The sequence below is a fragment of the Eumetopias jubatus genome, unplaced genomic scaffold, assembly GCF_037043125.1.
Source record: "Eumetopias jubatus isolate StellerSeaLion01/CBP00866 unplaced genomic scaffold, mEumJub1_p1.0 scaffold_3, whole genome shotgun sequence".
Classification (NCBI taxonomy): Eukaryota; Metazoa; Chordata; class Mammalia; order Carnivora; family Otariidae; genus Eumetopias; species Eumetopias jubatus.
In genome coordinates, this window is record NW_028274809.1 from 131,759,822 (window position 1) to 131,866,637 (window position 106,816).

The 106,816-nt window shown below is 42.6% G+C and overlaps 1 long non-coding RNA gene across 4 annotated transcripts; it reads right to left on the reverse strand.

Annotated features, from left to right (window-relative positions):
• Positions 1-41,256: 41,256 nt before the first annotated feature.
• LOC114212696 (uncharacterized) lies at positions 41,257-90,017 on the reverse strand. Of its 4 annotated transcripts, none has more exons than XR_015767892.1 (5): positions 89,931-90,017; positions 49,326-49,979; positions 43,594-46,427; positions 42,944-43,006; positions 41,257-42,340 (listed from the first exon to the last, which is right to left on the reverse strand). It is a non-coding gene; the product is annotated as an uncharacterized LOC114212696 (long non-coding RNA). The 4 variants fall into 4 exon arrangements; XR_003610035.2 differs by lacking the exon at positions 89,931-90,017 and adding an exon at positions 56,510-56,739; XR_015767894.1 differs by lacking the exon at positions 89,931-90,017 and adding an exon at positions 56,510-56,739 and having other exon boundaries at positions 41,257-42,766.
• Between the last annotated feature and the right edge of the window lie 16,799 nt (positions 90,018-106,816).

The following is a 106,816-nucleotide window of genomic DNA, read 5'->3' on the forward strand; positions in this document are numbered from 1 at the left end:
TAGCTAAAATCATCTTGACAAGGAAGACTAAAGAGAGAGGAATCACTCTACCCTCTCTTAAGGCTGACTATAGAGTTATAGAAATGAAGACAGCATGGTCTTGGCAGAGGGACAGACATAAACAACAATGAAACAAAATAGAAGACCTAGGTATAGAACCACACAAATGTGCTTCTTCGATTTTTTTCAAGAAAAGTGCAAAAGCCTTTCAATGGAGGAAGATAGCTTTTTTAGAAAATGTTGCTGGAGCAATTGGACATCTGTAGGTTAACAAAAACAAAAAACTTCAACCCTGCACCTCACACCTTATACAAACTTAATTCAAAACAGATCACTGACATAAAAATAAAGTGTAACATTATAAAACTTTCAGAAAAACACTTTGGAGAAAATCTTCAGGATCTGCAACTAGGCAAAAAGTTCTTAGATCTGATGCCAAAAGCATGATCCATAAAAGGAAAAGCTGATAAAATGGACTTCATCAAAATGTAGACATTTTCCCCTGCAAAAGACCCTCTTAACAAGATGAAAAACAAGCCACAGATTAAGAGTATTTGCAAACCACATATCAGCAAAGGACTAGCATGAACACTATATAAAGTACTCTTAAGACTCAATGAGCACTGGGTGTTATATGCAAATAATGAATCATTGAACATTATGTTAAAAACTAATGATGTACTATATGTTGGCTAGTTGAACATAATCAAAAATTTTAAAAAAAGAAATCACAAAAAAAAAGACTCAATGGTAAAAAGCCAAATAATTCAATTAGAAAATGGGCAAAAGACATGAGAAGACATTCCACTGAAGAGGATTTACAGCAAATACACATATGAAAAGGTGCTCAGCATCAATAGCTATCAAGGAAATGAAAATTAAAAGTCTAATGAGGCTATCACTATACACCTGTCGGAACGGCCACAGTTAAAAATAAATAAATAAAAACATCAAGTGAGGAAGACGGACTTGGATCACTCAAACATTATTGGTGGGAATTTAAAATGAGAGAGTCAGTCTGAAAATAGTTTGGCCATTTCTTAGAAAATGAACTATTCAGTTACCATAAGACTCAGCAATTGCAGTCTTTGGCATTTATCCCAGAGAAATGTACATTTACATTCATACCAAAATCCATATATGAATGGTTACGGCAGCTTTATTGTAAGCCTCAAAGTGGAAACAACCCAAATAGTCTTCAGCAGGTGAATGGCCAAACATCCAGTCGTTCATCCACACCATGGAATGTTATTCAGCAACACAACGAAGCAGACAACTGACTCACACAACAACTTGGGTAAATCTCAAGGGACTTATGCCGAGGGGGGGGAAAAGTCAAGAGCCTAACAGGTCCATTACTGCATTAGTTTTCTGTTGCCGCAACAAATGACCATAATCTTAGCAGCTTAAACAACACAATTTTATTATCTTACACGGAAACTAGGAATCCAAAATCAGTCTTTAAAGCCTTGGAAAGTCAAGGTGTTGACAGGGCTGGTTCTTTCTGGAGACTCTATGGGAAGATTAATTTCCTTGACATTTTCAGCTCCTAGAGGATGCCTACATCACTTGGCTTATAGCTCCTCCCTGGTATCCCTCCAGACTCCATCACCACATCACCTACTACTATGTCTCTGATCTCATGTCTCCTTTTATCAGGACTTTTGTGATTATATTAGACCCATCAAGACAATCCAGGATAACCTCCCTTTCTTTTCTTAAAATTCTTTTTATTTTTTTAATTAATTTATTTGAGAGAGAGAGAGAGAAAGAGAGCACAAGGAGGGGGAGGGGCAGAAGGAGAGGGAGAAGCAGACTCCCCACTGAGCAGGGAGCCCGATGCGGGGCTCAATCTCAGGACCCCGGGACCAGGACCTGAGCTGAAGGCAGATGCTTAAGCGACTGAGCCACCCAGATACCGCCATTTCCCTCTCTTAAGATCCTGAACATAATCATATTTGCAAAGTATCTTTTACCATGTAGGGTAATGTATTCATAGGTTCAAGGAATTAGGATGTAGACATCTTTGCAAAACCATTATTCAGCCTATCACATATACTTCTTGATTTGATTTATAAAATATTGTTTAAATGAAAAAATTATACAGCTGCAAAACAGATCGATGGTTGCCAGGGAGAGGGTAGCTAAAAAGGGCAACACTTGTCATGTTAGAACTACTCTGTATCTTGATTATGGTGGTGCATACACAAACCTACACATAGGTAAAGTAGACCTAAACACACACACACACACACACACACACACACACACACACGAGTATAAATAAAACTGGGCAAATTTGAATAAGATAGGTGCATTGTATCAGTGTTAATATCCTGGTTGTGATATTGTTCTATGATTTGCAAGACGTTATTGTTGGGGGCCTGGGTGGCTCAGTTGGTTAAGCGACTGCCTTCGGCTCAGGTCATGATCCTGGAGTCCCGGGATCGAGTCCCGCATCGGGCTCCCCGCTCAGCAGGGAGTCTGCTTCTCCCTCTGACCCTCTTCCCTCTCGTGCTCTCTATCTCTCATTCTCTCTCTCTCTCAAATAAATAAATAAAATCTTAAAAAAAAAAAGACATTATTGTTGAGGGAAGCTAGATGAAGGATACATGCAATTTCTTTGTATTTCCCACAACTGTAAGTCAATCTATAATTATCTCAAAATAGAACATTTTAAAAAATGAAACAAAACTCCCAGAAAGTCAGTTTTTATTGTAGAAATTGTAGTAATACCTTAGATTGGATCCCAAACCCAGCTAATAGTAAGAATTGTTGAGGGGGGGGATTGTTGTAAGAATATAGACTCCTTGACCATATCTCAGACCTACTTGATCAGAATTTTGTGGGATAAAAGCCAGGAATCTCCATCTTTACAAACTTCTCAAGGGATATCAACTAGGTTTAGAAACCACTGTATAATATTATGCATTGGTTTTCTTCAAACAGTTTTACATGTAGTACTTTTTGTTTACATAAAATTTCAAGAAGCACATCGGTCCCTCTTACCAAGATGATAGCAGAAGAATAGACAATCCTCTACATACACTCTTCAGGGAGAGTTCTGAATAAGATTAGGGAGAAATTGAGTAAGAATGAGAGGAACTTGGGAAACTGAATTTAAAAAAAATTATCAGTCTGACAAGTTATGTCTGAATTAACCTACTAGAAAGATGGTTGTTTTGAGGTTCTCCCTAACAAGGGAGGAGGCTGTTGTATGGAGGAGAACTCTAGAAGGAGAATGGGGACAGGTATGAGCATAAAAAGGGGACACGCTAATTAGAGATACTTGGGTGCTGTTTTGGATGTGCAGTTTACTTTAAAAATGGAAGATCTTCTGTTACTATGCATAATTGTTTGAAGGCCTTAACTGTAGCACTGAGAGCTGGGGCATGATGAGAACCTTCATTTTAAGTTGCCAAAGCGGTGGAAAAACCAAAATGGCCGGATACAGAGACTGGAGAGGAGAATAGATAAAATGACATTTCAAAAAGCAGAAGTAACTTAAAGGTTTATGGGAGGATTTTTTTTTTTTTTGAGGGTGCTTGGGTGGAGACCAATAAAAATGTCTCTTAAAAGACAACGTATATCTCTTGTGCTTCTCTGACATAAATAGGTATTGCACGAATAAAGGCAGGAATCCTACAACCTATGAGCTGACACTAGCACAACTGAATTAATGGAGATATTGTTAATTTGGAAACTTTACCTAAAAAGCAGAGCCTGTGTCCCACCCACAAAGTTAATTTAAAAACCTGACTGGGGTAAATGAATACATATAGGCAATTAAAAATAGGTGTCATGGAAGGAAACAGTGCGCCAGGTTCTACACAAGCTTGAGTATTGACTGATGATCAGTCACATGCCAATTGTTATTGTCTTGGTTGCTGCCCTCTCCCCCATTTCTCTTAGCACTGGAGAGGACAAAAGTCTGAGATCAAGGCAGCCTGTACGTGGAACTTCACTAGAAAAACCTATGTGGTGGGATTATCTATCCTATTATGCACATTGGACAGCATTTGTCCCATGCTTTCAAGGGCGGAGGAAACAGATGTTAGTATAATGACCCCCTGCTGCCTAAGTCCCTCCATGTGAGGAGGCAGCCAGCTGTACGCAGAGGGCATACTCCCCTCTGCCCATCAGACGCTCACCATGTAGGGAAGGGACTCCCTGCTCTGGCACCCTTTCTCTAGAGCTGTGGACTCTCCAAGTAGAGCTGTAATCACTGGCCTTCTATGGAGAGAAACTGAGACTTCTGCCAGCAATATTTGCTAAGAGATTAAGTGACATTAGATAGTGTTCATTGTGAGAACTTAATGAGTTCTGGGACCTTAATCTACTGTAATGCATCAGCCTTAGGGTATGTCATATTTGTTAATGTTCTTTTTATCCATAAATTTTTGTAATGTGTTGTAGCCAGAGTTCTTGAGAAGGGAGCTGTTGCTAATTTATTGGACTATGGAAGAAAATTGTGAAGGTGCCTGGTGGGAAGTGCAGAAGTGCATGCCTCTTGAAAGGTCATCTAAGTCTTTTGTGCATGTCCAGTGGAATGAGAGTTGCATGGGTGGAGGTGAGCCACTTACAGCCCATGGGAAGACCCTATCCCAGTTAGTGGTTTATACATGATGAAGGAAACCTTTATCTCAGTTTTGCTTCCTGGCCCTCAGAGGTTGAGGAAGAATCAGTCTTCCCCCTTGTGGATACTGGGCTTGGAAACTGGGCATTTTAGAGGGTAATTACCTCTGAGGTCAAGTGTGATGCTCCTATTTCCAATTTGTGATACAGAAATGTGGCTTATTTGGCCAGAATCATCTCTCTAGAGAGTGCATCTCCCATGCTATTCCAAGCTCTTCCCTATGCCTTCTTAGCACACTTATTTAAACCGAATCACTGGTCTGGCTCTAAAAAGACTACAAGAATGCATTATCTTAAACTTTAAAGCCTAATCCTTAATTACTGGCAGTCTTCTTAGTATTTCTTCACATGACTCTCTAGATCAGACCCTTCAGATCTTTGGGGCGTGTACTTTATTGTGCTGTACACTGGCACACCCATATCCTAACATATTAGAGTAGAATGGTAGACCATTAGTCAGCTGGCTGAAGGGGGTAAAGAATGTAGGCATTGCTGGATATGTCTACAATTTCCTACAGGTGAACAATACACACAGTACTGTACTTAAAATTCCAATACCGTTCTACTTGGGAGCTTAATAAACATTTTGGGAACTAAGCCAACATTACTCTCCCATACCTGCCTTTTCTTATCAAAGGAATAAAGACCAACATTGCTCCTCTGCAATTTTATTGTTAGCTTTTCTTTTCCTGGGTTAAGGACTTTCCCTTGGCCTAAGAAGCTCAACCCAACACCAGCACCCCAGTCTCATTTTCCTAACCAACAGCTGCACCGAGTCTCTTGAGTGTGAGATAACATTTAATCAAATCAGTAAACACTGGGCTGTGATTTGAAACACTTGTGAATACAAGGATTGTGTCCCATCCACCTGGCTTTCTTACTATAGGATTAATGTGTTGAAATAGGGCTGGAGATCCTGTGACAAAGATCAAGTTTACCATAAACACTGTGATTTATTCCTCCCTGGAGACTTTTAATAGACAGGGTGTCCTGTTGCCCTGGTGTTGTAATTCCAGGTCAGTAACAGAAGTAGAGTATTAAATGGGAGCTCAGTGACACCTTGAGCTCCTAGCTGGTTCCCACCTCCAACTCCACACTTCTAGTAAATGGCTGGGTTATATATCACTGCCGCTGCCAGGAGCTACTCTTCTCATGTCACTTTCTGATTGTAGGTCCTTGCATTCTGAAGAGCTTTCCAAATGTTCTTTTCAGATCTTCTTTATAAAGCCCCATGAGGGGTGTAAGGAACACCTCTTTTGAATGTATAGGATATCCTGAGGGTGTGAAATGTCTCAAAATATGTAACAGCATGCAGTCGGGGGCACACGCTTCTGAAAATTGGCCACGGCATTCTCTCTGGGACTTGCCCCTCAAGCTTCTATGAGTTCCAAGTTGATGTCCCCTGTGTAAGAAATACGGTGCCAGTCCAGAGGGTGGACGGCGAGGCGACGGCAGTGCCCCCCACACCTGGCCTACTTTCTTCAAACCACCTCACGCTGCTCCTTGCCCAAGGCAGCTGTGTATTGGTCTGCTCACAGTGCCCTCACACACTTTCCCACTTCTCTTTTTCTCGTATTATTTCATCTTTATCTTTGCCTGTTTACCAACATAAATTATGATGCCTTAACCTCTGAATGCCAGCTCCTTTCTACCATCAACATCCAGTTCAGGTTCCTCTTTATCATTCATCCAACACACATTGATTGAGTACCTGGTACATACCGACTGGCCTGCTAGGTTTGGGGTACCCATTGGTGAGTAAACAAGCATGCTCTCTGCCCTGTGAAGCTTATAGCCTAGAGGGAGGCAGACAATTCGCTGGAAAGCAAACAAGTAAGTAATAAGGAATGAGCAATGAGACAGAATCATAAGGCGAACCTATTCAGAGAGGGTGGTGACATTTAAGCTAAGACCTGAAGAATGAAGAGAAACCCGGTGTCCTTTGAGAGTGAGTAGGGACAGAGCACCTGGCAGAATGAGCAGCATGTCAGGGGCTGATGTATGTTTTAGAAAGCTAGGTGCGGACAACATGAGAGGAGGACAGGAATGGAAGTGGGGGGGCCAGCGGGTGGCTATGGAAGGATCCAGAGGAAAATGATGGAGGAGAATGGTGGCAGTGACAGTGGAGAGACGCGATAATGGAGAGAATTGGTGTAAGAGGTTGAAAGGAGCCAAGAGTGGATCATTCCAAGCAATTTAAGCCCCTAGTGACTCTTTCAGCCTAGTGCCAGGTACCCAAAAAAGGTCAAAACATGTTTGTTCCTTTTCTTTTCTTTTTTTTTTTTTTAAAGATATAGCAATTCTATACACCATTTAGTTGACAGTAACTTAGATAATATCCTGTGACATCTCTCCCACTTTTTTAAATCAAACATACTGGAACATATCATCAGATAAACACTAAAAAGTATACCATTGGCCATCCTAGGAAAAAGTCAACTTAGCTCTTTGAGGAGATAATTTTTTTCTCTGATAGCAAAGCCATAGTAACAAAAAGGAGGCATCAATTGTAGTTTCTCTTTAAAATTTTAACTGTATCTGATATTATTTTCTTGATTACTCAGATACTGATGTTCTGGGGTAATATTAATTTGAGGCGATTTTCCAAAGGTTCAAGGCCTATTTCTGGCATGACCCTTACTCATGATTGGCGATCAGATGGTGAACAGCAGAAATGCACTGGATGGGGCATGCCAAGGTTAAGCCAGAGCTGTGTGGCCACATTGCAAGGAGCCAATCAAATATGGTCACAGTCAAGCTTGTCTGCACAGCAGAAGCAGAGGACTCTGTGCTTGATTATTGGAGGTATGGAGACAGGGGGAAGGAGAAAAAAGTTGCCGGAGGAGGAAGCTGAGTGAAGATCGTTCTCCATCATTTGTGGATCAGTTTGTCCAACTGGAGATTTCAGGTCAGACTCTACCTGAGTTTCCTGTACAACCAATGGAGATCTGAGAGCTGGAAGATGCCACGTGGACTTGCAGGTGGCTCACCGAAAGAGTGTTCTGGGTGAGATCCCCCAGGGACAAGTCTTGGGCCTGAATGGAGACTTTTGAGCAGGAAGGATTGAAAGAACCATGCATAACATGCTGGTGGGTTTGGGATGAGATACTCAGCTCAAGAAATGTTGGAAAGTCCCAGCAATCAGTTATCAATACTGGGGGGGGGGGGCAATCTTTTATTTAAAAAAATAGTCTTCATATAAATGCTTCTATTGTATCAACATGTGCAAAAAGTTGTGAAATCAACTGAGTATTAAATATTCCGCTGTACCGAAAATAGCAAAACAACAAACACAGGTTATTCAGTCTTTCCACTTTGAAAAAAGAAACACTGCATCAATTCAACCCATAATTTAAGCCTGCGATCATGGGCTCTTGCTAGACTAGGGGCGTGGTCTGAATGAGTGGCTTCACTACTGGTCATTCCAGCCATGTAGAAAGAGCTCCAGTCTGGCCCGTGCTATGGGGAAAGACCGTATCTAAACAGCTGCAGCTGAATCAACTGACTGAAAGTTCGGGTGAACCTAATTAGCTGTGGCATGGCTGCTTGAGGAGGCCCCACGGTTGGGCCATGAGCCTTGGCTCTGCCCCTTGCCTGGCTGTCGCAAATCCTTCAGCCACTCTAATGACTGTATTCCGCTGCCCTTATTCCGTTCACCCGCAGGACAGACATACTCCTTTATTTTTCAAGTCCTAAAGTGAACATAAGTACTGCCAGTCAGAAAGTACCAACTGAGAACGTGGAATAGAGAATGAGCGAAGAATCTCTCCACAGTGACGTCAGCATGGGAACGCAAAATTTCTAGAACTAGGTACCTTCATTTTTCAGTGTTATGGGTTTATTGCGCTTCCACTTTCATACAATTATGCTGCTTTTTTCGGTTCTGGGCTTAGTCTGTGGGTCCCACCCTAGTCCCCAGAGAACACATGCTGGCTATCATTTTCCTCCACGTACTGGAAAGAAAACAAATTAGCAGGAGAACTTCCTGACTTAGGAGTTTTATAATGGTAATAGTTACAATAGTAAAACGATTTTTTTAACCAATTTATTTCTATGATTCCTTTTCTTACTATGTTGATGCACTAAAAAAAAAAAAAAAAAAAAGACTGCCAAGAAAATTCACTACTCTAATTTAGTAATTTATCCTAAAGCATTATTTAAAGGCTTTTTACAATTTATATGTTTTTCCTGGCAAACTAACCAGATGTTGATTACCAAGATACTTTACGTTTTGAAAGGAAGTACTTTTGCTTCTCTCATTGGCCTCTGGAAAAGTGATAAAAGGATGGTTACTCAGACCGGATTTCTGTTTGAGTAACTGTTGCTTTTATGTCCAGATGAGTTTGCTGAATTGGCATTCCTTTTAAGTTTCTTACAGGAGCCATATAATCCAGGTATTCTTTGGGCTGAAGTTGTGCAAAACTTAAACATAGAGCAGACCATTAACCTGGGCAGGTGTGGCTGCTTTGGGAATTGCGTGCTATTGTAAACAAAGAAAACAGTGCTTCTGATCCCTGTGTTAGGGGCCGCCCATATTTCACTCCTCACCAGGGCCAGGCGAGGGTCAGAAGTGTCTGCTCAGAATGTTACTCTCCACCACGTGCTCTCAGCATCGTATGCACACCTCATGATGGCATTAATCCCTTTGAGGGTAAACATGTTCTTATATGTTGGTTTTCTTCACTCAATCGTGAGGGTTAAGGCAATATAAAGGAAGGACAGGATTGGGTTCAAATCCTTTTAAGGCCACATTTTAGTCGTGAGACACAGGTTAAACTAGATAACCTCCCTAAGTCTCCTTTTTTAATCATTTGGTTAAAAGAGAGAGAGGGGATTAATAATGCCTTTATCTCAGGCTTGAATAAGGAACGGATACGTACTTACCTGCTAGATATACTTACCAGTAGGGTGCTCAAGAAGTGTCTACCCCTCATTTTCACTGTTCTTTATCTTTTAGTAAATCGGTGCTTAGCCCTTAGTAGGGGATGCAATAGATTCACGTGTGATACATAAATTAATGAAGATGAGAAGAGGCAGTCCTCAAGAGTTTTGAGGAGGAAGTTTGTCTGGAATACACTTCATTGTCTTTAACCGAGTCAGCTTCTTCACCCAAATTCCTAACACTGTATGCATGTCCAAGGTTTATACAGTGTTAGCATGAGAAGAGCAGTGGGAGGAAAAGGTAGTGGCTCTGGCCTTTCCCTCTTATTTCTGAGTTAGTCGGTTGAGTTAGTTAGGGACCACTGTTCTATATGTAAGTCTAAATTCATCAGAATGGGAAAAAATAGATATTTCTCAAAATTCTTGGTGGCAAGTAGGAAGGAAAGTTCACAGTGTAACAAAACGTGTCCCCAGACAGCTGAGGAAAAGCCCTTGATTGTACTGGGGCAAGCTTCAAGGGGACTGGATCTCCACTCCTCACCCGCCATTTTGTAGTGCCGAGTACTTTCCATAAGCTTTTTTTTTTAAGCTAAAAAATAGACTTACACATCCATCACTGTTATTTAATTTGTTCCCCCTTCAAAATAATCTATTTCTTTCTCTGTGTCTTCACCTGTTGCTCTGAGAGCAGAAGGTGACGAAAGGAAAGCCTCTTCAAAGAAGATGAAAAGCCCCCTTGTTATGAAACATCTCATTTTCCATGGTTAAATACTATTCAGAATACAGGTAAAGCCCTGAGTAGTTTCCCTGGTGTTTGCCAAGCCCAAAGCCGCAGACGGTCGAGAGGGGCAGAACATGAGCAATGAGGGAATGTGGGCTCAGGGATTCCATGTTTGGACAGATGGCTTCAGGCAGTGCTGCTAGCCAGAGAAAGCAAAAGTCCACGCCTGGAGCACCAGGCCCCAGGAGACCAAGTGCAGACGTTCGCACCAACTGCGTGAGGTCATGGGGAGAGCCAAGTATGAAGACAGGATTCTCAGTCATCATCACCCGCAAAGTGTCAAGAGGAAAGGAGAGCGGTTTTAGTCATAAACTGGATAAATAGATTATTTTTCTTGAAGAAGAGTATTTATGAGAATGAAGTCATATGAAAAGGGTTATCAAAATAAGAAGCAGTAGTGACAAATTCGGGTGGGTGGGAGTGGTAAGGGGTATTAATCCTGCTTCCTTGGTATCCCCTGGCCGTTATGTGTTCTGGGTGTAGACCTGGTTTATTAACTGGGTTTTATTTGATGTGTCCACCTGGATCACAGTGGGTAATGGCTGCCTGGAGTGCAGGGAAAGAATCTGGTGTTTGATTACTGATGTCTGCCACAGGACAGGAAATAGGGATAGTTACATTAATGCCTTTTACGGGCCATCCCTGCTCTAGAACTCAGCTTCCTCATCTTGAAAACAATGCCCACCAAAGTTATGTGAATTATTCTAAGCCTAGGGTGTAACCAATGAGTGTATTGTTTGAGGGTTATTGTAGGGCTATTAAATTCACTTGCTTATTACGCTATATTTAGCATTCAAGTAAATGGAAGTATTCAACCTTCTGCATTATTCATCATAACCCACTCATTGTGCATAGATATCTTGGGATTATAGTAGTCCTGGCATTAAGTCAACAGTCACATAATGCAGTAGTACCTGATACGGCCTTACAGGATTATAGGCTTTCATTGGTGGGGGTTTCACAATGTGATGTCAAACTGAAACACTGCATAGTTAGTTATATATTTTTTAAAAAATGGGACACTTGCAATTGTCTTGGAGATCTGTATCTGTCTATTTATCTATTTTCAAAATGTGCAAGGTGAAGCATTAGCTACAAGTGAGATAAGTCTGTTTTAAACAACTGCTTCATAACAAATAAGCTTTTTGATTAGAAGACCTTCAAAAAATAGTCCTAGTCTCAAGGATCTGGAAGAGTCCTTGAGAAGCTGACTAATTTTCTAACCACCCCTCATATTCAGGCAGGACTTCACATGAAGGGCTTCTGGAATTATTTTGCACAATTTTCATCTTTAAACTCCCTAAAGCAGATTTGACAGTCTCCTTGAATAACCTATTACACAACAGATCCAAGTTTTGTGGGGCCTGGAGCTCGTACAAGTTTGGGGGTTCCTTTTAAAGAAAATGGATACAAAATTCCCTTTTACAAATTGCACATAAACGTAAGACATATAAACACATCATCAAGTCCTCTACCAGGGCTTTGGAAGGGGCTTGTAGCCCCGAAGCATTCTTTATCAGCTTTGTATTCTTTTTTTTTCTTTAAGTTTTTTTTAAATTAAAAGATTTTTTTTTTTTTTTTTAATTTTAAGTAGGCTCCGTGCCCAACATGGGGCTTTGAACTCATGACCCTGCGATCAAGAGTCACACGTTCAATGGACTGAGCCAGCCAGGCACCCCTAACTTTTTAAATTCCAGTTAGTTAACATGCAGTGTGATATTAGTTTCAGGTGTACAATATAGTGATTCAACACTTCCATACCCGCTGCTCATCACAAGTGCACTCCTTAATACCCATCACCTAGTTCCCCCACCCCTGCCACCTCCCCTCTGGTAACCAGTAGTTTGTTCTCTATAGTTCAGAGTCTGCTTCTTGGTTTGTCTCTCTCTCTCTCTTTTTTTTCCCCTTTGTGTGTTTGTTTTGTTTCTTAAATTCTACATACAGGTGAAATCATATGATATTTGTCTTTCTCTGACTGACTTCTTTCGTTCAGCATAATACTCTCTAGCTCCAACCATGTCATTGCAAATGGTAAGATTTCATTCTCTTTATGGCTAATATTCCATTGTATGGTATACCACATCTTCTTTATCCATTCATCAGTCGATGGACATTTGGGCTGTTTTCATAATTTGGCTATTGTTGATAATGCTGTTACAGAACCTTGACTGGATCGCCCGACGGAAGAACCAAGCGGCACCCGGAGATCTTGGAGGATTGGAAGTTTATTTAATGCCGGCGGGCTCAGAGGAGAGCAATCTCCAAAAGTCTGAGCCCCGAGCACAAACAAAGGGGGCAATTATACACTTCTACTTCCGCACACTTGGCACTTACGGCACGTGCGAGAAGTGGGGCAGGGAGAAGAACACGGAAGAGCCCTGGGGCAAAGACTGGGACTCTCTTGTTGGCTTGGTCGGCCATCTTAGGACACAGATTTTCCTTATCATTCCCCCTTTTGATGCCCCTTTTAAACACCTAGTTTAGAGGGCATCATCTTCATCTTCTAAGGGCTGATATAGTGAGTAAGGAATAATTGGAGTCTGATTTTAGCAATTTGAGCAGTGATAAACCTAGTAAGGGCATTAAGAATTCAAGGATTAAATGCCACTATGAGGAGAAGCAATAGGAGGGGGCCGACAAGGGGGGCAAACCAAGGGAACCATTGTGAGAGGGAATCCCACCAAGTTGTCCACTGGAGTGTTTCCCATCGGCGATGTACCTGTTCCTGTAACTGGGTCAGAGTTTCTTGGACCACCTCCAACTCATTAGCATAGAAACAACATTCCTCCTGTAGAAAGAGGCAGAGCCCCCCTTGAGCAAGTCGAGCCCATGCCTGTTTTGGAGGATCACTGAGGCCGGTGAATCAAGTTGGTGCTGTAGGACCAGGGCCGACTGAGTGAGGGCTGAAAAATCCTCTGTGAGTTGTTTAGTTAACCCCTGGTACTGAACCTGAGACATCTCGATGCCGATGGTGCCGAGGGCAACACCTGATGCGGCCAGCAGCTTCATGATAAGAGGGATGGCCGCGGGAGAGTGTTGAGGGTGGCTAGGACGTCTCCATAGGAGTGGGACATCGCTCCTGGGGAGGACTGAAAGATCGGGTAAGAGACTGACAAGCGTGCATGATTGATCACGTGGGGTGATGGAGATGTATACATCTTCTTGATCACAAGCCAGAAAAGTGTTGTTCGGCACATGGACCTGACTATGGCCCATGATGGGAGAGGAAGAGTTGCCATACAGTGGTACTGGAGCCAGAAAAGGATAATCTGTGGTCCCTGGTGCCGAGGTGGGAGGTGACATGGTAGTTTGGTTGAGGATGACACCTAGGTGTTGGACGGGACCAGGCTTTATGCAGATCCAGCAGTCAGACGCTAGGGGTGGATTTGAGGGGTTTAAGCGCTTGGTGGGAGGCATTAATCATACCTAACAGCTGTGCTATAGATGCTTGCTGCATGTGAATGGGGGACCCAGGGATGCACCAGGGCAAGTTATTTTCTGTCTGACTCTGGGGGTTGACTGTAAGGCTTGGAGTGGACATGGACTTAATCATAAATTTGGCCATGGGGTCGGTTCCCATAGGGTGATATTGGCCCAACAGGAGAATGATTCCTGTAGCCCATTGATGCGGCATTGGGTTCTAAGACTGAGAGGGTGAGCGGTATACAGTGATCGTTAGAGCAAGAGGATGGGGTGGTGCTGCGTGACAAGGAAATCCAGATGTCACTGCACTGTTTGAGGTGTCACCACCTGGTGGACCATCATCATTCCATTCCCGGCCAAGTCGCCACCCATGACTCACATCCCCAGGCTTGCAAGCGGAACTGAGGGCAGGTGTTTGGCTGTTGAGGTGTAGGGCCACCACAGCTGTAGATATTTATCAGCCGGTAACCTGAGTGAGGGAGGGCCATGGTAGGAACGCCACCTATGAGGTTCCCAGGAGGTATTAAGAAGCTGGCATCCATCAAAATGGAGGTTAACCTTTGGTGTGTGCCCATCCCAGGTGGAAGAAGTCAGTGGGGGAGCTGGCGCAGGATTGAGGGGGATAAGTTGGAAAGTCCATTTGCCAATAACAGTGGTACAAGAGTTTGCCCCCCTTGCCTGGCCAGGCAAGCTAGAGGCAGTGAGGAGGAACAGCACACCAGGTAGCAGAAGACTGGGATGGACTGGGGCCAGGAAAACCATGGTGAAATGTGCTCAGGAGTAGACAGCAGAGGGTCAATAAAAGTGGGATCTATGACCTTAGGTAGAGGGAGCCATTGTGGCTAAAACATCAGCAGATGAAACCCGTGGACAAGTGAGTGCAGTAATACACCCTAGGGACACCAAATGAGCAATGACAATAGTAAGTCTCTGAGGGAAAGTCCAGTCAGGAGGGGCAACAGTGTAACGTCTGACTCCCAAGATAAGGGAAATCATGCCGATGAGAGCCAGGGACCCCGGTGAGCAGGTTTCCATCAGTTGGTGGGGTCTCATCGAAGGTGAAGCCAGAGAGGGTTTGTGAAGCTTGGCTGGACTCTCCACTGGCACGGTTCCTAGTCTGAATGATGAGTTTTCTTCACTCTTGAGTGGTGGACCCACGGGGAGACACCTGAGACCTTGAGGGCAGTAGGGGCAGTTAGTACAACAGTGTGGGGCCCTGTCCATTGCGGTTTGAGGGGGTCTTTCTTCCAATCTTTGACCCAAACGGAATCCCCTGTCAGGAAGGAATGTACCTGAGACCCTAAGGAGATTGGGGCCCTCTCAATGGTGTACTTTTGTAATTTATTTAGGGTGGCCCCCAGGACCTGAAGCTGCTCCTTTATCCCTTTATCTCCAACCTGATACAAGTTTCCTGGAAGGCTTCCCAAGCACGGGGGAGGCCGTCCATATATTAATTTGAATTGGGGAAATCTGATGTCCTGGGCGTGCAGTGAGCACGCAGGAGAGCTAGGGGTAGCAGATCCAGCCATGGGAGGTTAGTGTCCTGACAAAACTTTGCTAAGGTTCCCTTGAGGGTGGCTTTCATTTGCTCTACTTTCCCTGAACTTTGGGGCTGGTAAGAGGTATGGAGTTTCCAGGTGATGTTGAGAGATTTGGTCAAGACCTGTACAATGTCTGCCACAAATGCGGGTCCATTGTCACTATGGATTGTTAATGGCAGGCTGAACCAAGGCACGATCTCCCTCAAGAGGACTTTAGCTACTTCCTGGCTTTGCTCTGTCCTAGTCGGGAAGGCTTCGACCCACTCACAGTATGTGTGTACTATTACTAGGAGATATCTGAACCCCTTGCTCAGCTGCACACCTGTGAAGTCTACCTCTAGATCTTCTAAGGGGGTTGCTCCCATCCTTTGGACACCTGGCAGGGGCCGTGGTGCAGACTGAGCATTATTTTTAGCACATGTTATGCACTGTTCACTCGTTGCTCGGCATAGTGCCGGCAGCTGACTGATGTAGTAGTGCTTCTTGAGAAGGGCCTCTAATGCAGTTTTTCCCAGATGAGTGAGTTGGTGGTATTCCTTGACTAGGTGCCCTCCAGCTGCTGCTGGAACAAAGATGTGCCCGTCTGGCGTCATCCACCATCCCCTTTCAGTCAGGGTGGCTCCCTCAGCCATAGCCCATTCCTTTTCCTTTTCAGTGTAACTGGGTGGAGGAACTTCTTCCAGGGGTGTTAGGGCCATGGTGAGGGAAGGGGCTCTGTCCATGTCCTCACTGGCTGTGGTCTTGGCTGCCTCATCTGCCAGATGATTTCCCTGCACTATGGGGTCATCTCCTTTCTGGTGTCCCTTACAGTGCAGGATTGCTACTTCCTTTGGAAGCCAGATGGCTTTGAGGAGTCTCAGCATCTCCTCCTTGTTCTTGATAGCTTTTCCTGCTGCGGTTAGGAGGCCCCTTTCCTTGTAGATGTCACCATGTATATGTACAGTAGTGAAGGCGTACTGAGAGTCAGTATAGATGTTGACTCGCTTGCCTTCACCGAGGGTGAGGGCTTGGACTAAGGCATATAGTTCAGCCCGTTGAGCTGACCATCCAGCTGGTAATGCCTTAGGTTCTAGGACTTCAGTGGTTGTGGTTACTGCATAACCCACTTTCTGGGCACCCTCTTGTAGGTAACTGCTGCCATCTCTGAACAGTGTGAGCTCTGGATTCTTTATGGCTTGATCCCGCAGAGCTGGACGGCTCACATAGACTTCATCAGTCACCTCGGAGCAGTCATGGTCTGGTTCCCCCTCTTCCGTGGGGAGAAAGGTTGCTGGATTTAATGTCCTTACTGTTTCGAGGGTGACCTGTGGGTTTTCGCAGAGGAGCCCTTGGTATTGTGCTAGTCTAGAGTTGGAAAGGAAGTGGTGTCCCTGTGCGTTCATGGGGGACACAACAGCATGAGGGACCTTGACATTAAGTTCTTGCCCCAGCGTAAGTTTGTCCACCTCCTTGATGAGTAGGACTGTGGCTGCCAGCGCCCTGAGGCACGGTGGCCATCCCGCTGCCACAGGATCCAGCTTCTTTGACAGGTAAGCGACTGGTGGTTGCCAGGGTCTGACAGTCTGGGTTGTACCCCAAGCGCTATTTTTTCCTTTTCATGCACCAAAAGGATTGCAGGGTTTTTCTACATCTGGTAGTCCCAGGGCTGGAGCCTGCCCCAGGGCGGTCTTTATCTCTATGAAAGCGGCTTCTGCTTCCTCAGTCCAGGTAGGGGGTTCTCGATCTGGTCCCCCTAAGGGATCATAAAGGGGTCTTGCTATTGCCGAGAACCGAGGGATCCAGATGTGGCAGAATCCTGCAGTCCCCAGGAATTCTTGTAGGCCCCTTTTTGTCTGGGGCTGTGGCAGGGAGATGATGACCATTTTCCTCTCTGCCCCTAGTTCTCTTTTCCCTTGGGTGAGGAGGAGCCCAAGATATTGGACCTGTTTTTGGCAGATTTGTGCCTTCTTCCATGAGGCTTGGTATCCCAAGTCTGACAGGAGCTGTAGGAGGTTCTTTGTGCCTTTTGTGCAGTCTTCTTGTGTGTCACTGGTGAGGAGGAGGTCATCCACATGCCGGAGGAGGGTTCATCGTGTGGCCTTTCTTGGGAAGCTGGCGAGGTCCGTGGCCAGTGCTTCTCCAAGGAGAGTTGATGAGTTTTTAAACCCCTGCAGGAGGCACATCCAAGTCAGTTACATCTGGCGCCCTGTATCAGGTTCAGATCATTCAAAGGCAAATAGTGGCTCACTCTGGGGAGCTAAGTGGAGGCAGAAGAAGGCATCCTTCAAATCTAGGCAAGTGAACCATCTGGCCGACCCTGGGATTTGGCCAAGGAGGGTGTATGGATTCGGGACCACTGGGTGCAGAGAGATGGTCACTTTGTTGATGGCTTGCAGGTCTTGAACTGGTCGGTATCCCCCTCTGGGCTTCTTCACTGGCTCATGTAGTAGTGCTTCTTGAGAAGGGCCTCTAATGCAGTTTTTCCCAGACGAGTGAGTTGGTGGTATTCCAGTTGGCACTAGACTAGAATACCCGCTTCTTTGAGTTTGGTCAAATGCTCTTGGATGCCGATCTTAGCTGCTTGTGGAAGGGGGTATTGCCTTTGCCTCTGAGGTTGGGCTCCTGGGATCAGTTCAACAATGATAGGGGCCCGATTCCAGGCTAGTCCAGGTGGGTTGTCTTCAGCCCATACTGAAGGGAAGGCGAGTCTGAACTCCGGCTGGCAGCTTGGTTGGGCCCGGGCACAGAATAGCCTCCATTCTTCTTCCCTTGGCATGGTAACTGCTAGTATTAGAGACCCCATCGCCTCTTGCCTTGGGTTCAGTTGGAGGCTAGTGTGTCCAGTGGGCTCAAAGGTTATCTGAGCCCTAAGCTTGGAGAGTATGTCTCGGCCCAGGAGAGGGATGGAGCAATCTGGCAGATAAAGGAATTCATGTCGGACCTTGTGGTCCCTGAGGTCGCACTGGCGAGCCTGGCACAAGGGCTGCTGTATCTGCCCGCGTCCCGGTAGCCCCGAAGATGGTCGCAGTCCTTTTGCTAAAAGGTGCCACTGGGGAGGTGACAACAGAGTGCTTGGCCTCAGTATCAACCATAAAAGTCACTGGTTGGCCCGCCACCTTCATTTTGACTGTGGGCTCATGGGGGCCAAGGAGGAAAGAGCCCCGTCCCCCTCAGTCTGAGTCCATTCCCGCAAGGCCTATGAGGTGCTCCTCTCGGGCTTCTTCCTTGTAGCGGCTGGGCTTCTGAGCCTTTCCCTGGTTGGGACATTCATTTTTCCAATGCCCTTTCTCTTTACTATAGGCATATTGACCCCTTGCCAAGGGGGTTCTGGGCTTCCCCCCTTTTGGTGGTTGGGGTCTCCCATCTTTGTGTTGTCCTTTTCTCTCAGAGAGGTGGCAAGGAGGCTGACTTTCCTTTTCATCTTTTTGTTGGCTTCCCATTCGGCTGTGAACTCCTTGTTCATGTAGACCTTATTGGCAATCTCTATTAGTTGGGTGATGTTCATCCTGGCAAAACCCTCTAGTTTCTGAAGTTTTTTTCTGATGTCTGGGGCAGCCTGAGCCACAAAGGAGGTGTTTACCATCTGTTGGCTTTCCTGGGCCTCGGGGTCAAATGGAGTGTATATCCTGTTGGCTTCACATAATCTTTCGTAGTAGTCCCCGGGGGACTCCCCTGGTTGTCGAGTGACCGAGGATACCTTAGTCATGTTCATGGGTTTCTTAGCTCCTGCCCGGATTCCCCAGAGGAGGGCCTCCTGGTACCATTGGATGTGGGCCTGTCCCTCGGTTGTGGTGAAGTCCCATGCTGGGCGCTCTTTGGGTGCGGCTGTATTAGCCCAGGCAGCAGGGTTGATGACTCCCGCTGGTGCGTGCTCTTCCAGGTACTGCCGTGCACCTTTCATTATTCTCCTTTCCTCTGTGTTAAACAGGGTGTGGAGTAACTGTTGGTAGTCTTCCCATGTTGGCCAATGAGTCTGGAAGAGGGATTCTATGAGGTCTACCATAGCCTGTGGTTTCTCAGAGTAGGATGGGGTGTTATATTTCCAGTTGAGGAGGTTGGTGGTGGAGAAGGGCTGATAATACATCATGGAATGGCCGCATTGGACCATCCTGTCTTCATCGTGCCTCTCGGGTTCCCACGTCTCTCATACTGGCATTTGGAGGGTGCTTGCGCCCAGCCTGGGGTGCAGCCTGGCTGCTCGTCCTGGAGAATGTGGATCTTTTGGGCCTGGGGGTGCTGGTGGATCCTCTGGGCCTGGGGGCACCGGTGAAACCGATGGCAGCAGAGTGTCTGGAGCTGAAGGGCCAGGTGTAGGCAGTCTTGGGGTTACATACGGTGGGGGCAGGGTCAGTTCATCCTCAGGATCTCTGGCTAGGATTTGTGGAGACTGGGGCTTTTGCTGATCTTCTTTGGGCCACTTGGATGAAGCTTAATTAAGACCCTGGCCTGTCCCTGCCTATTGCAAGCAAATTGTGCCCAGGGGGGAAGGGTCTGAGCAATTCCTAACCAGGAGTCAGTGTACGGAAACTGGTCAGGGTGTCCTGGTTCTCCTGTTACGACTCGCCATACTCGATGATGATGAATTGTTGGAACATCCAGTGTCCCTTCTGAAGACCACCCGACATCAAAGGTGGGCCATTCCAATTCACATAGGGTTCTCAACTTGCCGGGGTTCCTCCTGACTCCACAGTCTCCTGAAAACCCCTTCTTGAAACTTTTGATCATGGTCTCTAGAACCATAGGTTTACTCTGCCCTGACCCCATGGTGATATCCCTGTGTGCTGTGGTGCAGAGACAGACAAAGAGGGGGGGTGCCTCCTGAGATGAGGAGACCAATCAGATGCCCATTTGGCTGTGTCCCAAAGGAGCTTGGGTGAAAAGGGTCTCAGCGTTGTGACTTACAATTGGAAACTATTCTGATGCCACCATGACTGTATGCCGTTCACCACGGAATCACAGACAAGCCCACTCAGACTCCGTAGGCTTCTGGGGACCTTAAGGGTGCCCGCCCGTGGAGTCACAGAAATCAGTCAACTTGAGCAAGCCAGGTCGGACTGCACATTCACTCACACATTCACACTCCAGAAGTTATTTCATTCCCTCCCTGGGAATCCCTACCTGTGAGACCTCTAAGAGGTCTCTGGGAGGTGATCAGGCTTTCCTTCCACCCCAGTGGGGGTGGGCCTGTCTGGGTCCTGGGGCCCCAGGCCTTACCAGAATCTGACGTTGGGACTAGGTCCTCATCTGCCAAGTCTCCTCGAGTCCAGCAGGAACAGCGGAGCGGGGCCGGCCCGAGGCAACCGGAGCGGGAGATTGCCGAAAATTAGGCAGGGCGCACCTTCTCCATTAGGATCCCTTGTTCCGTCACTGCTCCAAACCAGTGGTAACAATGGGCCAGCGCAGGTGGGTTTCCCGGTCAGGGAACCAAATGTTACAGAACCTGGACTGGATCGCCCGATGGAAGAACCAAGCGGCACCAGGAGATCTTGGAGGATAAGAGGTTTATTTAACACCAGCGGGCTCAGAGGAGAGCCATCTCCAAAGGTCTGAGCCCCAAGCACAAACAAAGGGGTCAATTTATACACTTCTACTTCCACATACCTGGCACTTACGGCACGTGCACAAAGTGGGGCAGGGAGAAGAACCCGGATTGGTGCATGCGGGAAGCAGAGCAGGGAGAAGAACCCGGAAGAACCCCAAGGCAAGGCCTGGGACTCTACCTGGCTCAGTTGTCCTAAGACAAAGATTTTCCTTATCAATGCTGCTATAAACATCCAGGTGTGTGTATCCCTTTGAATTAGTATTTTTGTATTCCTTGGGTAAATACCTAGTAGTGCATTGCTGGATAGTAGGGTAGCTCTATTTTTACTTTTTTGAGGAACCTCCATGCTGTTTTCCATGGTGACTGCACCAGCGTGCATTCCCACCAACAGTGTAAGAGGGTTCCCCTTTGTCCACATCCCCGCCAACATTTGTTTCTTGTGATGTTGATTTTAGCCATTCTGACAGGTGTGAGGTGATATCTCCTTGTAGTTTTGATGGTATTTCCCTGATGTTCAGCGATGTTGAGCACCTTTTCATGTGTCTGTCAGTCATCTGGGATGTCTTCTTTGGAAAAATGTCTACTCAGGTCTTCTGCCCATTTTTTAATTGGATTATTCATTTTTTGAGTGTTGAGTTTTATAAGTTCTTTATATATTTTGGGTATTAACTCTTTATCAGATATACCATTTGCAAACATCTTCTCCCATTCCATAGGTTGCCTTTTAGTTTTGTTGACTTTTTTCTTTGCTGAGACCTGAAATCATCAAAATCCTAGAGGCGAACACAGGCAGTAATGTCTTTGACCTCAGCTGTAGCAACTTCTTTCTAGATATGTCTCCTGAGGCAAAGAAAGCAAAAGCTAATATAAACTACTGGGACTTTGCTTTGTATTCTTTTTTTTTTTTTAAGATTTTGTTTATTTATTTGAGAGAAAGAGACAGATATAGCAAGAGAGAGCACGAGCCAGAGGAAAGAGGGAAGCAGGCTCTTCACTGAGCAGGGAGCCTGAGCAGAACTCGATCCCAGGACCCTGGGATCATGACCTGAGGCCAAGGCACACACTTAACCAACTGAGCCACCCAAGTGTACCCAGCTTTATATTCTTAATAGTCAGTAATGTGGACTAACTTCTTAATCCTGCCGGAATTGAGGAAATAGCTACCTATACACTTATCTAAGGTAAGAAAGAATATAACAAGTTCTGATTTCATCTCACACATTCTTCTAAGAACGGGAGTCCAAGTAGTAAAATGTGTGAGTGGGTAAATTTTTTATATTTGTTTTCAAGACTATATGTGATTCCTGATAGAATATTCTTTGACACACATGAGCATATACAAAGAGCAGTAGAAAGTTTATCTATGATAAAAAATTCGGGCTTCTGAAAATAATGAAATTTTTAATTTTCCTTTCCTCTTCCCCTTCCACTCCTCTCCACTACGATTTCTTTTCTTTCATTTTCTCTTTTACTCCTCTCCTCCTCCAGCTCTTTATGCTCCTATCCTTTTTTCTCTCTTTTTTTTTTACCCCTTTCTCTCTCTTCTCCTTAAAACTACATATTAAAAATTCTAAAATATCACACCTAAATTGTCAACTGTAAGAAGAAGTTAGGTTCATTGTTCCCACATACCCTTTTCTTATTTTTACTTATAATTTTTTTTGAGAGAGAGGAAGGGGTGCAGAGGGAGAGAGAGAGGGAGAATCTCAAGCAGACTCCGTGCTGAGCATGGATTCTGACTTGGGGCCCGATCCCACATCCCCAAGATCATGACCTCAGCCGAAACCAAGAGTTGGATGCTTAACCAACTGACCTGCACAGGTGCCCCCTATACTTATAATTTTTTTAGGGTTATTAAGGAAACTCACATTAATTGTACACCCACAATAAGACCTGAAGGCCAAACAATCAGCAAGACAAGAGTAGGTGAAAATAAGGTAGCAGCCAAGCCCCGAAAGTACAGGTATTAGATGTGGATGCATTTCTTGTATCTGCAACTCCAAACTCAGGGATGAATCACCAAAACATACAGAAGAAAAACAAATGCTGTTTTTAATTTTCTTTTTTCCAGAAAGCATTCTATTTTGGTTTCTCTCAAACTAGGTCTGCAGACATTTTTTGGAGCTTTGCGATTTTTTTTCCCTTAACAGGTATCTTCATTACTGAAATTTAGAAACATTGTTTTACTAAAAATTTAAAACATGAAATATTTCAAATCTCAGAAAGTAATATGACACCAAAAGAGCCCATCGATCAAATCTGGCAGATTTGTTATATGGTTTCTGATCTCTAGTTTTTTTTTTAAAAGGTATCAAACATTTCACATATATAGTTAAAGCCCTTCTTCTAGGCTCCCTTTCTCTTTCAGCTCATCTTAGAGTTAACCACCAATTAGATGGTGGTGGAAACACTTCTAATTCACTTTGTGACTTCACGGATGTTTTCTACAGTTGCATTTTATCAAGTTATACGAAGAATTCATTTTTTTTTTTGCTCCAAAAATAGATTAAACATCTATTGTTCATCCATCTATTTCAGATACAAAGGTGAAAGTGCAGAACAAAAAGTACTGAAAAGAGATTAGGGTTACTTAATTAAATTAATTAGTTAGAAATTAATTAAATCACACACTCAACAAAACCAAGTACACGCAAAGTTTTGGTTCACATTCTTTTGATGATAAATGTCAAAGGACATGTGATGGGTTAAAGAGGGGCACTTCTGATTCACCTAATACTGACACATTCTTGGTATTACTGTCAAAATCATAGATATGTTGGGACCTGGGACCACAAGTTCTGACTGCCTAGACTTGTCCAGGGAAACTTGGCATGACCTTGGGGATGTCAACAGCCCGGCTCTTACACGATCATTGGTGACATATTGATGAAAGGAAACATTTTCTTCTCACAGAGGCATTATTAGTATGAATGAGTTCACACCTTTGGGACCTTTGAATAAAAGCTAGCTCTATTCCAGGCTAAAGATGAGACTAATGTTAAATAGAGAAGAACAACGAACATATTCTTAATTGGGGATCTTGCTTGTTGAAAATTAGGAAGAACAATCACTTATTAGTTTAAGTGATGCTTTGCATCTTAATTGCGGCCAAGATATATTATGTAAAATATTGAGAGAGAGCGACAAGGCCACAAATATAACACATATTGATATAGGTTGGGATTTCCAAGCACTAGTCATTTCTCAGTTTTAGTGAAACTAAAGACCAGAAGATTTAGAAGGCAGAGTAAAAACAAGAAATAATTGCAGTTATCAGTATGAAGGTAACAGCATTCCATGAATACATTTGCTAATTATTTTATCTTTACTGACCTCGCCTTCTAAAGTATATCATCTTTAAGATCCTCACTAATACCCGGACTTTCTTCTCTTTAGGCACACAGTCCTTTGGATGTATAGTCACAATGGATGCATTTGTATAAGAAGTGTCTTGAAAGTTACACTGTGACCAAAATTTTGGGATGAAAGCAAAATACATTGTTATTATTTAATACTTAGATGACATAGCAAAGATTTAGGAACTAATATGTTTACTAGTTGAGACTTAACTAGTAACTGAGAACACAGAGTTAATTCCTTTTACTTTTTTGTACTAGTGAGGACTCTTTTGGTAGGAAGATTTGTTTCAGTGACAGTCACTAGTGGAAATCGAGGATCTGATTGTGTGGTTTTAACCTCAGCACCAGGTAGCTGAGCTACCGGTAATGCTCTGGCTTTCAAGTTACAATCTCTGGCTCACAGTTTGCCTGAAACAGATAGAAAAGGCAGGTTAATTATGTTTCCAGTTTTAGAGAAGTATCAGTGCTCCTCAGACCACTGACAGCAACTTCACAAGCTAGGTTAAAATATAAAAATATATTAAAGGGATATGTATTTACTTTTTAAAGATTCATAGCCTCAATATATTCTTTTTTGGTACTTTTATAAAATAACATCCTGGACGATAAGAAGATTTACAAACTGCCACTGTAAAACAAATCTATACACTGCCCAAGTTAGTTTTAGGCAAGATGATTTTTTTCACATCAACTAAGATAAAATTAGTTTAACTTTGAAATGATGTCTAAGAGTAGGTTTTACTTTTTGCCTTGTGCCAGCCACAGATCCAACATGAATACGTGTGGCACATGGATAGAAATGCTCACAGATGTAAGCATCTTTTGCTGAAGTTCTCAAAGTAACAAACTTATGATTTGGAACAAACTTCCAAGTTAAGAAAGTTGCATAACTCAATGATTATTTCAGCCAGGTCTATGGAATTTGGAATTCAGTTAGCACAATGGAAGTGGGAATTAAAATGGTTTTTAATTTCCAAAAAAAGTACTAGTACATGTGATTTTTCTGGGCAGGAGTCATTGTTCAGTATATTCTTAAGTCCACTGAAGGCAACTACATACAGCACTATGTTGAGCAAGCTATTTAATCCTGCACATTTTATTTCTTCATTTGTAGAGTAAGAATAAGAGCAGTCCTGGGGCGCCTGGGTGGCTCAGTTTGTTAAGTGTCTGACTTCAGCTCAGGTCATGATCTCAGGGTCCTGGGATTGAGCCCCACGTTGGGCTCTTTCCTAAGCAAAGAGTCTGCTTCCCTCTCTCCCTCTGCTCCTCCCTGCCCCTGCTCATGCCTGCTTTCTTTCTTTCTCTTTCAAATAAATAAATAAAATCATAAAAAAAGAATAATAGCAGTCCTTACCTCACAGATTTGTTAGGGTGTTTAATGACCTAAGACACCTGAAACAGTCCCTGGCATATACTAAACATTCAATGACTATTATCTATTATTATTACCATTGTTAATATTGTTAATATTATTATTAGAAATAATAATGCAAAAAATTACTAAAAGAAAGACAATCCATGCTCTTTCCCCCATCTGTTTTAAAAGTTTCAAGTCTTAATTTGGAGCACTTCCATACCTCTTTACTCAGGTCTAAAACACTCAATCTAAGACTTTTTTTCTGTTAAGAAGATATGATTTCATACGTCAAGGAAGAGGATTATTCAAAGCTTAATTACATTTTGGACAAAGAAGGTAATTGCACGTCTTAGGCAGTTGGCATTTCTCTCTAAATTCCTACACTTTAAAAAACGAGGCATTAACTCTTCATTAGGGGATCCACAGTTTTAGTCGAGTCTGATAATGGAACCCTAGTGTCATTAATTTGGAAGAGATGAGAAACAATAGAGTTTGTATGGCCCAATGAAGATAATGCTTGGTGTTTTTTGTTTTAAGACTTTTATTTATTTATTTGACAGAGACACAGCGAGAGAGGGAACACAAGCAGGGGGAGTGGGAGAGGGAGAAGCAGGCTCCCCACTGAGCAGGGAGCCCGAACCGGGGCTTGATCCCAGGACCCTGGGATCATGACCCAAGCCAAAGGCAGATGCTTAACAACTGAGCCACCCAGGCACCCCAAAGATAATGTTTTTATCAGTCAGGATTCCAGGGAGAAATGGATGAGACACTCAAACTGAGTAATTTGAGGAGAAAGAAAACGACTCCCTGCCGAGATATTGTCAGGTTGTGGTAAATCCAGCGTACAAGGCTAACAGTGTCCTGAGCCTCTACCACCCCAGTCCAGGGAAGGTGGCCTGCAGGTGGTCACCCCACAGGCAAGGAGCTGGGGGAACAGCAAGAACCCCATGCTTCCCCCTTCTTCTGATCTCTCTAGTGCGGGGAGTGTGGGGCCTATTGAAGTTGTTCATTGCATTCAATGTCCTGACTCAGAGAGCAGATGCAAAGGGGTGGAGAGTGGATCTGTTGGGCAAATGGAGAAAATCCAGTACAGATGAAGGGGCAATAAACATGGGACCAAGAATGAAGTTGTTCTCTTCTCTCCCCTTCCTCCATCCCATAAAGATGGACAGAGAGAAATAAGATTGCTCTTCTAAAATTTAAATTACATATGCAACAGGCCCACTTCATGTCACCTTTACACATACATACCTCTGAGGTTAAAATCTGAAGATAACTTTAAGATATTCACATATCCAAAGAAAGAATATGTGCATCAGAGAGTGGCTGATCAAAGCTGCTGCATTCTAATTAGACAGTGATTTTCTTTCCAAAACTCCCCCTGAATTTCAAAGTTTACTTTACTTTGAAACACACACACACACACACACACACACACACACACACAAATACCAGACAAATGCCTTACTCTAGATATTGACAGACACTGCTTACTTTCACTTCAGAATTTCAAGAAACTGAGTCATTTTATGATAAAATACTTATGGCTCACATACTTTTAAAAAATATCATTTATTCAAGCTTATAAACCAGTAATGGATATATTTAGTTATTTGATAGCAATTATTTTAAGTATGTCATATAGATGCAGAGGGGCATCATTCAGTATTTTTCAGATGGGATGGTATAGATTTTACTTTTATTTTTGTCTCTACGGCGGAATTATTGATAAAGTAATGAAACAAAAATCTACTGTTCTACAGTTGTATGCCCTTGTACAGTAATTCTCAGCCTCTTTTATCTTACGTTCCACCAGCAATTATATCTAGTAGGCTCAACATGAACTTATTAGATGTATCTGATTAATTAATTAAGTGGAAATTTAAAAGCCTTTACTTCCAGGAAAGGTCATATTTCATTAATATTCTGCTATTATTTTATCATTATAAGGATTAAGCCTGTGAAAAATTATAGTAGAAATTGTTAAGGCTCTAAACCAAGCAAAAGCTATTCATTAAGTTGCTGAAAATTGTTATTATATGATTGAGTGAAATTTTACTACTTTAATAACTGTAAAACACAAAGATGTTCAATTAAAAATATTGCCATCAATAGGATTACGTAACATTCTGCAATAGCAAAGCAGAGCAGAGGTGTTGTCATACAGAGGGCCAGTGACACAGGAATGAAGCTCAGGAGGTGTGTAAGATGTATCAAGGACGTGATTGGTCAAAAGAAACAGAAAGGGACAAAAGTCCAGTGAATATTCCACAGTAAGCATCTCACTGGGAAGCTGGACAACAAAAAGACTTTCTGGTCACATGGGAAGTAGGGATTAGAAGAAATATTGCCCAAGGTGACAATGAGTATATCGAAAATCATAGATCTCTGGAAGTCAGAGAACCCGGTGTGGCACAGACATGAGGGACAGCCAGTCATTAAACTGTAATGTTACTTCTGTGTCTCATCTAGATTCCCGTGGTACTTGGACCCTGTGGTACTTGGACCCCATGGTACTTGGACCCCGTGGTACTTGGACCCTGTGGTACTTGGACCCAGTGGTACTTGGACACCGTGGTATTTGGACCCCGTGGTACTTGGACCCCATGGTACTTGGACCCAGTGGTACTTGGACACCGTGGTATTTGGACCCCATGGTACTTGGACCCCATGGTACTTGGATCCCATGGTACTTGGATCCCATGGTACTTGGATCCCATGATACTTGGACCCTGTGATACTTGGACCCCATGGTACTTGGACCCAGTGGTACTTGGATTCCATGGTACTTGGACCCCGTGGTACTTGGACCCCGTGGTATTTGGACCCCGTGGTACTTGGATCCCGTGGTACTTGGACCCCATGGCACTTGGACCCCATGGTACTTGGATCCCATGGTACTTGGATCCCATGGTACTTGGACCCCATGGTACTTGGACCCTATGGTACTTGGACCCCGTGGTACTTGGATCCCGTGGTACTTGGACCCGTGGTACTTGGACCCTGTGGTACTCGGATCCCGTGGCACTCGGACCCCGTGGTACTTGGACCCCGTGGTACGTGGATGTCATGGTACTTGGATTCCATGGTACTTGGATGTCATGGTACTTGGATGCCATGGTACTTGGACTCCATGGTACTTGGATGCCCTGGTACTTGGACCCCATGGTACTTGGACTCCATGGTACTTGGATGTCATGATACTTGGGTGCCATGGTACTTGAATGTCATGGTACTTGGATCCCATGGTACTTGGACCCCATGGTACTTGGACCCCATGGAACTTGGATGCCCTAACATATGTTCAGGCTCAGTGCTTTTTAGAAATATGTTTTAGTTTGTTAGATATTCCCAATGATTTTAATTATATGTCTGAACTAAAATGTATTTCCCTTCTTAATGTAAAAATTTCTTACTTAAACGGTATATAAAAATCAAAAATTTTTAAATGAAAAAAGAAGAAGAGGCTAGTCAACTCTGAGCTCAGAGAAAAGAATGTCACTTGAACACTGGCTAATGTGTCCTGTACAGACTTGGGGATGCACTGGACGGAAGACTGGATGCACCAGGAAGGCAGGAACTGAATCTGAGAATGGCCAGAGCAAAAGCCACAGTCTAGAAAAGAGCCAGCTCTGCATCAGGAATGAAGACAGATGAGGAACCTAAGGACCCAGAGGAATGCCACACCTGGGAATGGGAAAGCCAAATACAACACCTGAACAGGGGCAGGAACTGGGAACAGAATAAGCAGAGACAGCTCAGTAGTCTAGAGCAGAGCAGAATCCAAAGAAGGCGATGGGAAACTTTCACGGGCATCCACTGTGTAACATGCACTGCCAGGAGCTCAGCATGTCCATCTTCCGCAATCCTCACGGCCTTCTGGAAGGTAGGGATTAATCATCCCCACCCTACCACTTCATTACAGAAGCCAGCAACATGGTCCCATGCAGAGCACTAGCTTAAAAGACAGTGGGAAGGAATTCAATCGCATTCAAAATCCACTTACTAATAAAATTCTAAACACCTATTAATAAAAAAAATGTATTTGTGGACACAATGAAGTAGACAGTACTGTATACTTAACCTGAGAGTTACCATTGTATTTTGTAGAAGAGTTGAAAGCAGCAAGACCAAGGGGCCCAGGCCACCCCCACTGCTTAGCTTGGTGTGACCTGTACTGTTGACTAACGACTAGTGTAGGAAAGAAACAAAAATAAGCCAATAGAGAAATGCAAGAATTCTTTCTACAAAAGATGTAACTATATACTTAGAAAATTGAGGGATGGTTGGGGCGCCTGGATGGCTCAGTCATTAAGCATCTGCCTTCGGCTCAGGTCATGATCCCGCGGTCCTGGGATGAGTCCCACATCGGGCTCCTTGCTCGGTGGGAAGCCTGCTTCTCCCTCTCCCCCTGCGTGACATTCTGCCTACTTGTGCACACTCGAGCGTGCGCTCTGTGTCAAATAAATAAATAAAATCTAAAAAAAAAAAAAAGAAAGAAAGAAAATTGAGGGATGGTAACCAAAAATGATTCATGGTAATTAAAAGACGGAAAAAGAAATTTGTAGAAAACCTGTCAGCTTTTCAATTCGTGCAGAGCATAACCTGTCCAGGCTGTGATGTAGGAGAAACAAAATTACAGTAGAAATGTTGGGCCAGACACCGTCGGAAGGCTCATAGTTTTTCAAATTAGTTAACATAAACAGTCCATTGATTTACTTATTCATCTATTAACTAATTCTTTTATTAGTTATGTTTGTCAATTAGTTATGTTTGTCAATCCCCCGTATCAGAGGAATGAGACAGTTTCCAGGGGCCCACCCTTGTGAAGTTTCTAGTCTGTCGGAGGGACCTGAGTGTTAGACAAGTGGTTGTGACAAGGACTGGTGGCTTCTCTCATGGATGAGACGCTGCCATCCCCCGAACACTGGCACAGAGTAGTCCCAGAGAGAATGCTTGTGTCCTACGAGGAAACCAGTTTTGTTAGCGTAGAGGTCTAGCTCATTTTATCAAAGAAAAACAAGGCACGGACAAGACAAATGCAAACCCTCCTTTGACGCTCTGTAATTACTGCGTAGCTTTACAAAGAGATGATATTGTAAACCTTGAGTTTTTTTTCACCTGACTGGGTTTCAGGTGACATTTGGATCTTTTAAAAGGACAAAGGTGTGTCATCGTGGAGAACACGTGAAGTGCTTCAAGTTCGGGAAAGTACTCCCTGAAGAGGGGCAACAGGGCTCTGAGCATCATTACAATAAATGTCAAATACCCCAGAGGGACTGCTACTGAAGGGGCAATGCTCCCTGAGCTGAATCAGTGAGGGATTGAAGCGCACAGACTCCCTATTTGAATAGCATCCCTTTTATGGTAGAGTCTGCCCTGGTTTTGCATAGCTCTTAGTGAACTAGAGTTGAGTCCTTGCCTGCCCTGGTGCCCGCCTTTAAATGCTGAGCAGGGATGATCTGCTCAAACATCCCGGTCAGTCCTGGGACCCGAGACCGGATGAACTGGATTCGGGGCTCAGTCCAGCCGCAGACTAACCTGCAGGCAGATTTCATCTTTGTAAGCCTGTTTCCCCTACCCCCAAAACACTTTATTATGAAAAATTTCCAGCAAAAGGCAAAACTAAATGACTTTTACAGTGAACATGCATAATCCCATCACCTGGATTTTACCATTAACATTTTACTTCCTCTGTCACATACTTACTCATCTATTCATCCCTCCATCCATCCATTAATCTCTTATTTTTCTGATGGATTTCCAAGTAATTTTGTAAGAAATTGGTATACTTCCCCTTACATACCTCAGCATGTATATAATGAATTAGAGTTGAAGATTTGCTGACGATTTCTTCTTTTGATGTGAAAAAATGCAGATACATGAAAATACATACATTTTAAGTGTCCTTTTGCAGTGTTGTGAAAAATGCATGCACCTCTGTAATCCCAGCTCCTGTCAAGAGAGTTCTCTAGTGGAACTCCCCCTCCCCCACTTTTTTTTTTTTAGCTCTAAAATGGAGGCGAGAGTACTTGTCTGAGAGCTGTTGTGAGGATAATGTGAGCTAATGTGAAAAGAAGCTGTGTAGCTTGTAAAGTGGGGCACGAGAGTAAGGCACTATTTTTATAATTGTAATTAATATCATCATTGTCTCTTTGATGAGTCTTGCAATCAGACGTGAGGCCAACTCTGAGAAGGTGACAATTTCAGGGAGACGCGTAACCTTAATGACCGTAAAAGCCGTCGCCGTCCCAGTGTTAATCACCGGGTGCTTTGCACACAAGTAATGCTAACAACTCGGCTGCATGCACAGCATCCCTTCCAGTGGTCCGGGAAACTGTCCCCGGGCAGTGCCTGGCATACGTCTGGCAAAATGGGGGTGGCAGCATTCCCTCCTCTTGATTTCATGATCATCCTTGTACCACGTGATCTGGGTGGCCCCAGAGGTCAGCCCTGGCTGCTCATTCCCCTCCCTACGCCTGGGGTGGCAGAAACTAGGGAACTAAGAGCGGCGCTATCATTTGAGGTGCCTGACTTCATGAAGTGGAGTTTTATGGTGTTGTGTATTTCTTCCTAAATAATTAGGAACACTGAGCACAACACATCTGTGTTTCTTTTATGCTAAGGTAGTTTTGATGATGCACCTTTGGTAAGGTTGGTGCACCCTGCACATATAGCAGGCTCCTATCTACATTGCCGTTGACCCTTGGACATGAACATACTTCAGTTGGTGGAATTTAGGGTTACAGATTAAGTGGGAATTGTTGGGTTCTCCTGCCTGGACCTGGAGAGAGAGGAGAGGGGTCTTTCACTCAGAAGAAGCAAAATGCACTACAAAATGAAGGAAATACAAAAGAGAGAGGAAAGGCAATTAGTGGCAGACTAGAACAATAAGTCTTGCAAAAAGCCTCGAAGGTGAGAATTTCATCCGTAGTGGAAAGGAAGTCAGGTGCCCCTACTGCAGGAGACAGTGTCATAAGAAGTCAACCAACTCAGCCAGCAACTCAGGGAAACCAAAGGCTCGGAAAGCCAACCCGGGCTGAGACTTTGCCTCTGGTCCAGCGTGGCTAGAAGATTATGTGAATTCTTACCCAGTGCGATGCTCTCACATGGAGGTAAAAGAATACCAACATTTATAATATAGCTATCTAAAGCCATTATGTATATTCATGTATGATTAACACAGTGTCAATATCATTGCTGTCGTTGGGCGCCTGGGTGGCTCAGATGGTTAAGCGTCTGCCTTCGGCTAAGGTCATGACCCCAGGGTCCTGGGATCGAGGCCCGCATCGGGCTCCCTGCTCAGTGGGAAGCCTGCTTCTCCTTCTCCTTCTACTGCTCCCCCTGCTTGTGCTCTCTTGCTTTCTCTGTCAAATAAATAAATAAAATCTTTAAAAAATATATCATTGCTGTCGTTAAATTAATAGCTCTGTGTGGAAAGCCCCAAGCAAAATATTTTCCTCTAAACTTCAAGGAGAAGCACCAGAACCTACGTGACTCCTACTGAGTCACAATCTTCATATTTAGGCAGGGCCAGTCCTTGACCTATTCTTCCAAGTTACCAGTTTCAGGAACCCCTCAGTTCTTGAACAATGACCAACAGTCATAAAAATAGTTCATGTTTATGAGTACTTACTCTGTGCTGGCACTGTTCTGCATGTTTTAATTCATTATTTTATTCAACAATACTCAGAGCAACTCTATTTGGATCCTTATTTACATTGAGGGAAACAGGCACAGTGATGTTCAGCAACTGGCTCAACTACCAACCCAGTTGAAAGAAGTGGAGTCATGGGATGCCTGGGTGGCTCAGTCGGTTAAGCGTCTGCCTTCAGCTCAGGTCATGATCCCAGGGTCCTGGGATCGAGTCCCACATCGGGCTCCTTGCTCAGTGGGGAGCCTGCTTCTCCCTCTCCCACTGCCTGCCACTCCCCCTGCTGGTACTCACTTGCTCGCGCTCTCTCTCTCTCTGACAAATAAATAAAAAAAATCTTAAAAAAAAAAAAAGAAAAGAAAGAAAGAAAGAAGTGGAGTCAGGATTCCCCCTGAGCCCATAGTTTTAGGTACTTTGATGTGTGTTTCCGGGTAACCAATCCCTACAGAGTTGTGGTCGGAACTGCCTACTCTATCAAGGACATGTGACAGGTGCCTGATGAAATTAAAGGCCAGAACACCCCGGGAAGTGAGTTTGAAATATATCATGCTAACATGACCTATCTTGTTAGCATAAATACCATCAATTGTCTAGGACTAAAACAAATGTCTCTGGGAAGCTACTTTGGATCAAGGTGGCAGTAGTTTCTCTCTCTCGTAGAGAGGGTTTTGCAACTACTGAGATACTATGGAAATATGTTTTTCTGGAAACTTATAATTCAGTTGAATTATGGCTGCAAGTACAAGCCCAGGTGACCTCATTTTAGACTTTATCTTTAAGTTGGAATTCTATTTGTAGTAACATCCAAGTAAACAAGTTTTCCATTTTATAATCCCTTAGTCTATTCTATTTCCCACTTTTCTCGACAATTATTTCATATTTTGTTACTTTCCTCAAACTTCTCATCACTTCACTCCCCTCCATACTCTCAGCTAATGACTTGCTTACAATTTAATTGAGAAAATCGAAGCAATGCCAAGAGACCTTCCACAAGTGTCCATAGCATATCTAAGCGCGACTCTGCATCTGAGATCTTATGGTCCAACTTCCTCTTTGTTATTACGAATGTACTATCCTGGCTCCTTGCAAAGGGCAACGCTTGCACTTGTACGTGAAATTGAAATTCCACTCCCTGGAATACTCAAGGATATTACCCAGCAATTCTGTTCTCTCCTTCTTGAATAGTCAGTTTCCCCGCCAACAGCTACTGAATAATTTCCATCCGCTATTAAGTGTCCCATCTCTGGACCATTTTTCTGCCATCCTTCACTGTCAAACTCCTTAACTGAGTTGCCTCTACTTCATGTCCCCTAATCCACCCCTCCCATTGTCTCTCAAATCTACTGCAGTTAGGCTTTTGTTCTCAATTCTCCACCTACACTACTTTTGTCAAGGGCACGAATGACCTCTATATTACTAAATCCAATCATCAAAACTTAATCACATTATTTAAACTATAAGTGACATTGTGGATCACTCCTTCCTCCTTGAAACTATTTCTTCATTTGACTTCCATGTTATCACTCTCCTAGTTTTCTGTTTATCTCTCTGATTACTCCTTTTCAGTCCCATTTGCTGCTTCACTGTGCATCTCTGACCCCTAAAGGTTGGAGTGTTTCTCTTTCTTTTTCCATACTCAAAGGTCACCTCATTGAGTCTCATTGCTTTAAATGCCATCTTCGTGCACATGGGCTCTCAGATTTTTAGCTCCAACTCCTGCTGCTCTCCTGAGCTAGACGAAAATTTATCAAATGCCCACTCAAGGAATGGGACTATCAACTCAACTTTTGTTAGGTGAAAAGGAAGGCAAGAATTGAAAAACAACAGGAAGGATATGTGGCAGACCCTGTTAGTTGTCTACTCAAAACCCATTCTCTTACCTGTTCCTTGCTAACAGTATTCTGATTTTGTCCAGGTATCCATATTTCAGGAGAGTTTTCCCACCCCAGCTCAAGGAGAAGTCCTATATTTTCTAAGCAATGAAGCAGTACCCTTGCTAATCTTTTGTTTAGGAGAAGTTGTTTCTGGACAATAAGATGTGAGGAGAAATATGATGGATGGATTCTGAGAAGGTCTTCCTTGACAAAAAGACATGCACAGGAAAGGGTGGTCACTCTTCTTCCCATGGATTTTGGGGTGGGAATGCAGGATGGGATGCCTGGAGCTCCTGCAGCCCACTAGCGGCACAGAGCCAGGGTGTGGCTAAAGACAAGCCCTATATACTGAGGGGGGTGACGTAGGTTGATGTGAAGAGAGTGAGTCCCTGATAATATCAGCCTTTGAAATAACAAACCCAGGAGCTGCTCTACAGTTAAACTTCCTGTTATGAGGACACAAGTTTGCCTAATTTGATCTCATTGACTTGGCATTTTCTGTTACTTGTAACTTCAACATGAAAACTGGCATAGTGTTCGATTTTTCAGGGGAGTACATTTGAATGTCCTCATCTATGTTTAACTGGGATAGTCAACATCAGATTCTCTACTCTTTTCTGATCATCTGTTCTTTCAATCTCACCGCCACCAAGAAGCTGACCACTAGGTTACCTGCTGCTTTCCCTACTTGATCATCCACTGTGTTGGACGTCCTCTTTCTCACCATTAGAGACTTGGCTTAGAGGCAAGATTGGAATTTTTCAAAAGAAACGTTATAGAAAACTAATAATATAGAAAAAGAATATGTCTTTTCCCCTCTCTTTCCTCTTTTTCTTCTTCCTCCTCCTTCTTCCAATCCTTCCCCTCCCACTTCTCCTTATTCCTTCCCTCCCTCCCTCCGTCCCTCCGTCCCTCCTTCCCTCCCTCCCTCCCTCCCTCCTTCCTTCCTTCCTTCCTTCCTTCCTTCCTTCCTTCCTTCCTTCCTTCTTTCCTTCCTCTCAATTTAAGAGCACAGATAAGACTCATACTCCCTCTGGGCATTTATCTCATCCATGTAGAGAAAAGCACACTGCAAGGGTTTTGTAGTCAGAATGAGCTGGGCTTGTTGGGGGAATAGGAAGCAGGCCAGTGGGGCTAGGATGTAGTGAGGGAGGGGCCAAAGAGCTAAACAGGAAGATCACATGCGCCTTGTGACCATGGGAAAGCTTATGACTTAACAAAGAGGACCATGGGAAACAGGTGGTGGCTTAATCAGGGAGTGATTCAATCTGATTTATATTCTTAAACGTTCCTTCTAAGTACTCTGTGGGGAACAGATTGCAGGAGCAAGAAAGGAACTGTAAGATCAGTTCAGAGGCTGCTTTGGTGCTCCAGGCGAGAGGTAATGGTGGCTAAAGGCTAAGATGACGGTAATGGTGACAAGGAAATGACCTCATCCCGGACATATTTTGGAAATAGAACCAAAAGATATTGATAATTGCTAGGAACTGGGAGTGAGGTAGTAATAAAGGAAATAGAGAAACTCAAGATGGTCCCGGTTTTCTATCTGAGGAAGTAGTTGATTGTGCCATTTCCAAAAATGAGAAAGGCCGGCATAGAGACTGGTTTGGAAATGATAATCAAGTCATTAGGTATTTATATTAGAGATGTCTAGCGGGTGAATGGATACATTAGATAAACACACACATTTGTGGCAATTTGTTACAGCAGACACAAGAACTAATACAAACTTGTAACACATTACCACAAACTTGATGGCTTAAAATATCTACTCTCACATAGTTGTGGAAACCAGAAGTCCCAAATCAGTTTCACTAAGTTGAAATCAAGCTGCCATGCTGCCTCTGGAAGCTTCCAGCATCTGATGACTAGCATTACCTATCTTGTGGCCAATCCCTACCTCTATGGGCTAATCTTCTTCTGCCTCACTCCTACAAGGAGTTCTGTGATTTCATTTAGGGCCTACCTGGATAATCCAGGTTAATCTCCCCATCTCAAAACCTGTAACTTAGGTTACATCTGCCAAAGTCCATTTTTGCCATTCATTGTTGTAAGGATTAGCATTTAGGTATCTTTGGCGGCGGGGGAAGGGGGTGGCATGAGAAGGGGGGCATACACATTAAATATATACATATATAGTCATTTCACATATATAAATACCCTCGGGGAAATAGACAAACAGTTCCTGACCTCCTAGAGTAAGAATACACTTCCCACCCAGCTCAGAGAATTTTTTTCATGGGTGGCCAACCCAGATACGTCCTCCACCTGTTATGGTGCTCTCTGGCTCTCAAAGCTTTTGTCCCTGGTCTTTTGTTCCATCTTGTCTAGTTTCCTTAAAGTAAGTATTTTCTGTGTCTATACTTCATCATCTAATCAACTTTTGCTCTCTGTTCACTGCTGTACTCCAGTGCCTAGAAAGTTCCTGGCATGCAGTAGGTGCTCGATGAACATTAGTTCATTGAATGAATAAATGAGGAGATGGCATTGAACAAGGAGATATGAACTTGATACTCCAGTTCACATAATTTTAATGTCATGGAAATTAAATCTATCCGGTGATGCCAGGTCTCTTTACTTATAATTCTATGTCAGTGTCTAGCCACACATGGCTTCGAAGACAGGTGCTCCTGTTCTCTGGAACCTGGCCATATTACATCAGTTCATTCATTGCCTGGCAATTGATTCATTGTAGACTCATGTTTCCAAGTGAGCAAGTCCATTTTTGGATGCACTAAATTACTATCTCCTGTCAGAAGTGTCCCTCCAATCTTTACATCTTTGTAGCATAAGACTAATGGGGAATTCTTGATCGCAATAAAGAATCAAATAACCCAGATTATTGACTCCCTTTTGTGAGTTCTTTGATGACCTTTGGTCCTTTAGATCACATTTCATTCTGGAAGGAAGTACTCTTCTCAAATGCTTCAGTCACAGATGCATTCACAGTGCTAGTCGAGCTGGTTTTCTTTTTTTTTTTTCCCTTCAGTCACACTTCTACAATAATAATAACAATAACAATAACAAACAAAAATTCATCAAAGGAACAGAGTTACTGATTTATCATGCTTTGTTTTTTTTTGGCCACTCTGAAAAACATTCATTTTATAACTAACCCATCAAACTGTGAGACTAGGGAAAGGGTACAACAGCGCATGCACACTTCTGTTTCAAACATGAAGTGAAAATAAAAATCCAGGAGAACACCTAACAAAATTAGGAAATTGATGCATTCTGGTGCAAAATTAAATTTAACATACATCTCAGAGTTTTCAAATTATGCCTCTTTGGCCACCCAAACAGGCGAATTGTTTCTGAATTGCTTTCAAACTTGGGGACACATTTAGGCATCATAGCAGACCTACAAATAAGTGTATCTGCACCAAGGATATTCATAAATTGTTGGTTCAGGGCGCCTGGGTGGCTCAGTTGGTTAAGCGACTGCCTTCGGCTCAGGTCATGATCCCGGAGTCCTGGGATCGAGTCCCACATCAGGCTCCCGGCTCAGCGGGGAGCCTGCTTCTCCCTCTGACCCTCTCCCCTCTCATGCTGTTTCTCTCAGTCCCTCTCTCTCTCTCTCTCTCTCTCATATAAATAAATAAAATCTTTAAAAAATAAATAAATAAATAAATAAATTGTTGGTTCAAATAAAATGCCAGTGTGTGTTATGAAGAGAGAATTACTTAGAAAAATGATTAGGGCACTATGGAAATTGATAATACATATTCAGTGTTAGCACCAGGATCTTTTTAAACACAGTATCCAAAAATAGATAACCAGAAAAAGAAACTGACCAAGTAGGGCCAAGTGAATGTCTTGATAATAAAGGAGGAAGAGAACTGTGAGAAAGAAGGAGTTCTTCAAATGAGTGGTAAATAGACTTGTTGCATCATTACCTTAAGAGTATCTTCAAAAGCAGAAATATGGTAGGCAGCAGTAGCACCGGAAACCATTAAGAACTCTGTATCTTAATAAAAAACATGGCACCATTAAAAGAGAATTTCATGATTTTTTGGAGCTCATGTTTTAAAAGTAAGTCACCCTGAAATGTCTGCACAAGTGAAGAGCATACTGATATTCACTTAAGTAAAAGACATACTGACTTAAAAGGATTATAGACATTCTCACTTCAAAAACAAATCTTGAATGGGAATTCTCTGCATGATCTTCTCAACTTTGCGGCTAATCTAAAATGCATCTAAAAATAAAAGGTATTTTTAAAAGGCCTTTAGATTCCATGCACGTTGGAGGTGATTGAAATTTGGTGGAAGTTGCAAGGGTAAATATTACAGAAGGGCATGAAGAATGACAAGAATGTCTTCGGGTCCTCACCTAAGTGGTCCATTAGAGCCTTATGGAGAAAAACAGGATTTTCACAGTTTGAAGGAACTACGGAACCAAGATGGTTAGTGAGGGACGAAGTTGTAGCCATGTGGCTTACTTTGGAAAGAAAACTCATGGGGAGAGTGAGGTGCCTGGACAATGGAGCTTCTGCAGGCATTAGGAAAAAAATAACATAAAGATCGGAGAAGAGAACACCAAGTAAAGGAACTGTGCTTCTTAATAACCAACAGTGACATTTTGGACTTAGTAAATCATGATCCAGTTTGGGCACTCTGAACTATCACATTATAATGGGTGAAATAAGTAAAAATCTATTTACTTTTTAATTACAAGAGAGTGAGGTGACTTAACATTTCTGATTGCCCTGAGCTTCGAACGGTTTGACTAGTTTAAAGCTTAAAAAAAAAAACTTTGGCAGGCAGTTGAAACATGGTACACTGCTTTGGTACCATTCTTGTGGAAAGTAACCCCAAAGGGGAGAAAAGCATTTTGCCACGTGGGTCAGCTTGCAGCTTGCAAAACTGCATCCTTGAATCCTGCCACCCAGCCTCACCTCTCAGTTGGTCCCTGTCCTGGGGCTTACACCCCATCAGCTCTTTAGCGGACAGCAGATGTAACTAACCAGTTTTGACCAGCTTTTAGTAGGGAATGCCAAGGAGAGAGAAACTGGATTCTGAGATATCACTGAGCCCCAAGTTATATTAATATTCAACAGGAATCTCTTTGTGGCCCACTGGTTTTTAAACTTTCCTTCTTAATAGTAAGATACTTTTTGTGAATTAAATAATATGTATAATCCCAAATCTAAAATTGATAAAGCAGAGCTGATTGACATGGGAATGCGGGAGGGGCCTAGAAGCCTAACAGCTTCACATGGTCACCCTCTCTCTAACCTAAGGGTACTTCGTGGAACCACTAGAGCTGCAAACTGCCCCTACCTCTGATTCCCAGAGATGTGCAATGACTTGGCCACGGTAGGTCATAGAAGAGTCAGGGCTGGGTCCAGACTTGCTTTTCCTGGGGTGTTTTCCCCACCACATCACTCTTCCTATTACTTCTCTAGCAACTCTTTCTTAGAAATCCTCCACACACCTGAGGTGAAGGATGCATTAACTGACCTTATTGTGGTAAACATTTCACAATATGTATGTATATCAAATCATCACATTGCACGCCTGATACTTAAGTAGTGTTATATGCCAATTATATCTCAGTAAAGGTGGAAAAAAAAAAAAGGCAAAAGAAACCCTTCACAGTGCCCCTTTTAGAGAAACAGACTGGGAGAAAGAGGAACAGAGTAGGTGTCACAAGGTGGGATGGCCCTGAGTGAGACCAGACAAACGACAGACACCCCAAATGGAAAAGCCCCACTGTGTGTCCACACACCTGCCCCTGAGCTCCTTGACAATGAAGCCAAAACCCCTTTCGTGCTGTGTTTTCTAGAGGACATGAAGGGGCCCTGCAGGTTCTCCGCAGGATTCCCTCCTGCTGGGGCCCTTCAGGGCAGCTTGAATCTGCTGGGTTTCCAAGGTCACGGTGAACCCTCTGAGAGACCCTTTGATTTAACACGTAAGGGAATTCCCACTGGCTGATTAAATATTTTTATATTTTATCATTTTCCTGCAGCTAGCAGCTTTTGGCATGCAGGGTATTTTTATGTACGTTATAAGTAAATATTATGGGGTCAGTCACAGAGACGAACACGGACCCGCAAGCCTGGGGCTGGAAGACATTAGGCTTCACTGAAAAAAAAAATGGGAATAAAAAAGGAAAATATTGAGGATTTGAAAGACTTGCAAAAAGCATTGCAACTGTGCCTCCAAAATCCAAAGTTAATATAATTAGACCAATAGAAGCAAATTGATCTTAAGTGATATATCTAGATACCAAGGGATCACTTTGTTTAATTCATGTTATTTCGAGATTGCAGCATTTATTAGAAGGGGGTAAGCGGGGTTACACTTTCACAGTAACAACCATGAGTTTTGTTTTCCAGACAAAACTAGACCTTTCCAGACTCTTCCACAAAGCACAACAGACGGATTCCTAGGATGCCAAGCCACTACTCAGAGTTTCCAGGGGCCACAGGCCACTTTTGGTCCAAATGTCCCCTTGGAAAAGACAAGAAAGAAAACATCAAGGGTGGGCTCCTGTGGTGTTAAGCTCCAGTGCCCTCTTGAGTGGTGGAGTCTGGGTGATCTGCTTGGAAGCTGATCTCATAAAAATCCTCCTTGACACAGGGTGATTCATTGCAGGAAGTGCATCCCTTCCTGGGAAACCACTAACCCTCTGAGCCTGTTTCCCAGCCGCCCCGCCTGGAAATCGCCGCAGAACTCATGCGGAGTGTCTGGGTCAGCGGCTCCAGTGTGGTAGCTGCCTCCGCATGCCTCCCCAGAGCATTTTTTCCACTTTTCTCTCGGCTCCCCTTGTGGCCGTCACAGGGCAGGAGGAACCGGAGGAGGCGCTCCACCATCATATTGGATATGCGTTGCTGCTTGAGCTTTGCCCTCCTGCTCTTTGCGCATCGACTCTGCCGGAGCTTCGCCGTTTGCCCCTCCGCTACGCCGGTCGGCTTCGATAAGTCCAAACCATTTCAGCCTTTCCAATCGGCTGAGTGCCTTTCTTCAACACACCCCGTAAATGCTCTCCTCCCTCAAGGTGCTTTCAACACTGGTCGCTGGCATCTTCAAACCTAAGAGCTCAGCCTAACCCCCGATCAGGAACAAATTCTCAGTGTCAGGGATCCGGCAATAAATATATTGGCAGGAGGGGAGAAAGGAGAAAACGGGAAGAGAGAGGAGAGAAGGGAGGGAGGAGGGGAGGAATCCGCCTAGAGCACAGTGCACAGTCCTCCTGGGGGTTTGGAAACACCTGCTGAGCATCCGGATTGAAGGTGGACCCCTGTGACCGCGGCGGTGAGAACCTTCCGCCCACGAGGCAGCGCAGTGGAGGCAGGATGTCTGAAAGGGCCTGGAAGGAAGGAAAGAGCTGACGGGTCAGAGGAACTAGGAACAGGGCTGACTTGCCAGGAGAAGGGTGTGAAGTGCCAGCCCAGCTCCATGGAGGAAGGTGTGCCAGAGCTCCTGCCACGATCCACGGCTCTGGTCGCTGCAGCCCTTCCCAGGATGGTCTGGCAACCCCGTTTGAGTGGGGCGGCCTCTCAAGTTGATCCAAATGGAATGAAAGCCTTCTGGAGTCTAGATATGATGGTGTCTTCTACTTCCTTTTTGCCTACCTGGCCTGCATCTGGAACGTCAGGCAGAGATTGCACCGTCTGTCGTGGAGCCAGTCTCCGCCCACACTGGTGAAGAACGTTCTCACCACCCCGCCCTCCTCCACGGCTGCTGGCCGTCTTCACTAACACCCACACTTACCCCGAGAGCTGAGTTCTAAGAGCTGCAAAAGAGAATCACATAAAGAAATTGTCTGCCCTCTAGAAGCTACTGTAGAACATTGTCCAGTTGTTTTCTCTGCATGGAAACTGGGGTACCAACTGACCATCTGCGTTTAGGTCCTCCTTGGAGAAGGTCTGGTGGGATTTGGGGGAAGGAACCTACTAAGGGGCGTACTTACTTCAATTCCAGGAAATGAGACTTTCTTGACTTTCCAGGTAAATCCTTCAAGGCTAGGAAATAGCTAGGGAGGGAATGAAGACAAAGACAGACAGATGATGAGTTTTTGGCAAATCCTGTGTAGTTAAGGGCAAGTTTTATTGTCTAAATGTACAAAGTAGATCTTCGATGATAATTATTAATATTTAATAAGATGAAATACTAAGTGCCAGGCAATGTGCAACTCTTCTCTCGGTCCTTACAAGAAGCCTATAAACTAGATTCTTTGACTATCTCTGTTTTACAGAAGGGGAAACTGAGGCTGACGGATGTGAAGCAAAATGCTCAAGGCCACGCAGCTGGTAAATGGTAGAACTTGAATTTTTGAATTTGTTTCTAGTTGCTATTCTACTCTCTTCGCACTTTGGGTCACACGTATACATACACGAACTGGGTAAATCCTGTTAAATAAATCTTGTTTCAAGATTAAAACCAACAATTGCCTTTTCCCCTCTGGACTGACGAGTTTTCGCTGCTTGCATCTGCAGTGACTACCTCTGGAGCAGGTTTGCTTATGCACTGCACTATGCCATTTAACAAACTGACGACACCCCTGTCCCCACTGTCCAGGTCCACCTGCCAGGCCCCACAACACGGGCACTATGTACTCACAGAGATTGGCCCTTTCTCGTGGGTCTGGAGCCCTGGACTCGAATCTCCAGTTACTGCTGACTGACTTTAATGTGGGCAAGTCAAGGTCCTCCATTTTCTGTTTGTCCTCGAAGATTCTGCAGTGCCTCCCGGCCCAAGGCGTCCACCTCAATAGCCGTGTCCCAGAGAGAGGAAATTTTGATCATGACATTCTCGAGCCATCTTCCAGCTGAACGCCACTCTGCTTTTTTGCATTTGTGCAGGGCATTTCTGCAGGGAGTGGCTGGAAGGAAGGTCAGGTTTTGTTCACCAGTTTCTCTTGACTCTACTTCTCATTTCTGGCCTCTGTGCAAACGAGGTTGCGTCTAAGGTTCAAGATCCATGTCACTCCACAGCTAACCCCGGTCCCTCAATATGAAGGCTGCTCTCAGGATCTCAACAACACCTATTCTGTGGCCCTTAGAGAAGGTTCACTGAAAGAGAGGCATATTTCTTCAAACCGCAATTTCTAAATGCAAGCTATTGGATGGCAGAGAAACCAAAGCCCCTCGTAGCAACGGTATTACCCCATCCTAAGCCTCTGTTTCTACTTTCAAAATGTGCTAAAACAATAATAATAATAATAATAATAAAGCTATTCCAAATATGCCAAATCTAAAAAATCTGCACTCCCACACTCCACTATTGTGACTGTTTCTAGTTGATATTTTATAATCTTATCACTTTGAGCCACACATCCACATACCACCCTGGGTTATTTATGAAGATAAATCTGCTGAGATCAAAATTGACAATTATTTTTTGCTTTGTCTAAATTTATTTTTGCTGCCTTGGAAGAAAAAAGATTTTGAAAATATTTTCCAGTGGGTTTATTTGTTTAAAAAAGATTCCGGTAAAGAAATTAACTCTGAACAAAAAATATCTTTCGGGTCGTCAACTACCAACTACCACATATTTGGATTATCTTGAATTATCCAGGAGCTGACAATTCGGTTTTAGGATTATTTGTAACCTTGGCTGTGTTACTACGTTTCGATGTTTTCAAAGCTTGTCTAAAAGTATAGCTGCAATAATTAATTTCTGGCTCCTGGTGAGCATGGGCTTACTAGCTAATTGAACCTTGCATTACCCATACTTTATGAGCTTTGTTTTTCTCATCTCTGAAGTAGAAAGAATAATACCCTACTGTATAGAAACTGCCATGAGAATTAAAAGACATAATATAGGTGAAATAATGATTGCCTACCCCACAGTAAGTGCTCACTAAAGGGTAGCTTGAAAATATTATCTGAAGAGTGAAGTTTAAAATTAAACTGGGTGACAAGAATTTGTGGGCATGTCTTCTGTCCCCCACAAGCCTCTGTGCTCTGGGAGGGTGGGCAGTGGCCTCCTCAGACCTTCACCCTTCCCCAGTGTTCAGACTGGTCCCGAGATAGAGCAGTCTCTCAGTGAATACTGGTAGAATGAAAATCATCTGAATCTCAACCGGCCGTGAACTCCAATGCATTGACAAGCAGTTGTGTATAGTTGTCTATATTTAGAACCAAATTCTTTTCTCTAAGCACATTTTTAAAATTTAACTCTAATCGTAAAGATCCTGTTTTTGTGTTCCTCCTCTGCTTAAGAAACTGAAGCTGAAATTCTACTGTGAATTCAGTAGATTAGTGTTAAATAAGCTCACACCTAAAATAAGTCAGCAGATAAATGATGTCATCGGCTTTTCCGGGGAGAGGTAAAATCGAGACAACTTGGGAGAACAGCAGGACTTTGTTATTTGTGGACAGCTGAAGTACAATGAAGAAAAGATTCAACCTCACACGGGAATGCATTGACCACTCTCCCTGGAGGAGGCCAAGGTCATGAGGCCACCTGCTTGAAAGAGTCAGTTAAAAACACACTGGGCTTGAACATGTTGCTTTTGCTCCATAAGGAATATATTTCCCAAGTTTTCATGTAATAAGCTTTTTGTACCCTTTAAATATATAAAAATAAGTGTATGGGCAAATGCTCCAAACTAACACACAAATATTATCTGGGGCTACTGCAATATTCTAAACATATTTGGCTCAGATTCAAGTTCTGTGTGTATGTGCTTGTGTTTAAAGCAAACTTCAGTTCAGAGGACCGTATCAGTATTAGTCTAACAGATAGTTCAAATGCCCAATATATGCTGTGAACAGTGCGAATAAAGCTAACAATTTGGCACAAAAGAGTAAGAGGAAAAATGCTCAGGTGCTGGAATGGAAGATTGGGGCCACATTGTGCAGTGCTGTGCTTCTGAATTCAGAATATATTTTACCTTAAGGGACAAGGTTGGGAAATAATGTTGACCTGAAATGAAAAGCAACATAAGTATTGGCTACCTGGAGAGCCACGATGGAAAGTTTCCCCGGCTGAAAGCAGCTTTATTGGACAAGTGTGCCCTGGGAGCCAGGAGTGGGAGTGCCCACCCACATGCTGAGTATTTGTCATTCTTTGTCCCGGTCAAAGAGCCCCTGGAGGTTTCTGGCAGAGTAAATGGCCTCCTCATCGGGTCTGTGCTTAAGAAAGGCCTTTCGACAGTGAGGGGAACGCATTAGAGAAGGAGCAGTTGGTGTATTTGATCTCACCTCATGGGTAGCTCTTTTCTAGACACAGGAGACAATAGATACCTCCCTCTGCAGTTTCCCCTGGGCACTTGTCTTCTCAGTTTTCGGGAAGGCAGGATGATGCCACTCCTGGGACAGGCTTCCCGTGACGGCAGGGTGCTGCTCTGCTTTGCCCACCCACAAAGGGAGGGCAGTCTTCTTGTCATTCACTTGCCTTGCAGGAACTGAACCATAAATTTGTCTGCATTTCGGATTATAGGACCGAGGCTGTGTGTTTAATAAGACACATTTTCTGAACCCCAAGCAGAGTATCATTCTCATAAATATTACAAAGTTGTTCAGGAAAGTGAATTCTTATCTTTTGACCCAAAGTACCCTCCAGAATCTACTGGTATCTGAGCGCATTACTCCAACCTCAGAAGCACTTCTCTGAAACAGAAATAGCCGCCAAGAGCACCGTGTGTCACTCAGACTTCCAGCAGGAAACAGATGGCACTCTCAAGCTGAGTAAGAGAGGGATGCTAATAAAAAGGTGAGTTACAAAGGTGCGGAAAGATCTGGGGATGTGTGCAAAGGGGGCGCTGAAGGATCTTGGGGCTAAAACAGCAGAAGGTGATGGTGATTGGAAAGCTCTTCCTTACCCCCCAGGTCTGAAGGGACATGTGCCGGGTCCAGATCTCAGGGTGGGTAGCCGTAGGGAGAGGGTCACTGGAGGAGAGTTGTGATATTTGATGGAAAGATGAGGCCAAATTGTGTCCACGGCAGGAAGGGAATTAAATCACAGCCTCCCTCTCCTCCCACTGGGGCTGAGAACCCATTGATGTGGTTTGTGCAGATCAGCCTGCCAGACACAGACTAGGACAGAGAAGGGTGGAGAGTATATCTGGAGGGCAAAGAGAAAATAACCAGCTCAGTGCAGTTTTGGTATGCAGTAAATCCACATAAAATAATAGTGGTGGGACATCTGAAAGATGTTGGACTAGGAAGCTCCAAGCTCATGTTCCTCCATATAATCGTGGGGAAAAAACCCTCAAAAAACCCTTGTCCAAATGGCAACCATCTTAGACACAAGTGGTGGCAACTCGGTTCCCAGTTCCACTCTTTAAAATGGAGAGAGCAGACCTTATTTGCAGATTATTGTGTACCTCTGTTCTAACCTGGCTGGGGATACCTGAAGAACTCGCTTGCTCTCTCTTTCTCACATAATTCGAGACACAGGTAGGAAAAGCTACAGGCTTCCCTCATAAAAGCAACCAGAGAATACACACGCATGGACACCCCGGGCAATAGATTCTCACTGGAGGCATACAGTATACCATCTAAGGGCTGGAGGAGAAAGTGGGGTAAGACTTTGGGAAATCAGGAGATTCAAAAGCAGTGTTTGTATAGGGGAATCTAGAAAGCCACATGCATACCCAGGGAAGACATATGCTCACAAAAATCAGACAATTTTAACCTTTCACTTTAAGGCTGATGTCTAGGCCAGCAGGGAGTCTGCTTCTCCCTCGGACCCTCTTCCCTCTCGTGCTCTCTATCTCTCATTCTCTCTCTCTCAAATAAATAAATAAAATCTTTAAAAAAAATAAAAATAAAAATAAAAGGGCGCCTGGGTGGCTCAGTTGGTTAAGCGACTGCCTTCGGCTCAGGTCATGATCCTGGAGTCCCGGGATCGAGTCCCACATCGGGCTCCCTGCTCAGCAGGGAGTCTGCTTCTCCCTCTGACCCTCTTCCCTCCGTGCTCTCTATCTCTCATTCTCTCTCTCTCAAATAAATAAATAAAAATCTTTAAAAAAAAATTCAAGAAACTTAAATAAATAAATAAATAAATAAATAAATAAATAAATAAAATCTCTAAAAAAATAAAAAATAAAAAAAAGGCTGATGTCTAGGCTGAGAGCAAGTCTAACTAAGGGAGGAGTAACCCAGCCAAGGCTGTGAGTGGGGATTGCTCTCTCTCTCCTCTCTCTCTCTCTCTATATATATATAGATATATATATGGTTATATATATCTATATATATATATATACAGATAGATATATATCAGTGTTTTCGTTTGTGTGTTTCAGCTCCTGGCATAAGAAAATCTCTATCAAACTGTGTTAACTCAACACAGGCTAAAGTAACAGAGGCTTCAGTGAGCACATACGGCAAGGAATAGACTTTGCAAAAATAGTCTGGAAAAGTCTCAAAACAAATGGACTATCCCAATCTCCAAAAATTAAAAAAAAGCAAGCCCTGGGGAAAAGGAGAAGTCGGATATCCAGAATTACTATATTATAATAATGTAATGCCCAGTTGTCAATGATGGTGACAACAACAACAGCAAACCCAGGAAAATACGGCTTATTGAAGGGACAAAATAAATGGGCAGAAACCATCCCCAAGAAGGCGGACAATGGACTTACTAGACAAAGACTAAAACAATTCTTTTTCTTTTTTTAATTAGTCTCCACTCCCAGTGGGGAGCCCCGATGGAGCTTGAACTTATGACCCTGAGATGGAGACCTGAGCTGAGATCGAGGGTCAGATGCTTAGCTGACTGAACCAGCCAGGTGCCCCAACAACTCTTTTAAATATGCCTAAAGTGCTAAGGGAAAACATGGACAAAGAACTAAAGGAAATCAGGCACAGAATAGATCTTAAAAATGAGAACATCAACAGAGATAAGAATTATAACAGGGAAATAAAGAGAAATTCTGGAGTGAAGAAATGTAATAACTGAAATGGAAATTTCACTAGTGGGCTGCAATAGCAGAGATGAGCAGGCAAAAGAGAAAAATCAGAGAATTGGAAGAGAGGGCGTCTGAAATTCTCAAGCCTGGGGAGCAGAAGAGAAAGGATAAGAAAGTGAACTGAATCTAAGGAACTTCCAGGATACCATCCAGAGAACTGATACTGGCAGCCCTCAGAGACAGTGTGGGCTCAGCTTCAGACCACCACAATAAAGTGAACACCCCGACAAAGCGAGTCAAATGAATGTTTTGTTTTCCCATTGTATATAAAAGTTCTGTGTACACTACACTGTAGCCTATTAAATGTGCAGTAGCATTATGTCTAGAGAAACAATATATATACCTGAGTTAAAAAATACTTTATTACTAGATGTTAACCATCATCTGAGCTTGTAGCAAGTAGTAATTTTTTTTTGCTGGTGGAGGGTCTTACCTTGATGTTAATGGCTGCTGACTGATCAGGGTGGTGGGTGCTGAAGGTCAGGATAACTGTGGAAACTTCTTAAAATAAGACAACAGTGAAGTATTCTGCATCAGTTGACTCTTCCTTTCATGAATGACTTCTCTGTAGCATGCAATCCTGTTTGATAGCATTTTACTTCCATTAGAACTTCTTTCAGGGATGCCTGGGTGGCTCAGTCAGTTAAGCTTCTGCCTTCAGCTCAGGTCATGATCCCAGAGTCCTGGGATCGAGTCCTGCATCGGTTTCCCTGCTCAGGGGGAGCCTGCTTCTCCCTCTGCCTGCTGCTCCCCCTGCTTGTGCTCTCTCTCTCTCTGAAAAATAAATAAATAAAATCTTAAAAAAAAAAAAAAGAACTTCTTTCTGACTTGGAGTCAATCCCCTCAAACCCTGCCACTGCTTTGTCAATTAAGTTCATGTAATAGTCTAAATCCTTTGTTGTCATTTCAACAATCTTCATAACATCTTCACCAGGAGACGTTTCCATCCTTTTTTTTTTTTTTTTTTTTTGCTCATCCATAAGAATCAACTCCTCATTTGTTAAAGTTTTATCATGAGATTCCAGCAATTCAGTCAGATCTTGAGGGTCCACTCCTAATTCCAGTTTTCTTGCTGTTTCCACCACATCTGTAGTCAGAACACATACAATATTCATCAGTTAAGTTTGCTATCTTATATAATAAGTATGGTGTGTGGCACCTTAAAACTCACAAATAGTAACATCACAGATTACTGATCACAGATCACCATAACAAATATAATAATGATGAAAAAGTTTGAATTACCGAAAGTGTGAGAATGACCAAAATGTGACAGAGACATGAAGTGAACAAATGCTTTTGGGAAAATGGTGCCACAAACCTTCAATTTACAAAGAACACAGTTGTCTGTGAAGCAAAATAAAGTGAAGTGCAATAAAAAAGGGGGAAAAAAACCTGTATATAAGTTATGGGAATCCCAGAAGAAGAGAAAGAAAGTGGCAGAGAGTTTATTTGAAGAAATAATAGCTGAAAACTCCTGGATTTCATGAAATACATGAATATACAAATCCAAGAAGTTCAATGAACTTTAAGTAGGATAACCAAAAGAGATACATATCAAGACACATAATCAAACTGTCAAAAGCCAAAGTCAAAGGGAACCTTGAAATCAACAAGAGTGAAGCAACTCATGTACAGGTGATCCTTAATAACATTATTCCCTAATTTCTCAGCAGCACTCTTGGAAACCAGAAGGCAGTTGGATGATATATTTAATAAGTATTGAAATAAAAACAAAACAAAACAGAATTCTCTATCTGGAAACTATCCTTCAAAAGTGATGGAGAAATTAAGACATTTCCAGAAAAACAAAAGCTGAGAGAGTTCATTACTACTAAACTTGCTCTACAATGAATGTTAAAAGAAGTCCTTCTCAGATGAGCGTTTTTCCAGTACCACCAAGCAATTAACTTAGTCCTGACACTATCTACCTGGAGATCATGTCAGGTCCAAAAGTTAAACGCTCAGTCCTATAAGACTGCCCCCCACTTCTTCACTTCAGATGTCAATCCTAAGACCAGGTTGTCACCTACCTATGCTTCTGATGGTCAGATGTTCCCATGATCCCTCCTTGGGTTTCATTAAGTTACTAGTGTGGCTCACAGAACTTAAGAGACACATTTTACCTTCTAGATTACTGATTTGTTATAAAAGGATAAAACTCGAGAATAGCCAGATGGAAGAGATGCATAGGACATGGGATGGGTCACAAAGCTTCCCATCGTTTCTGAGCACCTTCACATGGTCACCAACCCAGAAGTTCTCTGAATCCATGCTTTGGGTTTTTATGGAAGCTTCATTACATAGGCATGATTGATGAAATCATTGGCCATTTATTCAACCTCCAGGCCCTTTCCTTCTCCTAAGGTCAAGGGATGAGACTGAAAATTCTAATCCTCTAATCACATGATTGGTTCCCCTGGCTACCAGCCCTCATTCTTGGGTTATATAAGGACTTTCCAAAAGCCATCACATTAACATAACAAAAGGCACCTTTATTACTTAAGAAATTCCAATGGTTTGGGGAGCTCTGTCCAGGAATGGGTGAAAACCAAATATGTATTTCGTGTTATAAATCATAACATCACACCTTCAAACAGAAATGAAAGAATCTTAGTAACTCAAAACCAGATGAAGATACAATGACCTCTGGTAAAAGTATATATATGAGAAAAAATAAAAGCCAGTATTATTATAATTTTGGATTTAATGCCACTTTTAACTCCACTTCAGGATTTATGACACAAATGCATACAACATAATTATAAATCTCTGTGAATGGGTATATAATGTATACAGATGTAATTTGTGACATTAATAACACAAGAAGGGTAGAATTATTATAGGAGTAGGGTTTTTTGCAATTGAATTTAAGTTGGAATCAATTTAAATTAGATTGTTACAACTTTAAAAGGTTATATGTAATCACCATGGTAACAACAAAGAGAAATATCTATAGAATATACATAAAAGGAAATGAAAAGGGAATCAAAATGTATCTCTACAAAAACGAAACACAAAAAGAGGCAATAATGGAGGAAATAAGGGAGAGAAAATGATATAAGACATATAGATACCAACAAAAAGGCAAAAGTAAGTCCTTCCTTATCAGTAATTACTTCAAATGTAAATGGGCTAAACTCTCCAGTCAAAAGGCATTGGTTGGCAGAATAGATTTTAAAAATTTGAACTATAGGCTGTCAACATGAGACTGACTTTAGCTCCAAAGGCAGAATTAGGTTGGGAGTTAAATGATGAAAAAGATACTTTATGCAATTAGTAACCATAAGAGGGCTGGAGTAGCTAATATTAAGCCAAATAGACCTGGGGTAAAAAAATTAGCACAAGAGACAGGAATATATATTGATAAAAAAGTCAATTCCCTAAGAAGACATAAAAATTATGAACATATGTGATATACAAAATATCAGAGCTCCAAAATGTATCAAGCAACATTAATAGAATTTAAGGGAGGAAATAGCTCTAATAGTAGGAGATTTTCAAAAATGACTACAACAACCAGACAGAAGATCAATAAGGAAACAGTGGACTTGAAAAACACTACAAACCAATTAGAATTATAAGACATACACAGAACACTTTATCCAAGAACAGCGTAATACACAGTTTTCTCAACTGGACATGAGACAGTCTCCAGAATAGACTATATGTTAGACCACAAGATAAATCTTAATACATTTTAAAAGATTGATATCATACAAAGTTTCTTTTCTGGTCACAATGGAATGAAGCCAGAAATCAATAGCAGAAGGAAAACTAGAAAACCCACAAATATGTGGAAATTAAGCAACATACTCTTAAGTAACCAATGAATCAAAGAAGATATCACAGGGAGATTTAGGAAATACCTTGAGACAAATGAAAAGGAAAACAGAACACAACATACAAAAACTGATGGGATACAGAAAAGCAGTGTTAAGAGGGAAATTTGTAGCTTATATGCTTATGTTAAAAAAAGAGAAAGATCTCAGGTCAATAACCTAAACTTACTCTTTGAGGAACTAGAGAAAGAAAAGCAAACTAAACCCCAAGCTAGCAAAGGGAAGGAAATAAGAAAAATCAGAGCAGAGCAAAATAGAGAATAGAAAAACAATATAGAAAAAACAAAACCAAAATCGGTTCTTTTTTTCCCAAAGATTTTATTTGTTTGTTTGTTTATTTTGGAGAGAAAGAGAGAGAGTGCATGTGCAAATCCGGGAAGGGAGGGGAACAAGCAGATTCCATACAGGAGCACAGAGCATGTCGTGGAGCTCGATCCCATGACCCGGAGATCATGACCTGAGCCAAAAACAGGAGTCAGATACCCAACAAACTGAGCCACCCAGGTGCCCCTAAATTTGGTTCTTTGTACCAACCAACAAAATTGACAAAACCTGTAGCTAGATTGACTAAGAAAAAAGAGAGAAGACTCCAATAACTACAATCAGAAATCAAAGAGAATGTTAAGAATATCTGTATGCCAACAAATTGGATAATCTAAACAAAATGGACAAATTCCTGGAAATGCACAAAACTAAGTCATGAATAAATAGAAAATATGAATAGACTTACAACTAGTAAGGAGACTAATCAATATTCAAAGCTACAACAAAGAAAAGTCATGGGCTAACTGCTTTCACTGCAGAATTCTGCCGACATTTAAAGTTAACACCAGTTTTCAACTCTTCCAAAAGATAAAAGAGAGAATACTTCCTAACTCATGCTATATAGCCAGCATTACCCGACAGCAAACCCAGCTAAAACACTACAAGAAAATAAAACTACAGACCAGTATCCCTTATGATTATTGATGGGAAAATACTCAACAAAATACTAGCAAACTGAATTCACCGTAGTATATTGAAAAGATTATATGCCATGGCCAAGTGGGATCTACTCCTGGAATGCAAGGATGATTCAATGTACAAAAATTAATCAATGTAATGCATCACATTAGCAGAATGAAGGAAAAACTCCCACGTGATCATCTCACTTGATACAGAAAATGCATTTGACAAATTAACAACTATGACTTCTCTATATTTGGGATGTGTTATGTGTCAAGCTCTACATGAGACATTCAATAATGTTTTGAATCCTCAAGGCAACACCCTAAAATATGTAATATGATATTATTGCATCCCTCTTACATATGAAGAAACTGAGGTTTGGTCTTCAAAAACTGAAGTAATTTGTCAAAATCATATCTACACAGTAAGGAGTAGAGTCAGTAGATATGTTCTAGATTTTCAGATTACAAAGTCTAAAACATTGCTACTGTGTTTTGTGGTTTTTGCTCCTCTGTCGAAAAAGAATCAGATGAAGGTTCCAGGAGCCGATTTGCAAAAGTCACTCCCCAGCTGATGGGCTTAATAAAATGGCCTTTGGTGCCTTCATCTCTGTCCCCCATCCTCACTGGTAACACAGTGCTACTATTCTGATTGCATGTCAACTTTTGTTGCTGAAATGGGGGTCTGGCCCAAGTCACTCCCATTCTGACTTCGGATTGCTGGATGCTGTGGCTTCCCTTTCCCCATGTCTGTCCAGGGCGAGAAGGGTTCGCATGGAGCCGGCAGCCCAATAATGGAGCGGCCCCACGGCAGGAAGCTGGTGAAGCAACAGAAAACGCAAAGGAAGTTCACAAATTGAGAAAGCTGAAATCAATTTGGTTTTGACTCAGAGTCATGCTCTGCCTCTCTAAAAGATTGGTGTCAGCTCCCTGAACTTGGGTTATAAATAAAAGCCCGAATTAAGAGTTTCCAATGTTTTAAGGAGTTTTAATAGGTATATTGTTTAATTTCCCAACAAACTGATGAAATGCAGATCTGCTAAACTGTAAAACTGCCTGCGACATTTGTTTACTTGGACTATTACAAGAAAAGAGATCTTTTGAGATTGTATCTTTTATGTCGTAAAACTCAAAAATAGGCTCCCGCGGACTTCTGACATCGTACATATAAAACTTTTACAATCCTCCCGAACGTACTACCTTGCGTTAGCCCCGCAGCAGCTGGGGAGGTGGTGTACCCGTTAGGCCGGGAGTCCCTGCTTTATACCTGGGAAGGAAAAGAGCGGATGGGGACCCAATCTTTGTGACAGTCTGAGGTGAAGGGGCATTGGCTTAGCCTGACAGCCTGGGTTTTTCCTCTGACTTAAAGATTTGGGATTTCCGGAGAGGAGATGGTGGAATGCGAACTCGTTGTTATGGGAGTTATCCACAGAAGTAACTCCAGATTTTGCTTAGGTTCCATTTATTGCCCTCTGCTTTCTGAGAGTCTTACAACATCCTTTCTCTACCACTGGCCACATGCAGAGAGATCATCGGACTGACGGTAACAGGAGAAGCCTTTAGTGTTAATCAAGCGATTAAAACTGACCCAAATGCTATGTATGAGGTTAATGCTGGCGACTCTATCAAGCAGGTTTAATATTACGCCAGTTCATAACTCCAACCCAAGTTATCGTACAGGAACCTGGCCTATTAAAGATAAAGCCCACCTCCCCACCTGCCTTAAGAAAATGGAAGTTTAAAAAAGGGGGGCAAAATTAAGAAAAAACGTAAAAGACAAATTTTGTTTATAGTTCATACCAGGTCAGGTGACTTCTGCTATCTTCTCTAGGTTGCACGTTTTAACCACGGGAAATAGAGCTGCATGCATTAAGCAAGAATTTTCCTATCACCGAGAAAATCTGCTTATTAGGTTTGCCAGAAGCTGTCCTGCCTCCCAGCCGAAATGACAGACTGGTGAATCCTCGGCCACTGGGTGTGGGCGGCTTATCAGGTTCTCATCTCTGAAGGCAGAGGGTACAAGGAGGTCACAGGCAAAGGCACTGGTGGCCTCTTTTCAGTCCTGCCTCCAGATTGAGGTAGTTTGGCTTCTTAAGATAACCTCCCAGGTAGAAGCATGGCGGTGGGGGTGGGGGGGTGGGGGGGGTGGTGAGTTAGCAGGTGTCCCTGGAGGCCAGGTATCCCTGAGCACTAGTAAGGGGGCGGTGGGGAAAGCCCACTTGTACTGATTAGGACCCCATCTCTTCCCTACCAAAATATTTCTTAAGCCTTTAAACAAAAGACTAGCAAATCCCCAAAGATCAGTTTGCCCTCTGGGATTTTTCAAAATCCATCCCAGCCTTGTGGCTTGGAGGAGACGTCCTCGCCTGCAAGAGAGGACGGGCCACTAGCCTTCAGTCACGCCGTGCTGGTCTGTATTTCTGAGTTCTCACCAGTAGTTAACTCTGCTGTCAGCATTAACTTTTGTTCAAGTTCAACTCTGGAAACGTCCTTCCTTTATTCTCCGTTTTCCCTTCCTCAACCCACGGCACACTCCCCTGTCAAAGAAAGCCTTTGTAGAGCCAAAAGTAAAATGCCGCCTCAGGGCAGTCACTGTGCCCGGGGCGGGGGGGCGGGGGTAGCCGGCATTCCACAGAATGGAAGAAGAATGTGCCCTTTGGTTGTATAATCCTCGTGTCTAAAAATAGCGGAGACACCCCTTACTGTACTGGTTGGTGATACACAGAGGCATGGGTGATGAATAATCAAACTGACAGTCATTTGGGGATAAGCAAGAGAGAACAATGAGTAAAAACTGATCCCAAAATATAAAAACGAGTTTCACAAACCTTGAAAGAGGTGTTCATCGTAAACTGAGGTTTTTGTTCCTTGATCAATTCCTCCACCCTTTTATTCTTTATCTCTTAAAAACCTGAAGAACTGCCTTCATCCGCACCTTCTATTCAATAGGCTGCTCCATGGGAACGCTCGCTCTGTGGCGTTCTCTGAGGCACCCACAAGCAGGGCTGCTGAAGGAGCAGACTCCCACAGCAGGTGCAGCTGGGTCTTCCAAAGGTGGGAGCCCACATCCTTCTGGTAAAGACGCTTCCCCTACACTTCACGACAACAAACCCACTTCCACAACACGTAATTTAGATTTTCGGGTGACTCTACAAGCAGTCATTCCTCCACTGCGAGTTTAGGATACTCTTACCAGCAGTTTGCTCATTTTCAATAAATGCTAACACAAAAGCAAGAAATACACAATTGCTGTGAAAAAGTACGTAACTTGACTTCTTTCCCTACTTACTACCAACAGGCTTTTCCCCTTCTCCTTTAGATTACGTGCATAAACACTGATAAAAGGGCAAGCATCTTGCCTTTGGGGACTAGAGTGTTTTTGATGATGACAGCACAAGGAGCCCTGGGGTGGAATGTCTTGGTAGCAGTTAAAGGTTAACAAGATGAGTCAATAGGCCTGTCAATGTCTTTGAAGAAGGGCGGTGTTGTGCAATGTGGGGCAAGGGGTGAAGTTAGAGGAACCTCCCAGCCTCTCTCTCCAAATTTTCAGACACAGCAGGTATTGCAGCAAACTGCCTGGGGCCAACCACATCTGCACCCTGGGGGCAGATGCTATGTCACAGAGTAAAGGATGTTCCAAGCTGGAAGGCTCTTTATAGAGCATAGAGACCGACTTCCTTAATTTACTGGCTAAGGCCTATGTAACCTAACTTGGACTATGTACAAGAATATTTACAAGCCCTCTATACATTGTTAATCATGTTCATGTACATGATGTCATTTGTTTCTCTCCCCAAATTTTGAAGTGGCAATACTCGTCCCATTTTGCATTGGGGAAGCTGAGGATCAGAAAAGTTCACGGCTAGTTCTAAATCATAGAACTGCAAGTGGTGGGCCAAAGACTTGAGCCTCAGTTTTTTTAAATTTTGGTCCCTTTTCCCTGCACCTAGGGCAGCATGTCCTCCAGCAAACATTTATTTTATGCTTTCTAGGTGTTTGGAACCGTGCATAGCTCTATAATCTGTGTTCCTGCTACATCTAAGCCATTAATAAAATAGTGTTGATAAATTGTAATAAACTTTATTTTTTGGTCATTTTCTATTTCATCAAGGAAATAAATAAAAGACTTGGATTCCCCCCCCCCCATTTTCTTGTACAGGTAAGGAGTCCCATTTTGGCTCACCCCACGAAGTTGTTACAAGTGCACCTTTACACAGATAATGATAAAATCTCCTGGGAGGTACCTGGGAGAGTATCTAATCCAACTTTGTCATCTTTAGAGAGGAGAAAATTCACACCAGGACCTTCAAGTCAATTCTCTGAGGCCACACAGCTGGCTAGATGCTGAGCCAGGACTGAAAATCAAAATGTCTGATTGCCGGTTCAGTTTATGAATAGTTTTTAGCCAAGAGTAGCATGGTTGTTTCATATTGGTACTTCTTTTTCCAAGACTGCTTTTTTAAAGGGATAGGATAAAAAGGGACACTTTTAGGTTGAGATGTGTGTGTGTGTGTGTGTGTGTGTGTGTAGATCCAAACCTACAAGAAGATTAACAAGCTCGTTCATCTGAAAGAAGATGAGAAAAAGAAAAAACTAGGAGCATTTCTGTTCTCAGTTATATTTGTCCTTCCTAATCAAAACCATGTGAGAAGCTAGAAAAGAACCAAGAGCCCGGTGTGATTGCCAAAGACAAAGAAGGGACAGCAGAGAAAGAAAAATGAGGGAACAGTGAAGCAGAGACCCACTATTATTTCCAACATTTCAGCATACAGTCACACTTCCAGTTCTTCATCAGATAAGAATGTTTTGCGCAAATTGGGCCAATTTACGCTGCACAGGAAAGCCTGTAGCCGGGCTCTCAGCCCACCACTTCCTGTGGGAGTCAGCGAAACAGGCTCAGCCCTTCCATTCCTCTGACCAAAATGCTTCCAAGCCCGAGGAAGAACCTCATGGCTCATCCCGCCATTTCGTGGAAGGAGTCCACGGTCAGCCCCTGACAGTCATTAGGGCAATATCGTCCACTTCTCAGGTGTTTTCTTCCCCACTGTGTGTGTGTGTGTGTGTGTGTGTGTGTGTGTGTGTGTGTGTGTGTGTTTGCGCTCAAGTGAGAGTGTGTGTTGGTAAGAAAGCTTAACCTTCTTTTGGCTCCCTGCACGCCAATTACTCACTCTTCATGCAAGTTAATTCTTTGCAGTTGTAATTTTAAGTTTCCTTTTTCCATGACAATGCAAGCAATTTTAGGTACAGGAAAAGGCCTTCTACCTGCTTGCCACTGACCTCCATCCACAGTCCCTTTTCAGCAGGGCTCCAAAACCTTGCATTCAGGATGCAGAGACAGGAAAAGTTCCACGGGAGGCTGCCTGCTGAGTTTCATTCCTTGGATTTTCATTCTTAGATCAACTTCTCAGGAGGCCAAATGGTGAAGATAGATAAATGATGTGGCGTCATTTAGCTTGTTTTACAACAATATTCACAAATTTTCATTCACGATCATCTCCAAACTTCTTCCCAGGAGTCTTCTAATCTACTCTTCTTTCTTCCTGCTTCCCTTCCTCCCTGATCACCCCCATGCTGGTAATAATGAGATCCCATAGTGGTTTTCCAGGTGCTGCCATCACCACCAGGCAACTGTTAGGACATTCTGTCTTCCCACCATCCCTCTTGGTGTCCTGGCATGTCTGAGATGGGAATGGGGAAGAGGGTGCAGCTGACTCACCTGGTTCAAGCCCCCGGTGCCGGAGTGCTGCTCTTCTGTCTAGTTCTGCCTTGAGGGTTTTCTCTGTGGGCTCCTGTCCCTCACCCCAGTCTGAATCTACTCCTAGGGAAAACGCTGCTCTGGTTGGAAGATTCTTTGGGCCAACTGAGAGCCCTTGGAGTCTCTTGGTCTCCCTGCAACAACAAGAGCTCACCCCAGAGCAGATTCTAGGCCGGTACTATGTGTATAAGAAGCAAGATGCTAACTCTTTGTTCAGGGATAGAAGTCCATGAGATGAAATGGCACATCCACCATCCACACAGTTAGTGCAAACCAGAGGACCGAAAAGACTCAGATCTGAGCTTTAAGTCAATTCTCTTTCCAGCACCCAAGTCCTGGTAAAGCCAAGCTGCAGGGAGCATGAGCAGAGGGTCAGCGTGAAAACCTTCTGCTCAGAGGACTTGGTCCTCTGTTTTTTTTTATTACATTTCTTACTGAATAGAAGGAATTATTTATTTTCATTAGGAAATCTGATAGAGTCGAAAGCCCAGAAAACCTGGGTGGGGATTGCATAGTTTATAGAGAATTCCATGGAGGGCAGGGCACAGGAAAAGAGGGTGACTGATGTGACCAAAAATTCCAGAAATAAAAGGAATCTAAAGATCTTCTTCATAAATATCAGATTCTTCATAATCTGAAGATATTCTTGCTCAGTGTTTGCAACATTTTAAAGCCCAGGTTCTTAAACAATGCTTTTTCAGTGAAACCTCTATGTATCTCTACAACCCAAGATTTTGAGCAATTTCTCTTGTATTTGGGATCATGAAAATATGCACCCTTACAGATTCTTTTGTGTCCCCAAAGGGACTAGGTACTTGCCTCCTCACATCCACCGAGGATCCCTGTAGCATGATGTCACAGAAGATGACAAGGCCAAGAGATGTCCTCCCTATAGATGCTTGGCTGCCTCCCCAAGATAAGAACATGTTTTCTGTCTCTAGTCAAGAGCTTTGTCCTCTACAACATTCTGTGTCCCTAGAGTTCAAGTGTATCAAGACTATGAGATGTACTTAGAGTTTTCAATTCTTCAAATTCTTTGAAGTGCTCAAGGTATTTCCTTGGGGAGAGTTATTCTAGTCTTCTTCTGGGAAACAAGCACATGGTATATCCATCTTCCACACGGTTCTTTAGTCAGAGAGAGAAGCATTGACGTTAGGAGCAGAGAAGAGAGCTCCAGCCAAAGTCTAGATCTGCCTCTGAACGAAGAGGAGGGAAGTGAATGAGGGTGAGACCTACATAAAAGAAGACTCCCATGACAACTTGAATTTGGCATAGTAAAAAATGGCAAAGACCTAGGCCAAAGCAGCATAAAGTCTCATTTCCAGATTTAAGATTTTAAGAATAAAACTAATCAGCCAAGTGAAACGAGAATTATTTAAATACTCATAAGTGCCCCAGGAATCTTTAGAAATTTAAGCAACACTCTATAATTAATACATATGGGATTTTTTTTTCTTTTTTAAGAAAGGAAAAGTACAGCTGTACTGTGGACTCACAAAGGAAGACAGAGGGTTTCATCTTGAAAGGTATAAAATGATCTCTCTCTGAGAATATGAAAGAAGATAGATTCAGACCAGAGCAAGCCTGAGAACTGCAAGGGACAGGAAAGGACAGTAGTCCCTGGAAGGAACATGTGAGCGGAAGGGTTATAGGAACTTTTAAGTCTTTTATGAAAGGATTGGAGAGAAAAAAACCATGGGAGGCCTATTAGCAAGTCAGAGAAAGATGGATTTAATGATGAACATGACATACTTGAGATAATGAACCGCATCATTATATTCATCTTTTAAAAAGAGGAAAGAAAATATGTCCCAGGAATATGAATACATACATATTTGGTGGGGATGGGATCGGTAGAATCTGAATCTTTGTTAAATTGGCCACTAGTAAGCAAGCAAATTCTAAAATAAAGTGAGTTCAAAAGCAAGCAAAACTACTCTATGGTATGAGAGGTGGGGAGGGGGAAACCCTGGAGAGGAGGGATGGGGGCATCTGGGATGCTGGTGTTGTCCTTTTCCTGCACCTGTGTCAGATTACAGAGGGGGTGTTCTTTATGGAAAACCTGTCGGGCCGTTCACTGTGACCCGTGTGCTTTTATGTATGTGTAACAAAGGAATAACAAGTAAAAATAAAAATGAAATAAGATGGAAGTTTTAAATAACGTAAATATGAGAAGTATGGTGATATATAAACCAGAAACAAAGGTGGGGTGGTACACTAATGCAGTTATAAAGCAGCACATAGATATTTTTAAAGATCAGTAGAGAGCTGAAGATGAATAAAATAGCAATCAATCAGGGTGTGACCACATTTTACTTTTGCCAGGGATATATTTCTGCACAATTTTATATATTTAATAATTTATTTTAAATTTTATGGTGGATAGTTCTAATTAATAAGAATCTCACATTCCATTTGAAATTAAATCATTGCTCTCTTATTTTTCTTTTTAGAAATAAATCCAAGTTTCCATGTATACGATTTGTTTAAGATGAAACATATCCAAATTTGTAGAAAGGAATGAAATCATATAGCCAAATGTGACTTTCAGGAAAAGACTAGTCGATCAACCAGAAATAATTTGATTGCTAATTATGTGGCCAATCCAATACTAGCTATCATCGAGGACGCAAAAAAAGTAAAAGGTTTTGTTTCTATTAAGAACTAATAATCTAGTTGGGGAGAAAAGACCAACAAATATGAATACTTTTTCATTGTTCAATGCTGTCGCTGTACAAGTGGTAATATGAATGTGGTATGAACATATGTTACCTTAAATAGAACATGACTTTGACTCTCTCTTCCCATAAAAATATTGAAATAAAAACCACTACATTGACTGAAATTTGTGTAGCTTATAAACTGAAGGCTATTTATTTATTTCATAAGAATTATCTGATGGAGATCAAAATTAGATGTCATCTTATTGATGGGTTCATTACAATATTCAAAGAATATTCAAAGAATTTCACAGCAATGAAATTTGTAGTTGGCACTAAATGACAGCATTTTGTGAAAACGCTAGAAAGTTTTAAAAAGGGGAAGGGGAAGGAGTAGGAAAAATGTCTGAAGTTAAATGTTAATACCACTGGGAATCAATTACCTACATGATAGATGGGAGAAAATTGGTCAGCGCCAAGTGCCAAAAGTAATGAGTGTTGGGGTAAAAGTGTAAACCAAACTACATCAGACCTGGGACCATGATTTAGCAGGAAATGGCAAAACAAAACCAGAGTCTATGTCTCTGTTTACCTAGAAACAAAAAACTCTCATATTGAGCAATGAAAAAAACAGTCTAGTAGAATGAGCAATGGGTCACTGTAATGTCCGCTTTTCAGCCCTGTTTCCAGTCCACAGTCTGTGAGTGAATCAGAATTTTTCCTTTGGTTGAATTGACTTCTGGCTGAGTGTGGTAGGATGAATAAGGGCCCCACAAAAATATTTATGTCCTCGTCCTCCGAACCTATAACTGTTACCTTATATGACAAAGGGGACTTTGCAGATATGACTGACATAGTTTTTGATACAGGGAAATCCAGGGAGTCCACTGTAGTTACAACTGTCCTTATAAGAGGAAGGCATGAAGGAGAGATGATGACGACAGAAGCAAGAAGCTAGAGCATTACGAGGCATGGTTCACAAACTAGGGAACACCGCAGACTCTAGAAGCTGGAATAGACGAGGAAAAGGACTTTTCTCTAGACCCTCCAGAAGGAACCAGTCCCAAGGGCACCTGGATGTTAGCCAAGTGCAACTGATTTCTCCTGAACATATGGAAATAGACTTGTGTTGTTTTAAGCCATTCACCTTATGGTAATTTTTTTATAGCACGTTAAGAAACTAACACATCGAGTAAAGTGCTCAGTCTAATTAGACCTGATTTTCTCTAGGATGCTTCTCTTGCAGGGCAGTTGATGAGTGCGTCATTTTGACAGAGGGATAGGTAGTTCACAGGTAAGCAAGGTTTCTTGCAGCCATTTTGGGGGGAATTTTTTCTTCTGTTTCTGTGGCTCTAGAATCTTTAAGTTTGGAGCCTCAGCTTTTTGGATTGTCATAGAAACCCACTTACTGGGCAGTTTTCCTGAAATTCATGTCTATCAAGAATACATGGGGGTTGGTACTCCAACTCCAGGAAGAAAGAAACTGAGCACATGGTTTAAGAAAGAAAATTGGCAAGTTATAGATTAAGACACCAACTCTGAAGTGTAAGTCTTAAGATGTTTCTATAAGTATTCTTTGACTCAAATATCTTTTTGGTATGCGATTTGTTCCTCAACTTCACAGCAGCAACAAAAGTGTGAAAAGGATACTTGTAAAGAAAGAGTTTAACACGTTTTTCTCCCTCACTGGACACTGGGCTCTTTGAGGTCAGAAACCCAACTGGTCGAGTGCCTGGTGAATAGCAGGTGATAAAACAGGTTTTCCAAGGAAATAGGAAAGAAAAGAAGGAAGGAAGGAAAAGAAGTGAGAAGGAAGAAGAAAGAAAGAGAAGATGTGTTTTCGTATTTTTTTTCTTGAAACTGAGTGAATTGGAGGGCCAGAGCAAATCTCATCAGCCAGTGGTCTGGGTAATGAGAAATCATGATGGAAAATGATGGAGTTCCAAAATGAAGTTTCAGATGAAATTTGAAGGAATATTACGGATATTTTAAGCCCAAATAATTCAGCTCCAACTTTTCCTGTGAGCCTTTTGTTGTAACACTAAGGTAACCACAGACAGAACCTTGACAGGTCCCACACATTGTACAACCATGAAAAGACTGGCATAAGAAAGACACTTGTCAATCCTTCTAGAAACTTAAAAGGAGAATGGTAAGAAGCTAATACACGGAAAGAAAAAAGGCTTGTGCTTGAATAGGAAGGCCTCAATAGATATTTATGGTTTGATTAAATCTTTAGTACGAATGGCACTGGGAAGAGAAACAGTTTAATGTGGAGAAGGAAATACTTGAGTTACTGGTTGCATTGGTGCAGAAACAAACTTGTACCGAACGTCATGTGCTTCATTCAACTGTTTGGGGGGTATCATTTCTTAAATGCGCTCCAGAGTTTTTAGTATCCAGGCAAGGATGACACCGCATATTGACAAAGGTGGTTGACATGATTTGCACGTGGTGCCAGGCCATAGGAAGGCTTCCGCACTTTCCACAAGGGAGGACATCTTGGCCGCAGAGAGAAGCAGTAGGAAGTCAGGAGGCCTGGATTCCAGTCTGATGATGACCCTGTGACCATTCCTAACCATCCCCAGACTACAGTTTCCTCCCTTTGGCTTGAGGAGGCTGAATCAGATCAACACCAAAGTCCCTTCCTAATCTGAATTCTATAACTCTACTCTTGGCCTAGAGAGCAGTGTTGTGCATTCAAAAGGAATTTTATCCTCTGTCGGGTTCTTCTGCCCCAAATATTTTAGGTCCTGACTTGTACACAGTAAGGAGCAAATAACATCGCCTTTTGAACCTGTGGTTAAAAATATTTAGTTTTTTTGGTGTTTGAAGCATTCTCTTCAACTAAATATCATAACCTTGACATAGCTGGACTTGTACTTAACTTTTATAAACACATGCTACTGGCAAGATCCTATGAAGTAATTGACTTACAGTGACCTTGGTGCTGGTAGCATAACAGCTCAAGTTTTTCATTATCATTCTGTGCCAGATAAGGGAATTTTCTTCTCGTTCAGCTGATTTTCAGCCTTTGTTGGGTAGTGGGTAGTGAGCGCTTTAAAATGCTCAACATGGAACGCTGCAATGTGAATTTCAGCAGCCTATTTGGGGAGCTATTTTTAGTCTCTTAATACATGATTAATGTGGCCATTTTCTCCTTATCACTGTCTTAGATTTAATTAACAATTGGTGTGATTATTCTTCCTGGTTGTGATGCGAGACGATTAAACCTTTGAATCATGATCAAGGCCTTATAGGTTAAAAAGCTACCCAAACTGCTTTTGATGGGCCAGGAGCGTGATTGTCTTTGTGGACTAGCGAGTTTTGAAAAATCTATTTGCAGAGCTACATAATTATTGATTATAAAATAAGTGTAAGTGGTCCCGCAGTTCAAGCACTGCAACAAAAATGAATTGTATCGCTCCATAAAATCTCACATATAAATTTAATGAGCGTTTCCTTAGCATAGAGTAAGATTTGGGAAGATGCATTCTCAGCTCAGGTTATTCTCCTTGTTTGTATTATGCCTTTCCATATCAACCGTGTAACTGAGGAAGAAGCCAACCCTGAAGAGCAAGCTGGCTGCGATTCCCATATTTGGCCGCCCCACCCCAGTAAAGACTGCTCCTCCCAAGTTAGATTGTGTTCCTCCTGTGAAATGGTGACCAGCAGGCCCTGGGGGGTAGGATCTTGATTTCCTAAAAACTGACACGGATGTGTTTAGAGCTATCTGGGAACCACATGGCAAAATAGGACCTTTGAGTCAATTTTCAGGTGATAGAAACAGGAACTCCTCTTTTCCCACCCTTTCCCACTTATTATTCTCATCACCAACTAAAAACAATACAGCAATCAAAGCAGTTTAATCCCTTTATTATTTACTCAAAGTAACCCAAAGCAGGAATTTCCAAGAAGTCAAAGTTGTGGGACCTTGAAGGAAAAAGGGGTAAGAATAAACAAGTGGCAAGAGCTTAGTACAGGGTCTGATACATTTGAGATGTTCAGGAAGTGGTGACTATTATTAATGGCATAACGACTATTATTTCAAGGCACTCACACGCCAGCCTGGTGTTCTCGTCTATTCTTACTGCTTAGGAATTTGATGCCTAAACTGAATATTCACTATAGCAAAATTCCACTCCGAGTAATTAATTAGCACATCCCATAGAGTTAGGCACAATAGGACTTTTAACTGCCTCTCTGAAAAATGTACTATTACATTTATTATTTTTATTTTTTTATTATGTCACAAGTTTATTTTATTTTTTTTATTATGCTATGTTAGTCACCATACAGTACATCATTAGTTTTTGATGTAGTGTTCCATGATTCATTGTTTGCGTGTAACACCCCGTGCTCCATGCAATACGTGCCCTCTTTAATACCCATCACCAGGCTAACCCATCCCCACCACCCCCCTCCCCTCTAAAACCCTCAGTTTGTTTCTCGGAGTCCATAGTCTCTCATGGTTCGTCTCTCCCTCCGATTTCCCCCCCTTCATTTTTCCCTTCCTTCCCCCAATGTCCTCCACGCTATTCCTTATGTTCCACAAATAAGTGAAACCATATGATAATTGACTTTCTCTGCTTGACTTATTTCACTTAGCATCATCTCCTCCAGTCCCATCCATGTTGATGCAAATGGTGGGTATTCATCCTTTCTGATGGCTGAGTAATATTCCATTGTATATATGGACCACATCTTCTTTATCCATTCATCTGTTGAAGGGCATCTCAGTTCTTTCCACAGTTTGGCTATTGCGGACATTGCTGCTATGAACATTGGGGTGCACGTGCCCCTTCTTTTCATTACATCTGTGTCTTTGGGGTAAATGCCCAGTAGTGCAATTGCTGGGTCATAGAGTAGCTCTATTTTTAACTTTTTGAGGAAACTCCACACTATTTGCCAAAGTGGCTGTATCAACTTCATTCCCACCAACAGTGTAAGAGGGTTCCCCTTTTGATTCTAGAAATGACTTTTTTTTTTTTAAATAAAAACCTGTTTTGGGAGAAGGGCTCAAATGGAGTCATTTCTAGAATCAAAAGGTATGTAATTTTACTCTTTTACAAGATATTGGTTTGTGGGAAATAATGTTATTTATTTTAGAAAAGAAATTGTGTACTAATAAAAATCAGTGAGTTTTAGAAAGCTACTCAGAAGTTGATCACTTGAGTTTTGAAGGAAGTTTAATCCCAGCTCTAGCATGAAATTGATTTGATGCTTTAGGAGACTCAGTTAAATTGTCTACCTTAATTTCTTCATCTATAAAATGAGAATTATGTTATAATTCAAGATTCATTCTTATAATATTATGGTAGAAGTATACACCCCTGGCAGAATAACCCCCAAATAAGGTATATTCCTTCTTAGCATAATGGTATAAAGTCATTTCTGGCCAAGAGCAGGGAAGATGGGCAGGAAGGATTGTCATGGCACAAGTATCTCTGTGATTTTGTGAACCCACAATTGTCCCTGATGGGGCAATGTGACCGTTTTGAGCAACTGAAGTCTAAGGGCATAAAGAGAAGAAATCATGGTTATGGGAGAAAAATAATCTGAATCTCCACTTCATATTCCCAAATAATAAAAATTTGCTTCTATTCAAATTTGAAAGAGTACATATTTTAAAAACCAAAAATATTTACTGGCTGATTATAGAGCTGTGATAGTAATGATGCCAAATCAAGTTGGATAAATGGTGCCTGGTACAGAGAAGGCCCTCAGTAAATGTTTGTTAGATTAAATCTGAATGTAAGTGATGCAAGATATTTTGGAAATAAAAAATTCCATGAAATATTAAATATCCAAAATATAAAAGCCAAGTATTATTCAGAAAAAATCAAAGAGTAAAGCTTAAATGATTTGATTCCCAATCAATGATTCCTTTACAGGGATTTTCTGAGAAATATTTAATTAACGAATATAAAGACTTTGCATTTTAAAGTGATGTTTTGAAAGTATTTTTCTGCCTTTTAGATCATTTTATGAATTTGTATATTTTGGCCTTTTTTAAAAAAGATTTGTTTATTTTACAGAGAGAGGGAGCGGAGGGGAGGGGCAGAGGAAGAGGGAGAGAGAGAGAGAGAAGCAGACTTCTGGCTGAGCACAGAGCAGAGCCCTCCACAGGACTGGATCTCAAGAACTTGATGCCATGACCTGAGCTGAAATCAAGAGTCAGATGCTTAACTGACAGAGCCACCCAAGCGCCACTGCACCTTTTGGCTTTTTATCAACAAGTATTTATGGGGTGACTACCAGGTCACCCTAGGTATGAGGGACGTTTCTAAGCCCTGGGGAAGCAGAAGTGGACAAAACAGGAAAAAATCATATCTTCATGGAACTTAGGCTAGAGTAGGGGAAACAAATAAATATGTAAATTACATAGCATATCAAATGCTAATAAATTACATGGAGAAAAGCAAAGAAGGAAAGGGGGTGAAGGATGCTGGGAGGAAGGTGTTTTCATTATCAACAGAATGGCCAGAAAAGCCTTCCTGAGTATTTGAGCATAGATGTGATGGAAGAGGGGAATGGTGAGCCCTGGGGAAATCTGGGGGACCAGCATCCTACGTAGAGAAAACAGCAACACCCAGGAAGATGCCATGCCCCGGAGTCTTGAGGATAACAAAGAGGTTGAGTGGCTGGAGTGGAATGAACAAGGGTGAGAGCAAAGGAATTTGGGTCAGAAGGGTAATGTGGAATCAAATGGCACAGAGCCTTTAGGTCAAAATAAGAATTTAGTCTTTTATTCTGAGATGGGTGACATTTCACCTTTTTTTTCTTTTAATTGTGGTGAAATAGGCATAACAAAATTTATCATTGCAACCGTTTTTCAGTGTACAGTTAGTTCAGTGGCACGAAGTGCATTTACTTTGCATTACATTATCACCATCCATCTCCATAACTTTCTCATGTTGTGCAGCTGAAACTCTATACCCCCTGAACAATAATTCCCTATTCCCTCCTACTCCCAGCCCCTGGCAACCATCATTCTACTTTCTATCTCTATCAGTTTGCCTCTTCCAGGTACCTCATATAAGTAGAACCACACCATATTTATTGATTTGTGACTGGCTTATTTCATTTAGCATAATGTCTTCATCTCTTCCAGTCTTCCAGGTTCATCTCTGTTGTAGCAGAGGTCAGAACTTCTTACATTTTTACTGCTGAATATCCCATTGTATGTATATACCATATTTTGTGTATCCATTCATCCATTGATGGACACTTGGCTATTATGAATAATGCTGCTGTGAATATTGGTGTATAAATATCTGTTCAAATCCTTCCTTTCAATTCTTTTGGGTACATACTCAGAAGTGGAATCATTTCAGGTTTTTGAACAGAGGGATGACTTCCATTTTCCAGATTACTCTGGTTGCTGTGAGGAAAATAGGCTGTAAGGAGACAAGGTTAAAAAACGGGGAGACCTGTGAAGGAGATCCTTACTGTTGGATCTTGAAAATCTTTTGAAGAAAAAACCCACAAGATTTTCTGGCCGATAGGCTGCTGTTTGTGGGGAAAAAAAGATGAATCAAAGGTGACTCCAAGATTTTTTTTCCATTACAATAGTAAAAGTGTTCTTTACAGGCCATTTTGAAATAAAAGATCGACTAATGCAAGTTTCCAAATGGACATATTTCTGCACATTTCAAAGGCATACTACATTCGCATGGAAGGTGCGGGTGGAGGACAAAAGACAGACTTTGCATTGATGTGACTCCCCAAAGGCTCACATATGGTATTGGGGGGGCGAACTGAGGCTTTATGAGACCTCATGGAAAGCAAGAGTTTACGCTGTGTGCAAATATGACAAAGCCTAATCAGTCATAACCCAACATTGAATGCCCAGGAATCTGACATGAGTTTGGCTTATTTCTGAGCAAATATATTAGAGCTAATATCTAAATGTTTCTTTTTTCTTTTTTTTAAGATTTTATTTATTTGAGAGAGCATGTGTGTGAGCAGGGGGAGGGGCAGAGGAAGAGGGAGAGACTCTCAAACCGACTACACACTGAGCAGAGAGCCCGAAGCCGGGCTCTATCTCACGACCTTGAGATCATGACCTGAGCTGAAACCAGGAGTCGGATGCTTAACTGACTGAGCCACCCAGGTGCCCCTAAATGTTTATTTTCAATAAAACCTTTTATATTTAATATTAGCAAGGTCACACAATGTTTTAGTATGAAAACGCTCAGGGATATGAATCAACAGAAAGGTCACTAGCTAGGCTGTACACAAATGCTCTGTAATCATAATTTGTGAACAAAAGTTACAGCCAGAAGTTCTTATTTTATCACCCCAACAGCTCCGGGAGTCTATACGATTATTTTACACAGGGGTGATTGAATTCTCTGAGAAGTTAAGAAACTTGCCCAAGATCAAAGAACTAATAAGTGGAGGATATTTCTGACACTAATAATTTGAGCGAATATTTTGGAGAATTCAACCTGACTGAGCCTGATTATTACATACAAGATACAGTCAGAAGGCAGGGAGGCAAGTTTTATCAATACCTATACCCACTTCTGCCAGAGTGACTCAGAATTGGTTGCTATGTTCATCAAAGTGCACCAGCTGGAGGAACAACTTTTCCAAAAAGATCTTTCCTTCCAGATACTCAATGTCATCATAGTTTCTCCAGAGACGTTACCTGGGGATGACAGGTGAGGCTGCTAGGTGTTCACCGTGTGGGTCCAGTGTGAAATATACAGCATGAATTCAATAGTGTCACTCACTCCAAGTGCATCCAAACTCCACAGACAGGCATGCAGCAGCCAAGTATCCCAGGCAGCCAAACTTCTCCTGCTTGACTTATCCAGGTAATTTGTTATGGAACCTGGACTAGATCGCCTGACAGAAGAACCGAGCGGCACCCAGAGATCTTGGAGGATTGGAGGTTTTTTTAACGCCAGGGGGCTCAGAGGAGCCCTGAGCACAAACAAAGGGGGCAATTATACACTTCTACTTCCACATACTTGGCAATCTTGGCACGTGTGCGAAGCGGGGCAGGGAGAAGAACCCTGAAGAGCCCCTGGGGCAGGGGCTGGGACTCCCTTGCTGGCTCGGTGGGCCATCTTAGGACACAGATTTTTCCTTATCAGTTGTCTTCAAAGGGTAGCACAGTCCCGCCAGTGATGACTACATCTGTGCCTGCTAAATGAATAACATCTAGTTCTTTCCGTGTTGTAGTGCGCAGTAAAAACACTATAGCAACTGAGTCAAATGTAGAAAATATGATTGGCCACACAACAGGCCATGGCTACGTGAAACCAAATGAGCAGAACATTCAGCCAGTCATCGATGGTCTAAAGAGAAAGCAGGTATAAATCCAAATATTCAAATATTTGCAAATTTAACCATTCATGAACTGAATGCGTTCAACAGTTCTCCTGGCTGCACACAAGGCAGAGTGACTGTCAAGAGAAACAGTGGCTCAATCTTTATCCTCATCTCTTACATTCTTTTAAATTAGTTCCTTCTCTGGGACGCCTGCATGGTTCAGTCGGTTAAGCGTCTGCCTTCAGCTCAGGTCATGATCCCGGGGTCCTGGGATCGAGCCCTGCATCTGGCTCCTTGCTCCTCGGGGAGCCTGCTTCTCCCTTTGCCTCCCACTTCCCCTGCTTGTGCTGTCTCTCTGACAAATAAAATCTTTATAAATAAATAAGTAAATAAATAAATTCCTTCTCTTTGGTGCTCAAATCATCTGTCCTGTACAAAAACCTCTCCTCAGAAGCTCAGCATACATCCTTCCTCTTTCTTCCTTTCTTTCTACACAAAACTTTCTGAAAGAAAAAGTAACACTCAGTACCCTCATAGCCTCACTTACTCTGCACCCTTGGCAAGCTGGCTTTGGCTTTAGCGTCTCTTTAAAGACCTCTATCTTAAAGATATCTTAATTGGTAAATAAACCCATAATTACAAAATTAAGTGTCTCTTCTCAATTCATGGTTGTGATATCTTGATTGAAAATAAAAATATACATTTGATCTTCCTCCTGGTTTCTGGCACAGAGCAATAAACATGTCTTTTTTATGTTAAGGAGGTGACTTTTGGACCACAGGGAAGGGGGCTGGTTGCCAGTGGAGCCAATCTTGTGATGAGAAGGTTGGAACTCTCAGTTCTACTCTCCAAACTCCTGGAGGGGGTGAGGGTCTGGAGATTGAGTTCAACCACCAATGGTCAATGATTTTATCAATCAAGCCTATGTAATGAAGATTTCATAAAAACCCCCAAAAGGGTCTAGAGCACTTCCAGGTTGCTAAACACATGGAGGTGCTGGGCAGTGAGTTCAGAAGGCATGGAAGCTCCACATCCTTTCCCCACACCTTGCCCTATACATCTCTTCCATCTGACTGTTCCTGAGTTACATCCTTTCATAATCAACTAGTAATCTAAAAAGTAAAATGCTTCTCTGAGTTCTCTGAGTGAGCTGCTCTAGCAAATTAATTGAACCCAAGAAGGGGGTCTTTGGAATCTCTGATCTATAGCCAGTTGGGCAGTAGCACAGGTGACAGCGATGGCATATGAAGTGGGGGTAGTCTTATGGGATGGAGCCCTTAACCTGTGGGATCTGATGCCATCTCCAGGTAGACGGTGTCCAAGTTGAGTTGACTTGCAGGCCACCTGGCTAGTGTCAGAGAGTTCCTTGGTGGTGGAGACACAACACCCCCACCCCAGCATCTTGAAATTGGTGACCAGCATGTTAGTAGCCAGTTTATAATGTCATCAACTGCTGATCAATTAACTCTTTTTGGAATCATTTCTCATGTTTTGGCTTCAATGACGTTATACTCCTATTTCGTCTCTTGTAACCCTACACTCCTGTTCCTTCTCTTAGTATTTTATCCACCTCTCCTCAGACTGCCTTAGTGTGGACTCTAGTTGTTTTTGTTTGTTTATTTTTTTTTGTTTTATTTTGTTTTTTTGTTTTACTAACTTCTTAAAAGTAAATGTCCCTGTGGTTCTGTTCCCACTCTCTCCTCTGATGCCACCACATGCTCCCAAATGGTGCGTTCGTTCATTCCCAAGACTTAAACTTTCAATCTATCTCTGACCTAGTTCCACTACCTCATTCTTTATTTTCAGTGATCTTTTCAATATTTAAACCATGGTCTCTTATGAACACCATGTTGCTGAGTAACCCAGAAAAAGTCACAACCTCTTCTCTTTTGTGAGATGAAAGAGTAAATCTTTTAGGTTTCACATGGATCTTATCAGTCAAGGATCTTGTCTGGAGATGGAAACTTAAAGAGAAACTGACTCTATTATGGACTATTATGTGAACTTTAGAATTGCTAGTAAGGCTGAGAGACAGAGTTAAGGGCTAGAACAGGACACCTCCAGGAGTTTACACAGCTAGAACTACAGACAGGTCAAGTCCCACTAGAGGGCAAGTTTGACTTTGCTGACTGGCTAGCTCTGCAGACATGACCACGGATACTGCTGCCTTCACCATCGTGACTGTGCTCCGTATATAGTGAACTGACCATCGGTCACGGTCCTGACATCCCCCACACAATTCAAAATCTCCAGTTGGAACATCCCATTGGCTGATCCTAGATCATATTGCCTGGGCCCTGGGAGCAGGCAGAGGATGGATCTAGCTGACCCAACACACAAAGGGGATTTCCACCCAACGGCAACGGGGACTGGGTGTGGGACAGCAAATCCTCTCCCACTAAGAAGGGTGTACGATAGATATCTCAAAGCTACCTCAGACTCAAGACGTTCAAACCAGAACACCATCTGTTACCCAAGTAACTTATGCCTCAAGCCTCTGCTTCAGGCCCTCAGGATACGAATTCTTGCTTCACAAGTCTTTGTTTTAATAGTTGTTCAGTTTTATTCAGTAACTACATTGGTCAGGCTGTTAACTTTTTGATCACTTCTTTCTCTTCCTTTCCAGTCCTAGCACATAGGTTTTTGTTAAGAATTGGTTACCGAGGGAGCGAGTTAGGGGCTAAAGGCAACACCAAGCAAATCTCAAGGCATAGTTTCGTCAATCTAGGATGAAATCATTTTGACTTGAAGTCTTGCTCTTATGTGTGATTTTCAAGGACTGTTTCTCCCTTGCAATTTTCAATGAGCTTCATTTCCCAAGTAATGCTTTTTGAACCCCTTGAATGCTAATGACAGAGAACAGAACCTGGTGATTAACAGCCTCCCTTCTACTAGAAAAGGAGAGCATACTAAGGCAACCCTTTCTCTGGTCTTTGATTCTTTCACGGTGAGGCAGATCACAGCACTCTCAACACATAATCATCATCATCTTTTGGAAGTATATTCAATTCAAATATTTAAACATTTTCATATGTTGATGAAAGAAACATCCAATAAATTAGGTGTGATCTGTACCTATGGCAGCCTACAGATGAAGAGGAGGTGAAGATGTGTCATCACTCAAATAGACATATTTGCCTTTGCTTTTGATTGTGAAACTCAGCACATCCCTTGCATTCACGAAACAATAAAGGAGATAATGTGATGTTATTTGAACATCTATATATATCCACAGAGGATAATAAAGGCCTTTGCTACCTCCAAGCCCACATGTTATGTGCATTTTCAGTGTCTAGCAGTTGTCACAGTTATACTTCATGGTTTTCAAGACTGGGAACTGATTATATACTCAGTGGACTCTTAACCGAATTACGTCTTTGAAAAAGCAAACCACCCACCATATTTAAAATTAGAACTTGCCCCTACCACCTTGGCATTCCTAATCCCCTGAACCAGCTCTGCTTTTTTTTTTTCCTATAGCAACTTAATCACCTTCTTAAAAATACTATATGATTTAGTTGTATGTGTTTATTATCTATTTTCTATCCCTTCCTCTGGGAGGACAGGGGACTTTATCTGTTTGATTTACTTATGTCCTGAAAGCCTCAAACAGTACCTGGCACATTCTAGGCATGTAATTAGCATCTGTTGAATGAGTGAACAAACAACACCCAGACAGCTCTAAGGACAGTTGTAATGCCCGAGACCTTTGCTTTTGCTGTGCCTTCGTTTGCACTCAATTCCTGGTCCATGGTCCCTTCCTTGTAAAAACCTGCTTTTCCAAAGTCACTGCAAGCCTTCAGTGACTCCTCACAGTTTACTGCACTCCTATTTCCTGGAATTACTGCATTTCAGCCAGGATCATCAAGCTAAAAGAATTTTTTGAGACCTTCTTTTTTTAAAAATTTTTAAAGAGCATTTTTAGGATCACAGCACAATTGAGAGGAAGGTCCAGAAATTCCCATATAGCTCCTGTTGCTATGTATGCACAGACTTCCTCAAGATAAATACCCGTTACTGGAGGACACATCTGTTCCAGTGGTCGAACCTACAGTGGCAAATATAACACCCCAAATCCATAGTTTATCTTAGAGTTCACTCTTGGTGTTGTACATTCTATGGGTTTGGACAAATGTATGATGACATGTATCTGTCATGACATCTATCATACAGAACAGTTTCATGGCCCTAAAAATTCTCTGTGCTCTGCCTATTCACTCCCAACCTCCACAATCCCTGACAATCCCTGATCTTTTTACTGTGTCCCTAGTTTCCCCTTCTCCAGACTGGCATATAGTTGGAATCATAAAGTATGCGGCCTTTTCAGATTGGCTTCTTTTCTTAGTGATATGCATTTAAGGTTCTTCCATGTCTTTCATGGTTTGATAGCTTTTTAGTGTTGAGTATTAGTCCATTGTGTGGATGTACCCCAGTTTATTTATCCATTCACCGACTGAAGGGTATCTTGATTGCTTTCAAGTTTTGGCAATTATGAATGAAGCTGCTGTAAACATCTGTATACAGGCTTTGGTGTAAACATAAATTTTCAACTTCTTTGGGTAAATACCAAGGAGCACAATTGCTGGATCATATGGTTAAGAGTACGTATAGTTTTGCAGAAAACCACCAAAATGTCTTCAGAAGTGGCTGGATCATTTTGCATCTCCACCAGCAATGGACTCCTGTCTCTGCACATCTTTGCCAACATTTGGTGTGGTAGGAATATAACTTTAATGGCTAAATTTCCACCCCACTTTTGTCTCTGGATGCAACTGAGATATTCTAGCAGGGGGTAACTTTCATGTTGAAGAGAAATACACTCGATCCCTCTGATTAAGACATAGGATTGCTAATTTATGCTTTGTTGTGAATAGATAACCGTCCAAAGGGAGTTGTGTCATCCTTTTCAAGATTTTACTGAAAACTATGTGTTATATAGAAAACAAAAGAAGTGTAAGTCATAGTCTAATCACAAGTTGCTTGGTATGTTTATCAACTGCTCCAGAAGACCTGGACTCACAAACTTAGGTGTGTTGTTTTTCTTTAACACTCTTTCTTTTTAAAATGTATAATCATCATCACCATCATCCTCACCACCATAATCATGATCATTATCCCATGAAGTTTGATATTGGATTATTTTAAATTTCCTAACCAGAGTACAGGAAAACCATACTTATCTAAAGGCCATAGCTGGAAACCACAACACTCTGGAACTGAGTCAACAAATGGTCTCTAGCTGTTTTGAATCACCTAATTAAAAGTATCTTTTCAAGATCTCCTTTCTTTTCTTCTTGCCAGCTTTTACTCTTCCCCTGGCTTTTGGACTCCCGTGGAGGTCCTCTGGAGCAATCTGGTTTCTTGCAGCCATTTGGCCTAGGGTGTTGAAGGGAAGAAAAGCACAGTCCAGGAATTAGGAAGGATGTGGCTGGGGCTGGAGTTGGGGAGGAAAGCAAGGCCTGAGGGAAACATGATGTGGCTACACTATTGTTTTCTAGGCTAATCTCATTAGTAAATTAAAAAAGTAAAGCTCTTTAGTCATTTGAGATGTCTTTATTCCACCTTTACACTTGATTTATTATTCAGCTGGGTATTAGAATTTAAATTAAAAATTTTTTTTCTTTTGATTTTGAAGGCTTTTCTCCTTTGGCTTCTATGTCCCTTCCTTGTGTTTGACTTCTTCTTTTTTCACAGTTTTTTCCTTTATCTTTAGAGCTCTGTCTCTTCTAATTGAGTCTTATGTAGGCCTTTTTTCAGCACAAAGTTGTTTTGGTTAAGCATTTGAAGAGCGCTTTCAGACTGCAGACCTGACTTCTTCAGTTTGAGAAATGTTCTCCTGTAATTATTTTTTGGTATAATTTTCAATGAAATTCACCATAAGGGGAAGGGGCAGGGATTAAGGTTAGAGCCGAGGCACCTTCAAACCTCAGTGTTCAGCAGAGGCCTCTGTTTCTCCATCCTTCAGTTTCTCAAGAGATGTGACGACTTTTATTTAGTTTGAATGGTCAGCTCCTTGATCATTTGGAAACTGGTTTTGTTTTAAGTTACATATTATCTCAATTTCAGATGAAAAAAGATAATTCTTTGATGTGTGGCTGGAAAATTACTTCTGTTAGTAGGTTAAGAGCATTATTTTTCACCAGCTGGCTCTTTGTCCAGTGTTCTCTAGCTCAGCGGGTGGCACCACCAATGTCTCAGGTTATTTAGTCTTCTGGGTTGCCTTCACGATGTACCACCAAGTGAGTGGCTTAAGCAATAGAACTTTGTCTCACAGTCCTAGAGACGAGAAGTCTGAGATCAAGGTGTCAGCAGGAGTGGTTCCCTCTAGGGGCTGTGAGGGAGAATCTGTTCCATCTTTTCTCCTAGCTTCTGGTCTTTTGCTGTCAACCTTTACCATTCCTTGGGGTGTAGAGCACCACCCTGATCTCTACCTTCATCTTCACTTGGTATTCTCCTTATGTAGATGTTTGTCTCCAAATTCTCCCTTATTAGAAGGATACCAGTCATATCGGATTAGAGCTCACCCTAATGAACTCATTTTAGCTTGATAACTTCTGGAAAGCCCTATTTCTAAATAAGATCATATTCGGAGGTACTAGAGGTTAGAACTTCAAAATACAAATTTGGGGGTACAAAATTCAACCAATGACATTCAAGAACCTGGATGTCATTTCTGACACCTCACTCACTTTCCTCTCCACATGCGAACTGTCTGAATGTTCTTCCCATTGTACCTCAAATACACATCGTATCTGGCTATTTCTTTCTATCTTTACCCCAACATTATCTTTCTTTCTTTGGCCCATGGTAGTAACCTCCCCCTGGGCCCCCTGTTCCTGCTCTAGTCTGTCTGAATTCATTTTCCATTTTCCAGCCAGAGATCTTCCCAAAGTGATTATTTGATTATATCTCTCCTCCTCATACAACATTCACTGGCTTCCCATTGCCTAAAGATAAACTTAAAACCCCTTCATGTGGCTTACACACAATCTGGCTCCAGTCTTGTCTCCCCTATTTTATTTTCCCAATGCTCTGAGCTGGGGCCAAATGGGAGCTTCTTTCAGTTCCTTGATTGCACCACACTCTTGCCTCTAGGCTTTGAACATGCTGTTCCCAGTCTGGAATACTCTCTGACCTCAACTCCCCAGGCATTGACTCATCCTCTGGTCCTCAACTTTAATGTCGGCTAACTTCAGGAAGGCTAACCCTCTGTTGTAGGCTGGATGTGGACCTCAAGAAGACATGTCCATGTCTCAATCCATGGAAACTGTGACTATTACCTTGGTTGGGAGAAAGATCTTTGTACATGTAATTCATGGTCATAGCTATACCCCCAGTGCCTAGCCCAATGCCAGTGGCATATGGTAGGTACTAATTGTTAATATTATATTTTAGTATATATATTATATACCAGAAACTAATGTAACATGGCATGTTAACTACACTAGAATTAAAATAAAATAGAAAAAACAATACTGCTAATAATAGCTTTTCCTCAATAAGTAATCAGTCAATCAACGTTTCAGACTAGGCACTGGTACAGATTTGAAAAACATCAGAGCACCATAGTTCTGATCCTCCTAGTATCTTAAGAAACTTGCAGTCTCCCTAGTAGACAAAATGCTCACATCCGACAAGACACCTTAAAGAGCCCCAAAAGCAACACCACTCCCCCAAATGAAAATAAATAAAATCGAATCTGATTTTACAAGTAGTTTAGGGAGACTTTTATCAAGACATTTGTCAAAATTTATTTTTTATGGAATGCCACCTTAGTTACTTAGAGCTGTTTTTGGAGGAGTAACATGATCCTTAACCTAGAAAATTCTATAGTGTAATGAGAGAAAAGGAGAACTATAATTTTCTTCTTATAAGCAAATATCAAAAATATATGCGAAGATACGTGTTCTTAAAGACTAAAAAAAAAACTAACAAAGACAGGGAGAAATAATAATAAGCAAATTCACAAGTTCCATGTTTGTTTACCTCCCATTCTTAGTGCTAACCGTCATAATCCTTGGAACTTCCTTGTCTGCCAACAGATTTTCCTTTCAGAAACTGCCCCTTCCCAAAGTCCTATTGAGCAATAAATCCCAGGACCCCCACCTCTTCTCCCATGGGTGAGGCTAACTGGAGTACCCCCTGCTCCTAGATATAGTGATTGCTGCAGTAGTGAGCATGCATCTCAAGTAAGATCAATCAGATTTATTTTCAGGGATTGCTCTGGATTTCACAAGAGAGAGGGGTGATTTTTGTTATTTTCTTTTTCTTCTGAGATTGCTGCTTCTGAAGATAATGCACTCTAAGCTCCTAATGGCCATCATGGCCACATGTGGTGAGAGCCTGCCTGAGAAGGAAGTCTACAAGGGGGAAAGCAAAGCAAAGGCAAGAGATGGAAGTGAGACACAGAATCTTTTTGGATTTTATTTATTTATTTGACAGATAGAGACATAGCAAGAGAGGGAACACAAGCAGGGGGAGTGGGAGAGGGAGAAGAAGGCTTCCCACCGGGCAGGGAGCCCGATGTGGTGCTTGATCCCAGGACCCTGGGACCATTGACCTTAGCTGAAGGCAGATGCTTAACAATTGGGCCACCCAGGTGCCTGAGACACAGAAACTTGCTGAAGCTGTTTAAGCCCCTGGTTCCAGGAGAGCCTGTGACTCAGTCAGCCCTGGGATGATCCCCATCTTTAGGTTGTAATACAAGCTATGCAGGGATCTATACGATGTGATAGAGGATGGGTGGAGGGGAATGTGACAGAGATGGCTAGATGTTCCTAAAAATGAATGCTTCCTCTTCCTCCATGATGTGGAATCGTCCCTGGGCAGTGACTATCTGGGGGGACTACCTCTCCCAGCCCCTGGCATCTAGATGGGGACATGTGACTTGTGGTTGCAAATGGGATGAGAGTGGGAATGAAGTGTGTCCCTTTATGTGTTTATTTTCTATGAATAGACTTGAGTTTTTTTTAAAGATTTTGAGGTTCCATATGAGTCATCCTGTTAATATTAGCGGCAATTTCCCCCAGGTTTATGGAGATGTAATTGACATGTAACATTGTGCAAGTTTAATGAAGTATGTCCCTTTAGAGCCGAGGCCGTTAAGAACGGGATGTGCCTTCTCTACTCTTTCTTGCCCTCTTTTGTTGGCTAGACTCCAATGGTTTCAAGGGCATTTTTATTTAAAATCAATAGAAAAGAGAGTAGATTGCTGATCATTAGTCTTAAACGCAAATTAATTTAAGACTGAACTAGTATGAAAGAGGCATCTTAAAAATTCTCAGCACTGAAATGTTTGTGCCCTTTTTGAATTAAAAGAAATAATCAAATCTGCTTAATGGTGAAGACCATTAAATGACCCGTCCAACCATGTCCCCTTTACCTGAGTGCCTAACATTAAAACTTTACGTTCCAGGTGTGGGCATTCTGTTGCTCACGAGCAAAGCATTTGGTTTGGTCACTTCTTTAGGCCTTCGTGTCATCACACTCAAAGTTTCCCTCCAGCCCTGCAGCCCTGACTCCATCATCCGGTTGCCTTATTGGAACTCTTGGAACCATGAGCTTGGAACCATGAACTCACTTACCACAAGACAGTCCAGTCAAGACTGCGCTAGAGCCAAAGAGCAAGATGGACAGGCTTCTGTAGCTTGTAGGCTTTTCTGTCTCTGAGCATTGTTGAAAAAAACGTCATCACATTATGTTGTCAATAAAGCCCCTCTGTTCAGCCTATGCTGATCTGCTGTCTTTCTCCTCTCTTTAAAATGTATGCAAATTTGAAATTTAAACTACAGTGGGCCATGGGTTCTATAACTGTATCCAGGAGGCGCAGAGAATATTTGAACTTTCAAGTAAGAATTCATCAGTTAGCCACAAAAAGAGAAAAAAAAACCAAACGCCTCAATTGTTTTAAGATAACAATAATCCTATTGTTTTGATTTGGAAACTTTAGGTTTGCGGAAACCTTCCAGAGCCTATATAGAAGTTGAGGATGAGTCCGTTCATTGCCACAGGCTAACGTGCACTGTAAATGTCAGAGCTGGGGAATATTTGTTAAGTTTTATGAGGCAGCAAATTACAGGTCCCCTGGAGCCAGGAGAACTTTTCTCTTTTATATTGTCCATGTGACTGCCTATTCCAGAAGCATCCCTGGAGGTCATGAATGTTGCATGCTTGAGAAATATTCTTTCTTCTTCATTGAGTCTGTTGGTGGTAATTGGGTTATTATTAAAAGACAGGCAGACAGTCGGAGCACCATTGTTTGATGGTTACTCTTTCCCAGTCCTTTGGATAAGTGCCCATCTATTTTTATCTATCTTGTCATTACAGGCCAGCCCTGAACTAGTTTGACTTAGCACTGGAATGAGTTAAGGAGTGGTAGATGGGATGGGTTTGGGGAACAACAGATTGAAAAGAAAGAGGTATCCTGAAGAAGAACATGGGAATGAGAGAGATGAGGGGAAGGGAAACTGGAGGGTAGGAGTGGGAAGGCAAGATGAGTCCAAAGGGTATACACACACACACACACACACACACACACACACACACACAGGCTCTAAGGAGTTCCAGGGATGTGTGAATGAAAAATGTGGCAAAGCACATTTGGATCACCCATCCATTCATTAATGCATATAATAAACATTTATTGAGTTGCCTACTATATGCCAAACTTCAAATCAATAACCACGTCTTATAAAAGGACAGCATTATTTTTACATCAGTATTTGCAAATGTTTCATGATAATTTCCAACACGGCTAACACTAATGTGTATATTTTGCAGAGGAGGAAATGGGAACCAGTAAGAGGTTAAATGACTTGCCTAAGGTCACAAAACAAACTACTGGCTGCATAGTGACTAGAAGTCAGAGACTTTAAATTTCAAATGTATGTCCTCTGGCTAGATAATAACTAAGGTTTAATTCATCTAATAGGATTTTTAAAAAATAACTTTCTTTTAAGACCAGGTTTATAAGCAAGTATAAAGTCCTTTTCCAGGACCATTCCCTTGTGGTGGGAAGTCAAAAAACATTTAATGCTAATTACTCATTTGATCATTTTTTAAAAAACTTATTATCAGATGATGTCCTTGGTGTAGAAAAGGCAATTTGCCTTTTTTAATGTGTTCTTCCAAATCAGTGCAAGGGCAGTGACACTGTAAGCATCCTGGCTTTCTTCATAAACATCAGCCTTTTGTGTCTGTCATTTTGTCCCCTAGACTAAAATTGCAGATAAAATTGGACCCAAGAGCATCACCAGAGAACAAAGCTTCAGAAATCCAAACTAAGATAAGCATGAAGAGAATCATAAATCAAGGAATGATAGCTTTAAGAGAAACCAAATAATCTGAACTCTGAAAGTACATAAATGCTCCAGTCAAATTATATTGCATGTAGAGCTAAAACAATGGGTATAAAAAGGGTGAAAAGATTGGGCAAAATGGCCAAGTGTTGCAAATTGTCGAAGATCCCCACCAATTCCAGCCCGATGTTGGTCATTGGATGGAGAATTAGAATCCTCTTGGCCTTGATGAATATCATCTTGCATGTTTTAGGTTTCAAGGATAATAGCCATTTAGTCTTGTTCCACGAATAGTGATACAAGCTGGTCTCTCTTGGTTGCTGTTCAGTACAGCAGTAGCACTTCCCTTAATTGATACACCCTCTGGGAGGGACAGAGCCTGACATCCTGTTTGTTGTCGCAGCTATAAATTGTAAATTAGGTGACAGCCATACTCTCCTATTTAAAGGACATCCTCCTTTTTTTTTTTTTTTTTTTTTTACAACTCTTCTCTGCCTATTAGTCTGGTTTTACAATCTTTGAAGCACAATTTGAGGCATGAGGATTTTTCTCAGTAAATGCATCAAGCCTCAGTATTAACCAACAGCTGCTGTATGAAAACCTTGAGGCCGCATGTAAAATGCCATGTTGTCTCCCTGACCAGAATGTCCCCATGAGCAGAAACCACCAGAAATTTCTTCAAGCCAAACTCAAGTTTGGGAAAATTACAAGAGCAAGAACTCAGAGTTGCCTACTCTTTATTTTGGAAATACAGAATTCACATTCAATACTTATGGGACCATGAATGGTTTGTAGGGAATCCATAAGCCCTGGGAATTTTGAGCATAACTCCCTCTCTGCATTTTTCTGAGACAAAGGTCCGTGCTTTTAATATTTTCTTTAAAGTGTGGAACCCCACTATACTATAGCTTGCCTGCCTAATTGTGCATTTTGGAACTTCTTGAGCCAAGTCTTGTACACCATATATTACTTGGCAAGAAGTGTGAGTGCTAGCCCAGACTCTATGTTTGCTTGTATCAGATCGATTTTAGATAAATGTAACCAATGTAAAAATTTTTCATGGTGATGGGAAGAAGTATAAACAATACAAATAAAGATGATGAACATGCTGATATTATCTTTAGAATCCCACCAAAAATTCACATTCTATAAGACATACAATCATAACTCATATTGTTTCTTATTGTGTTCAGCACAATTCCACCTTGTCTTAAACACATCTTTGAAAGTCTTCTTGTCAGATAGTTGAAGGAGTAGGCCTTGTGTCTTTATGAATAATTCACCTAACAGATAATGTTCTCATGGTTAATTGAAAATTACCCAATTCTTTCCCTTGTGCAATGAATATCTCAGTCATGTCTGCTGTGATGGGAATCACTCGGTTCTGCTGCGGGAAAATCATCCTGGCATGCATCGGAAAGGATTGGAGAGAACATTTAGTGAGGTGGACTTTCTGCTCAACACATCTGTCCATGACCACTTCTCCATGGCGATCTGTGAAATGTCTGCCTTTCCACATAAGCCCATCTTCTGCTGAGTTCAAGAAAGAAGTGGATGAGAAAAATACTCTTACAGTCTGAGGCAAAATCATTCAGACTTTTTCAAGTGATGACTTCTTTTTATACTTCTCCTTGAACAATTCAGGGCTCTTTAAATAATAATGGATTCCTGTATTCCCCTTCCTGTTTTCCTTTTAACTTGATTTCCAGCAGCTCTCTTCCTGGGATATAGTCCCAATCCTCATTCGTGTCATCTCGGTAAATGTGTGACGTGGGCAGAGACTGGGAAACGGGGCTCAAAACCGGAAAAGAGGAGGAATCTGGTGCTTTCTAAAGGGTGTCCATTGAACCACATCAGTCTGTGCCCAGACAGTGGAGGAAGGCATGTGGGCTTTGGGACTTTGTTTAGGACTTTCTACTGTGTTTTCTCAGTATAGATTCTTAAAAAAACGAACCTTGACTGCACTGAAACTAGGAGAAGGGGGATTGTCCCACACTCTGTCCAGAATAGTTGTAGGTTTTACTGCCCGGTGAGAGGTAGCAGCAGACAAGCCGCTCTGAGTGGGAGGGGAGCCAGTGGAGCGAGAGAGGTGGTGGAGCTGGAGGGAAAGGACGCGGGAAGCCAGGATGGACTCAGGCAGGCACAGAGGGACGTGCTACCTCCTCTTCTGAGCCTAGCAATGGAGGCACTCTCTACATGGCGTGTGCCCTTTCTCCTTCCTCAACCAATTAAAAATAGGGCACATCATATAGTCAGTGGTATTTAATCGGGCCGTATAGTGACAGATAGTAGCTACACTAGTGGCGAGAATAGCGTAACACAGGGACTCGTTGAATCACCATGTTGTACACCTGAAATTAACGTGTGTCAACTATACTCACAACTATACAAAACAAAACAAGACTAGTGCCCATGATGTATGAGTAGAAACTTCCCTCCTGTCCCGGACCAGATATCCCAATAGTGTTTAGCATCCTCCTCCTACATTTCAGTGTCCAACACACTCCATTTCCACTGCCCTCTCCTCCCCGGCATAATTCTGGGGGGTGGGGTAGAGGTGGGGGTGGTCCCTTTCTCTATTTTGTCCTGATCCAATCTCCTTTCATACCTTAATATCTTCTAATGTACCTCCCCCTTATACCTATCGATGTTTTTCTTTCCATGATTCTATTTATATAGATCTGTTAAAAAATCAAGATTGTATTTAAAAAGCAGAGCATAAGGAATAGAGTCAATGATATTATAATAGGGATGTACCATGTATCAGGACAGATGGATACACTTGGGGTGATAAACTTGTCAAATCACTAGGTTGTACACCTGAAACTAACGCAACATTGTGTGTCAGCTATACTCAAATAAAAAAATCAAGATTACATGTTATGTAATTTACAGAAAATTATGTCATTTGAACAATCAAATAGTTTCCAAGGCTTATTAAAAAAAAAAAACTGAACACCCTCCCCCCTTTTTCTTTCCCCATTTCTGAGAGTTGACTATTTTTGACTTTAAAAGTATTTATCTCTACATCTCCAAACTTTTTCAGTTTGGGACATACTTTGACCTCCCGTTTCTAGGTGAAGATTTACTCTCTTTCAGCTGGCCTGGCCCCCACTCCCAGGCAAGTCTTACACAATCAATGATTACATAGTTATTGCTATCGTAAATGCTGCTTATATGTGAATCATGGGAGAAACAGAACTTTTTGTGTGCCGCTTTATACTCTCTTTGGAATCAACAATTGCCTCGGTTTTGCTTCTTAGTTTTTTTTAATGTTCTCATTACCATTCACCCCAAACCCCCAATCCAGTTTTTCTACTGTCTGTTCTAGAACTCCTACTTTTTGCATATTGGCCATCCTAGACTGATCCTCTCATGGTCGTCCCTTTTCTCGTCACCCCGCCTTTTCAGAGCTTTTCCAGCTTTGCTATCCAGTATCTCTGCTGAGTTTTTCATTTCTCCCAGCACCTTTTTTTTTTTTAAAGATTTATTTATTTATTTGAGAGAGAGAGAGTACATGAGAGGGGGGAGGGTCAGAGGGAGAAGCAGACTCCCTGCTGAGCAGGGAGCCCAATGTGGGACTCGATCCCGGGACTCCAGGATCATGACCTGAGCCGAAGGCAGTCGCTTAACCAACTGAGCCACCCGGGCGCCCTCCCAGCACCTTTTTAATCCATAGGAGCTCTTTTATCCCCCCACTCCCCGAATGTTCTTTTCAAAAAACAATATCTTTTTATTGTGTTGTATGAAACTAAAATCTTCTACAATCTCTCTGAGAATATTGATGGTTTTCTTTTTCAATATCCTGCATAGGTTCTGTGTTCCCCAAGTTGCTTTCTCCTGTTTACGAGTGTTATTCATGTTTGAGACTTTCTTCAGATATCTACGGATATCTAGATATCCCTAGACAGCTGAGGAGCTGTCTCTTCATATTTTTTAAAATGGCCTGAAAAGGATAAAAGGTAGCCCTCGTGTGTGGTTGGTACCTCCCACCTTTGGGGCACACAAGAGGGTGATCTGGGATCCTCTGAAGTCAATCTCTTTGGACATTTCTTCTTGGGATGGTCAGATGCCAAGTGAAGAAACTTTTTTTCTCTGTAGGGTGTGTGCTTGGCTACCAGTGCCTAGAAACTGAGTGATAATACATGATTTACAGTCCCACGTTCAGTAGTTAAATGGGGGTGGGGGGTGGTCTCCATGGCGCAGATCATATTCTTCCTAGCTTCTCCCACTGACAGTTTGACATTCTCCTTTTTTTATGGCCAGAAGTAATGTTAATTAAATCCATATACATAAGTTTGTTGCAGAGAACTATACATAATGTTTTTTTTTTTTATCAAGGTACAATCGACCTACAACATTATATTAGTTTTCAGTGTACAGCATAGTGATTCAATACTTACAAAATGATCACCACAATAAGTCTAGGTAACATCCATCACCACACATAATTACAGGATTCTTTCTTCTTGTGATGAGAACTTTTAAGATCTCCTCCCTTAGCAACTTTCAAATATGCAGTCCAGTATTGTTAACTGTCATCACTGTGCTGTACCTCAACTCCCCGGGACTTATTTTTTTTATAACTGAAAGTTATTATCAAAAAGACAAGAAATAACAAGTGTTGGTAAGACTGTGGAGAAAAGGGGTCCCTTGTGCACTGGGTGGGAGTATAAATGAGGGCAGCCACTCTGGAAAACAGTATGGAGTTTCCTCAAAAAATTAAAAATAGAACTACCCTACAATCCAGCATTTTCGATTCTGGGTATTTATCCAAAGAAGACAAACACACTAACTCAAAATAATATTTGCACCTCCCTGTTCACTACAACATTATTTACAATAGCCAAGACATGGAAACAATTTAAGTGTCCATCTGCAGATGAATGGATAAAGAAAATGTGAGCTATGTGTGTGCGCGCACACGCACACACACACATACACAGGACTATTACACAGCCATGAAAGAGAATGAAATCTTGCCATTTCCAGCAACATGGATGGAACCTGAGGGCATTAAGCTAAGCAAAATAAGTCAGAGAAAGACAAAAACCATATGATCTCACTTATAGGTGGAATCTTTAAAAAAAATGAAAAACCAAGCTCATAGATACAGAAAACAGATTGGTGGTTGCCAGAGGCTGAGGGGCAGGTGGATGAAACAAGTATTCGTTTTAGTTCCTGCTATTTCATTTCTTAGTCATCCTTTCGCTTTCAAGCTTTCACAATTTTATTTCGATTTCTTTCTCTCCTAGTCATTGTCCTTGTGAGCCAATGCCTTAAACTTTTTTCTTTCATTTTCATTCAAGTGAGGTTTCAGGAGAGTGAGCAGTTGCTTAGCCTTCTAATTCTAACCATAAGTTCTCCTGCTATCTCTAAAAGTAGTTTTCTCGGGTACAAGAGCAGGGTCATCATGTGCAGTTGTATGGGGTACATAGTGCACAATTCAAAGGGAAGTCATCCCTGTCATAGGTGTTGTCCAATTCTATATTTATTTTGACAAATTTCTTGCAAATTAGAGCAAAGTGTCTCACTCTGCAAAAATAAGTGTAATATAGCAATTATTTAATAGGTAGAAGTAAAGTTTCTTCATGAAGGGTTAACTTTTTCCTAAACTCATGCAAAGGAGTCATGTATACTAATGCCAGTTCTGAATAAAAAATTTGAACTGAGACTTCTGATTTCAAAGATGTTTCTGAGTCTTCTAGTTTAAGTTGGACCAGACTGACTTCCAAAAATGGACTGAGCAGAGTCTCGCAATGCCAGACAAATGGGGAGTTTCAACAGGTGGCCACTGAGTAGTCTGATCGAGATTTTTTTAAATGTCTACTCTGAGGGGAATAACCAAACTTTTCTTGCCAACATAGTGAAATAAGACCACTCTAATTGGTAATAGTTGCAGCAAAACTGTATTAAAAAATAAAATCAGTGACAGATTTCTGGTTTAAAGTCATTTGGCCAACAGATCCTGACATGACCTCTCCTTACTTCCTACTCAAATAACCATAAAGACAGCAAAAAAGAATGAACATTTATATAAAACTAAAACCAACAGCCAACATACTGCCAGAATCCTGGAAGGAATTCCACCAATGATGAGATAGATGAGGTACAAATAGAAATCAAAACAGTTGGCCTAGGTGTGCTTTTCCAGCCAACATAGAACTGAGCTGTTGCAGCTGAGGTAGAAAGATTTGTCTCAGTGCTCTACCCTCGCTCCCAGATCTAAAGTTTATACCAACCTGAAAACAGTGTGGCCACCATGCAGTGGTCTGGATACTTCTTCTTGGTTCACAGAGCTGATCCCTCCACACACCCCTAACCCCATCAGCAATTTATCTTCCTCTTGTATTTGGAGATGTTGGCTTCTAGGAAGACATGAAGCAGGAAGTGTGTATGGAAGGAGATGAGGAGCAAAGAAGGAAAGGGACGGCCGGGCAGTGGCATGTTGCATTCTGGGAGGTTCGGTCCCAGCAAGAAGGAGTTAGAGGTGAGAGCAGGTACAGAAGGGCATGCTGGGATTAGTTTCTCAGGACACAGAACCAGGCATTGGGTGTAAGAGAAAGCCTAAGTTCAGGACAATTGCACTAGTGGGATGTGGGCCCGTCCCTGGGAATTAGGCTAGAAACTGTGTACCTCAATTAGCCCTCTGATTGTAAATCATTTCCAGTTACAAATGAACCACACACAAGGCCAGGGGCAAGTCACGGACCTTGTCAGTTGGAAAACACTTACTCCATCAACCTTGTTTTCTTCTCAGATAAGTAAGATAGGAAAAACCGCAACAGCACACAGAGCATATGAGAAAAAAATACTACAGAAGAACAACATGGAGGCATAGAGAGTCTCACAAAACATCTCAGAATGATTTACTGGACATTTGGTAAAGGTGGTATCAAGATTTCAAGTTTTATGCACAGTGTGTTATGCACAATAACATAGCAGGGAAAAAAAAACAATATTTAACAAAATTGAAAAGACCCAGTTGTTGCCACACAGAGATGCACATCGCTGTGGACCAGAAATCAGAGAGCAGGCAGGAGCTGCTTAAGCCCTCATACTAGAATGGATCAAAGCAACTGGGGGTTGATTCCTTTAGGATATGGAAACACAGAGTGCCCATATGTATCAGCAGCCCAGAACCAGCCCCCTGCCTGAAACCCGGTTTGGGGGAGGGGCACCCCAACTCTGAAAGGAAGTGGAAAAAATTACAACTGCTGCTGAGAGTGTTGGCTTGCATCAATCTACTTACCAGAGCTTTAAAGAGGGATCCAGATGACTGCATAACGAGGCATGGGGCCAGCTGCCGCAGGCTCTGGGACTGGATCTCTGATGTTCCCCAATCTCAATATGGAAAGAAATCTAAGCACCAGTCCACAACCTGGTTCTGGTTACACTGCTAGATATAGAGGAGGGAGTGTGTGTGTGTGTGTGTGTGTGTGTGTGTGTGTGTGTGTGTGTGTGAGGGAGAGAGAGAGAAATCAGATAAAGTATTAAGAAATATGAATAATAGAAACGACAAGAGAATAAGCTCCTGAAGAAATGCAAATAATAGAGCAATGTGAAAATGACTTATGATAAAGTTCTTATAAACTATGTCTCAGAAAGTATAGTTCATCATGAGAACTCTGGATCCACATCCTGCAAAACCTAGCTTCTTAGCTGCATGACCTTGCTGAGCCTTGGTTTCCTGTATATACAGTGGGGCTTAAAATAATACCTGTTTCACTGACTTATTGCAAAAATTAAAGTAATTCCAACAGTGCCTAGCACATATCAAACTAAATTGCAATGGTAGAATTCAAATCTGCATTGGAAATGGTAAGACATCAGACCTGATGACAGAAAAGCTAATCGGTAACACAGAGGATAAGCTTAAGCAGTTCTTGCAATGTTCCTAGGAAAATGAGAAGAGACAAAAAGGAATTGCAGAAAATAAAACAAACATAGAGGACATGAGAAAACATCTTGATTCAGATGTTTAATATAAGCATTCTGACGTTTAAGTACATAGATGACTTGAATCATTATTGGTAACTTCAGTTAACAATGTATCAATCTGGGGGCGCCTGGGAAGCTCAGCCGGTTAAGCATCTGCCTTCGGCTCAGGTCATGATCCCGGGATCCTGGAATCGAGTCCCACATCAGGATCCCTGCTCCGTGGAGGGTCTGCTTCTCCCTCTGCCTGCCGCTCCTCCTGCTTGTGCTCTCTCTCTCTCTGTCTCTGTCTCTGTCAAATAAATAAGTAAAATCTTTAAAAAACCAAAACAATGTATCAGTCTGTAGGGAAAGATAATTTCGCTTCTTTTCAAGGACCTGTGAACACAACTCTTGATCATGTACTGACAGATTGCTCTATGCAAAGCCGGAGAATTTCAAAACAGCCTTTGGATTGCCTTAGTCAAAACTAAGGGGCCCTAATTATGAGTGTGTTTGTAGGCCTCTCAATTCTCCCTTCAATGAAATAATGCTTTGCTGTTCATCTTTTTACATATTGTGGTTTCAATTAAAGTTTATTTTTTTAAAGTGTCGCATTAATTGAACAATAACAATAGGGTGAAAATTGTTGTCCTAGAAGTTAATAAATTCCTGAGAGTTGAAATAGGGTGGGTAGACCCAATTCTCAAACTATCATGAAGCGATACCAGAAATTAGTAATAAAAGTTAAAAACAAAACAAAACCCTCTGGCCATTTGGACATTAAAATTATTCTTCTAACTCATTGTTGATTCACAGGGGTAATCAAACTACATTGCAGGCCTGCTTGAAAATTTAAACATTACAGGGCAATCATAATCTCAGTTACTTCCATTAGAGAATTTGTTCAAAAAACCAGCATTCCATTCTCTCATTAGAAATGTTTAAAAAATTGACTCAAAGAAAAAGAAAATTTTAGAGATAAAGCTAAAACAAGTAAAAGTAAGAAATGAAAAGTATTACTACTGATAAATCGAAGAGTTCAATCTTTGTGAGTAAAAAACAAATAAGAACCAATGTGTTGGACAAACTTCTGGCAATTTCTTTTAAAAAGGAAAAAAATCCCACAAATTAAGAAAATTTGTGTAGTAATGAGTGGCAATAAGGTAATAATGAGTATTGACCTACAGTCATGAGAAAGCAGTTAAAATCACAGAGCCAAAGAAGATCATAGTTTTATAAGAAAATTTATGCATGCTAGGCAGGGAATATACATGATTCCGTATATCAGGAAAGGATTTGATATATGAAACCAAATTCTTTAAAAATGTGCCAACTCTTTGACCCAGAAATTTGTTTCTAGTAATTGTTTGACAAAATTATTATAGAGGTGAACAAAAACTTATTGAAAAGGGAGTTGATTGTTGTATTAGAAATCTTGTAAATGTTCAACAATAAGAGACTATTAAATAAAATATGGTATATTTATCCAGTGCAGTATCATATAACCACTAAAAAGTTGTAGAATATTTGTCATACTTATTTCACTGCAGAAAGTAGAACAAGCAAGCTTCAAAACATCATTCCAGGCTCTTTGGGTGGATTAAGCGACTTAATTATCTGTCAAGTCACTGATGGAGAAGACATTCAATATGTGTTAGTTTTCCCTCCCACACAGGATTATTTTGAGAGCTAGTTGTACACAAAGTGGCTAGTCCATGCCTGGCACATGGTCCTCACCCATCAGGCCTTTAGACCCTGGCCCTCTACCTCTTGTCTGTGTTTGGGAGAGCCAAGATTCTACCCTAGCCTACACTGGCACTTTTGTACTAGGATGCGGTGAGTTGAAATGTGGTTTCTGACATGGTGAGGAAGTGACAACATGATAGTATGTGTGTTAACCTCTTGCTTACTGCTCTCTTTTCTCTTTTTCTTTTTCTTTTTTTTTTAAGGTCTTATTTATTTATTTGAGAAAGAGAGTGCGTGCACAAGCCGGGGTGGGGGGAGCAGAGGGAGAGGGAGAAGCAGACTCCCTGCTGAGCAGGGAGCCTCACATGGGGGCTCCATCCCAGGACCCTGAGATCATGACCTGAGCGGAAGGCAGACACTTAACTCACTGAGCCCCCCAGATGCCCCTTACCTACTGCTCTCTTTAAACATGTGTTTAGCATTGACTGCCTGGCTGATATTCAGCAAAGGGCAGCAGCATGAGTACCAGAGATCAATCTAGGCTCTTGCAAAGAGTTCGTAGCTAGTCTGGCCCTGAGTCAAGCCCTCCCCGGCACAGCTCTATGCGTAGTTCTGGTCTAGATCTACAGCATGTTTTCAGAAAGAGAGAGAGCCTGGGACGTCCTGCTGAGCTGTCGGTGTCCATTCCAAGACAAAACTCCCTTTATGATTGTATTCATTAAACTGGGTGTAGTTTACAAGAGCTTTTATAAAACTCTCCAGGTATAAAGTCTGCCACCATTAGAACTGGTTTTAACTTTTATAATGTAGCATGTTGAGTTGTGATTGGACTTAGCCTTGCTGGAAGGACTAGTTTTACTGTGATATTCAAACTATGAGCTTGCTTCTGACACCTTCCTTTGCCTTGGCATGGTCAAGGCAATGGATTTCCATTATGTATGTTCAGTAGAGGTTCCGATGGGAAGCTCTGGCAAGTCTTTGCAGGGTACCTCAGCATTAATGACTGTTATTTATTCCTGCATCAGCCCTGCATAAAATACCATCTTTGCAAAGTGTGATGCAATAACCTGCCTAAGTTTCTCTCCCACAACAATTGTGAGTTTTCAAACTATCATTGCAAGAACCTGTGGGAGCAAGCCCTTCAGGTGCATGATTCATTACGTGGCCTACCGACTAGGATTACTTTTGCTTCCTATCCTTCAGCATTTCTGATAATCCCAAGCATTATTTTGGATCTATTTCAAGCTTTCAATTATCCTTCTATTTTGTGTCTATTGGGTATATTTTTATTCCTAATTCAGCCACCGCCATCTCATGCAGACCTTGGACAAGATACCATTGTTGCTATCTGAGGGCCTTTGGAGTCATTTGTTTTTTCGTTTTGTTTTGTTTTTTGGGTTTTTTTTTTTTTTTTGGTAGCACACATAGAAGCTATTTCCTTTCTTGGAATTGGGAAATCATGTGGCATCAACCCACCAAATTAGAACAGTCTCAGGAATCTGATTTATGAATGTACAGTAAGGTCAGGTTCTAGAGCCTGTGGGTAAATGTGAGCTTTTCATAGAACGGGGATGTCTGTGGTGTAAGAAGCAGAGTTCTAAAAGATGCTCGAAAGGTTGCCTGGTCACCTAAATAATCTTACAAAACAACACTTTAATGATTTAAGTGTAAATAGAGTGGACACATCTGGATTGAATTTCCCTTCAAATACACATGACTTGTTAAAATCCAGGGGAAAGAGCTTAGGGCAAAACGTGTTTTTGGTTTCTAAAAACCCAAACATTGGAAAATAACAATTGGAACATTTGTCTGGCCCCCAAATACCGCTGGGTCAGCTTATCCCTCACTGTCAATTTACAACCTGTTCCAGGAAAGCAGAACATGGCTCATCTATTCTCGTCTTCTGTGATAAAATGCTCTGAAAATAAGAGGAATTCTTGGGGAAAAAAAATCTTTGAGAAAACTTATCGAAGCTCCCAAATGGTTTTTCACATAAGAGGGGATCCTGCACTCTGTCTGAGGCAGCTCCGGTATCTCTCCTCTAAGGCTCAGGGCCCACTTCTGGTTCCACCGCTGGGTCTTTGCATTTGCTTACTTGGTATTATTGGGGAGTATTTGCAGCTCCTTGCGGAAAAACTCTCAACAGCAATCATGAATTGGGTAAAAATATGCACAGCTTTTCAAAGACTCAACAAGTTCTGAAAATAAAAACACTTTGAAATGCAATATAAAAATGTTTGCATCTCTTTAAGTCCATGGGGGTCCCCAGCTCACCCAATGTCCCTGCACCGCCTCCTGAGCTCTCTCCTTTGAAGAGGGCAAGTGCAGTGGGTCACCCTGTCTTCTTAAGTGACGTGTGTAAGAGGGGCCAGTGATTGCGTAGCCAGTGAGGACAGTGGGTGTTTACCACTTGTCTGCCAAGCAGAGAAATAATTCTCTTATGTGTGTCATGTGCGGTGCATGTGAGTGGTGCATGTGTTTGGTGGGAGGGGGGCATGGTGGGGGGGAGACCATAATACCCAAATCACCAAACAAGAGTTCTGAGTAGGAAAAATGTGACTAATCAGTAAATTGAGTCAATTTGTTGTCAACAGACCCGTTTTCAGCCTGTTGTAACCTTTTTTATTTGGCATGATGCAGTCTCAGTTGATGGTTAGAATATTTACATCTACTTGTGTGGGTTTTTTTTTTTTCTTTTTACAAAGACAAGGGTGTTTGGGTGCTACAGTTGTGGATACAAACTAAAAATAAAAAGGTGTACCTTTATGATACTGGAAATTCTACAAAATTGGTATTTATGCAGTTGTCTCCATTAATATGTTGATAGGGTTAGCATGGCTGCACATAAATAAAATCAGTTGATAATCCAAACTTCATATTAGTCAATAATATGACACCCCACTGTACTGAACCATTTTATCAGAAGTGCTCACCAGGAAGGTCCTAATGATGGTGCTAATTTTGAACACTTATCAAGTGCCAAAGTTTACTGTTATTGAGCATTGCCCAACCTCTTCCAGTTAGATATACTTAACTAAATTCTCTGAATGAGAAAAATGAGAATCAGAGTCTATAAATGACGTGACAGAGGTCTCACACTTGTAAGTGACAGACATGATATTGGAAACCACATCTGGGTGATCACAAATCCATTCTGTTCTCTTTCCAACCTTGCCATCAGCCCTTTGGTTAAACGTGGTCAGGAGGAATAGAATGGTAATAACAGTAAAATAACAGTGAACGGTGATTGAACTGTGATGCTACGAGAAGCAGATTTGAGGTTCTTTGTGACGTCAACTTCATCACAACCCATTTATTGAGTGCTCATTATGTGACAGATTATGTGTTAACCTTCAAGGCATTGAATGTCTTACTGCTTTTATATTCATCAACTGCTTTGATTCTCATGTGCCAGAAACATCATTCTTATGGGTTAGAAAATGAAACTAACTAGGTTAACTTTCTCAAGGCTACCCAGCTAGTAAGTGGCAGAGCCAGGACTAAAAAGCAGGGAGTGTGATCTAGAGCTTCAGACTTATAATCTCTGTGATTGAGTCTTTCTTAGACAAGCTTCTGGAAAAGGAAGAAGCCAAAGGCTAGAGATTTCGTTAAATCGAACTTTCAGGAAAAGTGGCAATATTGGCAAGACAAGCCTTTTTCTGGATTGAGAGTGACAGGAGTCAAAGGTTGTGTAGACATGCAGCGGGCACTGTAGACGTTCTTACAGAGTATAGGACAAAGCTCCGATCAGAGGGAGAACGGAAGTTAGAACCAGGAGCTCACAAGTCATGGAAGGAAAATGAAACAATTCTCATGGGACAGGCCAAAGAAGAACCACCAGGAACCCAGAGGAGCTGCAACGGACTCAGCTTTGCCTCGGCCAGCTGTCGGTGGGGAGGGAATCATTCCCACAAGGTCAGGGCCGAGGGCTGCTTTTCCAGTCTCAGAGGTGAGTCTGTGCCGAGCCACCTGCCACCTCCCCTCTCCACAGACATGAGGTTTGGAAGCAGATGGCAGGGACAGGAAGGGTAGAGCCTGTGACTCTGGAGCAGGGAGGGGTGACTGGCCGGCTGTGAGGGGGGACCTGTGGGCCCGTCTCTTCCTCTTCCCACTGGCCTCAACCGAAGCGGCCACCTGCAAGACAAGGCTAGGCAAATCACCTACACGCAGGGACCAGAGAAAGTCCTTTCAACAGAAAAGTTCCCAGACACGTAGTACTTCAATGTTGCTATTTCCTCTACTAGAAATCTCAGTCTGTGGAGTGGCTGGGATCTCTCCATTTTTTTAAAATGGTACTCATTCAGTATCGAATTGAATCTGTGTCCCCATCCTAGGAAAGTAAGCAGATATTCCAGTTCCCTCAGGTTAGGTTTGGCATATTATATAACACATCAATCCTGACTTTAGGGGCATAGGGACATTAGCCTGATTCTCTCTCTTTCTCTTAAACACACACACATAAATAATGCCAAGAAGTTCCATTTGCTCACCTGTTTTCAGGAGCTATAGACGATGCAAGAAAATTTCTATGGTCCAGTTTCTGCTGGTTCATTAAGGGACGCTCCCACTATAAGCCACAGATGACCTACCTGCCCAGACAGTCTACACAATAGGAAATGTAACGACTAAGTAACTGGAAATACACAAAGGTGGACTTCAGAGTCGGTTTCACCCAGTGGCTCCAATGCCATCAGCCCCGGTTCCCCAGCCTCTCTGCTCTCTGTGCGTTGGCTTCATGCAGGCAGCTCCCCTCGGTAGCAGAAGTAGCTGCAGTAATTTCCGACTTCACACCCACCTGCTGCGATGTCCAGAGGAAGAGCAAACAATGATCTCTTCCAGTGGCTCAGTCTTAAGAGAGAGGAGCCTTATTGGGAGATCTTATCACACTTCCTCTAGCATCCAGTCGGGCTAACGTCCCTTGGTCCAGGGAACTGCCTGCATTGATCGGCTTAGCCCTGTCCTCTCAACCAACCTAGGGGGATGGGGATGGACGGCCAAGAGCAACCAGGTCTGCTCCTGGCCCCGGGGTTGGGCAACTTTTCCTGAGGCCCATGAGCTCGGAGAAGAGAGGTGGATACCAGCCGGAGGCTGGGGTTCCCTGAAGCAGGAGAAAGGGGCAACATGGATTTGGGGCAGCTTATGGGCTGAGGGGCACGGTAGGGGTGGGGGGCGAAAAGGAAGAACACACAGTTTAGCAGCTTCCCAAACAGCTGAATTCTGCGGGCGGCCTCAAGGAGCCATGAGCTCCACACCGCAGTACTTCTGAAGGGGCCTCCACGGAGCACAGCTGCCTTGCCCCCAGGAGCAGTTTCCAGGGCTGGATCCTGGTTCAAGCAACGGCTGAAGAGAACGGTGTAGAGACGCGACCCTTCCACTGCTCCTGTGCCGCTCACTTAATGGGATTTAAGTTCCTCCCGGGGTTTTTGCCTGTCCCCGTGCATTCTGCCAGCAGACGCTAGAGGGCTCCCGGGGACGCCTTTCGGAGCTGCCCTCTAGAGGTGAAGCCGAGAAACGGGGTGCTACGCTGTCCTGCAGCCCAGAGCCCCGGTTGCTGATTGGAGGGCCCACGAGGGAGGAGCAAGCCACAGGGGTGAAAAAGCTGGGGGAGCTCCTAGAGGCAACGTATTAGTTACCCCGGAGAATGACAGTCGGAGCAGTTCTATCTGCGTCGTCCACTATGTGGCCACGAGCCAGGCGTGGTCATGGAGCACTTGAAATGCGGCTAGTTCAAATGGAGAGGTGCCCACGCGGCCAAATACACACTGGATCTCCAAGGCTTAGTAGGGAAAAAAAAGAATAGCAGATGTCTCGAGATTTTTATGCCGATTACATGTTGAAATTATAACATTTTGTGAACATATTGGGTTAAATAAAATATATTATTAAAATTAGTGTCACTTATTTCATACCACTTATTTCAAAGAAATTTAAAATTGCGTATGTTTGTGGCTCACATTATGTTTCTGTTGGACAGTACTGTGCTAGCGCCTTTACGAAAGAGAAAGAGTACCTTGATGGGGTGGAAGCCTGCAGTGGAAGGCCAGACACACGGAGTGGGGGGCGGGGGGCGGGGAGCTTGGTGCTATTGCCGGGACCCTTCCCACATGTTCCTCGCTGGGAGGAGTAAGAGGGTGCCATAGCAGGCGCTCCCGACAAGTTTGATGACATCCACAATGACTGTCCCTTAATGAAACATCCAGCCTCTATCAGGAGCCACCTTCATTTCTCTGGGCACTGCTGAAAAGCAGCCAAATCACCTGGATGCTCACGTCACCACAGCAGTTTCTGATTTCACATCTCTACAGATCACTCTCCTCATCCATAAAGCCTCATGCCTGATGAACCTGTCCAAAATTGCACCATTAAAAAATTCTGTGTCAGATTAAACTCAACACCCAGCATATTAAATGCATTCCATGGTTGCCCCAGAGTTTCTGTGTGAATCAGAACATGTGACTAATGTCAGACACTACAGGGGAAAAAAAAATCCTACACATGTATTTATCATCCCCCCACCCCCACCCCCCAGGATAGACGTGGTTGACCATGTAGCATTTTGAGACTGGGGAGATGAACTTCCATGAAATACTGCTGCTTGGGTGATCTGTCTCTTTAGAGGTAGACACAGCTGACCTTTCAGTTAACATCACCTATCACTGCCTGGCATGTGTCAGACAGATAAGTATGTTGTGCGTCACCTCCTTTTTCAGAGCAACACAATGGAAATCTTCCAGCTTCTTCCTCTTTCAGAAGGCAGAAGTTCATTACTTTTCAGTACTTTTTATGTAACTTGCGGAAGACAGATGAATAATAGAAGCTGTTAAAACAGAGGTTTCCTAAAAGGTTTGGCCAAGGCCAGGGTGGAGAGTCGGAGCAAAGAGAAATGGAAGCAATGATGTGAAGTAATGAATAACAAAGTGACTTTTCATTCTAATTCCTAGGGCGTCAGTGTGGGCATCCCTTAGACTCTCAAAGTGGCAGGAGCTGCTAGTGTCAATATCCAAGGTTCTGCTTCCAGAATAAGTCTCTGGTCTTCCTGTGGCATTTGATGATGCCTCTTTACTATCTCAGCTCCCGACCTCCATGACAGAGTGTCCATATTCGACCCCAAAGGCACTGCCAAGGCCATCCCATAGGGCACTTCCTCCCTCAACCTCTCCCCTCCAACCTTCCCAAAGTAGAGAAACCAAGCTTTTTCCAACTGCCAATCAAAGTTGGGAAATCCTTTTATTCTATAATTAGCCATGGTAATAAAAATGTACGTCACATTAGGGAAGGGTAGGCTTGGCATTTGACAATGAATTGGGTTTCGTGCTAGAACGCACACAACAGAACCGTGTGCATCGTTCAGCAGTAGTTTCAAGGGACGATTTTAAAACTCTCCATACCTCCAATGTACACAGTCCCCCAATGCTACAACTCTAAAGGGGGCATCCCTCATTGATCAGACAAGTTGCAGTACCTCTGACGGAGGGCAGGCCCGCCATTAATGCATGTGTAACTCTGCTCGCTAGCATTGCATTCCTTTTTGTCTGAACTCTATCTCATCCCTTTCAAAACAAAAGCAAAGCTCATTTTGTCTTTTGTTGGAGGTTTTTCAGACATTTTTTTCAGACCTACTGAAGTGATAGCTCACTTCCTTTGGTACCCACCTTTCAACCCCAGTTCAACTCCCCAGAACGCATACTGCAAGCTTGCTCACAAACACGAAGTGCTAAGGGGGCTTAATACAAAGAGGATAAGATGCCCAGCATGTAAAATATGCTTCTTGGTCTTGTTTAGATCCCGAGTATTTCTTTCATCAATTAGTTCTAGTTTCTATTCTGTCCAAGACACTGTGGTAGAAACTGTGAGAGATACAAGGGTCAATGAAGAAGAATTGCTGCCTCGAGATGCAGTTAGTGCAGGAAAAGGAACTAAACAAGGGCACGGCTAACTATGGGAACGACACAATGTGCGGGTGCCCAGGGTGGACACAAATCAACAGTACTTTAGAATCCCACTCCACAATTTCAATTTTTAATGTCGAACCCCTATCTATTGCTAATTAAAACTCTTTTTAAAGGGCAAGAAATGCTGTTAATTATTTGCGATAAAGCTCAAGTGCACTGCATGTCCTACCATGAGCTGTCTCTGTTTCATTTTGTCGCCAGTATTTTGTGCCTGCCGGGCGGGGGGCATCTGGAAGCTCCCGGTGTTGCAGAGGGCCAGCTGTGAAGGCCAGGTGGGTGGCAGGGGAGGGGCATGAAGGAGAGGTCCAGAGGGCTAGGGTGGGAGCCAGCAGGAGTCCTGGGCAGGGAGGGCAATGGTGGGAAAGCGGAGTGGATAAGACGGAATCTTCAGGCTTCGTCAGAGGCAGAGGCAGGGCCAGTAAGGAGACAGAAAGCTACAATGTGGAGGGTGGTGCTCCCGGAGCTGTGGTGTGAGGCCAACTATGTAACAGGAACACTTTGCAGCTTTTGGTCAAAATGCTTCAAGCTGCTCTCCTATCAGCCCAGTGCGCAAGAGAAAGCATACAACTCTCTATCCTGTTTATCACCACGGTTTCGATTCTTACGGTGCCTGAAACTTTTAACAAGTCAACACATTTCTCCTCTTCTAAAGGGTCTTAAATCTGTGGTCCTGTCTCCTAAGGAACATTTGATATCTTTGTGTTAGTTTTTAGTTTTACATTTAGGCAAAGAATTCCTTGGTTTACAAATAATTTTATTTGTTATCATGCACCAAGTCATTTATCTTTCAAATAAAAAGCCCAGAGAACTGATATACAGTTAACAGGAATGGCTGATTTGGTTCTTGCTATTGTTAACGTGAATATTATCAGTATACTACTATCGGTAACAATAGAAGTGCCCTTAAAAGCAATGAGGAGATGAGGCTTTTTACTCTGCAGGTCCTTCTGCTGCAGCAGAAGGATAGTATCAGGTTTTTACAAGGAAAGACTAGGATATTTGAAATATAGGGTCATCCCTTGCCTCAAAATATAAAGTAGTGCTTTGGGCCATAATAGTAATTTCATACGATGAATAAAAATTAAAAACCACTAATACATCTGAAAATACAATTTACCAAATTTTACTCACTAGTAATTATAGACTACACTGAGTTACTATGACAAATGTTAATGGAATATGGGAGGCTAAATGCTGTTTTCCCATTGGCTGGTGAATGGTCTTTAACTGCTAGGGGAGACCAGCACAGTAAACAGGAAGTCATCTCCATGGCAACGGGCCATTCAACTTAACTTTTTAACACATGAAGAGGTAATTACCTTATTTTTTATTTCCATTTTTATAATTTTCACAGTTTATAATAGCAGTGAGGACCTTTGGGTCAGGCATTTCCTGGCTGTTAATAACAGGCTGATTTAAGGCCACCAATGCTTAAACATTGTGCCAATTTTTTTTTTTTTTAATGAAAAGAGAGCTGTAATTTTTTTTCCTTCCTGAAGTCTGTAGCATAAATAAATGACAGAATTTTATGTTCACACACATGGTGTTTTGATTTCCTGCTGACGATAACATCAGGGAGGGGACTGATCATTGCGGGTGGGCGGGGGGGGGAGGCGGCTGGTGTGGGGGCGGGGCTTGGGATGGAAAAGCCACGGGTGTGTTCCTCTGGGTGGCAGGTTGGAAGCTGAAACCAAGGGAGGCCAAGACTGAGGGCCACGCAGGGCAGAACTCAGAACATGAAGACGTGCAGCCTCAGAGATCAGGGTATGTTCTGTTGGAGGCAATCATCAGTCAATGGTTCCTTCTGAACTCACCGCAGGAGCCTGAGTCCAAGGCAGCTTCCCTGGCCTTTGCCCACCCAGGAAAATCTGTCTTCTCTACTAGGAGGTAACCTTAGTGATCTATGCATTTTAAAAATCTCAGGGCAGCCTGCAGTCACATGTTGTCTTGGGAACAGGAGAGGAAGATCGGACAGCCATTACCTTAAGTACCGGAATAGCCCCCTAGGTCGCAAGAACACAGTGGCCACTCTCTGTGGGAGAGGCAAGGCCAGACAGAGGGGCACACCCCTCCTCAGCAGCAGGCAGGCAATGGTGAAGGCAGCTCTAAAGTCTCTCTCCCAGCTTCAGTCTCTGAAGGGAAGAAGGAAAGACACAAGAGCTCAGGGGCAATGGTCTTCAGCTCTTCCTGTGCGGAACACAATGCTGTTAACCATGGATGTGTGCACATCGAATGTGAAACATGGGAGACAGGAGCAAAATCTCAGACAGCTGCACCTTCTGCAGCCTGAGCCCTGGGAAGTCACCTCACTGCCACCAGGCTCCAGAGAGGCGAAGGGAAGGGTGATGTTCCAGGGGACAGAAGGGAGGGAGGCTACCTGCCCCATCTCCTCCCAGTCGAGAACTCAGACCTGAAAAGGTTCTCAAAACTGAGCGATGCTCTCTGCAGGAAGAAAGGAAAGCCTGATGCCAGAGAAGAGGGAAGAATCCTGCCAAAAACGGGGATAGACACAGCCCAAACACAGAAACCCAAGACTCCCAGAGATGCCCCACAGAGGCTGTGCCTCCTTAATAGATACCGATAGTCTGGTGAATGCACACTTTGACATACGATTAATTTCAAGTTTTATTAAAAAAAAAAACAACCCAGACATTCATTTTATGTTTTTCCTTCTGCTATCTGAGTAGCACCCAGAAGCTGTCACTGTTGAATGGCTTGATGCTGCAGACAGAACATCTCAGGAGCTACTTGATATCGTGCAGGGAACTGGCCTTGCACCCCGTTTCACAGGGATCTACTTGGACTCCCTTTGCTGGGATTTTGTGATCACACTCATCAGCTGCGTTGGCAAAAAAGCCTTAAGATGAGGGGCCATTAAAGTTACTTCTTTTCCTCTCCAGTGTCTCATCACAGAGTGTATTACCTTGAAGTCTGAGATCCTGGGATCTGCTCCTTGGCCCTGAATCCAGAAATCAGGCCATCTGGATTTTCCAGTGTCGTCATTAAGATGCTTTTGCCCACAGAAGCCAGAATTCCTCTTCTCAGATTAGGGCTTCTCGGATCTGTTATTTTTCTCCTATTCCCTCCAAAGTCATGGTTGGCTTGTGAAAATTCTTCAACAATGCACTAAATGTAGGGGTGCCCATTGTCCCTCTAAACTTCTCCAAAATATCAATGAGGACATCATTGGATTTTATCATGCCTTAATAGTTTTAGCATCCTCCAGAAGAGTTTTGTACTGTTATGTATTGTCACCTACATCCTGCCTAAATTACCATAAATATTAATAAAAAAATTTTAATAAAGTTGGATACAATTGAGGGGAAATGGCAGGGCCTATCAGGTTTTCTGTGTGCCAAGACTAGCACTGTGCTAGTAAAACAGGTATTTCCTTCAGCCCACACAAACCTGGGTGTAGCAAAGAAAGCTTTGTGCATTGCTCTCCAGCTGACTTGCAAAATAGCCTTTCCAGTGGAGTCCTTTTTCTGATTAGGTTGAGAGAGGAATCCTGACCACATCTCACAAACCTTCACATTCTCAAGGGTGTCTCTCAGTTGTCCAGTGACGCTGGGACCCCATGGGGGGTGGGGTCACCCCCACACCCCTCTTGACTCTAATGCTTCCTTTAGGTCTGCCTGCACTGCATGGGAGAATCAATCTCTTTGTTGCAAGCCTCCTGGCCGGGGGGGGGGGGGGGGGGGGGGGCTTTGTTAATGGTCAACAGGGTCGGTTTTCTTTGACTAGATTGAAAGCTCCGTGGGATAGATGTCACACCTGCTTTGTTTTCTGATGTCATTTCAATGTCAGCACGTGGTGGGTGCTCTGTATTTTTGAATGACTGGAATCCACATCAGTGGCAGCCGACACTGGTCGGAGGACATCTATTGGCTTCCTTCTCCTGGGGCAGCTTCCAGATCACGCTCCTCCGGCCAGCTCTCTTGGTCTTTCTCAGAGGTTTCCTTCCCCAACACCGAACAGGATGATCATATACGCTTTCTCTCTGTAGATAGTTGGGGGGATAGATAAAGAGGTAGGTAGAGAGCTAGAGAGAGAGAGACAGAGATAAAGATAGACATGTCCTCCTTCCTCACATCATCTTTTGTGACATATTTTCACTAAAACTTTTGCAAAACCACTGTTAGCATTTCAGAATCCCTCCTTTAAGTAATGGGTGAATTTGTCTTCTTTTCATTTAACTAAGATATTCCCATATGCCTTTGCCTTTGTCACACGTGTCACATGCTTTGCCATGAAACGCTACTGAGATCGGAGTAGCAGTGAGACAGATCAGACTTCACAGCCCTACTTAGGAAACTATCACTCCAGGAACAGACTCCCCTGTTCCTTTCTCTTGTGTCCCATATGCCTTCAACAGCCCTGGGACATCACTAGAGTAAGTGACAAGCTCAAAATTGTTTCCGTGGTTTGAGGCCAATGGGTAGGGACAGATTTGCTTCCTGCGAAGCTTGGAGCCTCGTTCTCCATTCTCTGACACCAGATCCTCTCAGTTTCCCAAGAAGTAAACACCAAATGCTGCCTGAAGTAGTCTGATGCAGATGGGGAAGTCTTAGTGCAGGAGGTCGGATCTAGATTGAATATTTGAGGACGGGTGGAATCTCGCTGGGGTGTGACCAGCGTGGGCTTCACGGCAGGAGCTATCACAGGGGGTAGTGGAGCATGCATGTGGCTGTGATGACAGGATAGTAAGGCTAATAATGGGTGTCTTTTCCAGAAGATACTAAAAACACTACAAGGGAGTCAGAATCCCAAAGTCTAGGATGAGAACTGGGTCAGAAAGCAGAGAACGTCATCAGGTTTCAAAAAGAAGCTGGGTCTACCAGGGGAGATCCTGAGGGATTTTCCTGAGTAGTTTGCTTGTTGACTCAGTTGCTTTAATTGGCTTGGCTCCATGGGGCTACTCCCCTTTCGGAGCAGCTTGAAAGCTCTGCTGAATCTTCTGGGAGATACAATACAGCAAAAACATCACGGTGACCCTAGGCGGCATGTGTCTTTAGAAGGGAAGTGGAGGAAATTAAACCTATCAGGGGAAAGGTTTCACACCAAGACATATGGTTGGGTGCAGCCTGGAGGGCCTGGGGAATCATGAGAGGATCTGGAACTAGACATGGAAACCATTGGGGAACCATTGCAGACTTTGCAATTCATGCAACACATATGTATTCAATCTCTACACGAGTCAAGCGCTGAACAGGGGAAGGCTCTGCAGGAGTGATTAGGGAAGTGGAACTGAGGGGTAGTCTGCAAGAAGGAGTGGGTGGGAGGTTGGGGGTCAACAAGTAGATTTGGAGGGATATAGACCCTAACCCCCCTTTAGGCCCACTCAAACCAAAACAGTTAAGCCACAGCAAGGATCAGGGTGCTCACATTTCCCTCATTTCCCTACTTTGTTTAACAAATGTCCTTCTCAGGATGGAGCAAAACAAGAGTCCCTATGGTTTTCATCAAACCCTAAGCATATCAACTTCATCCATTCATTCTTTTTTCTCCTTTGACAAATATTTATTGAATCCTCACTAATCTCTAGGTACTGTGTCAACTACTAAGGATACACTGATACTCAAGGCGGACACAGTCCCTGCCACTATGGAGCTGATAGTCAGGAAGTGTTGGCAAACGTTCTTGTAGAGGGACAGATACTACATATTTTGTGGCCCCTTTTGCTACTACTCAACTCTGCCACTGTAGCCTGCAAGTGGTCACCCACAGTACGTAGATGAATGAGCGTGCCTATGTTTCAGTGAAACTTTTATTTACAAAGACAAGTGCAGGCCCAAATTTGGCCTGTGGGTCATAGCTTGCTGAGCCCTGGTCTAGAAGGGAAGTCCCTAAAGCATGCAATTGTAATGAGCATGCTAATTGTTTTGAAAGGGGAAGAGTGACAAGAGAACAGAGAGTAATAGATCCTAAATTGTCAAGTGGTCTAGAACTGAGTACGTGGCGTTTAAGTGGAAATCCAAAGGTTCGATTAATGAATTAGCCCTGTTGGACAGGTATTGGGAAGTTGGAGGAGCAGAGAATATTCCAAGAGAGGGACAAACACAGACAAATGCCCAGGCATGAGCGAGGCATGGGAGACATACGGTGTGGCTGGAAAGAAGAATGACAGATGGAAAGTGGTAAGCGATGACATCACAGCTGTGTGCAAGGGCCCGGTGAAGCATGCCGGGAAGTTGGGACTTTGCATCATCTAAAACAATGGGAAGCTCCTACCAGGTTTTTAACATGGGAGTGGCATGACCAGATGGTGTGTTTGAAAGCTTCCTCCACAGTGGGATGGAGTCCAGGGGGAAGTTATCAAACTGGGTGCCAGCTAGAGAGCTGATGCCCAGACCACACCAGAGATAATGGTGGTCTAAGGATGGAAGCAGTGGAGATGATGGGGACAAATGGACGGACTTTACAGCTGGTGAGGAGGTGGTCCTGGAATAAGCAACAAGCTCAAAAACTGCTTCTGTGGTTTGAGGAGATGGCTCTGCCTAGCTTGGAGTCTCATTTTACTGCTTTCTGCTTCCGGGAAGAGATGAGAGACTTTGACAAGAGAAGGGATACAATTATGGAG